We start from the raw sequence: 144,179 nt of genomic DNA on the forward strand, positions 1-144,179 counted from the left end.
CAATCAAAATGGCGATATAAACTCAGTAACTCTGAAAACTATCGAATTTAAAATACGACTTTTTATTTTATTATATCAGTACTCACAGAAGGTGTTATTATGTATTCTTTTTTTAAACCCTTATCCGCACCCCGATGGTGCATAGGGCACTGCATCATATAAACTCAGTGTTATCTTGATCGTTAACACATGAAGGAAAGGTGATCAGCCCTCCGCTTCAGGTACCTGTCCAGGGTAATATTGAAGAAATATTACAGTGAAAAAATTACTTATAATTATTTGACCCCCCCTGGGAATCGAACCCGGGACCTCCAGAACGGTAGTCGAGCGTGCTGACCATTACACTACGGAAGTAGACAAAATATATGTATAATCAACATTAATGAGACGCTTATGGTCACATAATGAGAGGTGATAAGTATGCCATCCTACAACTGGTCATAAAAGGGAAGTTTGAGGGTCGCAGAGCGGTTGGAACAAGGCAGCTTTCCTGGCTTCGGAACATTCGAGAGTGGACCGGGATGAGAGGTGTGAAGGAGCTGTTTCGTGCTGCCCAGGACAGACAAGGTTTCTCCCAAGTGATCGTCAACGTCGGGGAGACCCGACAAAACACATGCAGAAGAGATAAGCGGAAACGCGATTTGTTTTATTAGTTTAAGTTATTAAATTTATATCGACTTCAACCCGATAATGATTGTGATAGAATTAGCCACTTAATTTCTTTTTTCTTATTTAGCTTATATTACATATTACATTAAATGCAAACTATTTTTTACACTTAATTTACATCATACATATTAACTCGTATATTTACATCTTCTTAAAGTAAACAAAACATTTATTTTTTAATTCTTTCAGACTCTTTGTATTCATCATACATTCAGGCATCTTATCATACATTTTCATACCCTTATACATTATACAATTTTGCGACTCTGATTTTTTTTTAAATGGCAGTCTTATTTTATCCTTTTTTCTAGTGCTGTGTTCATGAATTTTTTTGTTTAAAACTATTATATCTTTGAAATAGTTGAGTAATTTATCGTAAATAATTTATATATAAAAATAAGCAAATCATATATTTATCTTTTTTTTATAGGTAACCAGTTCTTCTCTAATTTTTTCTATATTCTTATATCTATTTTTCTTAAGTACCTACTATTCTCATAGCTTTATTTTGAATAATTTCTAAATTATTTAAATTTCCTTCATGTGCCAAAAAATAATATTGTTGAGCAGTAATCTACGTATCTAGTATGTGGTATAATTAAACTAACTAACTAACTAACTAACCGTCACGCCGCTTCCCCGCAGGGGTAGGCAGAGAGAATAGAGCGCCACACCACTCTGCCCTTGCAAACATTCTTCGCCTCTTCCACGTTCATGCATTTCCTCATACATACCCGCCGGTTGTAACGACTCCTAACCTGACCACTTTCAAGTATTTGGCATACCTGATCGTGCCATGTTTTTCTAAGTCTTCCTCTGCTTTTTTTCCCACTAACATTCGCCTCATAAATTTGTTTTACCGTTCTTTAATCACTCATTCGTTCTACATGTCCAAACCAAATGTTTTATAAATGAGTTCTGTAGTATTTTTACTTACCTTATTCCTTAATCTACTAAGAAATATATTTTTTTAATATTTTTTTATTAATAAGTATTACATATTATGTATTTATATAAACTTGTTCATATTGGGAATTAAACTGATGAAATTATCATGTATTCCTACTTGATTCGCTTACTTAGTATCTAATATCGTTAATTAATGAATCGATCGACATTCCAGCGGACACTTCTATACAATTAAAGACAATTACCCGCTAGTAAATTCATTGACCGTGCGATGTCAGAGTTCAGTTCAGAGAGAAACGAGCACTAGGTCTGACTATCTGACGCACCGCGGTAAATGGCAAGCGTCCACTGATGAAGGTAATTAGGAATGACAGCAATGTATTTGCAGAGATTTATCACCTATTATTAATATGGATTACGAGACCTTGACTCAAATGGTTGTGTAAAAATACGACAGCGAAATCGCATTTCACAGCAAGTTTTTTTGCATCAATTTGAATCAAAATATTTAAATTTTAATAATCACAATATTGATATTTACGTCCGCCTCCGTGGTGTAATGGTTAGCGTGTTTAACTACCGCGCTAGAGGTTCCGGGTTCAATTTCCAAAAGGGGGTGAAAATAAATATTAGTGATTTTAAATTCTAATATTTACTTACTATTACCCTGGACTGGTCCCTGAAGCACAGGAGTGATCATCTTGCCTTAATGTAAGTAACGATCAAGATAACATTGTGTCAATACGATGCAGTGCCCTATGCACCATTGCGTGGGGGTAAGGGTTAGAAGATGATATATACAATGTTAGCATATATGAAAGTACCTAGATATATTCAAAATTATACAAAATGTATTCAGGTTTTTGGATAAAGGAGTACAATATGATTTATGGAATGCAAGTAACGTAAGGGACGGGACCTCAGGGCGAAGAATATTAAAAGTGTATGGGAAAGGAAATGGAGGATGAATATTAGATACCATAATAAAGGAAAAGGAGATTAGGAGCTACGACCGAGGAAATCGGCTTTGCATGCCTACATATACTCGTACTAGCTTATGTTATTTGTATTACTAACATGTACGAATCCCTGGAGGTTAAATGATCTTATCTTATTATATCTAAACATATATGAATTTCATTTAGACAAACGTGAATTTTAAATTTAAATTACATTATATTTAAATACAGTTGTGAAAATTTTCAAGGATTTCAAGAGGAAAAATACATATCAATTCAAAAGATGTTTTGTTTTGTTAGAATCTGCGAGTTTACTTAGATAGCGTAATATTTTATAGAAACACGATAATAATTCAATGTCAAGCGAGTTTCACAATGAATAAATATACAAGAACTCACATAAATTATGATTTGGAAAATAGTTTACCAAGATTTTTATGAGTACCTACGTGAAAATGGTTTTGCTAGCTCTCTGATATATAAACAAAAATATTTATAAATACGAAATCTTTGAAGAAAAGTGTAATATTTTCAATATAATCAGTATGTATTGAAAGCATTTACTTTGTGGATAGTCATTTTTACTTTCATATTTTATTTTTTATAAAATTTTATAATATTAGCATGCTGTTATAGTAATTTTTGTCACGAATAGACGGGTACGTTTCGAAACCGGTAGACAAAAAATCTCGGTGAGTAGTTACATATATCCTAATATTACTAACATTTTTGTAAAAAAATATAAACGTGAAAATTTTAAGATTTAGTTTAGAATTTAGAATGCAAAATGTTTTCGATAACAAAAGGATTAACTTGAAAGGCCGTTCGTTTTAAGGGTAAAAACACGCATAAAGGATCTCGCAATACTTTAACCCGTTCTTAGAATTTCGCGTCTATTGTTTGCTATGACATATTACAGGGCATTCAAGGTAATGCAGGGTACATATTATCCTTTATACGCGTTTTATATAATAACAAAAAAAATACCTACGTTAGAAAATGACACAAACATAGGTCGAAAAAAATGTACTGTTTTCACACTCGCCTGAAGAGTGAAAAACGACATTGAATAAGAAAAAAAAAGTTCATGTGTTATGAGATGAGATGATAAGTTTTTCATTTGATTTCGTGTCAAAATTAGACTGATAAAAAACATATTTTTGTATCGTTAACAATATTTAAATGTTTAATACGTTGGTGAGATGTAAAGAAGCTTTTTATTAAGCAGAAACTCTTATATTAGTATGTGAGATCCGAATCCCGGATTATAATCACACACATGAGAAACGCCAGAAAATACCATTTTCATTTTTATTATTAAGCTTATAATTTGACCAGATCATGTGTGTGATTATAATCCGGGATTCGGATCTCACATACTAATATAAGAGTTTCTGCTTAATAAAAAGCTTCTTTACATCTCACCAATAGATGTCTCTAGTGAAGTTTTAGTGATTCATGAACAAGGTTTCTAAATTGGTTCGTTTAATACGTTCGCATATCGCTCACTCCTTTCAACGTCAATATAAAAAAATGTAAATTTTCAGTTGTGCATGTTTTCGGAAAGCCCAGAAAATGTACTATATCCCAGAAAAAGCGACACATTTTTAACTTCATATTTACCCGCTACAGGGCAGAAAGTGTTGTTTTTTGCATTTTGAAGAAACGGTATTGTTTAATTTTATTTTTTTAAATATACAAAATATTTTTCAAATGTAGAAAAAACATTCAGGTTTTACCTAAAAAGATGTAAAATATTGCACGGTAAAAAGTTCAATAAGTGGCTTGATATTTATTTTTAATACATTTCATTATATTTTTAAACATTAAAAACGATCTCCTCAAAAATCAAGTTTTTTGAAATATGACGTTGTTGAAGGTGGTGAGCGATATATAATTAACAACCAAATAAATTTTACATATAGTCCATTGTTTGATTCGACATCGATTAAACACGATTCGTCAATATCCAATTCGAACCCCCCCCACTCCTCTCATCCTACAAGTATATAAATAGATTCGATTCCTAGTCTAATTCTAATATACGTTTAACCTCGGCTCGTAACGCATGTCTGTATTGAAAACTATAGTGCATGTTGGTCTTCGGGTCGACCAAAAATCGCATGTGTTAGACATTTTGTGTAGTTTTGAGTGTGTAAATGGTGCTATGGTGGTGAAGGGTAGTATTGTTTGCATGCTGTGTTAGTGATTGTCCTGACGAAGAGACGGGTACGTCTCGAAACCGGTAGACGTAAAAATCTCGGTGAGTGGTTATATACTAATTTTATTAACATTTTTGTAAAAAAATAAATAAGATATATTATTATTTATATTATATGGTTTAGACTTAGTTAAGGCCACCGAATAAAATTGAAGGTAGTTTAAAGTAGAGGGTTGTATAGTATGCGGAATGAAAGGGCGGCTGGCGGTAATTAGGCCATAAACTTAGCAGATACGAGAGCCATTATTGTGAGTAGTGAGTAGTGAGTAGCGAGTGGTGGATAGCGAGCGGTTAGTAGCGAGCAGTGAGTAGCGAGTGGTTAGTAGCATGCGGGAAAATAGTAAAACTTCATGTCGTGAGGGTGTTTCTTCTAACGCATCTATGTACTGGCTTTTAAACACTCGATATTTAATTTTAAAAGCGCAATCCCTAAAAATAATTTTTGAAAGTTTTTGTTATTAAAAATAAATATTTAAAATATGAATGAATTGACTTCGTTACAATAGGTAATATTCTGAAAATACGTTAATCTATGTGCATCAGATTCAACCGCTAAACAAATATCAAGAGTTTTAGAGACAACTCAATACGATTGAGCTTTATTGAGAAGGGATTGTAATCTCGACATTTACATGGCTTATGATCTATCATTGCTGGTTTAAGTGAACACTTTAGATACCAATTTACCAAAATAAATCAGTCTCCGTTGTGCCATTGTCGTATATTTATAACTGCTATGCATTCAATTCCGGCTTCGACTCCTGACGAGGTTACCATTTTAACAATATATTATTTAATATGATTAGCTGGCACCAAAGGTGTAAGATTGATCTTCATGTAATTTACGATCAAGATGACGCTACATCATCTGGAACAGTGCCCGCAGATAAGGAACAAAGAAGAAATAAATTAAATAAAAATAACTTTTTCCCCGTTTATATCAATATTGATAATAGTACGTGTACCTTCTAAAACATTTTAAAATGTACTTTTTTAGCATTTTACAACATATCGTCATGTACTATTTAACCAACGAAAAAAGAAAAATTGCTTTGAGAATATCTATTAGTCAAAATAATAAGAATCTCAAAAATAAATAAAAATAATTATTTTTAGTAAAAAGGTTGTAAGAAATAAATGTTTTAAATGCCTTCCGTTTTCCTAGCACGCGTAGAATTGAATAAATAAATATTTGAATGGAGATATTCCCAAAATACTTTTTTCGGGTGAAGGGATTTTCCGAAACAGACTCGATGTATTCCCAAATGATTTCCCAACAGCCACACTTTAGCAATATTTAGAACCCAATCATAAGTTGAGTCAGTCAATATGACGATTAGTTCGGACATTAGTCTCGCGGGAAGGCGCGTCAGTTGGCGTGAGATATGGGTGGCGGGAGCCTTAACATAGTCGTAAAAACAGATTCGCCAGCCGAACATTTCTGTATCACCCCATCTTTTTCCTTAGTGTGATTTCCGGCTGAATCAACGTGAAAATTCGTCAATATACACATTCATTACTGTTACCCCGGACAAGCGCTCTGGCGTACGATTAATCACTCTGCCCCTCTTTACGATCAAATGACGCTGCATCAATTCACGCCAATACGCATGTCATATCACATCGTGTACTGAACAAATTGTAAGTCCGAAGATGCAAAATGGTGATGTACATTTTTATTAAAATATGAATTAGGCACGCATATATAAAAAAAGTTTTTAATAAATTGCTTTCATCATTGAAAAATGGATTTTATTGTAAATAAATTAAGTCTATTTTACAAAATATTTATTATGGAAAATTCTAATATCCATTAAGGCGCGTAATAACTACAGCGTTTGGTAGATGGATTTGAATTTTGTTTTAAAATAAATAGCAAATGTTTATTTATTTTTTCATATTATTTTTTGACATCTCAACATAGATGAAGAATATGGACTTCCATATTCTTATTCATATATGTTGAGAAATCAAAAAAATATATGAAAAATAACTCCTTTAATTGGAGATAATCCAGATTTGTGAACAAGTATTTGGACACACTCAAAATGTTGTACATATTTTTATACAATTATTATCCATTATATAATAATATTTTAATTTTAACAATAATGATTTAAAATATCTATTGTATTTTTTAAGTTAAAATATAATTACGTATGTAGTTGGAGAATTTTGCGATCAAACTACGTCTAGGAAGATATGATACGATACATAGTAAGATACATACGTATTAATTTTCGTAAAATCAAGGATGTTAGACTGACGAAAGAATGAAGATTTGATCAAGCGAGGGTACGCTGGATCGTCAAGTAGTTCAGGGTATGTGCAGAGATTATCAGGAACTGTAAGTGAAACAGAACCGATACACGAAGGAAAACATGATGAATCGCTCGAGAGTGCTTTTAAGATAAGTTGTGTGTTATGGAACCATTTCACTAACAAGCTCTTGAATATTGCATGAGAAGATGGAAGATAAAAAAGGGTGGTCCGTACTTTGTCGTCCCTCATGGTCTAGTCAAATATATATTATCATAACCGATAAATGTTTCGTAAAATGAATACAAAAATAAATACAGGCTGCGGGTAAAATAAACAAGTTAAAGGGACAAAGAGATAGATACAAATTGTACACCAAAGGTTTAAAAAAATGTCAATAATGACATAAATGAGGTAGAATAACCTCATTTAGAGTGTGTCCAAAAAAATAATAAAATATTTTTATTATTTTTTTTATCATCTTATAAAAGATAAAGAAGAATATGGAAGTCTGAGCATTTACGGGGATGACGACCGTCATAGGCTGGTTCAAGTGATCACTTTACACACGTATAACATTCACCAATTCTACTTTCAATTTCAGAAGAATTGGTGAATGTAACATGTGTGTAAAGTGATCACTTAAACCAGCCTATGACGGTCGTCAGCCCCGTAAATGCCCAGACTTCCATATTCTTCTTCATCTTTGATGAGATGTCAAAAAATAATATGAAAATAACTCCTGTAATTGGAGATAATCCAGATTTTGTAAACAAGTATTTGGACACACTCAAAATGTTGTAAATAATAAAACAAGCTAAAATAATAAAATGAATAGGATTTTTTCTGGCGTTTCTCATGTATGTGATTATAATCCAGGATTCGGACCTCACATACAAATATAAGAGTTTCTGCTAAAAAAAATACATCTCACCGATAGATATCCCTAGTGAAATTCTAGTGATTGAAGCACTATGTTTCGAAATTGAACCATATACTTATGTATATATAAATTCCAAAAATTTGAGTAGTGTGGTTGTCAATCATGGGTAGATTGGTGAATATTACACGTGTGTAAAGTCATCACTTAAACCAGCCTATGACGATCGTAGGCCCCTTAAATTCCCAGTCTTCCATATTATTCTTCATCTATGTTGAGATGTCAAAAAATAATAAGAGATAGAATATACTAACACAAATGCAGACAAAAATCAAGAAGTAATCAATTTAATTAGTAGGTTCTTGTCGAAACCGGTAGGTTAAATTGTATTCATGAAAAAGTGGTTAAAACTAAGTTATTTAATTTTATAAAGTTTATAAAATGTGCCACAAAGTATCTGCGGAAAACATTCATGAAAACATATTAAATTTTGGCTAAATAATACAATTGCGCAATGTTATATTCGATCATTGAGTAGTTTTGTTGTCCAGACAACATCTCATATCAATTATACAGCCTTATATCAACAACTCGAGAACACTTCACGAATTTAGCAAATATATATAATGAGTTGATATTGAATTATAATGAACATGTTAAGACAATTATCCCGTGACATTCTCGCTATATCTTCACGATGCACGAATAAACACATCGTTTATTCGTGCATCGCTGGCAAGCTCACGCAGGTCAATAAAACGTCTTCAAAAAAATTTTAGGCGTTTTTCCGCCAGGTACACTGTGTGCAGCTGGTAAAGGTTGCGGACATATCAACTAATCCCTGAAATAACATTTTAATTGTTATGAAATGCAAATTAATCGTCCGCCTTCATAGTGTAATGGTCAGCACGCTAGGCTACCGTTCTGGAGGTCCCGGGTTTGATTCCCCGGGGGGGGGTTAAATGAATATAAGTGATTTTCTCTCTCTACTATTTATTCAAAATAACCCTGGACTGGTACCTAAAGTGGAGGGCTGATCACCTTTCCTTCATGTGTTATGATCAAGATAACGCTGCGTTTATATGATGCAGTGCCCTATGCACCATTGGGGTACGGATAAGGGTTCGAAGCTGAAGCTGATAAAATGCAGATTCAAAATACACATTTTATTCAATTTTATCAAATTACCTAATGCTTCATTTTTAAACATATTTTAAACACTCACTCAGTTATTCCTTGCTTTATTCACAGATTTTATGCTCCAAAAAATGGAATTTTTTTAAATAATAACAAATGCACAAATTATTTCAGTGATACAAAGACACCTACATTTAACGTTTTATTTGAGAACAAACTAATTGTATCAATATAAAAATAGTTTTTTTTTCGCTTTTCATATTTCTATAAAAAGTAAAGCATAGTCTTTAAACAATCTCAAATTCATATCGGTTTTCAGCATTATTATTTTTTATACATAAATAATGCGAGATATCACTGGCTATTTAAACACCCGCCAAGCATTTTATACAGCTGAAAGTGATTTAAGAGCAAGGAAATTATCAACTCAACCCACTGTTGATATATTTTTTGCGTAATAACACAAATAATGCCGTGTGTCGTTTGGACTTTCACATCGATAGTGATGGTTCGGAGTGCATTGCAGTGTTCTACATGTCGCTCACTCCTTTCAAGAACGTCATAAATCAAAATACTTGATTTTTCAGGAGGACGTTTTTAAAGTTTAAGAATATAATACATGTATTAAAAATAAGTATCAAGCCACTTATTGAACTTTTTACTGCGCAGCAGATCTTTTTTGGTAAAACCTGAAAGTTTTTTCTCCATTTAAAAATATTTAGTATATTTAAAAAAATAATTAAATAATACCTTTTCTTCAAAATGCAAAAACAACACTTTCTGCCCTGTAGCGGGTAAATATTGAGTTAAAAATATGCCTCTTTTGCTGGGATATAGTACATTTTCTGGGCATTCTGAAAACATGCACAACTGAAAATTGTCGATTTTTGATTTATGACGTTCTTGAAAGGAGTGAGCGATGTGTCGTGATACGTACATCAGAAAGCTATCAGCGAGATACGCGAGTTTGTGCAATATTTTTTAAAAAAATGCACTATATTACGCATTGAAGAACATAAATATTATATGATGATTAAAAATACAGAAAAGAAAATAATATTATGACTGCGGTTTGTAATAACAATCAGGCCGTAGATATTGAGCGCGAGGTCGCGGGAGTGTTGATACAGTGGTTTGGTAATCAGGAACTAGTAATCACTGCCACCTGCGACCTGTGAGAGACATCAGGATATTTTACCGCAATCTCATACGAACCTATATACACGTTTCTAGGGTACAATATGGAACGAATAAACCAAATTATCTGACAATCCAGTAACACATTTTTAATTAAGCATATTAATTACGACCACGCCTCGCATATCTTTATAATATCGCGACTTGTACGAGAACATGGGCTGTTCGACGTATGAGGGGCTGAAAAGGGTTTCACAAAATCGACCGGAGTGTCGAAGGACGTGTCATTTGTTGCTGCAGACCAATCCACAGGATTGAGACAAAAGAAGAAGATATTAACTTAATATGTTGAAAAATGTAGTGTAATGGTCAGCACGCTCGGCTACCGTTCTGGAGGTCCCGGGTTCGATTCCCAGGGGGGGGGGGTCAAATAAATACAAGTGATTTTTACACTCTAATATTTATTGGGTTGATGCAAAAGTTTTGACCGTTTTTTACATTTTTTTATTTTTTTATTTTTTTTTAAGTAAATTATTTATTTAATAAATTATATAATTTCCATCAGTTCTTATAACCTTCTCACATCTTTCTATCAACTTATTAATACCAGTAGTAAACAATTCCGTGGATTTTGATGCGAAAAATTAAGTAAGGGATGTTTTTACCTGCTGTATTGTATAATTTTTTTCATCATTAAATTTTTTTTGCAGTGATCGGAATAAATGAAATTCAGAAAGAACAAGATCTGAAAAATACGGTGGATGCTTGATAACATCCCAATTTAACTCATTTAGCTTGTGTTGGGTCATCACAGCCACATATGGTCGCGCGTTATCGTGATGAAACACTGCCCCTTTTCTGTTTACCAATTCTGGTCTATCCTTTTGAAGGTCCATGTTCAATTTGGATAATTGCTGACAATATCATTCTGCTGTACTTGTCTTATCATGTTCCAAGAGTCCAAAATACACAATACCGTTATTATTCCACCAAACACAAAGTATAACCTTTTTTATGGATTTCGGCCTTCGAAGTTGTTAATGGGGCTTGTCCAGGAATAGCCCAATGTCTTTTTCTTGTCACGTTGTTGTACACGACCCATTTTTCATCTCTCGTCATCAAACGATGCAAAAAAGGTTCATGTTTTTGTCTCGCACTCAAAACAACGCACGTTGAAACACGATCCAATAAATTGGCAGCCGACAATTGATGAGGTATCCAAATGTCGTACCGCGAAACCATTTCCATACGCTTCAAATTTCTTAATACGGTTATTTGGTTGACTCCCATCATTGACACAATCTCCCTGATGGTTAGACGTGGATTGGAGTCAATTATGACTTTTAACTTGTCGTCATCAGACTTCAATGGCCGCTCGGTATGTGGTTTATCAATGAGTGAAAAATCTCCAGATCGGAATTTTGTAAACCATCTTCGTACCTGTCGAACTTTGATGACATCTGCTCCAAACACTTCACAAATGTTTTTGGTTGCCACACTCGCGGTATTGTCTTTACGGAATTCATAAAGTAAACAATGACGTAAATGCACTTTATCGAGCGACATTTTGAAAAAATACAAGGGGTCTCTACTGTACTCTGGCTAGGCCAAAACTGAATAGAAAGTAGAGGGAAAGCATGCTTTATACAATGAAATCATAAAAAAGAAGATACTATTCATAATTTGTGAAAAAAAAATTTTTTACCTGGGATCATAAAAAAACGGTCATTACTTTTGCATCAACCCAATATATACCCTGGACTGGTACCTGAAGCGGAGGGCTGATCACCTTTCCTTCGTGTGTTAACGATCAAGATAACAGTGTGTTTATATAATGCAGTGCCCTATGCACCGTTGGGGTGCGGATAAGGGTTTGAAAATGTTTAAAAATTCCAATATTACAGTACTTCATATTGCTTTTACTTTTGTACATAGTTATATTACGTTCCATGAACTGCATAATGCACGAAATCCGCCATCCCTCAAGAACTAGCATAAATATATACATACTTTACTAGTCGAAAAGTCTCGAAAGGTAGTAGTAATAGGGACAGGTAAGGACAATATCCTATAAAATTGACGAACCAAATAAATAAATAATGTATTATTGTATAAAAATCTTGACTACTATTTTAATGGGCGATGAAACCTTTTTACATCGATTTTTTAGTCTTAGTAGTACGTTCTTTGTCTTGTGAAAATGTCGCAAATTTGGCAAAGATGTAATCTAGAGTCTGTGGACTAAGTACGTATCGTTTCTCTGGGACTAAAGTGTCACAACTCAAAATTCGCAATTTATCAGAAGACGCGTTTGAACCGCTATAACTTTATTAATCATGTACATTAACATACTTCCAAGACTATTATAAAAATGTATAGCAACATGAGTATTAAACAAAATATGTTTCAAACCCCAGACGAATCTTCTGAAAAATAACAGACTTCGAGCTGTGACACTTGGATCGCTAATGAGCGATAGAAGTGTCTACCTATCTATGTAATTCTCGTGATTTTCTTTGTATAATCCTACAAAATCTGGTAAGATTTTTTGCGAAAGAACGGAGAGTAAAAAAACGAGTAAGATTGATTGCAAACCAAGTGAAAGATTGATGATTATCTTTATGGTGTACTTAATAAGATTAATATAATTTATTATATTATTTAAAGGGGCGGCAAAAAAAAACAAAAAAAAAGGATTAGACTGGTATTGAAAAAAAACAAGTCCCGAATATTTAGTGATGAGGATATGAATAATGTTATTTAATTACGAAAATATTTTTTTCATTTCTAGGTGGAATTTTATCGCATTTATACTGACTAAATCTATTCACAATAAATCTATCAAAAACGCACATCTATTTGTTTCTTTATTATTCTCCAAACCCTCATCCGCACCCGATGGCGCAAAGGGCACTACATCATATAAACGCAGTGTTATCTTGATCGTTAACACATGAAGGAAAGGTGATCAGCCCTCGGCTCCAGGTACCAGTCCAGGGTAACATTGAATAAATATTAGAGTGAAAAATTAACTTATATTTATTTGACCCCTCTCCCCTGGAAATCGAAACCCGGGACCTCCAGTACGGTAGCCGAGCGTGCTGACCATTACACTACCAAGGCAGACACATTTCTTCATAGAGAAAATTACAAATATAAATAATAATTATTTATTTATGGCCAAATAATTTGAAGACAGGTAGTTCGGAGTGAGAAATGGCAGACGGATAAAGATCGCCCATTAATTTTAAGATGTCGCCAATAAATTCGATAAATCTCTTGCAAAGTAGGTCCACAAAACCGGGTTTACGCAAATCCTTCCTCAAGGAGTCGGAGTCAGGGAGTCAGTGACCTGTAAGAGAAAAGCTCACGGGTTACAAGTTATACATAAGCACAGCGGAATAAAGTTCCCTCCAGAACATGCGCTTCGGTCTTAGATTAAGGCGGCCTGGTGATAGACGGAGAAAAATTATGTCACAAAAGTTGTTTTACAATTTTTCGAGAAATGGAAAGATAAATTGACAAAATTTCGTGGTAAACTTGGTCGTAGTTTGTACAGAGAAATAAAATTATTGAATATTACAATGTGTCCTTTGTTCACAAATCTGAATATGTCCACTTATTTACATTAAGATCTCCACATAGATGTTGAGATGTCGATATAAATAACTCCTTAGTAGACAAATCCAGATATCTGAACAAAAAGAGTGGTACACTCAAAATATTGTGGATAAAATAACGGGTATATTGTACATTGATAAAAAATCACGTTTTCAGGCGTGTTTTAGTATGTTAATTGATAATACGGTAAGAATTTTATATACAACATTACATACCACATCATTCTGCCCTATATTTAACATCGTTTGAAACTAATTAATTTTAAAACTTGGTTCCAAATAAAGGAAATAGATGTTCAATGTTTTATAAGTTAAACGTTTTAAGGTAAACGTTTTATGAAGTGATCTTAAGCCAGCTTATGAGAGTTCATAAACCCTATAAATTCAATGCTCACTTTTCAAAAAACAAATAAATATACAAATTCTACCGGTAGGTTAATCCCCCCCCCCCCCTATGTTATTAGCCTAGCATAGTTTCAGTACTGGCTAATATAATAATCAATTTAATTATTGCACTAGTCGTGTATAATAAAATACATTTTTGTATTTGGGAATGAATTTTTGGTTTACCCCATATTAATGTAGATGGATACTAATTGCGCCTCCTTACTTTGGAAGAAACTCACGAAGGGTGTACAACGTATTCTTACACGTGGCACTCTAATGAAACCATTCGTAAGTACAACGGTCTCTTATCCAAGGTATTTTGTAGGTGATACGTGCATACAAGGAGACATTCATATATATCCAACATTTATCTCAACCTCTCCGGTATACTAGTACCATCCCACATCGATATTAGGAGTTCCCCGTGGCCGAACAGCTTCAAAAACCATCTATGGATATATATATATATATATATATATATATATATATATATATATATATATATATATATATATATATATATGTATGTGTATATATATGTATATATATATATATATATATATATATATATATATATATATATATATATATATATATATATATATATATATATATATATATATATATATATATATATATATATATATATATATGTGTGTTAACTCACATAAATTGTTGTTTAAGCATTCAAGCATCATTCATTATTCACGACCAACCGTGTACCAGTAAGAGCAAAGTGATTTTTTAAAATTAAAATAAAAACGTTTAATGAAATGTGAATATTCAGAAGATATAAAAATGTAAATTTTAGTTATAAACGATACCTAAATACTGATTAATATACATTCTGAGAAAATTCAAGTATATATGGTATATTTTTTTTGCATCATCATTTTAAAAATTCGTTGAAATCATAATTATAAACGATTTATTCAAAATAAAATAGTGTCCGATATTAAAAGATCTCTCCTATATATGTAGCTGAATTTATAAATAATAAATAAGTTTGAGAAATAATTGGAATATTGCCTTTAAATTCGCAAAACAAATTTTTATTTAATAAATGTGGTAATACATGCTAAAACTTTTTCAACCACATTTAAAAGTAGGTAAAATAACGTCAGGCTGAGAAATTTTAAATAAATATGATGATTGATCATGTACAAAATGGAAGGCTGAATTTCATAAAACAAAAAAAGAAAAGTTATAAAAATACATACGTGTATAATTATCTTCCTAAGTAGATTATTTGTGGCTTCAATAGGTTAATACAATGTTCGAATAAAATCAGTAATACGTTGGCAACCGACCCAAACAGTTTTGATAAGAGGGTTACGTACGAAACGTTTTAATAGCATTATTTACCTGCGCGGTGTTGTGCTCGTATGTAGCGTAACCAGAAGATATCCATACTTGAAATAGGATCAAAAATGTGACAAGCTCAACGTGATGTATGGATTATTGTGTGACGCTAGTATTTAGAAAGGATCAACCGAACTGAAAACATAATTACGAACGGAATAATTTCAGACGAAGTCTTGGTTATGTTAGATGAACTAATTACGGTAGTAAACAATTATTTAACGACATCAATTGGAAAGAAAATATATTAGTTTATACAATCATTGCAATGTTTCAGTGTTCCTTATGGGTCTATAAACTAGTAGAAAAAAATAAACACCCTGTCGTTGTTCACTTTAGATGAGAACTTTTGAAGTTTACAACAGTCGAGTTAAAAAAGAGTTGACGTATTCATACACCAGGCGGGTGTAACTGATATAAAAAGTAAGGTAGAGGAAAGGCAATTGAGATGGTATGGGCACACAGGACGTAGAGAACCTGAACATACTGTACCAGGCGATCGCCAAGGATCTTCTTCGAAAGACATTTAGAGGAAGACCAAAACAAAATTCATGGAAGCTACAGAAAGACAACGTGATTCGAAGGCATGGCCTAGGTGACGTTGTATATGATAGAAGGACCTACAACCAGAGGATGAGGAGATGTGATCCTAACAGTCTACAAAGACGATAAGTTGGAATGGAGCAAGGAAGAAGAAGGATCATTGCCAACGTTTTGCTCTTTATGCGTATATAAACTATTAGACACAAATAAACACCCGATCGTATTTTTTTAAAAATAATTATTATTAATTATTCGGCGAAGAATTTTAGTTCCATCTTCAGATATGGACTTTTGAAGTTTCCAGCACAACAGTCGGCCTGACTTAATATTGACGAACTGACCTCCATAACAACCAACCCTTAGAACTGACGTGAAGCTTAAAAAATGATAAAAAAAACATCAATCCACGATAATATTTTTTAAATACTCCGCGAGATGTCGAGTACAAACTAGTTAACAATACATATTTATAAATTATGTTTTTTTTTTACAAGTCCATTAGCGTTTTCCACACGCGTTGGACACATTTACGAAGATGGGTGCCGGTTTGAAATTCTTATGTTGTTCAGGATTTGAAAACAGTTCGTCTTCCCTATCGTCAGAGCCTCCCCGTTCCCGGCGGCGCGGTGTGGGCGAGGGAGAGCTACGGTATCGATCTCGCCACGCCCTGGTCCCGGGACCGGGAACCGACCCCTTCCCCCGCCCTGCCCCGCCCCGCCCTCCGCACACCCGCGCCCGCACCGGGATAGTACGCGACACTACTACGCGCCAGCCGGCTTCGGAAGCGTGGACGTGCCGGCCGGTGTGCAGAGACCATAGTAAAAACGCCAAACAGGTCAACGTGCTAACGTAACAATAAAAACATCAAAAAGTAACAATAAAACATTAAAAAGTATCAATAAAAACATTAAAAAGTAACAATAAAAACATTAAAAGTATATGTTTAAAACCCTGATTATGACAAGGTTCTTGTCGAAACCGGTTGAAGAAAAGTACCAATAAAAAGGACTTTTCTCAGGGTTACAGTGGTTAAAATAAAGTAATCTTTTTATAACTTTTATTTAAAAAAAGATTACCCAGTTTGTATTTTTTTCCTAGGTGAAAGACTTGGGCATAATTTTTAATAGTGTGTTCGTTATCGTATCATAGTAACAATAAAAGCATTAAAAAGTACATGTTTGACCCTATTGGTGACAAGGTTCTTGTCGAAACCGGTGGGAGAAAAGTACCAGTGTGGTTAAAAACGTACTTTTATTTTATAAAGTTTATACAAAAACTACATTTTTGTATTTTTTTCCCTACGTGTAAAAATTAGGCCTACAATTTTTAATAGTGTTGTTCATTATCGTTAGTCGAATTAAGGGTCGGTGGCGATAGAAAAAGATTTCGATCGAAGCAAGGGTGCATTTTAGACAAGTGCCAGTCATGACATGATCACACTTAAATTAGCTTAATCAAAGGGATCACGTCGAAACTTTGAAGTATAAAGGGATACATCAAGAGCTACATACATTAATACCAGAGTTTCACAAGGATATATTTTACTCTTATATTATTTTTTAATATACAAAAGGTTTTTACAATTTTGTCACTTTTAATATAAATCAGTGGCAAGGCATATAAATGAAGTCATAAAAGACATATTATAAATGATTTTTAAAACAACAAACCTCGGCTATTGGTTTATATGATAATTAAACTTTTTGTAAAATCATTCAATATTGTATAGTACATAAAAAAACCCAAAATTTTAATAAAATTTTAGGTAATCATAGATCATTTACGTTGGAGATATTTCGTTAAATGTTTAATTTTATTTGTTTATTTTAATTTGTTTATATTTGTTGTTTAATCAGACATGTCATGTAGATATATACAAATTTAATAATCTTTTATACGTTTAATTAAAATCTGTGGGATAGTTTGCATCACATACGAAGAGGAATAGTAAAATTGTATTCGGTTTACGAAATGTATTCTCGCTTGGCGCGCGTACTTAGAAAAAGGGGGCGTATCTCTCTGCTAAGCCTACATCACCCCCTTGGGGAAATTGGGCTAAAGGGCGTTGGAAGAGAGGAGGAATAAATACCAGAATAAATACGCTAAGATACGTATAATAAATTCTAACACACGTTTAAAAATGTTTACGAAAATTTATGGAATTTATTTCGCTTACCCCTCATTTGCATAGCCGTAATTTACTACCTGTAAAAATTTCGTTTGTGTACTTACACTCGTACAAGTAAAATATTATACGGTAAAACCTCGATATAACGAACCTCTATTTAACTAACTTCGAATATAACGGACAAAAATCAGAAAAATGTAAAAAAAAATTAAAACGTAATGTTAATATTAAAAATAAGTGTCGCCGCATGTGAACATTTTTTTGCGGCCATGATATCATAAATAATGTGTAACTATTTTTATATCATGGACTTTTGGCTTTAACGGACACCCCCTTCCCCAATTAGTCCGTTATATCGAGGTTTTACTGTATACTGTATTAAGTATTTTAGGGGAAATTACAGAAATGCATTTTGAAAACCTTTAGTAATTCCTGCGTATTTTTAACGATTATTAAATGCCTTTTACACACAAATCGTAAGTTTGAGGCGTATAATTTAGACCGGCACTCGAGGCATAAATTACCCACGAACCTTTAGTTATTCTCTCGCACGGCGTCGGAACCATGCTAGTAAAATATAATAAATAAATGTTTAAACTCGACAAGGGAGCTCAATTATTTGACAGGTGACGTTTAAACCATTCATTCGTTAAATGATACAGGTATTAACGAGAAAGTGAAGGTTTTTGTATCCGACATTCACAAAATGTAAGAGAAAACATGGCACAAATCGAAGGACGTTTATCAGATTGCAGTGTACATTGCATACGTGATGTTTTATTGATATTTTTTTAAAGCGTGAAATATATTTTTTTGCATTTCACAATATAATATAATTACAAGTACAAAATATTATATTATATTAATACAAAAACGACCACACCGTAATCCCATACTATTTTTTGGAATAGATAATTGCATTTTAGGTCAAAACCACATTTTTAACGATTTTATAGCAAATTTATTAAAAAGGTGATACAATTAGCAAGAATGAGTGAGTTTCATTAATAAATTAGGCAGTGGTAAAATCTATCCATTTTTAATAAATGTTTTACTTAGTAAATACCACTATTTCTTAAAATCTACTGTGACACATGTTTCGATGCATTCCGCATCACTGCGGTGTTTTAAAAAGATGCTGAATGTATCGAAAAACGTGTCACAGTAGATTTTAAGGAATAGTGGTATTTACTAAGTAAAACATTAATTAAAAATAGAATGAGTGAGATCTTGTTATTTTGATTTAAGATCCCATAGTTTTTTTTATTTATTTATCCATTTTTAAAAAATACTTATACACCACGTTAGACCGTGTTTATATCGGAATTCTGAATACTACCCGCGATCAATTATTTTTGTCAGCGGTAGTTCGAAGCGATGTCTCCCGGGAGACATAGCTTCGAACATATTAGACATCAGATGTCGTTTGACATCTGACGTCTAATATCTTATGTATTCCATTTGAAGCTAACATAAGCAGTGAGTCTAAAAATATTGATATTAGACTTTGCGCGTTCATAAAATATAATACTGAATTAAATTTTCTTGTATTATAAATTTTACATAAAATAAAATATTTTCGGTTGACTTTCACAGCCTTGTGCGTAAGTAGTGGCTTATGGACACTGACCTTGCATGTGCACCGTACATAGTTAACTTTATAGTCATTCAAAATAAGTTAAAATAGCATTATACTCGGTCCAATTCGACGATAAAACAATGATATTGATATGCCTTTAACATACACATAAGTGGTTATTCAGTTACTGGATTCAAAGTGCATAACATTAAAGCTTTGAATCGATACTTAGCTTCATAATCACAACATGTTTATACAAGAGAAAATAAATTTATAAATATTCACTTTAGTTTATAAACATAATGTCGTATAAACAGCAAAATTGATAAAGAAATGGATCGTCACTGTAAAACATCTTATTCGATTTGATTGCCAAAAAATGCAAAACATTTATACATATATAATAATAAAAATGTCGTTGATAATCATGTAACCTGATAAAATTATTGCAACATTTTTACCTTCCTAAATATGATCAGTGCATAAGTTAAGACTCATCACAGGTATCACCCAAAATTGGGTGCTTTGCCAGTAAATTAAAAAAAAAGTTAATACTCATCACTGAAATAAAGTGTCACTCAGCATTATTTGTATTTTAACATATTTTTTAAATTAAATACAACAAATAAAATAAAATAAATATTAAAAAAAAATATATTGAAAACGAAAGATCTCATATTTGACGATAATTAAATTACAGAAACTATTTATTTACGCGACTCCCTTTTTAAACTAATTTAATTCGCGAAATGCTCTCGATCTTTAAGGATCGCTTACTAACTAAAACTTTGTTCATTATTAGATATTCTCGGTGAATTTCATTAGCAGAAATTAGGTGTTAGTGAAATTAACGAGTTGAAAATATAATCCAACGATATCGATAATTAGTTGTACCCAAATCCGATTAGATTATTTTATTATCGACCATTTCTGTCTAAGCAAATCACAAGCGTAACTTTAATTGATAATTAACATTTTATCAAAATCAGATATTGTCAGTTAATTATAGTTGTCACAGACATGTACACTCTTATCTACTAGTAGACATACTATCACGCCGTTCCTTGCAGGGGTAGGCAGAGAGGATAGAACGCCACACTCTTGTGTCCTGACATACACTCCTAGCTTCTTTCACGTGCAGTGGCGTGCACAGAGCTTTTAATCAGGGTAGGGAACAGGCTTGGGTGAGGGTAAGGCATAGTAGGCACAGGTCGTGTTTCTATATGAAATATATATATAGGATGCACGCCTCTGTTCACGTCCATACATGCCCTCCGAAAACGCAGGATTTTGACAAATATCGTGGTTCTTTCCACTGTAATTATTATTTAATATGCTCCAACACACTTTTCAGAAGCACTATTAAGATATGAACTTGAAACGGATATCGCGATAATTAATTCATCAGTGGCCCGGAGATCTCTAGAGTAACGGCTCTAGATATCATAGAATAAACCACGGATTGCTTAGCACTTATCATTTACCAAAGCGAGGAAATACAATGATTAATTATTTATCTAATGTGTGGGTATAGAGCATAGCGCCCTTAAAGGTAAATTGGCGGGTAATGAATCGCGGCGGAATATGTGTTTGAATGCTTCACATGCGAATTGATTAACGGGAGACTAATTGAATTATATTATTAATGAGTTTCCTTGGCAGTAGTTGTCACCGAGCTAATGGTAGGAAAATTATATCAATCATAGGCTGGAATAGGTATTTTCATATCGCTTATTATTTACATAATACATACAATACTTAAACATATATTTAAAAAAAAAAACATTTAAGACGTTGAGTTATTGTAAATTAGGAATCTAAATAAACATACTGTTTCTATAAAATGATGGTGTCGGGCTGTGGTCCCGTGGTTAGTGTCGCGGACTCTCAAGTCAGAGTTTTTCGGTTCGAACCCACTCTACCACAATTTTGATTCCTATATCTAATAATGGGCCGCTAAGGCTAACCGAAATAGTATGACATTGAAATATTTGTGTAAATAATAAAAACATATATATTTCTCTTTTATTTAATAAAAAAATAAAAAAATAAAAAGATATTAAAATCCATTTGGACATATAAACGTGATATATAGTTGATCAATTTATATTAAATACTCTATAAATCCCTCTAAATTTGTGTCACTTTTCAAGCGAAATGAACCTTGATCCCTAAATAAGGTTTATTATTATATTCACTGAATCACATACTTTGTCGAGACAAAATAAAAAGAGTAGGTATCCACACTCCCACGAACAAGCGGATTTGTGTCCAATCTGTATTGTATCCCGAGGTGTGAGGTCTCAGTGGAATACGTGATCATATTTTTTATCCGGCTATACAAAATATACAAGAGATTATTCTACATAAATACTAACATCTAGCGACAGTGGACACAAAGCCTGATTGTGTGAAACTATGGGATTTGTTAGGTGTTCAAAACAAGTAGGGAGGCGTAAGATACCGTAAAATAGTACGAGCCTTACATATATTTTTATCAACTGTTGGGTTGGAACAGTATAGAACAAAATATAACAACGGGTTTTACAGTCATCATTAGGCACACCTTTTCACGAGAGCAATGACTGATGTAATATCCGCTCATAAAAAATGGATGCAGCGCAGTATGAGATAATGCCCTCAAAATTAATTCGTTTCATCGATGCTGTCATAGATTGTAGAAAGGTAGAATTCGGTTGCGAACTCTCAAAAAAGAATGCTGATTAATATTTCAAATATTCGCTCCCATGGACAAAATACAACGCTCAGATGATACATATTTGAAAGGAGCATGGATGTACATATTCCCTCTTAGCTGTTTGTATATTGATGATTTCAGTGTTTTTATTTTATTTATTTATTGTTAATACACGTTTTGTGTGTCTTGGATAGTCAAAAACATGTTATTGGCGTACCTATATATTTAAGCGCCCTTGAGGTAGTATTTTACGAAAATGGCGCTATATAAATTATCCAAATTTATTATTATTATTATTATTATATATAAGTCGATTTAAACATAAATATAGAAGTTTTTAAAATTGAACATAAAAACTCACTTTTCAGAAGCTGTTTTCTCTTCTACTCGTAAAGAATTTTCATAGAAGTTCACTTACGCGTTAATCTGAAACAATAAAAAATACATAAATGTAAGTACGAAATTATATTTGTGAAAACCCTATAAAATTACAGGATCTATTATTGTCTTTCGGATGTAATATTTTTTCACATAAAACAGCCTCAAATGTTGACCGACCACTGAAGGGACCTAATACAAAATTTGTACTTCGCAAATATTTACACATTTATAGAGGTTTAAAAAAAGTCAACATGAATTTAATGAATCATACATTCTATTACATATAGACAGTACAACATATATCCGTCTTTAATCATTCATAAAGAAGTGATTTTTTAAAAGATCGTAAATCATTCGTAGCAACTTAAAGTGATACCGATTTTCCGAGAAAATCATCGCAAAAGTAAGGGTAAATATATATTATGGCTAAATTTATTCGCACGACTATCCAATGTTAAATGATCTTACTCCTAGTACTCGAGTCGGTGATGTTGAATAAGTTAGTACTTTTACACAGATCGAGACGAGACGTGTCAAGGAGACGATCGGGTAATAAAGATAACATTCCAGTAAAGTATGTCAAGATAAGGAGTGTCTGATCTACCCCTTCTGCCCTGCGACGAGGCGCGAATTTCACCCAGTGATAAATAGGGCATTTACGGTAATACGAAATGCGTGGATTCGTGTTATAAGAACGGTTAGATTCCAAGCGGTTGTGAAGATTTGTAACAATACAGTATCGTAGGACCACCATTCAACCCCAACTCTGTTTCTTCTTTTGACTCTTTATCAACACACAATAGTTCATACGGCACCGCATTGGAACGGTGTAATATTGTACAATTTTATGATAAATTACACGAAGGCGTTTCAGCGTTACAAATTTTAGTATTAGGGTGTTTTTTTTATCCAGCTGCCTAATCTATTCCACAATTGCTATCACAATATTTGTAAACATTGCAAAAATGTTACCAGAAGGAAAAAATAGTTTTTTTTTCTAATATAGACCTTCGCGTACTGGATCATATTTTTTATCATTTACAAACGGTGATTTTCCACGAATCAAATGAATATAGCATTTATGTAAAGATAAGATAAAACTACAATTTAGTGTTATTACAATGTGTTGTGCAAGGCAGTTAACGTGAATGCATCATGTATACGAGTAAGTGATAAGGCACAGCCAGCTCATTTTTCGCAGCACAAAGCGACTGTGCCTATATTAGCGTTAATATAAAAAAAATATATAAAGCCATATTATTTTTAATAATTATACTTTTATTATATAAAAATAATGATACTTTATATCTACCGATAAAAACTGTTGCAGAATTAATAATTATCTTTACATATCGATTAAAACTTCAATACTAGTGGAATTCTAGCATTGTTTTTTAATGAAAAAAAAAACGGTTGCCAAAAAAGGGAAAAACAAGATACAACAAAAACATAGGTACCAAAAAAAAATAAGGGATAGCTTTCTAGTTATTATTGGGTAAAGAAATATAAATTAGATTTAAAATTATTTTAAATTTATTTTATATTATTATAGAGAGGGAATAAATAAAATCTTAACTTGGTATTTGTTAAAATGGGGAATTATAGTAGATGTTAAATGAAAAAATAAAAGGTTTCAGTGATGTTATATTAAAATTTGACAAAAGCAATAAACTTTGATATTCATTTTATTGAAATATTAATATCGTTTGATATTTTCGCAGAGGTACATAACATACAGTAGGTAAGTACTAGGCCGGATAAACGTCAAAGGAAACGAAGAATTTAATAAATCAGGATTTGAACTACAATCTGACAATATGATACTTTGATAAAATTGCAGATTTAAAATTAAATTCAAATACTCCTAAACATCAAAAATGGTTGAATTATATTAATTTACAAAAAGACGATTCATTTATTAAAAATAAAATAAATCCACCATATAACATACACATTTAGAGTTTCATAAATGACACACAACCGTTTTGGATATTAATTTTCAGTTAAAAATTCAAAAGAACCTTATTATATTGTGACAATATTTTTTTTATACTTTCAGTCCTTTTAAAAGATTTTATAGTTTTTTAACATAAGTATCTCGAACGTCACAATAATTTTGGTATACATATTTTTTTTCAAGAAATAACCCACAAAGCCACTACTTTTAGAGGCTTGTCTGCAGGTAGGATAGAATGGATAGGGAAGGTAAATGTGAAAAATACGTCAAACACCCAGACCAATTGAAATAAATATTTCTTAAATTTATTTTACAACTGACGGGAATCGAACACGCGACGCCAGTTTCGCAGTAGAGCGTCTACCCAACTACGCCACGGTGCCCGCCTTTTTAATCATCGTTTACCAATATTTGCCAACCCATAACTAAAATTGAAATACAATTAGGTTGGTTGTAAATTGCCATTAAAATAACAAATTATAAAAAAATAAGTAAAAATAGTGGTTACAATGATTGATTGTCATAAAAGAAAAGCTTTGTATGGATAAATAATAAAGCTTGGGCATAGCAAGTTCAAATCAAATAAAAGAATACAAACAATACGTAGATATTTTTTATGGGTTACATATATTCAGATTATATTTTTATGAGTTACATTCAAGTTATATCATATATAAATGCTGCCATAAAATAAATTGCTGAAATTAATGTCAATATCTAGAGAGTAGACCGAGAGGCAGTCGCCCTCGAAAGTCAAATCGAGATACATAAGATTTACATGTCGGAAAACAGAACTATCATTATAAACATGAAGACGATTTATTCACAGAAGCGCAATATAGATAAGAACCTCAAGCAATAGATTGATAACGAGAGACGAAATGCAGGAACATTATACACTTAGATATGATATGAGAGCACCAAAATTTCCATGAACGCAAACACAGAGTGCCATTTGAGTAACAAATGAATATCATTTTTGGCCTTGATGGCACATACAAAAAAATATTTTTAATTTTTCAGTAAATAAAAAAAAACACGTATTTGAAATTCTAATGCTATTGTTCAAATGACAAGTATAAATTAAATTACTGACATTAAAATTCAATAAAACACACAAACAAGTCCCGTAACGCTTTAAGGTAGAGGGTACAATTATGTAGATCCAATAATTTATATATGGACGGTGGATAGTTATTTTCATATTTAAAAAAAAGTATTTCCCGTCAATTGATTCAACCGAAAACAAAGTAATAACATAATGAAATAATAAACCAGCAATAACGGGTTTACACATTGCAGATAGATTGTAACAGCCGTAAAAGGAAACATGTTTTTTGATAATCGATACCAATAATAATAATAATAAGTACGGTTTAACCGTTACTATAGCCAGTGTATCATTTGATAATTATACTTTAATATGATATATGAGAAGAGAATGTACATGATAAATATGCCAGTCGATAAGTCGAATGATTGGGAAAAAATATTCTGAAAAAGGTTTCACACCACCACGTTTCACTTTACAGCGAAACCCTATTCGTTTTGTATTATATTATTGCAATTTCCTTCTCGATTTTCAAGAATCCCGCTGATGTTCGTGAGGAATATGTGGATATATCATGATAATACTCACTCTAGAAAAAATAAACCCGCAAGGAACATTCAGAAATAGCTCCATTTTCTATGAAATATTCTCCTGGAATATGCGATCCTTACAAATGGCTAGCACTCTACATAATAATTATGGTGCCTTGCTACGGAAATAATAATTTATCATCTGGTGCGCATTACGTAGCCTGCGGAAAACGCCCCTTTAGGAGATACACGGTGCTGTTCCCCGAGAGAAGCTCTGACCAGGAAACACGTTCAAAGGTTATGTTCGACTACTCTGGAGATGTGATGTACATCCTTAATTATATACATTTCAAGTAAAATCTAGTTCTAAAATCAAGAATAAGAACCTGCGTGTAATAATACTAATGATTCAAGACTTTAAAAACCTTGGGTGTCTTATCAAAATAAGTGCATATTTTGAAATTCGTAAAACACTATTTGAATGCAAGAACGCGACATCAGCCACATGGATGAAATGCTTTATTCAAAACAGCAGAAAGTGTGCGCACACAAACTAGCTTTGATCTGAGCAACTACTCCTCTTACTACTACTGCTGCCTACCGCCTACTGACAACTCGCGCCACGCGCGATGATCAAAGCTACCGATAGTTTCTATCCCATTATGACCACGAATCAATCACTGAGTGGCTTCCGTCAACTGAAATTTTGATGGTTTCGTAATACAAAAATAGGAATATTCAAGACATTCTCTTCTGTCGAATCCGTCACGTACTTCGACATTCGAATAATTACGTGATCTTCGGAATGCATACTTTACGTGTTTTAATGTGACTACAGCAAGAAGTACGACTGCGCGTATGTAGCACGTTTATTTTGGGTATTTAATTAAACCAAAAGTAAATATTTTAAGAAATCTAGTTTCATTATATTTTTATTTTTTTAGTATTCCGTTTTAGTTGGGATTATTAAGAATTGGTTTTAAGAATTACGATATTTTGCTTAATATCAGATGCCTGCCGATTTACCAAAAGTGGCAAAACAAAACAGAAATAGGAGTTTAGCAGGTCTTTATGTTGATTCGAAGGAGAGGTTCCTTGGAATCATCGTTATCCTTAGAAGGAAGGGTGGCTTCTACTAAAATGATTGCGAGTGGCTTGAAGCGGATACGCGGTCGACACTATCTCAAATCTATCACATAAGATGGATGAAGTACAGTATAATTTTCAATAGCATCATTATTTTTCCATTGTTCAAGCATAAATAGGCACGAATAAAACATATACTATTATTAATTATTATGAATCGTCCATAATGCTTGTCTGGCAATGACCTGACTATCGCTAGAAGCAAGCTTGGCATCAAAAGAGGTAGTCGATCGTTTGTTTGGAAGGCGGATAATCTGACAGACGAGAAGACAATTTTACGTCGAGCCGCCAAAGGAAAGCGAGACGAACAACGCGCATTAAGTTTCCGGGTATAATTATTGAGTCGGTGGTCCCGACAACGTGCCAACGTATCCGACTCACTTCCGGCTGAAAAAGGAAGGGCGGTGACATTAAGAAGTATGGATGGAGTAGTGTAAGCTGCTCCGGAAGTAACGATGGTATACCAAATGTGACACCATTCAATACAGTACACTCAGTGCTCACTGCTTCACCCAGGTCTATCGAAACTACGAATCAATACCAGACTGGCTATTAATAATATTATGAATGGCTGAATTTCCAAATCCAATCAACTTCCTGGTGGAATAAATAGGCAAACCAAATTGATATAGGTGGAATATAAACCAAACCGAACTCATCTCTTCCCATCGCCGCATCATTGTTATTCGAGGGTAGAACGTTTCCCCAAGAATTTAAAATGTGTCCTAAATTGTCACAGTCACACATGTATATATGATTTCAATGATATCGACTAGGAAAGGTAAAAACAGCAAAACCGCGTTACTTTTTACACAATAAAATTAATTTTATACGGTTTCGTAACGACATATGATAAAGTTTATATGATATGTATCGCAGACTTTTACGCCTTGTGCAAAAACAATAAATAAATAAACAAATTATAAAAATAAGAGTCCACTTAAGAAATATTATTTATGTAATATTGTTTTCACAGTTTACAAAAAAACGTGTTTATATTGTATCAAACTTTGTTTCATGATATATATGCGTATTCACAAAACATGGTAATTTTTTTAGAGTTTAAGTAGTCTATATTAAAAAAAAAAAAGAAATTCAGCAGATCCTCACCCCGACGAAATAAAATAATTATGTTGGATAATTTATATAGCACCATTTTCGTTGATTAGGACCTATATGTAAAAAAAACGTAGCGATGGTATCTTTTCAAGATGGCGATTCGTAAAATTTAACGAAAGAGAATTCGATCAGTACTTACAAGTCGGAGATTATTGTTTACTATCTGTAGTATATGTGCTTAAAATAATAAATGATGTATTGAAAATAATAATATTTAAAAAAAAAAATTATAAACATTTAACCTCTATTGTTATTTTGATAACAGTGTAATCTATTTATTACTGAATATCGACATTTTTCGATACCTGACCAATATTAAAGGAAGAAATGATGCATTTCAAGTTAACAGCTCATAACATGACATTTAAAGGTTACATTTACTCTAACACTTTTTTCGCCATTTAACCATTTCAGGAAATCACCCATTAGCGTCGTTGAAATCCAATTCGTGAATATTACAAGACGATATGACCACTTTCCGGGAGTCCTATACATTGCTGGAAACCCTCAAGTTTAGAAGACTATAATGAATATTTCCTTCAAAATTTATACCCATATCACGAAGTTTAGTAAAGGCAAGTACTTAAATATGTTGGGTATATAGCATCAATTGTTATTTAAATATGCCCGCAAGTCGGAGATTGTGATATCAATATTGACAGGTTCGTGTGCTTGCATTCAAAGCGTCAGGTAAGAATTACTAGCCTTTACATAAATCTTTCGCCGACGTTCCTGTACATTTATTTGATGTGCAATCTCATTCGCACGTTGCATGCTAATTCACTCCTCAGAAATAAGGACACCGTGAAAATATTCCGTACATATTATCTCCGTTAGTGTACTTTAAAAGTACATTGGTAAATATTACATAAATATATATTTTAGATGATTAAATACCTAAAAATATAATACTTTGCATCTTGTGTTTGCAAAAAAAGTATCAACACTCTTTACCCATATCTCCCCGTAGGACCCTGTTTTTCAAACATAAATATTTTATATTATTTATGACATGTTCATTTTTTTTAGTGAAACACTTGTATAATACCACTTAATGAGTTTTATTTCATTACACACGACTAGTTTCGAAAACTACAGTTTTTTTCATCTACAGGTGAATAGCAAAACTACTATTACTTTACTTTTCACCTGCAGATGAAAACAACAGTAGTTTTCGAAACTAGTGGCGTGTAATGAAATAAAACTCATTAAGTGGTATTATACAAATGTTTAATAAAAAAAATTATATAATAATTTCCTTCGTGCACAAAGAGTGCTTCCTCGCGCTTTTGGTATTCTTCTGAAGCCTATATGCACCCAATGGTGCATAGGGTACCGCATCTGGTCGAGGCGGTGTTAACTTGATCGTCAATTACATATATGAAGTGTCGTGTTCCATATTATTACATTATATTATATAGAAAATGAACATATTAAAAGTTAAGGAAAGGAATAGTAGGAAAGGATTAATAGCAGCAATGCAAAGGGCACTCGCGCACAAGCTAGGCAAGCGGTTTACTGTACGAGTCATTTGAGGCCTCTAAATATGACCAGTCAATTAAATCGCGGAAAACTATAGAAAAAAAATCGTATTTCAGCCCATTGTGTACTCGGGACAAAAGAGTTCCTAGTGGATTCGATCGATTTACGCATCCATTTAAATTATTTACCTTTTACTAACCATCGAAAGCTGCGTTGCATTCCCTATACATTTCTATTTGATAAATAAATACACAATTTCGAATGCATTGCTTAACTCAGCTATGATTTAGAATCTAGAGCAATACTGTTATAAGGCGGTGTCGAAGAACGGACTCCATCCGCGATCAAATATATCTTGTGAACTAAAGAAAACCCTTTCAGTTTACTCAAATCTCTTCTACGAAATATTCTGATGCCAAGATATTAACCCTTTGAGGACAGAATAAAAAATCAACTTAACACATTTTTACTCCTAGAAATTATTAACAAATAAGTGTATATAGCGACTGAAAATTTGCTGAAAATTGTGCACACAGATTGATACAATATTTATCCCTCAACAAAATTAAAAATACACATTGTGTGCCTGGTAGTTAGCAACAAAGACCATGTTTTAAAAAGTATAAATCAAAGCATTTATTCTTGAAAACATGAGGTAATACATAACACTACTTATTTTTAATATTATTATGACTATAACTCACTTGTCATTTTGTTTATTTCGTTCAATAATCTTAAAAAATTGATAAACTAAGATTCAGATAACCTATAAATATCCCGACATGTGCACATCGCCACAGTAAATAGTCTGAAATAACCTCCAAGACAATGATACCAACATGAAATCTATACAAGCACTATCTCTGTTACATAGGCAACACATATTGCACTATGGTTTTAACTAGAAACCTGTAAGCACTTAGACAATTATTTTAAATTTGTGGTTAGCAGCAGTAACCAGTTGTCCTGAAAGGGTTAACACTTCTCAGCTGTTAGCGGGGAGGCGAGCTGCACGAAACCGAAATTATGATCTGCAGTTAAACATGCATCTGTGAATAATTTGCGTCTTACGAAACTGATGAAAAAAATTAAACGGTGCTGACTCGTAATTTGATGAACGTATTCGGTTTAACGGCTTTAAACGAATTGAGAACGCATTACAAAAATGATTACTGTACTTATGATTCAATATTCTAGCAACATATGGTGCAGCTATAGTAAAATCCAACTTGCGATAGAAACAGAATGTTGAATTAGTATTTTTGTTATCATTTTACAACGGAATTCTATAGGAACAATTCATTTAATTTATTTATTTTCTACGCTATACTCGCTCGCTTTCAGACCGTACCAAATATTCTTTTACTCTGTTAAAGAACTCCTAATACTAAAACAAAAGAGTAGTAATTACATTTAAATAATATAAAGACAAAAACATACAAAATCATTTACTGAAATAAATTACAAAAATGTATCAACACCTAGTCTTGTTCGAATTAAGTATACATGTTTTAATGTTCACGATATTTTTTGCAGCTTGTACGAGTATGCAGATATTCCCAACAGCAGTAGATGCTTACGTAATCTGGGTTAGTAAAAATAAGTGTCTCTCGATTAATTCTTCAGTTAAATTTGAATCGCATCCAACTTATATCTTTATATTTAGTTATTTAAATCAAAACACAATTTAAGATTCTACTGGATTTACTGAATTCCGTGACAGCTGTTTCGCCATTATCAAACTGTATAATTAACCTATTTATACAGTTTGAATAAGCCATTTCAATAAAAAGATTTCACGTAGATTTATACTAGAAAACTACGTACAAAATAATTTGATCCATATTTTAGTATGTATTGAAATAAGTAAACCTGAATACTGAAAGACCAAACAATTTTTTAATAAAATCACGGCACAAAGTTGTCGAACTTCATCATTCAAAACCTTCGATGCGATTAATACTCGCGAATGACTCGTGTTTTTGAGGATTTACTATACAATTTAAAGCTTTATGATATCGATTTATGTATGTCAGTTTATATATGTATATATTAACTGATAATAGGCTTCCAATCTGCTCCCGTTCTCATGTTGTGATCAGCCGCTCGAGAATAACGTGATATGATCACATCCAATGGAAGACGCATTGTTCTTATGCATGGCACGTCTCACTTCATTGGCTGCCGTCAGCTGTGCATCGTAATACTGACTACATTTAATCCGTACTCCAATAGGAGAGAAGATCGATGTCACATTTAAGTAGTCGGCACATGGATTACGAATTCGTAATGAGGTAAGAAAGAGGCCCGAAGATTATGCACGATGACTAACTTGGCCTCTAATGGACTGGAACAGCCGAAATTATAGAGGGTATCAACAAACATTGAACATCTATCTAGTCTCTACATAGATGTAAAGTGTACCTCAACCAAAAACTATGTTCATTGGCGAACCGCCCCTCATATTACACATACTATTTTTTGTGTTATTTTATAATTAACGGCAATAAATATGAATGGTTTTATATACTATACGACGCAAATGGCTGGAAGTAATTATTTCATGAAGGTGAACAAGTATGACAGAAAATAGGTGAGTAAGAATGTGGAAGGTGGACGAAGTCAAGGACGTGCAAGAAGAAAACATATCTTTGAACTTTGAGTATACACCTATAACAATCGATGCGTGCTCACTCGAATAAAACATGTTTTATTTTTATTTTTAGGAGCTTGTCGTGACCAATGTACGAATAGTATAACAAATGACTGGAATTTGCATAAATCAATAGTTGATACACAAACACATATTTAGTACGTCAGAGTAATTGTTATTTAAGCCTTTATTTATATTTTTAACTAAAATGTTAGTAATATCAATATATAACCACTCACCAAGATTTTTATGTCTACCGGTTTCGAGACGTACCCGTCTTTTATCAGGACAATCAATACAACAGCACGTGACGTAAAGTATTGTTTGCATGCTGTTGCAGTGATTGTCCTGACGAAGAGACGGGTACGTCTCGAAACTGGTAGACATAAAAATCTCGGTGAGTTTGTGAGAACATTTTTGTAAAAAAAATACGTAAAAGTAAAAATGACTAACCTCAAAGTAAATGCTTTAAATATTAATAATATTGAGAATATTTTATTTAAGCCATGTTATCGCTAAGCGTAAATGTTGACAAATTAAAAGAAACGAATAAAAAATAATGCATTAATACGTGAAGCAAGTCATAAAACACTAAACACAATTTAAAGAAAACATAATAAATGGCATGTTCGTAAAACATTATTATAGGCACACTATGATGGCATTCCCGTCTCGGCACGAAAGAATTAAAAAGTATAATTACGCAAGATAAAAAGTGGGAAATTGCCGTCATCAAAATGTGCGCAAAAAGGCGGGCCCAAAGCCGTCTGGGAAAGGCAAACCAAAAAGATGAATGCGTACTTTCATCTTAAACATTCCGGAATAAAACGAGGTATAAATCCTGCCGGGACAACCGACACCCACGGGGACAGCGAGGACGGGGAGGAAAAGGGCGAAAATAAATAAATACGATTTATGGTCAAGGTAACAAATGTTGCAGTCATTTCTACAACGTGGTACAGCCTCGCCCGCTCTCGGGGATCGAGCCGCCCGCTTATCCTGAAATGGGAGACAATTTGGCTGGAAATAAAACAGGGTTTCTCCTTCTCTGAAAAAAGGTGACGTGGCGACCATGTGTGGGTCTCGGGCGTCTGCGGACTGTGAACTAAAGCGACTCTGTTATTATGCCGACATAATAATTTTAGTGAATTGTTCACACACATTATCACTATTATTACATTTAATGCAATACACACAAACTGCCAAAAGGAAAGAATGTACTCCCGACATTAATTTATATCCAGACAAGGAATTATTAATTAAAAAAAAGAATACATGTAATTATATAGGTACTGAACCAGAGCTCTTTATAAACAGTACCGAGTTGAATAATAATAATAATAGTAATAAATTTGGATAATTTATTTAGCGCCATTTTCGTAAAATACTACCTCAAAGGCGCTTCACAGTGAAGGAATTGGGGAAAAGAAGATGGTGGAAATGATTTAGCAAACAAAAGTGTTTTTAGTTTTTTTCTAAAGATCATCTCACTTTCTAACCACTGGTAGAAGAGCATTCCACGCCATCGATACAGTAACAGCAAAGGCACGATCGCCAAAGTTAGTGCGAGCTTGTAAAATCACTTTGCCCATTGCAGTTGATCTAGCCGATCGAAGCGTGAGACGTTTCATTAACAAATTCATCCGGAATAAACAGCTTTTTTTAGATTTTCTGGAGTCATATAAAGTATTGATTTATACACGAGTGGACAGAGTTTATACTGAACCCTTTCGAGAAAGCTTAACCAGTACAGTTTGTGAAATAGTGGGGTGATGTGACTGAATTTAGAAATTCCAAAAACCAGTTGATGAATGTTTGAGATAACTAACTAACTAACCATCACGCCGCTTCCCCGCAGGTGTAGGCAGAGAGAATAGAACGCCACACCATTCTGTCTTTGCAAACATTCCTCGCCTCTTCCACGTTCATGCATCTTCTCATACACACCCGCCAATTGTTGTTTATTTGAGAAACATAATGTTTTTTTAAAGTTTGGAAGAGATATTAATATTCTTGGCTCCGTCAACAACTGGTAGATACGTCTAACACAGCACAAAGAGCACATTCACACGACCCCAATGCAGAATATTCGCAGTAAACCGCCCCCAACGAATGAAATCGTGTCCCCCAGGTAAGAGCGCCGCCAACTCTCAGGGTGCAGAAACACACCCCAGTCGATAGCCGCATATCAAAAAGCCGATTTCAAATTGCAGCTTCGATTCGCATAAACGCCTAGATCGATCGACCCTTTTTTCCAACGCAAACATGTAAACGGTGGGTCCCTAATCGCGTGAAATCGCGGAGTTCGGGTTTTAAGTGCGAGACACAATGCCTGCATTGTATAATGTAGGGAATTTATAGTAGGCGAGTCTACATAGATTGACGGCCAGGGGCGAATACTATCTATACTCGTATAATATTCGATTACTTGCAGGTTCTTACTATGTATTTAATCGATTATTTTTCATTACACACCAACGATGTCAAAATAATATTACGGTAGACGCTCTCTTAACCGGCACCGCTTTAACCGGCCTCTTCTAGGGTTCCTGTTTTCTTAGTGTATTGAAAAAAATGTGGTGTTTTTTTTCATTCGAAAGTGTTTTTTGTTTTTTTCATTAACTTCTCTTTAATCGGCTTTTTCACTATCCGGCCCTGGGTCGATCCCGCAAGGCCGGTTAAGAGAGCGTTGCTGTATATCGTAGTCATACACTAGAAAGTGACCAAGTGCATTTTTTACAAAAACGTGACCATTGACTCTTTGATATTTTACTAGCTTAATAATGCCCTGAAAAAATTACAAAGGATTTTAAACTTGGAAATATAATATATTGACTTGCTAAAAATGACTAACTGTATTGATGTTTATTTTCTTGCCAAGCAAAAGTGACTTGAATGACCCTCCTGAACATTTTACGTTTTGTTAGTTGGTCACTTTCTCCTGGTCGACTACGATGTGTTACATAAACTGAATATCCATATTTTTCTGTAGCTTGTTGGTCTCATTTATTTTAAGGGATAAAAATAAAATATTTTATAATTTATATTTGAAGCACTAACTTTGTTTTTCCATTTTATAATTAAAATGTAACTTTGTTTTGAAATCACTATGTATGAAAACTTATAGTGATTTTAAAACAAAGTTACATTTTAATTGTAAAATATATTTTTTATGCTAAAAATAAGAGACAAAGATTCAACCTAATTATGTGTTTCTATGTGCTGAAGAATAGTTCGAACAAGATATATTTTTACGTTTGGTAATACAGTCGTTTCTTGCGCTGTTCGCTCGATCCTCAGTGAAGAGAATTTTTTCGTTCTATTTTCATTTTATATTACATTTAATATTTAGACTCGCGCTTCGAATTAATGAAATACTCGCTTTTCTTATTTTTTTATAATACATACACGAATGAAATACGTGATCCAAAGCTTGACAAAAAAAATACGGTTCGCCACTGGCGTCGGTAAAAGTTCGCTACAAAGGGATGGCGGTCTTGCTGCAGATGCCGGGGAAATGGCCCGTTCAGGGGGAGAGGGACGCGATGTGGTGAGGAGTTAGGTTAGTTGTTATGTCAACCGACGCATCGCAAAAATAAACATCTTGAAGGTCGGAGATCAAATGGACTGGACAGACTACACAAGACGAATACCAAATTATATCGCGAGTACCAAATTAAGAGTTTTGAATGCGGTTCATAAAACTTTATAGGATTCGTTTAAATGCTTTTAATACGTACTTATATGTTTTTCGTTTCGCAACTGTTACTGCATACAAAATAGCAAAATTATAATGCAACGTTAGCTTCATCGTAAATTGCGTGAGAGAAAGGTGACCAATCTTATGCGCCAGGAACGAGTCCGGGGTATCAATAAAAATATTATATTATTGATCAGCTACAACATCTGCAATGGGCAAAGTGATCTTACCAGCTCGCAACCAACGCACTAAATTTGGCGAGCGTGCCTTTGCTGTTGCAGGACGGACGGCGTGGAATGGTCTTCCACCAATGGTTAGAAATAGTGAGAGTGAGATGATCTTTAGAAAAAGACTAAAAACACATTTGTTTGCTAAATCATTTCCACCATAATATTTTCCCCAATTCATTCACAGTGAAGCGCCCTTGAGGTATTATTTTACGAAAATGGCGCTATATAAGTTATCCAAATTTATTATTATTATTATTACAACGAAAACACAAAGCTCGATATTAACAAAGACCTAACCAATAATCGAAATATTTCAATACTTCTTGAAGAAAGAGCTGTTTACATTTATGCTATGTACACAATTACACTTCGTTATCTTCAAACCCTCATCGTAGGTGGTGCATAGGGCACTGCACCATATAAACGCAGTGCTATCTTGATCGTTACACATGAAGGAAAGGTGATGAGACCTCTGCTACAGATACCCAGGTAACCCAGGTTAATACTGAGTAAATTTAGAAGGGAAAAATTACTTGAATTTATTTGACCCCCCCCCCTGGGAATCGAACCCGGAACCTCCAGTACGGTAGCCGAGAGTGCTGACGACTACACTACGGAGGCGGAAATATAATTACACACAGTGATTTAAATAAAACTAAGTAATTATATTAACCACACTTAGTATAAAATGGAAAATCACTTGATCAATGCTTCAAACGCTGGTTGAGAGCTCTTTTGATCATTACTATTTCCTAATCTTTGTGCAAATATAGCGAAAATATTTTTAGTCGAGATGTCAGTTACGTTTAATGACAGTGTGCTAATTGACTTCAAGGCAAATATTTACCTGTGAATTGTGCTGTAATGGTATCCCCGAGCCACGTTATTAAAAAAATAATACAACAACAAACGAAAAGTATTACGTCTCACGGACAGGAAAAATTTAATGTTACTTTTGTGTATGTGACACGGAAACGAGGATCAAAGGCTAAAATAAAAATATTCACCGAACAGTAAACAGTGCAGTCGAGTTTGGAGATGTAATCTCCGCGTATTGTATGTTTTAAATAAAGGGTATATTTTTATCAAAAACGTTGAATGCTGAAAAAACAGATAAAAGGTTACACGTGCCAACAAGAGTTGTCCAATTTAAAATAAAATTTCCATTTTATAAGCAACGTTTTTACTATTTTTATTTTATTCTTATTAACTGTGGAGGTACTCCGTTTTTGGCGTTAATTTTGCTCTAATTTTTCAACTAATTCTACAATTTTCTTACGTGTTAGAAATTTAGCAAGTTTCACGTTTTATTTTCCACAAATTCCAATATTGAAACGTGGTATGTTTCAATATTATTTCCTATCGACTAAGCTACGGGTTAAAATTAATACTCATGGAGAATTTAAATTCAATTTCGTAAAAATATATACTCAAAAGTATTGTTTTTTGACATCTCATCAAACATGAAGAAGAATGTGGAAATCTGGGCATTTACGGGGCTGACGACCGTCATAGGCTGGTTATCTACAATTGGAGATAATCCAGATTTGTGAACAAGTATTTGGACACACTCAACATGTTGTAAATATATAAAAGTTTTTGCAGAGTAGAAATATGCACGCAAGTATTGTGTTGTAATGTTTTTAGAATTCTATGCCGTTCAATTTCAATTTCAATTTCAATATGTCAATACTTCAATTTCATGTTACCGTTATGTTTCAGCCGTCATTGCAGAGCCTATTATCAGGGCGATACGTTTATAAAAACGACAAAAAAACGGAAACTTAATAAGATGATCTGACAAATATTTTAAAGATAATATTGTGTGGTTGTTGTGTCTCGAAAAATTTCGCAAAAAATTGAAGTAAGAGTTACCTACATTATGCAAATATGTAAATTATATATTTTTTTACATTTAACAGTAAACATCTCGTTAGCATACTTTAAAATCAGTTAATCGAACAAAAACATGCTACAAACATGAAATATTAAAATATGTAATAAGTATAATAGTACCTATCTGATGGATATTACATCACAAGTACATACCGCGATATACGAATAATAAGTACCTTGTAAATGTATCTGTAAAGTGAATGTGTATTACAATTCTTATGACGCATAATTTGGCTCCTTACCCACAACGTTGCATGTTATCTCTAAAATGTTTTTGGCTGATCTTTGCCGCTATTCCTTAAAATGTCAATCGTACGTATTACGTAAATATGGAATATTTCGAATGGAACAAAGTTAATTAATACAATTTCTGTCCTTTTTCAGTAGATACCCGTAGGTATTTCGAGATGGGCTGTTACAATCCAATGAACACCAGACGATAATATTACGTCAGCACCAAGTATGTAAATGTAAATATCATATAAGTACTAGGTAAAATGATACGTACAAGGTCGTCAACGATCATCCAAAATAATGATAAGGAAGCAAGAACCGATATGGAAAAGCGCATGGAATAATACATAGGTACACTAAAATGGGTCAAAATGGTCCCCGATTTTGGTTAAGATTTAAACGTACGTTAAAACAGCAGAGGGGTTATTTTATACGCACTGGCATAAATTACTATATTAATATCGGAAATAACGTCGACGAAAAAATATATTAAAAAATATACATAAATTCGACTTTTTTCCGACAATTAATGGGATATAATATAATACATCGTATAAGCAATAGTGAATTTAAGAATATTCCCCCTAAGTGCTAAATTCCATATTTTGAGATATTTGATGTCAAAGCATTTCTAAGAAAATGCATAGGAAATTGTCATCTTTTGAAATAATTTCGTTATTTTCTAGGTGAGATGCCAATTAGGGGAAGGGAAATTAGCTCCGCCATAAAGCACTGCCGTAAATATTTACACTGTTCAAACATGTAACGATTTCCAACAAATAAAAAAATACACGTAGTAACGAGGAAGCTGAAAGACCTGTATGTAGTTATAATGTAATGCAAAAAAAAAACAAAATTCAAGAACACTAAAAATATGCAATTTTTACAAAATTTCTGTAAGGTTTTACTGTGTTTTAAAATAGGGGAATCTGATTCTAACAAAATGGAGGATCTCAAACCTTTACCCCAAATCTATCAGATGCTAACATGGAATCATAAACCAAATAAAAATATATACAAAATCTTACACACGTGACAGCTAGAAATCCGTATCACATGGGATCTGAAAGCAACAGACGTTATAATCAAACTGAAATTGGGTATCACGCGGTGTACGCTGACAGGAAGGCACTAAATCGTGTAAGCCAAGGCGTTGAATCAGTATACTTGTAAAAAACAACAAAAAGTGAAAATGTGAAGGCGATGCCGGTGACGTGATATAATGTTATTTTGGTACACAAAGTTATGTCACGAACTTCAAAGTGTGATCGATATAATATAGTTGGCAAAGTATGATCGCATTCATAAATCCGACAGACTGATCTAATCCGTGAGTAATAATATGAATGAGAAATAGAGGTGATAAATATGCATATTTCATTATTAAAAAAAGGTGGTGTCCGTAAAAGAATGGAAAAAATATCAATATATATATATATATATATATATATATATATATATATATATATATATATATATATATATATATATATATATATATATACATATATATATATATATATATATATACATATATATATATATATATATATATATATATATATATATATATATATATATATATATATATATATATATATATATATATATATATATATATATATATATATTTTTACTAATAATGTTAAGCAAAAATTTTTTTATAAAGATTTCATTACAGGCTTTTTTTAGATGGGAGTTGCATTTATTTTTTTACCTTGCTTATTACGTACGAGGTTTATAGATCACACAGTTTATAACATGGATAGTAGGGGGAGGCTTTAGTCATTGTCATTTTGTTGATTGTGGGATTATTATTATTTATATAGAAATTTATACAAATATAAAACATAAGAAACAACTTCTACAAACAGCCCCTATTCACCCTTCAAGGACACAACTCTGAAATTTAGACGCTTCACATGCGGTGTTAGATAATGATGGAGAAGGCATCGAAACACGTGTAACAATAGATGTATAATAGAAATAGTGGTATAAACTAAGCAATTTTCAAATAAAAATGGATATTATAGCAAAGTGACTGCCGAATCAGTTGATGAAAATATTAATAACACATGAAATACTGACTTAAAGAGGCTTAAAACGCCAGATTAAAATTTGGGTCCTACTGATTTCAGGTCGCACGTTCTTTACGATTAGGAAGAGTGAAGGAAATATTTATTATTTAAAGTAAAAAATATAATTAGTAAATACATAAGTATTTCCTTTCTATTCGTTAATTGAAGTCATGTGCATGTAAAAAAATAAAAATAAAACAAAATTCAGTTAGGTTAGATTAGGCATAGCCCTAAATATAAATCCCAAGGAGTATAGTCTCAGCTCCCAGTGTGCGATACAAAAATCTTCTAAACAAACATCATTCCAAGTAAGCAGCAGGCTAAATCTTTTGTCAACCATTAGAAGCTGGAAATCTTGTTGACTGTGTCACTCACAAAATTTGTCGATTGATTGACAGAATGAAGTATGATATCCCCACAGAAAAGTACACCAACTGTCAGTACTAATAAATCGAGTAGAATTTGATGTTTCATAAGTAAGATTTCATAAATTATGTGCGTACATAGTAAATAGTCAGATTGTCATTGAAAACGTAATATATTATGATTTACAGGTAAGGCTAATATTTGATTTCAAATTAATATATCATATTTAATGCTACGTACTTAGTGATAACTTGGGTACATAAAAACGTATTAAAATTATTACATTGTTTTTTTTTTTAATTGTAGGTGTGGCATTTTGAAATTACAGGGGAAAAATACAATCCAAAGTCCTTACATAATCGATACTTAGCTGCTTAAAATAAATACCATATCAGTCAATAAGCATAGTATTCGATAATAATTATTCGTAATAATGTTCCTTTTCACCATTATCCACCTTTGTAGCCACTTAAAAGCCTTTTCCTAATGCTGATAAATGATGTATCTGCTTAATTGAACACGAGTACGATGCTGGGTGAAGATAACTCCAACAAAGGTAAACTTAATGTAATACTTAATAATAGTTGATGATGATTAAGCTCAAAGATCTCGCGTGTGTAAGTTCTTAGGAATGCAAGAAACAATGAACCAAAAAATACGATTTAACGATATTATTATTGATAGAAAATAAAGATTTAATTTTTTGTTGCTTGAAAAATGCTGCTTCTTGGCGTTAACCGTGTCAATAATTAAAATCTTGTACGAAAATTGATTTAATTTGAATATTTTCAACCTTCATTATCAATTAATTAATGTATCTGTAAAAGTAATTATGAATAACATGTGCCCAGTGGCGTGCACAGAGAATTTATTAGGGTAACCAGTAGAGATAAGTAGTAAGGTAAGCTAGGTACCACTTACTAGGGTGGGCAACAGAGGTAGGTAGTAAAATAAGCCGGTACTACTTAGCAAGGTAAGGTAGGTACTGGTTGCGTTTTTATGTCACACGGGTAAGTTAGGATAGGCACTGCTTTTCTGCCTATATGGAAGGCACGGCCCTGCATGTGGCGTACTCAATAATATAGTGCCAAAAAGTCAAAAAACACTCCGGCCCTTTTAGAAATACATTTTGAAGATATTAAAAATTTAGGGGCCTGCTACATTCTTGTTTTTTTGTTGGCAAAGTCATCATGAGATATTGGCGTACACATTACGAACAAAAAACATGAAAAATAAGTAAGAAACTGCAAAAATAGCGAGTCAAAAATACGTTTCCTCGATAAGAAAGCTTTAGTAAAATATGCAGATAGTGCTACTCATTTCACATAATTATTCAAGAATATTCTAGGAATGCATCTAACTATATTTACATTTCAGATTACAGCGACGAAGCGGAAAGATAATTCTTCAGATAATTTTTCGGATAATCTTATCTACAATTCATGGGTTGACAAAACGCTATGCATGAGTCCACAGAGCATTGATGTTAACATAGAAAATCCCTATTCAGTATTCACATCTTGTATTGGATAAAGAAGAATAAAAATGATTATTGATAAAATGAAAAAGTAAATAACTAGTGAGATGGCTGATAAAACCAGACCTGGTAATTATAAAAAATACAGGGGTAAAATATAACAACATTAATATCATTTAATATATCAGACACTGGAATATTCACCCTGCGGATGATATGTCAGTTGTCAGTTGTCAGAATTCCATCTTCTTTCATATAAAAAGAAACGAGAGATTTTCCATATCAAATTGAGACAACTAATACGATTTGGTAGCGGATTTTCTGTTTGTTGAGTAGCGGAATAATCCGTAATTTAGCGAGATAATAAATTGGCAATGAAAAGAGAAATTTGTTATAATAAGTACCATGGATTTCATGGGAAGTGCTTACTATCGACAATTTAGAATTTATTTCATTCAGTTTTGACCAAAATACCAAGTACCTACTTTTAGTTATACTGCCTCTTTTAGCACATAAAAAATTACCAATGAATTTTACCGTGCCCGTGAAAGCCATTTAAATGAATCTGAGATATTTGTTCAGAAAGATATATATTAGATACCTACATATAAACCAGTATTACTTTAAGTGGGCAATAACCTTGTGGGCGTTCTAGAAGACTTTTACAGGGCATAAGAAGCCCAAAAAGACAGATAGATGGACAGATATTTTTATTCCTTCCCTCTTTCTATGATGGGACATTCTGGCGATTTTATTTTCGCCTTTGACGAAAAATTTTGATAAGGGGACGCCAGACTAAAAAAGTTTGGGAACCTGTGCTATAAACTAAGCCATGTTGATAAATGTTTTAATTTTAGAATATTAAACATTATGAATATGTTATAACAATATTTTAGAATGAATAAGTGAACTAGAAAATTCACGTTTTTGAGCGACAGTAACTTATCTGTGTTAATGCGCTTTACATGTAAATTTTGGTGTGAGTGTTATTTATTTTATGATAAGTAATTCACTAAACCTAAATACATTTTCGTCTTTAACCTAAATAATAAAACAAGTATACCATAAGTACTGCGTATTTATTATAATTGCATAGGTTATTTTTAGATGCAATTAGATTTTATACTAGTTTTTTATGCTGTTTTTGACAGTGTGAAAAAAGCTGTAATTTAATTATTTTTATATAAATAATATTTTGTTATACATACATAAAATTATAGTTAAGCAAATTTACAACTTGTCCGCGCATCACAAAGGGGGAATAATATTTTCTATAAACATACTTAAAATTCACCCTAAAAAATATACGAGGGGTGGTAATTTTTTGCTGTGGAGGGTGTGTGAAGACAATTATTTGTTGCGAAGAAGTAAACGAATTCAGTGAATTCTTCCTTTATTTGTACTCAATGGTGCATGGGGCACGAAATTGGGTTAACACAGCTTTATTTACTAAAACACAAGTACATAAATGGATTTAAATGTAGGTCCAAAATGACATATATTGAATTGGTGTAGTCAAAAATGTTTAAGAGGCGATGAATCACAAATTATGTAAGTAATGGAATTTAGGGTAAAGGGTATTATTACCTCTACAAGGGAAAGGAAATGGAGTAGGAAAAGAAGATAAGAAAAGGAGCATAGGACCAATGGCTATGGCACTTTTGATTGCATACCCGTTCTCGTACACAAGCTTATGTAAATTATAAACTGCTTTTATGTATGAGTGCCTTAAAACAAAACTTTTAATTTAGATATTTATGAATAAAATATTTTTTAAACAATACGATGATGTAGTGTAGTGTTTAGCAGGTTTTCCTATTAATCACGTTTCGGATTATATTCCCAGTTGATATTTAATGAGTAGCACTCAATTTAAATTTTGTCACATTGGAGGAATTAAACGTCTTAAAGATGGTATGATATATAGTCTTAAATAAGCAATAATTGATAGTAAAATAAAATCAAAAATAAACATGAGACTATGATGCTTACACTAATGTCGGAAAATAGAAAAATTCCATGGAAAAATATAACTACTGTAAACTCGATAGAAACTTATGTCATTTCCAAAACTGATCGTGGATATAAATTAATTATTTTGGTTTTATATAAATTTTATCCTGTTCCACAAAAAAATCGAGCTAGTATGAATTAGTAGTGTCGAATTATAAATGATTTATAACAAAATTGCATGCTTTTATTAAAGGCTTGACATACCAGGTCCGCAGAAAGACGAGGGGGTGTGTTTCGTTCTGTGTGAGGTCCTTTCCCAGGTGGAGATCGGAGACTTCTGCGCAAGGCTTTCCGGCGCACTTGAACCGAAATGAACTCGAGTCGGAAAACACCGAAACTTATTCACACCACTAGTTTCCTCGTCACAAAACCACTAAAATAATGTAAATCTATTCAACTACTAAATTCAACAATACAACAAAGATGAAGGTGCAACTGGAATAATAAAATATTACGCGTTAAGGGGAGGCGAAATTTCGTAAGGGTGTACGAATCAAAACGCACGGATCAATGAATGAATTTTCTGGCAGACAAGAATATTACATTGATTAATAAAATGTTGTTGATTTAAGATTCTTAGCAAGAAAAAATATGGGTAACTATTATTACAATCAGTTGTTAAAAAAGATTATTACAAATTGGAAAAAAATCGTTTGACTTACATCTAATTGATTATAATTATAAAAAGAATAATAGTACATAGGATGATCGTTAGATAAATAAGATAACTAAAAATCCAAATTGTTTTGATACACTATTCACTATGGAAGCATTTTACTTTATATATGCCAACTGCAAAATAATATTCACTTAGCCAAGACACAAAATTATGCTGAAATAATAATATTCTAATTCACAATTTTCAATATATTTCATTGGAAAATTGGAGACACATTATGACAACAAAATGATAAATGCAACACAAACGTCGTGACACGGACACACTACCACCGCGAACAATTCTCTTCGACTAAAAAAAAATCCGAAGAAAGATGGCGTAATTTATGTATTGCTATAACAAAAAATTAATACTCCCCACATCGGTGTTTAGAGATGGACGCATTGTTTTTTCTAAATAGTCCTGTCGATTTTTACATTATCGATAGAAGTAATTGTATTATCGATAAAAGTTACATGTACCCAGCATCATTGTAATAAAAATATTCAAGATTTTGTTTAATGAGTGTGAATTAAAATATCTTGTTTTTGATTTTTAGTACACCTACTTTTGTTAAAGAAACAGGCAAAATCACCTTTTAAGCTATAACATTGTCTTAAAAATCCAAAATGATACGACCCTAAGAATATAAGCATTTTTTCAACTAGTGATAACTAAATAAAAATAATAAAATCCGCTGAATTACATGCCATTATTCGCAGTCGGTACCTTACAATATGTATAAATATATTTTTGCTATTATTGAAGACAGGTAACTGGCAACAATATTTTTTGACAGTTTAAAATTGTCAAATATCAGCTTCTTCCTGTCAAAAACTTCAAAGTAATTTATATATTTCATTATAAAAATGCTGGATAATGTGAAGCATGTAATTCTTATTTTATCTGGGAAAGGTGGGGTTGGCAAATCAACTGTTAGTTCTCAGTTAGCTCTAACCCTAAAAGAAATGGGTTTTAAGGTTAGTCTATATTCATTTTCTATACTTTGATAAATAATATGTCCTGAGCAATTAATTAAAATACAATATTTCAGGTTGGTTTATTGGACATCGATTTATGTGGTCCAAGCATTCCTTATATTTTTAATTTGGAAGGTAGTGATGTGCATCAATGTCCCGAAGGTTGGGTGCCTGTTTATACCGACAAGGATCAGAAACTTGCCATAATGTCGATTGGGTTCTTATTGCAAGATCGGAACGACGCTGTAGTTTGGAGGGGACCCAAAAAAACTGCCATGGTTAAGCAATTCCTCGAAGATGTCTACTGGCAAGATCTAGATTATTTAATTATTGACACTCCTCCAGGTCAGTGCAGAAACCCTTCTCTTTTAAAGATTATTTATTCGAGTTCTACCGCCATTAGATGGGACAAATATGATAATTAAAAACGGGAATGTGTGTGGCCACAAATTCGCTCCTACGGATTATTTACTTACTTCACTTATTGAAAACATTGATCTTCACCCTAATTGTTGACACTCTACATAAAAAATAAAATCATTTTATCATCAAAGTACTGATACCAAAAAGCCATACATAAATGTGGATATCAAATTACCAATAATTTTATCATCAAAGTACTGATACCAAGAAACCATACATAAATGTGTGTTTCAAATTACCAATAATTTGTAAAACTTTTTGTGTCTCTTTATTCTTTTTAATTTTTATTATGTTTTACTAAAACCGTGTCATTATTAGCATTAGTATTTAAACAAAAATTTGTGTGTACCAGTTACCATTCCGAAGATGACTTCTTGGGGAAAAGCGATCGGTTGTCTGTGTTGTGAAAGTATATTATCAAATACTTTTATTTGATACAGTGTATCTGAATATATTATTAATAACATCCCGGTTTTTTTCTTGGCTACTACACAGATATCGTAGTCGTACAGGAGAAAGTGACCAACTACCAAAACGTAAAATGTTCAGGAGGCCCCATTTAAGTCACTTTTGCTTCGCAAGAAAATAAACATCAATGCAGTTAGTTATTTTTAACAATTCAATATATTATGCTTCCAACTTTAAAATCCTTTGGGAATTTTTCAGGGCAATATTAAGCAAGTAAAATATCAAATAGTTAATGATCACGGTTTTGTAAAAAAATGCACTTGGTCACTTTCTTCTGTATGGCTACGATATGAAAAACTATTTTTGAATGGTAGATTGACAGAACTCCATTTCCCATCAAACGGCAGATGAACTTTTATTTCTCTAGGATGAACTTTTTGCCCGCCAATGTACACATATATTGTACAAAAAGTTCAAATAAATAAATAAAATAAATAAATAAATAAACTTTTATTTCTCTGTCAGAAAGGTATCTAGCTTTCTAGCAAACACAAAGTATTTACACCTTTCACTTATTTATTTTACCAGCTACTATGATCTTTAAAACCAATAAACATAACTGAACCTGGTTACTAGCAAAGTAAATAAATGGAAGATGTAAAAAAAAAAAAAATCTGGGTCATTATGTTGTTGTATGTGTCAATACTATATAATATGTTTCAACCATTGCATTGTGCTAATGATATTTGTGATGGCAGCTTAATCATCGGCTACTAAATGTATCCAAACACAATAGCTTAATAACCTATTTTTGAAAAACATTTACAGTATAAATGACCAACAACCGTAAAAATGTAGTCAGTGTTTTTAATTTATAAATGTAATGCCACCATTAAATGTCAATAAGCATCTGAACAAATTCTGAATTTTCCTTTTTTTATGTCAGGGTGTAAGTTTGTTTATTGTTTATGTAGGCACATCCGATGAGCACATAACTGTAATGGAAAACTTAAAAACTGTAAAGTGTGACGGGGCTATTCTGGTTACTACGCCTCAACAAGTTGCCATTGAAGATGTCCGGAAAGAGCTCACGTTTTGTAGAAAAACTGGAATCAACCTACTGGGGATTATTGAAAATATGAGCGGGTGAGTTGTTGTTCCTTTGAATATTAAACTTAATTAAAATATTATGCTTCCACCTCCGTGGCATAGTGGTTATTGCATTTGGTTACAGTGCGCGAGACCCCAGATTCAAATCCCAATAGTCATTGACAACATTATGTATTTTTGCCTGGAATATTTAATAATATGTTATTTTTTCTAAACAACTCATTTGAAAGTTTTAACCAATATGAATTAGGTGACAGGTGTTTACATTTTGCATATCTTTAAATTCAGTGGAGTACACCAATAAGTTCCAAAGTCAAATGGAGCAAACCAATTTACCAAAATGTAAACTAAATTGAGAATATAGCAAATTTGCAAAAATTACAGCTAAGGAGAGAATGCAGGTATTTTTTCTCTCTTTTTATCACTTTGGGCTTCTTTTAAGTTCATTTAAAATACCCACCATTTTTTTTAAGGCAACACTCAGCACCAATCTCAAATAAAATTTGCACTGTTGTTCCCTCCATAGCCCTCCTGGTAGATGCCAGAGCTCAATGGGGTACACCCATTCTTTTAAAATTATGGCAATATCACATATTGATTAATAGTTTTGTATAAAATTTAAATGCATTATAATAAAATAATAATTCTTCAACAGGTTTGTATGTCCGAATTGTCGGGAATGTACCAACATATTTTCAAGCGGCGGTGGAGAGTCACTTGCTGAGATATCGAAAATTCCTTTCCTGGGAACACTACCAATTGACCCAAAAGTTGGTAAACTGGCAGGAACTGGAAAAAGTGCCCTCTCAGAGTTACCTGACTCCACAACGGCCAAAGTATTTGTTGAAATTGTAAACAAATTGACCAAATCAAATAGTGCTGATAATTAGTCCTATAAGTTTAAAATATGTTCAATGTTTATACTTTTGTAATGATAAAATCTATTCCATATTCTTGTTAGGTTTGTATTGTATATACTAAAAGTTTGAAATAAATAAAAAATATATTTTTTAAATCCGTGCTCAATATTTTGTTTAAATAGTTAGAGGCAGAGGTGTCAAACTCAAATGGCACCAAGGGCCGTATAACGTATTTTGTGTACACCGGCAGGCCACATCGAAAAACTCAAAAATCTCATTTTCATTTTTATGTAACTTTAAGTGAATAATTTATTATCAAAGACAGTCACATGAGGTACAGTAGATCCAACATAATTTCGTAAAAGAATATCATATATTCCCGTACATTTTTTATTTTATTTTAATGAAGAATTAAATTAAATGAAAAATATAACCGCGTGTATCTGCGGGCCGCAAAAAAAATACTCATGGGCCACATGCGGCCCGCGGGCAGTGAGTTTGAAATTCCTGGTTAAAGGCTCAGTATACCATAAGTCATTTAATATTTTCGTTTATATTTTATATCTATGCTTGATAATTGTTTCCCATTAAAAAATATTTTGAGAAAATAATAAGTAATACACTATACAGTAAAATGTTTTCAAAATAAATACAGCAATAATAATTAGTTATTCGGACAATTTATTTAACACAAAATAAATGGTATTTTATTTATTGTTTCGGCATTAACTTTGTGGTAAGACATGTTACAATGATTAAAGAAAACACTTGTTTATTACCACTTGAGTTTTATTATAGACTACATGTTTCAGAAGTTAAACTTCCATCATTCAGGTCTGTATAACAACTAAACTGTTGTTATACAGACCTGAATGATGGAAGTTTAACTTCTGAAACATGTAGTCTATAATAAAACTCAAGTGGTAAAAAACAAGTGTTTTCTTTAATCATTGTAAAATAAATGGTCATTGTAAGTTAAAACATTAAAATAAATAAATAGGTTTAACAAAACATTGACTCCTTGATGATTCCTGTTTGAAAATGGGAATCAAGTTGTTGCAGAGTGAGCACAAACCTAGAAACTCTGGTCCACAACACTTACCATCGGACTACAAACAGACAGAAACAGAACTTTCTTGAAGGTCCATTTATAATTTTTATTTTACTTTTAGTCTTTAATATCTTATATATTCTATTTAAACATCTGTCTGTAAATCAGTGTCAGCCAAAATTTTGCTAATCAAAGACTATTTAATACAGTACATATTATTTAATTTTTCTCATAAGATTTAACAAATTATTTTTAAAAACAAACTTGAGTTGTTTGTTTTCAAACAAACTTGAGTGAAACAAATATGAGTTGCCTAATGGGCATCAATCAAACTAAAACAGATAACTCCAAACATGCACCTTATATTTGTATGCTTTATATCTTCCTTAACATAAATGTAGATAAATGAGGGTTCAGTTTTGGGTGTTAATAACTTCATCAGGAAGCCACATGAACTGACGAATCTCTCATTCGTTGGAAGGGCAGCAGTGAGGTGGACTGTTTTGAAGGCAAGTACATAAATTCTGAAATGGAAAAATAATTGTTTTTGAAACCAAACTCTTATTACAGGTATGTAGTCAATTATTAATGAATTTATCAGACTGAACAACAGAGTAAATATTTTTTTACTTTGTTAATTTTGCCGGAGATCATGCCATTGATGAACTTGCGGTGATTGGAAGTTAATGATACTCAATTAAGGAGGAAAATGTCATGATAGCCAAGGTGTGTTTTAAATTCATCGTATCATTTTTAATATCCTAGAACGAATTGCATTAATGTTGGTGCATAGAGCACAGTAATTTATGTTGTACGTTGTACGTAGTAAGTTTGTACCTTTACCATGGCAAGGTTTCAGCTTTTTTTACCATTATTCTGAGATAATTGCATTTAAATTGATCAAAATTTATATTAAAGTTTGATTTCTACTGCCTTGGATAGGATGGTATTGACAATGTACTTTTTTTTATGAAACTTATAATTGTGATTAGTGTTTCATAAAATATAATTTGTAATGTGCTTTTTAATAGCTTTTATTTCGTTTGTCATAATGCACCCAAAATTTCAGATGTTATTATAGTACACTCGTATTTTTTTAAATACTCGACTAACGTCACCGACAAAAATGGAAAACGAAATAGTTTCACGCCAATAAGTCAATTCCCTCAGTTTTATTAGTTGACATCTTGGCATTTCAGGGTATGAAGTGTCATTTTTACCCTTCTGTTAATGCAACAGTAAATTAACATAATTACCTCCATTACTACCTGATTTTTACGCATAGCAATTTCATGATCCACTAATCGGCTAGGATAATCTTTTCCAATGATACATCCAGCTTTTTCTTGAATATTGATGGGAGCCTTCCACGGTTCATAGCTATAAACAAATAAATTTGAAATAAAAACACAGTAATTGAATATCTTTTATGTGTGTAATTATTAATACCAATATTTCTTACATGAACTTGAATGGCATGTTTCTCAGTTCGGGAACGTAACGGCAGACATATCCTCCGCTTGGGTCGAGTCTACGGCCAAGTTGAACAGGACAAACACAAGCCGAGGTGTCTAATAACTTCTCAAACACAGAACTGGAAACCCACATCCAGTTACCTGCTCATACTGACCTACATAGTAACAAATTTAGTGATCATTCTGTGTATTATGTCTAAAACAAGTATACAGACAAATTTTAAAAAGAGAAGGTGAAAGTTGTGGCCAAAGAGTCAAAGAATATATCGAAGTTTTAATGAAATAAAAATTTGGAGTGATTAAGATATAAAATTAGTTTTTTGATACATTTCTCAAATACGATCAAAAAAAATTTTTTATTCGAAAAGAGACATTTCTCTCTCCTCAAAAGACATTACTGACACTGAAATATTGTATTTCCAAAATGATAAACATCTTATTGGGATCGAATTTGTACCAATCAGCATCCAACAAGTATTTAAGAAAGTGCTGCAGTCCATGTTCCCAAGACAGCCACAAGCAGCCTCTTGTCAGGAAGGCCGCCACAGCATTCCGTGCAGCATGATGCAACCATCCTTCTCGATGCAACTGCCTCATAGCAGCAACAATAAATGGGAAGCCAGTCTTACCTGAGGTCCACCTGGATAAACAGTAAATGATTGAAACGGTCCATAATAATGTTAAATGCAATACAATACTGTTAAACACAAATTGTGAATTATAAACTTGGAAATAAATAGGTAAATAACAAAAAGGAGAAGATTTTTACCATGTATGTACTAGCATTCTGCGTAGACTTGATGGTCAAATAATTTGAATGAATAAAAATAGAAATATATTTTAAATACACTATCCATATGTCTGGAGGATATATAAGAATCTGCAATATATCTACTTTAAATAAAAGTAATTAAAAGTTTTCAATAATTTAACAAAATTATTTGAATTTTTTTTTGTGAATATTGATTTATTATCTGTCTTTAATAATAAAGTTTCATCTACAAATATGAATATGTAATAATAAAACATCAGACATACTATAGGTGTACAGTCATTGCATCTTCGAAGCAAGCTTTGTGCATTTATTAATAATTAAAAAAAAACATTGAAATATTTACTTTACACCAAAAATTTAAATAAAAAAAATATGTATTATATTTACATTATGACAGTTCAAAAATTATTAAGAAAAAAGTATTTTTCCAAACATTTGAAACACATAGCCGGGTTTAAAGGTACAACAATGATATGTATTTACTTTTCTAAAACTGTAAGCTCTGGTTCAGACCAAGGGATGTTAAGACAAATTGGATTGTTCCACATCTGTCCATAGTTGGCGTAGTTGATACTCATAGTGTAGAAATACTCGCGCCAAATTAGCTGTCCTGTAAATTTATAAAAACACTTTTAGTCTGCTAAATAACATCCTTTTAATTAACAATAAAATAAACTTCCCTTACAGTACCTTATTTGATTATTAGACACTACAAAGTTTGAACGCTTCAATATATTGTTCCGAACATTTTTAATTTGTTGCCGATGGAGGTTAGAGGTCAAAATAAAATATGGAACAAAGGCAAAATGAAGGAATGCTTAAATGATCAAGAGTTAATTCTATGAAAATTGTAAAATAGTTTATATCTTTTCATTTCATTTTTTTCCTCTTTTTTTTGTGTGTATATTAGGTTAAAACAGATAAAACAATAAAAAACGCATGTAAAAATAACTCCACCAACAAGACACACAAGGTGGCTTGGTGGGTCACTGCAAAAAAATATTTTAAAAATATTTTATAATTGTAATTTTAAATAAATTTATGTAAATAAATAAAAATGATAAATCTCGAGATATGTTACTACCCTCATTACTTCCTCTCCTCTTTCTCCACTCTGCAGATCTTTGACATTTTTACCAAATATTCTTAATGCTTTTGGTAATAGGCAGTAAAATAATGTGTGCAATCTAATATTTTGTGTAAATGAAGATGCGTGAGTTGTGCTAAGCTACATATGTTATTTGAATGGTGGCAAAGTGGTTGTCCTGGTGATAAGACAGGAGTGCATATTGAAACGGTAGATATAAAAAGTCAGAAATCTTATTTATATTTTATGTCCAAAGATGTATTAATATACTTACCAGTTATGTAAGGTGTTGATGTCAAAAAATCGCCACATACTTGGGTGAATAAGTCATGAATGCACCAATAAAATCTGTAAAAGAATAATATTTGCATGGAATGAATTAAATACTACTGTTTTATTTTTTTAATGTACAAAAGTATTGATTACCGTCGGACAGAAAGACAGCCAAAACGAAGTGCCGGACTCAAACTCATTGATGATATCTATGATTTTTTTAAGGTTTCTTAGATAACCATGGCCATTCACAATATTTTTTCTTTTCTTTATTTCATTAAAAAAATATATTGCAATACATATTACCAAATGAATAATATTATGAAGAATGTAATAAAAATTTTCTCTGCATAAGAAAAATATTAATTGGAATTATAGAAAAAATATGATAAAAAGTATTACCATCCACAACACTGCTAATATGATCCCAAGAAAGTTTAATATAAAAATTTTGTAATGAAAACTGATTTAATAGGAAAACAGTGACACGGTCTTTTCAGATTTGAAGTGATAATAGTGAAAACAAATATATGCCAACAAGTATTTGGATAGTGTAAAACAAATCACTTGTCAGGTTTCATAATCACCCCAAACTTATCACGCTTGGTACTAGCAAAATTATTACAAAACCTTCATTATAATGACTTAACTGAAGAAAGAATGTCATTTTTAACAAAATAACATTGTTTCATATTAATTTAAAAGATATATTTAGAAGTTATGCTAAAATATGTGGAGTGCTATGAAGCTTATTAACCTTTTATGAATTCAGAAATCTTTATTATTACATTATGGATGCAGTAAACAGTTGTGTTAACAAATAAATATTTACACGGAGAGAGATAATATTTGATTCACCATTACGGGACACAAATTAAAATAAATTATATTATTAAATGTGCATCTAAAGTTATTCTGGAGTAAGATAAATGAAATAGATTACATGATTTAGAAGTGGAAACTGAATTAATAACATAGCAAATACATAATAATTACATGCATTTTAATAAAATCTTAATTGATTACATATTGTTCCCAAGACAATGTTGCTCATGAACTAATCCTAAAATGGCCAATCTCCGTGCTTGGTTCACAGATTTCCAAATATTAGTACTGAAAATATTAACTTATCACAATATCTACAATTTAACTTTTATCAACACAGGGAATTTATACATATATAGTTAATTCTTTCTACAAATACATTATAAAGGAATAATTAGTAAATGTAATCTTATGATCTCCGATCTGGAACATTTTTGTAGGTACGAGATATTATGAAAATCGCACTTTGTAAAAAGTATTCACAATATTTTTAGTGTGTCCAAATCTTTACTAACCAATCTGGGTTAGCCCGATTAGTCACTTGGTATCAATTTAAAGGTATATACAAGTATGTACTGAAATTCGAGTAGTGTGGTTGTCAATTATGGGTTAAATGGTGAATGTTACTTGTGTATAAAGTGATTACTTAAACCAGCCTTGATAGGTGTAAACCATGTAAATACCCAGACTTCCATATTCGTCTTCATCTTTGTTGAGATGTCAATTGTAATAGTGTAAAGAAAATATATTATTTATTATACGCAACTTGATAATCAAATTTTTTAATTTCAACTAATTTTATTTAACCAAAGTTAATTTAGTAGACTATTTAATAATAAAAAAAATGTTCTTGGAATGAGAAGTATTGCTATGGTAAAGTGATATTTTAACCATGTAAATTGCTGGCTTTGGAAGAAAAAAATATAATTCTAAACTCACTCGTTTTTAAAGACACACCTGCTCACGTCAGTGTTTCCAATCAAAGTGAATATAAGATCCATAAGATCTCAGAGAGTACCTAAAACAAACCCATTCTTCTGATGTAACCCAATATAAGATATGTATATTCACAACTACATATAAGTAAATGAAGCATATGGGGATAGTTGTTACCAAATAAAAATACTACATTAATATAAAATTTTCCTAATGTTTTCTAATAAAGAGTATTATAAATTTGAGCATGCTTGAATATAATTACTATTAACACTGATGACTTTGATATTTTATTTTATACAAATTAAAAACTACAAGTTATATCCATGAATATCCGTGATCATCACCGTGCCGTGTTGTGGTCCCGTGGTTAGTGTCGCGGACTCTTAAGTCAGAGAATCTTGGTTCGAACTCACTCTACCACAATTATATACCTATTTCTAATAATGAGCCGCTTAGGCTCACAGAAAAAGTATGAAATAGAAATATTTGTGTAAATAATAAAAACACAAATATTTCTATTTTTCTTTTAAAAAAATCATATAAGTGAACATAAAAATTTAAGATATCAATATATTTTTTAAAGAATCTGGATAGCACTCAGTCTTAATCAGCCTACTAGTTAGATTAAAATAAATAAATTATTAGTTTTGCATTTTCAAAATTTCATTTTTATCCAATCTTCTGCCACTTGAATGTGAAATAGACAAAGATTTTTATAGCTTTATAAAAATGTCAATACACAATACATATTAAAAGTAGCCCCAGATTTCCCTATTATTTCACAACCCACAGAACTTCAGTCACAGTAAATGAAATACATACATATAAACAAATTCATCATACTGCAAGTACAGTTACCAATGTTTATTGTGGTGCCAACACTGTTTTATGAAATAATATAAAAATACATTTTGCGAAGTGAAAAATTACCGTTCAAATTTAATAAAATGAGTTTTTGAAGGCTGTTATCATAACAAGAATCAAATGAATATGTATGAACTATGCATTTTGTTAGTCCTCCTCTGTAGTATATTGATAAATGCATTTGGTTACAATACCGAAGGTCCCGAGTTCATTCCAAGGGGGGTTAAAATAAGTATTATTGATTTTTAATTTAAACAGGATAATGTTAAATAAATAACAGTTTCAGTTATTTATTTCATATTATCCTGAACTGGCACCGGAAGTGCAGGGCTGATCAACTTTCCTTCATGTATTTTATTATCAAGATAACACTGCTTACATAAAACATAGCATCACTGGGTGCGGAAAAGGGTTGGAAAAAAAGCGAGAATGTATTTTGTAAAAATATTAAATGCATGCCAATTTTTAAATTTAACACTGCTGATTTCTCAAAAATGCAATAGGTACTAAATATATTTTATATAAATTTTGTTGTATCAAAGGTGTTTTTAATTAAAAATAATATTTTTTGCATTCACAGCTTACATTAAAAAAAAAACAATAACAAAAAACTACATGAAATACAAAAAAAATTAAAAGTGAAACTAGGGAAATGTATGGAAGTGAAACATGGAGTTGGCAAAAGAAGGATGAAAGTAGACTGAATGCAGGCGAAATGTGATCTCTCAGAAGAATGTGAGACAAAACGATGTATGATAGATTTCAAATAGTGAAATAAGGAAGGAATGCAAAGCTGAGATCAGCATTATTGATAAAATTAAGAAAGGTGTGTTGAGATGGTTTGGACATGTAGAACGAATGGATGAGGAAAAAACAGTAAAACAAATTTGTGAGGCGAATGTAATTGGAAAAACGAGCAAAGAAAGACCGAGAAAAACTTGTCACGATCAGGTATGCCAAATACTTAAAAGCGGTCAGGTTAGGAGTCGAAACAATCGGCGGGTATGTATGAGGAGATGCATGAACGTGGAAGAGGCGAAGAGTGTTTGCAAAGACAGAGTGGTGTGGCGTTCTATTCTCTCTGCCTACCCCTGCGGAGAATTCAATTCAATTCAATTTCAATTCAATTTATTCAAAAATTAATATATACATTACAAACAAACATTTAAGGCGTATACATTAAAAAAACAAATTAAAATTACACAAGAAGACTCTTGTTAAATGTGTAGAAGAATCTCGCTTCGGAAAACTCCTTCGGACACATGGAACAGATCAATATCCAATGTGATATTGTTCAACATAGCGGTAGCTCTTCCTACAGGCATAACCATCGGCAGGTTGGTCCTGTGTATAGGAATCTGAAACAATCTATGCCGACGCTGTCTTAGGTAACTATCGGGAACATACAGACCAATGCTCTGGATAATTTCAGGATTATCGATCATACCGCGCAACAATCGATAAAAATGCGTAATCAAATACGCATTCCTTCTAGTCTCTAAACTATTGTAGCCAAGCATACCCTGGAGAAACTGGGTCGGGTAGAGCCAAGGATAATAGCCGTACTCTCTCATGTAGAGATACCTCAAAAACTTCTTTTGGACTTTCTCTACCATAAGAGAGTACTTAAGCTCGTGTGGCCCCCAGATCATCGAGCCACTCTCGAGTCTACTTCGCACCAAGGAGTTATAAAGAGTTCTCAGCACGCGGGTATTTTCGAAAACCCTGGCAGTACGCAGAACAAATCCTAGCATTTTCAATGCATTACTACTGACTGCCTCTATATGATCGTGAAATGTCAGGGTGCTCACAAATCTAACGCCCAGATCCCTAACATTCGATGCTCGCATCAGATTTTGGTCGTTCATTTTGTAGCGATAAAATAATGTTTTTTGGGCCCTAGTGAAAGACGTGATCGAACACTTGAAAACATTAAACATTAATAGAATTTTGAAAGAAAAGAATAAATACAGAATGAGAGCAAAAAATAATAGTAACCCCCTAGATTATGAAATATTTTCAACATTAAGGAAAAGATCTAAAGCATTACAAAAGGAATGCTTTAAAAATTATATAAATTCCATTGAAGAAGGATTGGTGGGAAATGTTAAAGTTTTTTGGTCATATTCTAAATCTCTTCGTGCCACAAATTGCGTTCCCAAACTTATGAACTTTGATGATATACATGCAAATAATGGAGGAGACATAGTAGAAGTATTCTCAAAATATTTTGCATCTGTTTTTAATCAATCAAATCCTAGTCAGTTATCTAATACATTTGTTGATCACCTCAATACATTGAGCCAGTTCAATCTTTCTAACATAAATATAAGTGTAGAGACTATAAGGTTGTGTCTTAAAAAACTAGATAATAACAAAGGTCCAGGACCTGATCAGCTCCCAAGTGTTTTTATAAAAAATTGCAGTGACGAATTGTGTGTGCCATTACATATTATCTTCACCAAATCTCTAAATGAATGTATCTTCCCCGATTTGTGGAAGATGGCTAATATAATTCCCATCCATAAATCAGGAGACAAATCTTGCATGAGAAATTACCGACCTATCAGCATATTATCGTGTTTTGCAAAAGTATTTGAACAACTAATTTACGCTGTAATTATGTCATACTGTAGGCCACTAATAAGCTCTAAACAACATGGATTTATTCCAAAGCGTTCAATAGCATCCAACCTACTTGAATTTTGTGATTATATTTGTTCTGCATTGAATGAAGGGTATCAGGTGGACGCAGTGTACACTGACTTTCAAAAAGCATTTGATAAAGTTAATCATTACATATTATTAAAAAAGCTAGAAGCAATTGGCATTCATGGCAACCTCCTGCGCTGGATAACATCCTATTTAAAAAATAGAACTCAGGTGGTTTGTCTGAATGGATATGAATCATCTCCAATACTCGTCACATCAGGTGTGCCGCAGGGATCTAACCTTGGTCCACTATTGTTTTTAATTTTTATCAATGATCTTGGATCTCAGTTAAAATGTAATTTTCTCTTGTATGCCGATGATTTGAAAATATTTCAAAAAATAAAAACTACAACGGACATTCAACTCCTCCAAAATGATCTAAATATATTGAACAACTGGTGTATGTTGAATGATATGAAGTTAAATGTTCAAAAATGTTTCAAAATTACGTTTACAAGAAATAGAGTTCAAAAAAACTTTATATATTCCATTAATAATGTCGACCTTAACTCTGTTAACACAATTCTAGATCTTGGAATTACTCTAGACTCGCGCTTCACATTCTCCACGCATTTCAATAAAGTCAAAGAAAAATCATTAAAAATGCTGGGCTTCATATTTAGAATTGCTAAACCTTTTAAAAATCCAGCATCACTAATCTCTTTATATTATTCATTGGTTCGTAGTAACTTAGAATTTGGATGTGTTGTCTGGTCACCTCATTATTTGACTTATGTAAATATGATTGAGTCTGTGCAGCAAAAATTTCTTCGTATGCTCACATTTAAATGTCACCTAGGCCGAACTCTGTTATGTTATGAGGAGCGCCTAGAATATTTCAATATTGACAAATTGGAAATCAGGAGACAAATTGCAGACTTAATGTATCTTTATAATATAATCCATGGTAACATTGATTCAGCATTTTGTGTCGAGAAGATAGCAATGAATGTTCCCTCTCGGCGATTAAGGAGGCACAACACATTTTCTCTCCCAGTATATAACAATAATATGGCACACTTTAACTCCATTTCTAGGATGCTAAGATTGTATAATAATTTAGAAAATACTGATAATGTGACCATCGACATATTTAATGATGGCACGGAGAAATACAAGAGGACTATTACCGGATTGGTGAAATCAATTTCAAATTGATTTCACCAATTTGGTGGAGTCTTGAATTTTATACCTTATGTAGCGTAGTTTAATTTCACTTTTTATTTTTACTTCTAATTTTTATTTTTATTTTTCTTACTTCATTACTTTTAATTGTTACTACCCTTTTTTTTTACCACCAAATTACTATTGTTTATATATGTGTTTAACCTGCACCTTTATTGTTTCTGTAAGCTTGTTGTGTTCCCATGTAATTGATGAAAAACATCAAAACTATCTGTATTGCACTGTATTTCGTTTATTGTAATATGTTTTTCATTGTTTGTGAACCGTAAATAAATAAAAAAATAAAAAAAAAAAAAAAATTAATTTGTTTCGTCTTCCCCATTCACATATATTTGATATATCTGCTTGGAGAAGATGAAAATCGTCAAAAGTTGTCACCTTTAAGAAAAGCTTTAGGTCATCCGCAAATAACAAAAACCGTGAGTTTAAAATTACATTCTTGATATTATTAATGAAAATAGAAAACAATAACGGACCCAGGTTAGAAGCGGCGTAATGGTTAATTAGTTAGTTAGAAACTAGGGAAAATCTTTTTTTACCCATGTGGAATAAAATCCATATTGATAACGAGACAAAGGCTACTTACATAGAAGTTAAGACTATCTACCCAAGAAATTGCTGAAATAATAACTTGTGCTTACTATACTTCTCATATTATGTAATAACAGAATCTGCAGTTTATTGATTACATCAAGCTGGAGATAAAATGTATAAGTATATGCTGTGATTATATAACAGAGTAAATATACAAGCAGTACATTGATGTAAATATATAGTTATTTCACCGAGAGCAGGTATTGATGTAAAATTTTATCTTGTAATGTATTAAATTAGCTAAACGTATCTAAATTTCAGTCCTGCCAAACAATTCAAAATATGGACTGGATAAATAATGACGATGCTCCTTTTAATTTTATTTTAAGGATTCAGCCTATGAATACTTTGTTATAAAGATTCGGCTGTCTGCCTTCACAACATAGTGATTAGCAAATTTGACTTTTAACATCAGGTCCCGGGATCAATTCCAGTAAGGTCAAAGTCAACTTTGAGTATTTTTTTGAATGTAATAATTTTGATATATTACTCTAAGTGTAGTTAAATTTACTCCTGTTTGGTAAAAAAAAAAAAAAACAATTTTACATTATTTTCCAGTAATATTAATTTCCTGACAATATGGATCCATGAGCGGTTTCAAAATCCCATAGACATTTGAAATAAAAGGCATAAGTGATGTTAATTTTTTTTAATACACTGCAGTTATATCGGTAACTTCCATGTGTTCTTACTCTGGGCTGGTATTTGAGCTGTAAGTAATTGATTACTTATTTATGGTTAAGATGACTTTGAAGATTCAAATGAATAATGAATTACTGGTAAAACTGATTTGGATGTGAATGTGGCTGGAGTAAAAGGGCAGGTCCATGGAGTTTGTTTACAAAGGACCAGGTTCCTAGTCTCAGGATGTCCACTGCTGACAATTTATCAGCAATTTTTGTCTGAACTGGGAAATGTGTGCCTAATGTGAGAAAATGTAAAGGAACTGGCAGCCAATTTAACCCAAAAGATGTTTTTCAATTTCACATGCATGTAACGTAAGTAAGTAATTCTGAATTATTTTGGTGGACTACATAGGGCATAGTTACCACTCGATAAAAATAATAAAAAAAGAATAAAATATGAACATTCAAAAGATTTTAATTTAAAAATACCTCCCTTTATATATATAATAAACATATTTCCATTATACAAGATGGTAATTTCATCCGTCACTAAGCATTACAAAGATGATGAGAAAATAATTTAGAGTGTATATATGGAAAAAATGTAAAAAAGAGAACAGAATGAGGATACCCAAGAAAGACTAGGCACAATTAAATTAATCATAACCAAATATCTAATTGGGTCAAAAGTCTACGTAACTGGAGGGCATGTATGATTAGATGTATGTATGTATGTCCACCTCCCTAGTGAAATGGTTAGCACGCTGGGCTACCGTACTGGAGGTCCCGGGTTCGATTCCCAGGGGGGGTCAAAAAATATAAGTGATTTTTTCACTATATTACCCTGGACTGGTACCTGAAGCGGAGGACTGATCACCTTCCCTTCATGTGTTAACGATCAAGATAACACTGTATTTATATGATGCAGTGCCCTATGCATCATTGGGTGCGGTTCACGGTTTGAAGATGTATGGACAGATGAGTGTGGCGTTCCATCCTCCCTGCCTACCCCTGTATAGAAACGGCATGATGGTTTTATAGTAGTAAAAAAAATACCTACCTGAAGTTTTATGGTCCTTCTATACTTGTATTTGTCTATGGATCTAACGATCTGTCAAAGCAGTCAAAGTGAAAAGTCACAACACTAAAATAACTAAATCTGACAGCGGGAGCGATTTCGATTTATTATTATGTTTTCGGCGTGAGTCGCTCCGTAGATTTCCAATAAAATTCATTATTCTATCTGGATTTTGACCTGTAATATCGACCCTCGTGTTTACAATACATCTCTAAGAAATATAGTTTATACATAATTGGCAGACATTTATATTAAATCATGAGCGAGGATCATCAAGATGAAAGTCTACCTTCAGATGTTTCTGCCGCAGTGGGATTGATGTCTTTAGATGGCAATCAAGATTCTAATCAAAAGGAAGATGTCAACGGAAGTTCAAATGCAAAAAACGACAAACAAAAAGGTAGGAATATTTTCTTGTCTTTATATTAGCTTCCACTCTATCCAGTAACTTATAATTGTACGCTCTTTATTACTTATGAATGCTATCTTAGGAGTATTTATTTATTCCTCTCTAAATATTGAAACAATCAATATTTTGGATCAGATATTTTTAGTATGATTCAGCTAAAGATATCTGGTATATGTAAACAATGACAAAAATTCAATTATTATAACATGGAAACCATATTAGACTCTGATGCATACATTACGCATGCATTTTACCAATTTTTTATTGTTATTAAAATTAAACACTTGAATATACCACTTCAGTGAGTTTTATTTATATTTTATTTTATTTACTGTTTCAAAATACGTACCATTATTATCAATGTTTCCTTTTACAAAAAATCTTGTTCCTTAACCCCCCTCCCTATTTTTATTAACCTATATATACACCTAAATATATTTTTGTTCGTTAGTTTTAATTTGTACCTGAAGATGAAAACATCTGTTGTTTTCGAAACTAGTCGTAAATATAAATAAAACTCATTAAAGTGGTATATTCAAGTGTTTAATTTTAATAAAATAATCATGTCATTCCACAAAGTTAATGCCGAATCAAAAAATAATATTTTACCAATAATATTTCCATAGTACTTTAACCTGTCCGGGAGTATGGCCGTACATGTACGGCCATACCAAACTTTTCTCAAAGGAGTTTGGACGTACATGTACGGCCGATACAAAATATGATTTATGACACGATTTATATCAAAACATGTTAAAAACATGATTTATCGATATTTCTTTAATTTTGATATAAATCATGTTTACTGGGGTAAATATCTTTGTTTATTCAAGAAAACATGTTGCTTATAGCATCGACTATAATATAAAAATTTAAAAGTAAAAAAAAAAAACAAAAACAAATTCACTCCTCAGATACAGTTTTGTCCGGAGAAACTCACACCCAGACAGGTTAAAGAGTTGAATTATTTATTTTGAATCCACACCATATTTCAGTTGACATTCTCCTGAAAGCGACAGGAAATGCTCCGATAATGAAGAAAAAGAAATGGGCGGTAGATGCAGAAAAACCAATTGGTTGGATAATGGAATTTGTGAAAAAATATCTTAAACTGGATGCCAATGAAAAATTAGTAAGTTGTTATTTACTGCATATCTTTTTTAAATACATGTATATCAATAAATTTATAAATAAGCCCAAAGCTTATAATTTCATATTCTTATTCAGGGAGGCATTCCAGCCACCTTAACCTTTTCACTGCCGGTAGGTACATGTATAGCGGTACCCAGCACGCCGCGAATTTTACCACAAAAATAAAACCTTCTAAGCACATCGTTATTGAAAGTGTAATAATGTTTATTTATAAAACTTACCAAATAAATGAAGTGCCAGTCGTGCAGTCATTTATCCATAATCATAAAATTAATTGTTTACGGTGCAGGGTTGTCACAAAATTTGTCATAGAAAATATGAAAACTAAATTATATGTCAAAAGTAATTGTTTATGTTAGTTTAATATTAAAAGTATACACACACACACACATACTATGATTTAAAAAAATTAAAAATTAAAAATCATCAGAATCGACACTAAAATCACTGTCATCAGATTCGGCAGTGACAGCAACGCGGGGATTATTGGACAACCCTGAGCGCCGTTAGTTGTTCCAACGACAAAGCTCTCTTTAATTTACATTTTAAGTGGTAAAAACAAATTCTGTTTTAATTCTAAGTATGCAAAGATATTCTCAATAGATGTCACTATGCGTTCAATATATTTGTACATTTTAAATAATTGATTTTCTTTAGTAAAAGCCCATTCAAAACGGCGCGTCTTAAGACATAATTTTTGTATGAGCGGCGCTCCGTTCACAGAAAATTATGCGTCTTAAGACGCTTTTGGCAGTTTACCGGTTAAAGTCAAAAGAAAATAAAGTTTTTTTTTGTGATCTTTCAGTTCCTGTACATCAACCAGACTTTTGCGCCATCACCCGATCAAATTGTAAGAAATCTTTACGAATGCTTTGGAACTGACGGCAAATTAATCTTACATTATTGCAAGAGTCAGGCTTGGGGATGATATATAAAATTAATAAGACTAAATAGTCACTTATAAATATTGATATTCCATGAAGTCATCAAAATATGTTAACTTTTTAAAAAAAATATACATAGTTACCTCAAAATAAGGGTTTTATACTTCATATATTTTTTTCCATTAATAGGACGATTGGAAAAAAATTCAGGTATTTTGTTTTTTTTTTTTAGTGTTTTGTTCTACAAATATTTTACTAAAATTTGCGCATTTTGAAGCAGTTTTTTTTTCTTGAAAATATTGTATCCTTTTCTTTTATTGTGTTTTGTGTTGTACATATTATTTAATGTTATTATTTTTAATTAAACAATTTCGAAATCTGGTGCAGTTTTGATTATTTTAAAACAATCCTTAATCTTATTAACCCTTCCTTTCCGGTGATGTGTAACTAGTACACATTGCTTGTAATAACTTTAACCATTTGTACTCAAATGGCGACAATATGTCGACATGGTAAATTCCCCAGTAAATCGGTTGACGAGTATATGTTGCCACTATGTACCGTCATGTTGTTTAAATAATAAAAGTCCGGGATAAGTACTAATGCAGGTACAATTCTGTCCCGCCAGTTGCTCAAAATCCTTGCCAGCATTTGGGTGTGTTTCTGTTGTAAAAAAGTTAAAAAAGTAAGTTGTAAAAAGTCTCGAGTGCAAAGGGTTAATATCTCGATAAACGTAATAAATAATAAGTTTGGAATTTAGGTATTCCTCCATAATGCATTTACGCATTAAATGATATTTTCCTTGTAACAATTACAGCTTATCGGGCACATTATAAAGTTATTTTTTGAGAAATCAGAAAAAATTGTATAATACGATTGTATAAAAAAATGTACAATGAGTGACGTTATATTGGAATGAGTGATGAGTGATGTTATATTGGAAAGCGAAATATGCCATCTCGGTTCTCAGTTGTGTTTCTAGTAATGAACAGAGTCGACACTTGCGTCAGCAGTAGCTTACGGGTAGCCAACCGAGGTGGTTGTCTCGCTCGTTTGTGAGCGTGATTCGATGATTTTTTCATGTTTTTAGCTATCAACATGACTTTTGACTTCAAATATAATAAATTTAGGCGATTATCTATGAACATTATTTTTTTCGGATTTTAAATCATTAGTTTTTACATGTGTATTGACTACACAGCACCAGAACACTTAAGTTAATTTTTTGGCACAGTAAGGGGAAGGTTAAAAGGAAAGACTGAATGACTTTGATTAAAATTTATTAAAAGGTATATAATTAATAAAATATGTGTATTAGAATCCAAGAAATCTATTACCCAAGTGGTATTTAATCATTGAAAACCTTCAACAACTAAACATAATTTAAATAATTGCTCATAAAAATCCGATATAACATAGTATTTCGTAATTCACTGTAAATTAACCATCTTTCGGGGATGGTTGTATACTTGATCGACTTGATGATGGTTTGCTTTGCTTATAGTTACAAGAATTGGAACACACAGAAGCTTTCGACCCATCTCCATCACCTGAAAAAAAGAAAAAAATAACTTCAAATGTCTCCGATTCTTTAGTGACAATAACCAAGTTTCACCATATTGTACTTATAATTAAAATTACCCTACAACATTTTGAATGTGTCCAAATTCTTGTTCACTATTTGTAAACAAGTATTTGGACACACTCAAAATGTTGTAAATAAATTAACTCGTCAATTTATAAGCTTAAATAAATAAAAAAATAGGATGTTTTCTAGTATTTCTCGTGTATTTGATTATAATCCTGGATTCGGACCTCAAATACAAATGAAAGAGTTTCCGCTCAATAAAAAGCTTCTCTCATCTCACCATAGATGTCTAGTGAATTCAACCAATATGTTTTGAATTTGAACAATATATACAAAAGAAGTTCCAAGAATTTGAGTACTGTGGTTGTCAATCATGGGTAGAATTGGTGAATGTTACACGTGTGTAAAGGTGATTACTTAAACCAGCCCCTGATGGTCGTAAGCCCTGTAAATGCCCAGACTTCCATATTCGTCTTTATCTATGTTGAGATGTCAAAAATAATAAAATATTACCCTTTTTGTTGCTATTTTCACCTTCCTTCTCTCTGCAAGTGCAGGGACACGATGTGATAACACTGCTGCGTGATGTATTCATGGTAGAAATATTTTCTTCCTTATTGGGACCAAATGTGTGCGGTGATTTTTGGTTCTCTTTTTTAGTAATTGATGATTTTTCACTTCTGTCAGTCTTGCTCTTCTCGAGATACTCCTAGATATGTAAAATAAGTTTTCAGGAAAAATTATGTCTAAAATAGTGAATATTTCAATTGAAATATTATTAAAATAGTCACAATAATGAATTTAAAGAGGTACTCCCGGTTGTAAGATCAAAACATCTATAGCTCTGGGGTAGAAACCAGAGAGGTTTATAATAATTAACCATAATGCCACACCAATAATTTTTTGCGAACAATATTTGCCTCTTACACATTCATACCATATGCCTTTCTATATCATTATCAATCTTTCCATCAGTCTTTGGCTCTTTGCCAAAAACTTGACACACTGTGCAAAGCAAAAATTTGATTTATACATACACCCTTTCATATTCGTAAATCCGCTCTGAGTATCCCTCTCTTTAAATTTTGCAATAGGACTTATCCTTTTTCTAAGGAATCGTCCATACATCTTATCAACAGCACTTAAAAAACCGATAGTTCTGTATTTCCCATATTCCACCCAAGAACCCCTATAATTATTAGATTTATAATATAATATTTTTAATCGCTTCAATTATTTTTTATATTTTTTCACTGATTATAATAAAAATAATAAAATAGATCTTAAATGTAAACTTAATATAAGTATCCTTTGACTATTATACAATCAAGTTTATGTGAAATGAAAAATGGTAAGCTAAAGATGGATGTCATGAGTGTTTCTTACTTCCGGACAGTTCCAAATGCATATACTTCCAGCAACACTGGTGCTCACAATGTACCGTCCATCAGGGGAAAAGCATACTGCTGAGACTACCCCCGAGTGGCCCTCTCCAACATGCGTGTATATTCCTTCTTGATAACGCCACAACTGAAATAATTAAACCCTATTTTAGTCCTCTTTTGAATACAAATATTCCAAATGGAACATAAATACCTGACACTGCATTGTGAAACATTAAATGCTAATTATAAATACGATATGTTCTGCACTGATGCTGAAATACCACAATCAAGGCAGACTTACTTAGAACATAACATTATCAATATTTTTCGACCTACCAAGAGTCTTATGTGAGTGGTTTAATTGTTACCTTATTAAATTATTCAGTGATATAGCTCATAAAAGCTGACACAGTAAATAGTAATAACTAATACCTTCACTTTCTGGTCATTTCCACCTGTAACAAATAGTTCTCCTGTATTGTTGATATGCAGAGCATTAACTGCATCCCTTCTTGATGCCTCTACCTGAAATGAAAAATATATCAATACATTTGTAATGTTAAAAAGTTATAGAAATTGTAATCACACATATTAGTATTTTCATGCAATATATTATTTAATCATTTCATTCCGGTTTATTCTACACCGCTATAGAAACTGCACTACTACTTTAGAAAATTTTAAAAACTTCAAAATATGAAATTGCAATTCCATGTAAGTTATTTTACCACTTAAAGGACATTTGAAGTAATATTGTATAAAATCGAGCTGTGGTTAGTGTCGCGGACTCTAACGAGTCAGAGTTTCTGGGTTCGAGGCCACTGTGCCACAATTTGTTTTCTATTTTACTTAATAAAAAATATTGAAGAATGATAAAGAAATATTTTTACTTAAAACATTGTGTAAGCAATCAAAAAAATTATTTACCATATTGGTTCAAATATAACACAATGTTTTTTTTTCTCACAAGTATATGAAAATCAATATTCGAAACATTAAAAAAACATGTCCATGTGCAATGTTGCCAAAAAATTTAAATGATTATCTTCTATTTGAGCTTTATATTCGCCCAAACAGGGTAATTTATAAGAATATTATTTGTAAATTTACTTCTCTGGCGAGGTTACCAGTTCCAGCTTCCCAGTAAGCAACTCTTCTATCGGAACCTCCAGTTAAAATTTGACATCCGCTCGGATGGTAGCATGCACAAGTGAATACTGTATTAGCAAACAAAATCTGACGTCTGCACATATTACTGAAAAATAAATTTTAGCACCATGAGAAAAATAATACAAAGGATACTGCAATGATTTAATTCAGTGTGGGTTTTATATCCAGATGAGAGGATGGTTGGTGCGGAAGAAAAGTTTAGGAGTGGTGACTTAGAGCTGGATGCACAAATGAGGGTCATCAACTTGTATGTTGGGCAGGTGATATTGCGGAAAGAAGTGGTAAAGGAAGGCCCAGAACCTCAACACATGGTGTACAATTATGGAGACCTGTACCCAGGAGCAGATTGAGAGAGTGAGAGTTTATCATTGTACATTTCAGCCTAAGGAAGTAGTTAACATATTTCAACAGGGAAATTATACTATTTTTCATGTGAAACTTAATGGGAACCTCTGGACCAGGCAAACACAACTACACTATAGAGCCAAACAAAATATTATTTATACTTACATAATATCCCAAATGATGCAAGATCCATCTGTGCCAGCGCTAACAGCTTCAGTATTAGTATTGTTCACCTTTATAGCAGAAACCGGACATTTGTGTTCTTTGAGAACAGCGCTCAATGTTTGCCTTTTCGGTTCAATTTTCCATATTCTTACCTTTATAAGAGATTATATACTTAGCATTGTTTCAGACATAAAATATTACATTTGAGACAGCATAGATTGTCTTGTAAAATAATATAATACAAAAATTGCACCTATTAGTTTCACAGCACTATCCTTTTAACAACATCTGTACATAAATTGACTTCATTGAATTAATGAAATAATAAATAAATTCTTACTTGTCCTTCACAACCTCCGGAAATCATGGTCTTGCCATCATCAGTCATAGCAAGAGCTGATGTTCCTTTATTATGGCAGTTCAAAATGCAATACATTAAGCGTCCAGTTATAGGAGTAAATGCACGAATGCAGCCATCATTCCAACCTGGAAATGAAATAAATATTTTGGTGTTAATCCAGAGTTGGAGACCTGGTTCCAACTCTAATGTATGGAAGTGAAACATGGAGTTGGCAAACGAAGGATGAAAGTAGACTGAATGCAGTCGAAATGCGATCTCTCAGAAGAATGTGCAACAAAACGATGTATGATAGATGTGCGAATAGTGAAATAAGGAAGGAATGCAAAGCTGAGATAAGCATTATCGATAAAATTAAGAAAAGTATGTGGAGATGGTTTGGACATAAAGAACGAATGAGTGAGGAAAGAACGGTAAAACAAATTTATGAGGCGAATGTTAGTGGGAAAAGAAGCAGAGGAAGACCGAGAAAAACATGGCACGATCAGGTATGCCAAATACTTGAAAGTGGTCAGGTTAGGAGTCGTAACAATCGGCGGGTATGTATGAGGAGATGCATGAACGTGGAAGAGGCGAAGAATGTTTGCAAGGACAGAGTGGTGTGGCGCTCTATTCTCTCTGCCTACACCTGCGGGGAAGCGGCGTGGTGGTTAGTTAGTTAGTTAGTTAGAAATTGCGTAGTGCGTAGAGTATTTGAACAAATCAGGTTTACTGTAAATAAAATAATGATAAAATCATCAGTGCCAAATTTATAAATCTAATTGGTTAGAATAGAAACTTGTATCAAATGGCTGACTAAGTAAGAAAAATTAGTCCTTTTCTTAAAATTTTATTCCAAAATGGCATAATCAAGCTGAAATACACTTATTGTTTTGCAATAATTTTGTTGTCAGACTTATCTGAAGATATGTTATAGGATGAAATACTTACCAGATGCAATAGATTTTCCATCTCCAGAAAATAGAACACTAGAGCAGACAAAATTTGGTACTTGAATGCGCAAGAGCTCCAGTCGAGTTTTCAATGCCCATACTCTGATATCTCCATGCCCCCCTGTTGCAAATACATCCGACATTCCTCTAATAAAAGAAAATATTAGTTTTTCAATTCGAAAATTAAATTGGTGGAATATTTAATGCAATAAGAAATTCAAACTTACAATGGGAATGCTATTGAGTTCACGGCGGAATAGTGACAAGTTATTAGTAACTTTACATCAAAAGTCTTAATATTGACAGAATATATCTCACACATCTTTGTTCCAATCATAAGATGGGGCTCTTTAATTTTTTGTGTAAGTAAATCCATAATTTGAATAGATGTTATACAGGAGTTAAACTTGTAGGATTTCAACTGCAATTTTTGTTTTTGATTATAAACATTTTCAATTAAATTTTTATTTTATATGTAAGTACTATATTTTTTATTACCACTTTAAAATCTGGAGACACGGGAGAACACAGTTTGGTTTTGGGTAAAGGTGTTTTCCACACAAGTTCTTCTATAATTTCCACTTTTCCATCACCACCACCCACTATTAAATTGCCATTCTCCATCAAAACAATGCATCGAACACCTATAAAAAATTGTTCAGTGAAACATGTAAGAGGTGATATAGGCAATACGGAGGGAATTTTGGTTATCTGTGTGCCAAAAGGAAGACATATGGGTGGAAGATCCCAAATAAGAGTATTACAGGATTCATTCTAGGAAGCCTCATGACAGTAAAGGATTGGTCAAGATAGAGTGAGGCCATCCATCAAATGCAACAATAAGAGGTGCCACATACGATGAAGAAGGGATCAGTATTTCTTGGTAATGGTTATAAATAAAAATTTATACCTGAACTATAAAAATCAATTTCGGGTCTTTTTGCTCCTTTTTTCCATATACCACATTTAGCACTGCAAGTCATCATCGAAGGTGGATGCATTGGCTCATCACTATCGGACTTTGGATCAAAGCCCAAACTTATTTTGATTATATCACCCGATCTTTAAAAAAAAGTAAATTATTTTGCACATTGAAAATTAATACCGACGGGTTTTATTTTTATTTTCATAGTACTTACGTTGTACCACAGTAAGCAATATTGTCATGTTTGCTGATAGTCATACAGTTGATATATCTCTTCAATTTTCCTAACGTGATATCCATTACTGATATTGATTTTTTGACTGGATTAAAAGTCCATAATCTGAGAGTACCTACAAAAATATTTGATTGAAATAATTCAATGGCATCTAAGCCAAGTATGTGAGAGAAAGTATATGGCGATAAAAGTTTTTAAAAAAAAAAAGGTGGTCACATCAGTTACTGGTAAATGCTTGATGCAATAGACTTGGAGTAAAATAATCAGTTTTTTAATAATTAAAGAAAACACTTCGTTTTTTACCATTTGAGTTTTATTATAGACTACATGTTTCAGAAGTTAAACTTCCATCATTCAGGTCTGTATAGTTTTAGTTTTTTAATCATTTCAGAAGTAGCAATAATGTTGGTTAATAAATTTATATTGTATTAGCTGTGCATATAAAACCAAGACATTACCATCTCCTCCGGTAATAAAAGAGTTAGTTCTCTTATTCAACGTAGCCACTGCTACAGCATCCCCAGAAGTCACTTTTGCTGCAGTCACAGTACAAGAGGCCATATTGTTCTTAGTATCCCACACCACAATTTGACCACAATCTCTCCCTCCTATCGATATCATAAGTGTTTCATCACATGAAAAAACTAGGGCTTCTACTCGAACCTGGAGTTACATAATGAGAAAAAGCTTAAAATTATATTCAAATATAATACAGGTCTTCTTACGACTGTTTAACTTCACAATCTGAATCGGTCGGCGCTAGCAGTCCACACATTCTACATGCACACCAATGCAGACTATGACCATACCCTGTGAATGCCTGGGCAATTACAGGGTACGGTCGTATGGGAAGTCTGGACTTCCATATTTTTTTTCATCTATGTTGAGACGAAAAAAATTACTCCTTATTGGAGATAATCCAGATTTGTAAGGTAGAAAATAATACTTTATTATTTACATGTATGTAAAAAAGTTTTTGTTTCACCTATAACTGCGTTAACGACTTATTTTAATTTAATTCCATAAATTGTGATATTACTCTCGTTTTCTGTGAATAGACAAAACTTATATTAAAAATTAAAATTTTATTCACCTTATGTAATTCATGTCTTGCTAGTATAGTTTTTTTCTTGAAATCCCAAAGAATGACTGGTCCCTTGAAGCCTATGTGATTTATTTGTCCTGAACCAATAAAAGAACCAGCTGGAGATATAGCCACAGCTGACACTATATTGGAGTGCCCAGAAAGGAAATCCATCTCCTTGGTATTCCAATTTAATATGCATACTTTATTGCCCATTGGATAAACAATGTGAACTCCGTCAGGATGACATTTGAGGCCATTTATTGTAGTGCCTGATAAACAAATATTATTAAAGCATATTCTAATGCTATATTTTATTTATTTATACCATCTTTTTTAATATTTGCCTTTTACTTAAAAAATATCAAAATTTATTTAAAAATCTATTGCGACAAATATCGCTCACTCCTTTCAAGAACGTCACAATGTGTTAAAAATAAATATCAAGCCCCTTGTTGAACTTTTTATCGTGCAACAGATTTTTTTAGGTAAAACCTGAAGGTATTTTCTCCATTTGAAACATATTTAGTATTTTTAAAAAATAGTAAAACAATACCTTTTCTTTAAAATGCAAATACAACACTTTCTGCCCTGTAGCGGGTAAATATTATGTTAAAAATATGCCTCTTTTGCTGGGATAAAATACATATTCTGGGAATTCCGAAAACATGTACAACTGAAAATTGACGATTTTTGATTTATGACATTCTTGAAAGGAGTGAGCGATATGTTAAACATCATTATTGAATACCATATCGCTCACTCCTTTCAAGAACGTCATAAATCAAAAAACTTGATTTTTCAGGAGAACGTTTTTAAAGTTTAAAAATATAACACAATGTATTAAAAATAAATATGAAGCCACTTACTGAACTTTTTACTATGCAACAGATCTTTTTAGGTAAAACCTGAAGGTTTTTTCTCCATTTGAAAAATATTTATTATATTTTACAAAAATAATTAAACAATACCTTTTCATCAAAATGGAAAAACAACATTTTCTGCCCTGTAGCGGGTAAATATTAAGTTTAAAATATGCCTCTTTTGCTGGGATATAATACATTTTCCGGGCATTCCGAAAACATGCCCAACTCAAAATTGACGATTTTTGATTTATGACGTTCTTGAAAGGAGTGAGCGATATGTGAAGCTCGGCCTAAATTTAAGAGTTGTGCTCTTGAAGGATGAGGTATGGATAAGAACCATATTTTTGTTAGTGGGAGCATGAACGAATGGGGGGATAAAAGGTTAAGTTATTGTGATTTTGTAAATTATGAACGTATATGTATATGAAAAGTGGTATATAAAATGAATAGTTTAATAGAAAAATGGATAGATATTATCAGAAAGTGCATAGATACTGCAAAAAACAAAAATGGATAGATGCTGCCAAATCAATAGATGAAATTAAACTTTCAATATTCAACTTACCATCGTAACCAATACAGGAAAAGATTTTTAGTTTTTGGCAAGATGCTTCTGCCATTTTAAATAGAGTAAAATTAGTTAGTAAATTTCTGATAATTTATGTGAGAGAATATGTATATAACATTAAAAAAAACATATCGTTGCTATGGATGTGAACAGAATTGTGAATCATACTTCCTTAGCAACAACTAATTAAATAACTCCTTAGTAATCATGAATGTTTGTTTTATTTATTATTTTCATATTATTTTATGAAAATAACTCCTGTAATTGGAGATAATCCAGATTTTGTGAACAAGTATTTGGACACACTCAAAATGTTTGTTTTATTTTATAAAAATTAATTCCCTAGAAAAAAACAAATAAAGTCCACACCCTACAAGCCACTTCTCTACTGTCTACAAACTAGACTAACATAACTTTAAAAAATGGGACTAACTTCTTTTCTAAAATTTCTGTTAATTTTTCGAAAATCAAATTCATTTTGGAATCACATATGGCAACACAGGTGCATTGTTTTAAATCAAAAGCAAGGAATGTTTTTTTTAGAGATACAAGTTTATTTGAAAAATATTTACACATATTAAATAAATTAAGGGATTACATTTAACCGAGGGCTAAAAATGATTGCACAAATTCAACACATTTGCAGTTTAGTTTCCAATTCCCCGGGCTTCTCATTGCAAGCTTCAATTATGTGTTTTTGAGATTTCTTTATTTGCAATTGACAATGTTCCAAAACCAACTGACAAAACTCTTGTAACTGAAAATAATACAAATAAAATATAAAAATGTTATCATGTTAAAGTAATATGATTTTCAAATAAAACTTTTGAGGTAGATACATAAAAAAAGAGAATTATACATTACTTTCTGATAAAAGAAAATATTACAAAGAATTTTGGTTATTTCAATACATTTTAATCTGAAACAACTTTAGAACAACAATGGGGTAAAAAATAAACCTCTTGAAAAGATTAATCTATTTAAAGATGTTACTACGACTTTCAAAACACGCTACAGGACATGGAAAGGGAAAACAAATAACTTAACAATGGAATACTTCACCCGGAAGAACTTTATTCCGGTTGGTTGCAATAAATTTATACATATCGCTTATTTGGTGCAACAAAAGCATAATTACACTTTTAGGAATATTACAGGAGATGCCATTGTAGCAACAGAAATGGTGCTATTTTACTCAATTCTGTCAGTGTTTATACACATTTTGTCCTATTCAACTTGTTTAAATAAAAAGTAATTATGTCTTGTTGCACCAAATGAGCGATATATGAATACAAAAGCAAAAACTTTGTTAAAATAAACTAACTAACTAAATATAACCACCACGCAACTTCCTCACAGGGGTAGGCAGAAAAGAATGTTATGCCAATCTGTCATTGCAAACTATCTTCACCTCTTCCACATTCATACGTCTCCTCATACATACCTGCCATACATCCATGTTAAAACTTGTTCAATTACTCATTACTTTTTTTTCATACCCATACATTTATGAAGATAAGTTGATTAATTCTGCACTTTGGGTGATATGAATAAATATTATTTTTTGACATCTCATCAAAGATTAAGAAGAATATGGAGGTCTGGGCATTTACATTTAGCCCTGTAAATGCCCAGACTTCCATATTCTTCTTCATCTTTGATGAGATGTCAAAAAATAATATGAAAATAGCTCCTGTAATTGGGAGATAATCCAGAGATATTTTGTGAACAAGTATTTGGACACACTCAAAATGTTGTAGATATGAATAAATGTTAGAGTGAAAAATCACTAATATTTATTTGACCCCCCCCTGGGAATCGAACCCAGGACCTACAGTACTGTAGCTGAGGTATTGACCATTACACTACAGAGACGGACAATCATTCCAGTAGCTAAGGATAATATTTTACCGTTAAATCTTTTTCAGGTTTTCCAAACTGTACAAATTTGCAGTTTGGAGCGTGGTCGATATGCTCTTTCCATGGGTCATCATTTATCTCCCACTCGTGCATCACTTTCCCGCAGACATAGCAAGCGGCTGAAATTTCGTCATCTGGCACATCCTCTGATCTAAAGAAACCGGCTTCCGCCATCTTCCTCTTATTGCATATAGCATCATCCCCATACGGCCAAGCTCTGAAACTGGAAAATCTTCCTTCTTCCAAAGTAATGCTGCACTCTTCTACAGGGACCATTCTAGAAAAGATGAATAAGTAAAACAAATGTTACTAAAGTATACAAAAACACTGTTAGTGTTTTAACCAAACAAATTAACAAATATGTTGGATTTGATAAGTATTTAATAAAATAAAAATTAAGATTGTAATCATTTAGAAAGTGAATTAGTTCCTGGATCATGTGTCAATATTATCATTGGAAACTTTTTGAATGATACAGTATTACATGCATAAATTACAATCATAAAGGGCTGATAAATAAATACGTGACGTTCAGTAAAGCTTTTAGTTCGTAATAATTAGCCGTTATTACCAACGTACGGTGGTTTTGTTTGTAATAATTACATTCTTATTCTTATTCTAAGATGTCACAAAAAATTATTTGTACTTGTACTCACTTTAGTATGGAAATGATAATACTTTTTGAAATATATAATTATCTAAGAACTGAACAAATTCGTCTTGAATTGAAACTTCAAAAAATACGGTTATTAAGTAAAATAAAAATACAAACTACGAACATCCCACTTTGCGCACTGACGCGCAAAATAACGAAAAACTGGAGAAACTCGAAAAACTACAAATTCGAATTTAACCGACATAGATAAAAAACATTGTTGTACCTCCAAATTGTCTCTGGAACTAAGCCTGCCTGCCTGTTTTTCGTCGTTTTCCATCTTTCGGATTTCACTACATTCCTACTAGTCAATTTGGATTTCAACACTCTAAAATATTTTTTTTTAAATACAAAAGGTAACAAAATGTAAATTTACAGTGGGAAGAGAGTGTAATGCTGTAAAAATAAAAATATCTTTTGATGCTGTTCTTTTACAGAAGTAATTAAATTGAGGATTTGAAACATACTGATTCGAAATAACAACAAATTCTGAAGTAGGGACAGTCATGCAACTTTCTAATAGATAAGGGTGATAAAATTGTTCGGAAAAATAATATTCCTTTTGTGCGTTAGTCTCAACTGGAAAATAAAGGACATTATTTCTATTGACCCCATTTTTCGTTTTCCCGATTACAGGTTGTTGTCTATGTCATATGTATTAATTCCTTCTAGTTCTGTGGTTGGCAGCTGTCAGTTTTGTATTTTTATCAATTATTTTGACTGACAAGCTGTGACATTGCATTTTGATTTTCAATCAATATAATTGAATGCCACAACGTCTTCGATACGAGTTTGTCCAACGTATGTAGTTAATATCTATTCCAAAGATTAAATTAAGGGATATCAATAAAATTTGATGTCCAAAGTATACATTTATATCATTTAAGGTATATTTATGCCTGCGTTCTCAAGTATTAGTCATATTAGGTTGTTACCTTTATACATCTTAATTGGTTATAATACTTTTTAGGATGGGGGCTTTATTCGGAAAACACAAAAAACCCGTTAGTAGAGTAACAGAACAAGATAAGGCTCTTTTGCAACTCAAACTACAAAGAGATAAATTAAAACTATACCAAAAACGCATCGAGCTGACATTGGAAAAGGACAGGTTGCTAGCTCGAAGCCTGTTAGCTGATGGGAAAAAGGAACGTGCCAAATTATTGCTTCGTAAAAAACATTACCAAGAAAAGTTATTAAGCAACACCGACTCACAATTAGAAAACTTAGAAACCTTAGTTCATAATATCGAATTTGCTCAAATCGAAATAGAGGTATGTTACAAATTTTTATTGATATATTTTCTTTTCATATTGCCTTTATTTAAAAGTAAATGATATTAAGAGAATTTTGTATTACAGGGTTATTAGAAACAAACCACACCAATGTTATTAGAAACAAACCACACCATAAAATCTTTTATGACTCATCATTATAATTTTTATTGCATTTCTTGATATCATTTTAATATTTTTAAACTAAAATAACATTTATGTGCCTTACATTTTTTTTAATATCTAGATTCACGATCACGCTCTTTGGTGCTAGAATGTTTTGTTAAAATTTTAGTCTTCTAAACTTTGTTTTTAATCACTTTTTTATTGGTACATTTTTTCTCCGACCAGTTTCGACAAGAACCTTGTCATCAGGGTTATTAAACAAGTGTTTTTTTTGTGCTGTAACCCTGATGATGACAAGGTTTTTGTGTTAAACCGGTTGGGGAAAAAAAATTACCAATAAAAAAGTAAAAAAATTAAGTTTAAAAATGTGCCACAAAGTATCTTCAAAAAGATACTTTGTGGCACATTTTTAAACTCAAGAAATTTTAGTTTTCTAATGATACAAATAAGTTCTAATAATTTGTGTCTATTGTAAAGTTGAAATAGTTTTGATTGGAATTGATTTTGAAGAGATCTTAGTAGACAATATTTAACCTTGTAATTACTGAGTAGGTAGGTTGATGTATGACAGTACTTGGCATGCTGAAAATTTGTCAGTAAACGTAGTCATATCTTTACAAGGTTTTGCCAGTTTTTTTTACTGGTTTAACCTAAAATTTGATACTATACTGTATTTCAATCTTCATTGCAGGTTATCAATGGATTAAAAATAGGAAATAAGGCTTTGGAAAAGGTGAACGCAGTCCTTGATATAAATGAAATAGAGCAAATATTAAATGAGACGAAAGAAGGAGTCGACAAACAGAGAGAAATTGATGAAATGTTAAGCGGAGTACTAACAGAGGAAGATGAAATGTCTGTTCAATCGGAACTCGATGAAATAATTCGCTCAACACAGAAATTGCCCGATGTTCCCGAAGAGTTGTCCGAGGAAGATGAATTGGAAGACCAGCTACCTGATGTCCCCGGTGATCTTCCGACAAAAGATAAACCTAAACCAGAAAGAGTGGCTTTGGAAGCGTAAAGTATGAAGCGTACCAAGATATTACAACTGCGCTTATATTGAATCACATGCATAATTTAACAATTTTACCTAGTTACCAATTGAGTTGAGTCGTAAAAAACTTTCATAACTGTAACTCACTAGTGATTGCAATGACAACGACATCATGCTCAATAAGTTTTTGTTTTGAGTAAATAAGTAATTCCCAGTTTTATGATTGGACGTCATATCAAAATAATAAATTTCAGTTTGTGAAATTGAAGGATTGAGTACAATATATATTGAGAATTAGTCAATAAGTGCAAAGCTGGTTTGTAATTTTTTTCTGGAGATATGCTATTGAAGTATAAACCCAGATTAGGAGGCGCCCATTGGACTTTAATGATGAAGCTTTAAAATTGATGGTAAAATGCAATTTACCATGCCACAATCAACCATATTCCACCATTCAAAAAGATAAAATTATTTATTTAATTTTTTTATGACTACTTAGAATTTTAAGATATGCATAGTGATTATTGGCTTATATGTGTACTGTATGAAGTTTGTTCATAATGTAAATATGTATGGATGATAGATATCACAATGAGATAGATATCCATACAATCTTATAATACATTTAAAAATTAAATTGCATACAGCCAATTTCTCTGTTAAATACACTGCGTAATTTTATTAGAAGTGCCAGTAAAGAGTGTATACATATATTTTTTAATACCTAAAGTAATATATTATAATTGTGCAAATGTTTGTCATTTATCTATTTTGAATACATATTATAATCCACTGAATACATTTTTTAATTACTAGTTTATATTATGACCTTAAACCAAAAACACTATACATACTGTATACATATATATATATATATAATTTTTATAACCCAATAGTGCATAGGGCACTGCATCGAATTGACACAGTGTTACCTTGATCATTACTTATTTAAAGGCAAGGTGATCGATCACTCTTGCGCTTCAGAAACCAGTTCAGGGTAATATTAAATAAATATTACAGCATAAATAATATATATACATATATATATATAATGTGTAAGAATAATGAAAACTACTCAATTCTTTTAGAAAACTTTTCCCTAAGTGATTTTTTTAGGATTCTGATATCACATAATGTAAAAAAAATAGAGCAACAATTATTTAGGAGCAGATTATTTTTAGTGAAAATGTCCCTACAGGAACTTATAACTTTGTATTTGCTGGGTACTTGTGATGTTTTCACATTTACCTTCTCTATCCTACCTGCAGACAAGCTTATGAAAATAGAGGCTTTAAGGGCGTTTGTGCACTATACGGAATTTTACCGTCCGGCACGTCAGTTAGCGATTTAAAATGATGATTGGCTTGTGCTTTTGTCTATCAAGAGCACCAATCCGAAGAAAGATGGACAAAAGCACAAGCCAATCCAAGTCAATCATCGTTTTAAAATGCTAACTGACGTGCCGGACGGTAAAATTCCGTGTAGTGGACAAATGCCCTATGGGTTATTAAGTTTTTACTGCTGTTTGGGTTAAGGGATATAGTAGCTTAGTATTTTTGTAGATATTTATTTTTCCATAACCTCTTATGAATTGATAAATTTACAAAATTTCATCCACAAATAAGATTACCATGAATTAAATTTTATTTACGTATTTTGTACAAAAAAAACTATGTATCATTTTTGTTTTTTGAAGTCTTTCATACTGTAAATTTTAAGTATAAAAAATCTTAAATACTTACATAAAGTCACAGGACAGTGTGGAGGTCACAATTAGTGGTAAGTCAAATAAATGGTTATACATACTTAATAATAAAACATGATAAGTGTTTAAATATTTGTATTTATTTATAAAAAAGGATGTCAATGGAATAAAGAATATAAATTTGATTGACTGACCAATCTCACTATTCGTGGATGACTGCCACAAATTTCCTAAATAAAAATTAAAATAATTTACTTAAAAATAAATTATGAAATATACCAATTTCTACTAAAATCATATAAATTATAGTAGTTTTAAAGGCCTAAATACAATTGTACGAAATAAAGAAATTAGATAAAGCATTGCTTTATTAATCAATCCCAATACAATACACATATATCCCAGGTAAGAAAGACAATTTTAAAGCAGCTGTCAAACTACAAATATAAAAAATATAAATTTATTAAAATCAATCATTTTCAATACATAATTAGCCCCATATCCTTATGAGAGAATTTATATATTTTTTAAGTGAGAAATGCTGCCAAAAATAAATCATATCGAAAGTAATCAATAAAAAATACTTTAATTCGGATGACATATATAAAAACAATGCATGAAAATTAATTCATTTTAAAAGTCAAACAAAAAAACACATTTAGTCACAAAGTATCTTGACAAAAAAAAGTTAACAATTTTGTACAGTATGAAAGGATAGAAACGTGGCATCAGGGTATTTGGAAATTGATATATAGTACTTGACGTATAGTAAATTTCCTTCATTTTGCTAAAAATCAGGGACACTTTTTTTGGTTGTCAAGGTATATAGATGGTTCGGACATCGGCGGTAGATTGTCTTCTTCTGTGAAATGCGGTAACCTTGTAATCAATGCTAATCAAATTTGTTGCTTGCAACTGTTGTAATAACAATTTTCAAATCTCATTTTACATACAAAAATAAACTTATTTTTTACAATGTCTGCCAATGCCAATTCGGAGGAAATAAATCTGTGCTAAAAAATTATAATTTTCCACCGAAATCCGACCATCATTTCTACAAATCATACAAAACTTTTGAATTATTGTATAACAATAAATAACTATAAATGTATTTCATTCACCCGCAATTTTCATTAATTTCACATTAAAAAAATATTTACAATATATATATATATATATATATATATAATGGCATAGTTTGACATATTAGCATTGTGGCAAGAGATATGGTGTCTATATATATATGAAGTATGCATTAAAAATAGTCCAAGATATAAAAAAAGCATGTTCAGAACGTTCATTTATTATTCACAAATACTTGAGAGAAAATTATTTAGGAAAACATATTCATGAATTTGTACTAGTGATTATTATTAATTCATTTAGAAATGGAACTGTGTTATTTACGTTTTGATATAGTTTCTCAAAATATTATACAGTTATATATATATATATATATATATATATATATATATATATATATATATATATATATATATATATTTATATATAAAACCAGGGATGGTCAAATTTGAGCACTGCGGGCAGCCTGCTACCAAAATTAGTGATGGAAGTCTATTAAAACTATATATGTCAAGTAATGATGGGAGGCATGGGTAATACAGTAAAACTCCTTTTTTACATTTTTCAAGGAAATGTCAAAAATGGTGTAAAACGGAGGAATAAAAATATTCAATCAAACTTCTCTATTATTACTTCGCACATTGCTAGCATGTACCATATTTTTATTCACACATGCTCAAAATGGAGCACAATACATATATCAATAGATATATTTTACAATAATCATCTTCTTGTCAAGATAAAAGACTTGTCTCTGTCATGTCTTTTTATTATATCATCTTTATACTGAATTTATCAAATCCGGGGAATGGTAAAGTGAAAAAAAAGAAATGTAAAAATGGAATTTTACTGTACATACTCGGAATATGGTTAACTGAACACAAGACAAGCTAAATAAATGCATTCACGGATGAAGTTGTTTAACAGAGTTTAGTAAATGTAGTGTGATCTACGAAGCGGGGGTAACTGGTATTAGATTTCAGTTAAATATCTGATTTCCTAAAGATCTATGGAAATATACAATAAATTCTCGATAGTCAAAGGTTATACAAACAATAAAATTTGATCTTAAGTTATTATACACCTATGGGTTTTCCTTTTTACATCTGAATAAATATACAAATTGATTTTCTAACAACAATACTAGAAAAAATATGAATTCTCCACTGAATAGTCTGATTATGACGTATGAGTATATAAAATAATATACCTTTGATAAAATGTCCTATGGGAAGAATTTGGAAGTCAACTTAATTATCACTTAATTGCGACATTACCACTCAATAATTGGTCGTTTCAATCCTAATAAATGCTGACTGCCGTGTACAATACACATTGACTTCTGCTCCGCTAAGCTATGTATACACTAGGAAACGGGTTAGGTAATGTCATTATTTACACGTCCACTTCAACCTAAATACACTTATTATGGCAACTATTGACAATTTTCACCAATTCTCTGACAAAACTGAAAACTGAAGCTAAACGTACTGATATCTTTTCCTTCAGAAATATGTTTAAATAAAAGGTTTCACTTGGTGTCATACATAAAAGAAAAACGACATATTATTATTATTATGGTGGGGACTGACCGGAGACATTTCGTCTGGACGTAACACGTTACAATGCGAGCATTCGTATAGTCAGTACAGCGATCCGAGCTCGTTCCGAGTACTCCATCCGATGTTCGGATGCTCGCCGCGAATGTTACGTTATGACAAAATGCTCCGGTCAGTCCCCATCTTTATATACATATACCTAATACAAGTCTTTATTTGTCGAAACATTGCTCATTGGTAGGATGACACACAGTTGCGATGGATGACACACACACACGATGTAGTGCCGGGCTGAGATCCGGTATTCTGGTATTTAAAGGTCTAGTAGTTGACCACGACGGGATGGTGCGGCATGGCAGCTTGCTGTCCTTGTTGCTGGTGGTGGAGAACGGTGCGGGTTGTCCCTCCTTCTGTTATTACCTGTGATATCAAGTTTTTTTTTTCTTCAAATTAACAAGCTTTTGCTGAATTACTACTAAGAAGTTTCATCGAGAGAATTGAAAATTTATTTGTTCAACACAAAAACTAAAAATAAAATTCTCAGAAAAATGTTTTTAAAAATCAATACAGGAATTTCCTTATGATAAAAAACACATTTTCAGACTGAAAAATAAACAAAAAATAGTATTTATCCAATTCATTTATATTACCGATTTTATTCAGTGCTATTATTATTTTGTCAATAAAAATATAGGAATCATTCCTTTCGAATTATCCTCAATTTTGTCATGTTTTTAGAATTGATGAATTGAATTCTATAATAACAAGCTTTTACTATATTTTATACTAAAATGTAGAAAGTTCTTTGGACACATTACGCGTGGCAATGAGGATAGCCTGGAGGGGAAGAGAGGGAGAGGAAGATCCCCAACACGATGGACCGATCAAGACAGCAGCAGGCACCTTGGTGGTTAGAGCGCTACCTGCAGCGCAGTCAAGAGATAACTGGAGAAGGATCATTACTTCGACAAGTGTCAACCCTCAGTAATGAGAACTAAGACGGAGAAAAACTATATTTTAACCCTTAAATTTCACATTAGTTGAAACATCCTTTATTCGCGTACAATTATTATAATTCACACTGTTGCATATTCATCACACCTAGGTGTTAGAATGAAGTCAGCCTTTTATTTTCTTGACATTAAGTTATTGTTGTCAGAGATTTTTTTTACTTAAAAAACTAAAAAAATCATGCATTTCAGGGTTGAGAGATAGTAACTTAAATTATAGACACAAGCGTGTCAGGTTCTCGTGCAGAGCAAGTCGTCTCACCTGTCCCGTCATGTGCATGAGTGGGGGGGGCTGCGGGGTGGGCGTGGCGGGCGGCTCGCCCCCCTCCAGCACCACCACCTGCACGGCGTCGGCGGGCGTCCCGGCCTCCGCTTCGTGCTTGCGCAGGTGGCGTAGCATGTTGCCCTTCTCCACAAAGGTCTTGCCGCACTGCGCGCACGTGTGCGGCCGCTCGCCAGTGTGCGAGCGCCGATGGGAAACTAAGTGACCTGAAAACACCATACATACCGTCAAATATTTGCCCAGAGTCTAGACTTATGCGGATATTAATATGAATGGGAATTACTCAGATTGCTCAACACATCTCAGACTAGTATTTTTTACGCCTGCGGACAAGATTTGATAATTATGTACATATAGTTAAGACTTTGACAAAAAGTTGATTTATAAAATATTCATATATAAACATTGAATACTTCCTTCTTTTCTTCTACCTTTGAAATGAGGCCAGTGCAGAAGATAAAAATACCTTACCCATCCTTAAGCATCAATCAATCGACTGAACGAGTAGAAATACCTTTGCCGTCTGAAGTGTGTTAAGAAATGGGAACATGTGAAAATACATGACATGTGAGTGATGTTATGCAGACAGGAACCAGTTAACACAAAGTAAAAAAAATAAATTCCAGATAGTGAGGTTTAATGTTTGAAATACAATGCGAATATTTCTTTTACTGTTAATTTTTAATTAAATTTTAGATCATGAAACATATTTTTGTAGACTAAATTTATTTACCTAGTTAATGAAGTGTTGTGTTTCCCATTTTTAATTTAAGTCTTCCTTAGTAAATACCATTACTTCTTAAAATCTACACGTGTCACAATAGATTTCAAGAAATAAGTAAAACTTAAATTAAAAGTGGATAGGTTTTACCACAAAGTGACTGTCGAATCAATAAATAAAGTTGTTTTTACCTTCAATATTGTTAATCGAACTGGGTTTCTATTTACATATATAATTAGTTCTTTCTGCATAACATCAAGTGGATGGATCTAGTGTAGTATGAACAGACTGAGTATTTTTACCTTTACACGTGAAGTCCTTGGGACAGAGATCACAGCGGAAGGGTCGCGCGGCCTGCACGCCCTTGTTGTGCGAGCGCTGGTGGAAGAGCAAGTTCCCCTTCAGGGGGAAGGTCTTCCCGCACTCTTCGCAGGCAAATGGCCGGTCTCCAGTGTGGGAGCGACTGAAATTATGGAAAACAGTCACCATTAATATTACAGCTGCCAAATTTAATTTGTGAGTTTTGAATAAATTGCTTGCATTTAATATCTATTTGGACTCTTAACACAATGGTTACGGTGAAGTTTGTTAAAGAAATTAAATTTGACGCAGGTGATATAAGATAGCATTTAAAGAATCATAACAAACAAAATAATTGATTATAACACATCAATTTATTATTTTTGTACATATTATAATGACACCTACCCGCAACACAGCAAAGCAAGACAAGAAATTAAACATTTAAGATGTGTATTTTGTGTATAAATATATATTGAAGATAACTGAAATGCACAAAAATGTGCACACCACCGCGACATAAGGATTCTGAAACGCACAAATATGTGCACCTCAAAAGTTTGTAGAGTAATGTGTTAAGATAGAAAAAAAAAATTGATATAGACTTGTTAAAAGCCTAAAATCATTATGTGTCTTATTTTCAGCCATCCGCCAACAATGAAATTGAAGTAATTTAATAGAAATAAAATAAAAAGTAGAGCCCATTTGGGTTTTACATTGAAGCCTCCTGAATAGTATAGTGGTTAGCGCATTAAGCTACCGTGTATGATGTGTCCATGATGTAAATCCTGAGGGGGTCAAAGAAATATTGGTGATTTATTTACAATACTGAGAGCACAGTTTACTCTTGATGGTTATTCCAACATTCCTGTAACTTTACAAACAGCACTGACCTCATGTGGGCGATTAGGTGTTCCTTCCGGGTGAAAGGCTTAGTGCAAACGTTGCAGCAGTGGGGAGTGTCGCCCGTGTGCTGACGCAGGTGGTTGGTGAGGTGCTCCTTCCGAGTGAACGTCTTCTGGCAGAACTCGCAGCGGTGCGGCGACTCTCCCGTGTGGATCCTAAACAATTTGTAAGTTAAGACTAATCTGCCCTATCCTACTCCGCTTCAAAACTGGGGTCGAAAAGAAGAACTTTCTTTTCAGATGTATCAACACATCGCGGCCGGAAAGCGAATAAGCTAATACCAAAAATAATAATACATAATAATAATAAAGCACCATTTTTTTTAATTATCACCGAAAAGCAATGTACAATTGACTTAAATATAATTTTATTTTTTATTATTTTATATGGATACAAAAGTTTTTTAATAATTCATTTTCTAAACATTTCTACTTACAATCTTAAAATTAAAAACGCAGTTCTCTCCAAAAAAGAGACTGAGCTCTTGTGCTTGGAGAGGGATTTACACTTGTTAGTTATGTTCGTTGGTAATACAATATTTTTTTTCGTGTTTTCTTCTTTTTTTTCTTCTTAGATTAAAATTTATTATTGTAATTATTTATTAATTATTGTAATTCTAATTTCCTACAGTAAAATAACAATTTTAAATTTATTATTGATGTCGTTAGTTTACTTATATTTACATCAGCATATTGCGCATGTTATATCTGAATTTGATCAAATTAATTTTTTGAAATTTTAGTGTCTCGATGAGAAATTCAGAAAATATGGGTATTTTGTTTGGTGCGGAATTCATTAGGAGGGGAGACAGTATTTCAGTCAGCAGGCCTGCAACAGTGAAGGCATCTCTGAAATAAGTAAGCTCTTCCATTCAACCAATTAGTGCTGAGAAAGCCGATAAAATATCAAAAGTGTATATCATAGTAAATGAATTTACTCGGTGATATACACTTTTGATATTTTAAACAAATTATTTTCAATACCTTAATGTCAAATTCAAATTCAGTAACATGATTTTTTTTAATACTTTTAATCAATAAAAATTTATGCTAACCTGTAAAAAAAGAAACAACAAAATGTCAAATACAACAGTGTGAAAAGAGTTATACGTATAGTTAGAGGGCAAATTGTCTGCTTTATGGTAACACGATGGGCGAATGAGTGTGTGTGTGAGATGAGGGATGGAGGGGTCTCACCTGACGTGATGAGTGAGGTGCTCCTTCCTAGTGAAACTCTTGGCACAGAAGGAGCAGGTGTGAGGGGATTCTCCAGTGTGCTTCCTTTATGGCAACAAACACCCACAATTTAGGATGCGGTCTGATCCAACACTCACATTACCCGTAAATAAATATAATTCTGCATTACACGCAAGCGAAGTATTGGAAGATATCAATCTCAAAAATTAAAATGAACGCAAATACCTAATATGACTTGTAAGAAATACCATAAAATAAAATTGTATTTTCGACTTCGTTTTCTATATTCCACCATAAACATTGTATTAACAATATTCTATCATAAATAAAATGCAATAAATACTGGTCCACTCCGTAATGCCGCCTTTGCAAGCTAAAACCACCACTAACTAGATTGGAGAATGGCGCCGATTTGGTTTACATTTTTTATATAAAAAAAAGGAGTATGGTAAAATATTAATGGTAATTTCTTACAGGAAAAAAGTATTATAACCTTAAGTAATGACATTGAGATTACTTCCAATACCCTTAAGCGCACTAACATCAGGATAACCTTTTGTTTCCCCGAGTTCCAATAAAAAAAAGAGGCTTAGATGGATTATATTGCCACCAGGGGGAAAAAAAGATTTTGGGAGCCGCGAGATCTCACCTGATATGATTATTGAGGTGCTCCTTCCGGCTGAATGACTTGGAGCAGTAGGTACAGCTGTAAGGGGTCTCTCCCGTATGTTTCCTAACAATAACAATGTTTTACATTACTGAATATGTTTAGTCTATCCAAAGTAAAGAACCTTGTCACAGTATGAAAGCTAGTTAAGAGATATTGTCGTCTTATACTGAAAAGTGAATAACATTGTATTTTTTTTCATTATTGTTAAGTGTCTTATTTTTATATAAATGAAAATATTATTGATACTAAAGCAGTTTGGGTTACTAAACACATATTGTAAAAAGAAGACAAAATTATCACTAAAATATTTTTGATAGTAGCAAATGTAGAGCATAAGACAATCAACAGTTTGACACAAATAATTCATTGTCACCTATATGTTAGTTTGTCACTTTTCACTGGATAACAATGATATACAGTAACCAAAATTGAGCAGATGCTGAGGTTTAGCATCCATAATGCATTTAAATTGGAGTAAATGCCATTCAGAAGTAAAGCTATAATATATCACTTATGTATTTGGAATTTGAGTAATGTACAGTGGAAATCGTTAACACAAAAAAAAGTTTGCATCAAATACTATTCTGGTCCCAACAAAATACAACACAATATCATACATTTGTTTTCTAGCAATACTACCAAATAAAAATCACTGAAAACAAAACTAACATTTGTAAAGAGATTGGAATCACAAACTATATGTTGTCACAATTTAAAGAACAAAAAAAAATGCAACGATGTTAAGTTTTTTTGTTGTTGCATTCCATCCCCATGATTTGGTGTTGAATGATTTCCACTGTATATGAAAAGGAGTAGAATGTAGGCAGATGCAGTAATGATTCAGTTCGTGCAAAAATAAATTAATACCTCACATAGTTTTTTTTATGACAAGACCAAACTTAAGAAACCAAATGCAACATATAAGATTTGAATTTTTACTATGCAGCATGTAGATACAATGACTAATTGTTTATCATCATGGTAATGAGATAATCAGTATTAAAAAGGGTCATAGAATTTTTTACAATATTTATGAAGTGTTCAACACAGTATGACAAATTTATTTTTAAAAATCTGGCAAGCAATTCAGGATTCTTAAAGAGTTAATTGAAATTAACGAGTGATGTTGCAACGACAGTGATGTGATAAAATATGATTGACAGTTGACCCCAGATTATCCAAGAAAAAAAGTGCAAAATTAAAAAAATATATATATATAACTAAAGAAAGGAAGAATAAAAAAATATTTTTTAGTTTTATGTTTGTATATTGAATGACAGAGGTATCACAGTGCTGAGTGATATGATGGTATGTGGTATGTTCAGTTTGGTGTTGGGTAATGAAGAGTCAACTGGATGGCGCGGTGCTTCAGCAGAAAAGTTGTAATGGGATAATAATTCACCTGATATGGTTGGTGAGATGTTCCTTTCTTCCAAACGACTTGGTGCAAAAGGTACAGCTGTACGGAGTCTCACCCGTGTGTTTCCTTTGCCACAAATTATTCTCATTAAGTATTTATACTTTAACAAGTGTAATTTACCCATCCCGTGTTAGTAGTACCCAAAACCCTGCGTATTAACTCATCAATCAATGTTAGACACTATCTCGACTACTCATTCTATGGACTATATTAGGCTATGTACATTATGTGTGTATGGAAGCACATTCAGGAATAAGAAATAATCGTAAGAAAAGTATAAACGATAATTTGACATTTGGAAGCGGATTGCAAAAGAAAAAAGCTAAAATAATAAGATTAATTTCATACTACGTATGTATGGTACGTTGAAGACGTTAATTTATTGTAATTATTTAGAGTTGGATTGATAAAAATAAAATAAACAGAAAAGGCATCGGTTATCGAGAGATGGGAGCTATAAGAATATGCATAGGGGAAAGAGGGTTTATTTGACAAACTTTGAATAGTTTTCTCACCTGACGTGATTGGTCAAGTGCTCTTTTCTGCTGAATGACTTGGGACAGTACGTGCAGCTGAACGGGGTCTCGCCCGTGTGTTTCCTAACACGCAACACACCAACCATTATATTAACTCACGGTTCATTACCCAATCTCTTCATACAATACCGTGTGCCTCTTCGTGATGGTGCCACTCAAACAAATATCGGCACTCGTGTTTCACCGTTAAGCGGTGAATGTTTTATGAACAGGGACACGGTATTCGCAAATCTTTAGCACATTTTCCACTCGGTATTGACACTGAGTATGTTACGAGATAATTGTATATTTCAGATAAGTAATTTGTAGAATGGTGTGATCCTCACCTGATGTGAATGTTCAAGTGTTCCTTCCTCCCAAAGGACTTGGTGCAGTAAGTGCAGCTGTACGGAGTCTCGCCAGTATGTTTCCTTTTTGATAAATACCACCAACATTAACTCTTTGCCCTAAATACTATCACACGCATCAGTATAAACAATCATACCGAGATACCGGCTGATTTTTAACTTTCCATTTGGTTCATTCATCATTTGGCAGATCAAAACAACAATGGCATTCAAAAGTATACATACGGGTTGAGTCCATAATTTAATTAATACGAAAACCACTCATTACGTTCCACGAGGGAGATAACAAAACAAAATAAAATATTTTATCACATCTCAATGATACATACAAAGGCAGTCTTTGGTTAACATTATTATTTGTGTTATAAGTTAGTGCATGTACGCGTACGCCGCCATCATTCTTGGAGAATAAAAGGCATAAGAAATTACTTTCAAATACAGGAAGAGCAATTTAATAAGGCAGAGATTGACTGATCATTAGTGACAACGGGGGATTGCAAAGAGATAATACTCTTAACCAAAGACTGCTTCTAGGAGGATATGAAAAGAGAAAGTTCTCACCTGATGTGGTTAGTCAAATGCTCTTTCCTGCTGAATGATTTGGGGCAGTACGTACACGCAAAGGGGGTCTCTCCCGTGTGTTTCCTAACCAAGGCAAATACCACACTTTATAGCCATGCTCAACACCATACGACACAACCTCTTGTTAGTACCGAGAACCACTCTGAGGGCCTCGGGGACATGTATCATTAATGAAATGTTACGTGACTAGAGTTAATAGGATCATGTAAATTGAAACATAAAATAAAGATGGATTTTAAGAAGCTAAGGAAAAAATATATATAAAGAGAATTGCCAGATAAAGGTGATATAATTTACTATAATTTTTGTATATAATATATCATCCAGTTGTCATGTAATTTATTGTTAAAATGTGTTAATTTAAATTTATGTATGTATATAAATAAATATATATATATATATATATATATATATATATATATATATATATATATATATATATATATATATATATATATATATATATATAAAAGTTTGATTTGGGCGTATTCACCTGACGTGGTTAGTGAGATGTTCCTTCCTGCTGAATGCCTTGGAGCAATAGCTGCACGTGTACGGAGTCTCACCAGTGTGAATCCTTTACCACAAAAGTTTAACTTTAGCCACACTCTGAGTGAAATGGCTTCCAATAAGAGTGATGGAAAGGAGGAGATAGTTTATATTGACGAAACGGATATCAATCATGTGGCAATAACGTATATGGGTTAACTTGTCTTCGCTTAGATGGTATTTCATAAAAGCCGCAAATAATAAGTGATGTATAATACTTACCGGATTTATGAACAGTTAGCCAATTTATACAAACTGAATTCTGATACTGAACAGAAATGTATGAAAAATACAGGTTATTTTCAAACATAAAGAGACGTGTACAAAGATGATTGTTTTCTAGCCATGAGCGGTCATTACATAATAAAAATGGATGGATCAGAGGTAACTAAGAATCTATAGTAATAAAATGGAATAATGGTCACCTTTTCAGTTGGAAGAGTAGAATGGTGTAGTCCACTGGAAGGCGCTGCTAAAACTAAACTCGAGGTGGGCACCCAACAACTAGGCAACTAGGCTCATAATGTACCAGGGAAGTATGACATGATATTACCATAAAGCAGTGTATAGCAGACAATTTGCCCTCATTCATATACCTATTGACACATCTGATATCATACGCTTTGACAATATAATGGAATTTAGTCATTTATGTGCATCATAAAAAACTTTATAAGGGAAGAAGAGATATAAAAATTAAGAGCAAAAGAGAAAAATTTGGGAAATTCTTTAAAAAAAGTCAATTAATAGACAAGGTTTAACAGAAATATTTACAAATAATGATAAAGTTGCATAAGTTTATAAGTTGATTGACTCCTTTCTACAGCCGATGTAAGAAAAATAAACTGTTCCACAAAATATGTTTCAAATTTAGAGATGAAGCTGATGGTTTTCAAAATTATAGAAATTTATATGTATTAATGATTTTGAAGACAACATATTAACAGATACAGTAAAAGCTGGTTAATTTCAATTGGAAGGGACCAAATATTTCCAATTAGCAAATACAAAAAATAATGATAATCTTCTATACACAAGATGAGTGGTGATATTTTAAAAGTAATTAATATATTTTGTAGTAAAATAAAAGTAGTAAACGAAATTTGTAATTAAAATTGAGAGGGATTTTAAATACATATTATCATTTCGTTTTATCTAATAATGGAGTAAAATAAAAGATTTTTTCAATTAAATTTTCTCAAATTATTTGTTCATTTTGGGTGAAAAACTCATTGGCAAAAATAGTAAAATTGAAACGATCATTGTTCGAATTAACAGGCTTTTACTGTAATGAAAATTTTATCACATTATAACAAATTTTAAAAAAGTATTCATAAAAAAATATAAGAATATTGATAATACAAGGGTCTTAGGAGTCACAACGGTATCAGACTACTAGTTGACAAGTTTGTCCAGGTAATTTGGCAATAATACAAGTATGAGCGAGTTCCTACCTGACGTGGTTAGTGAGGTGCTCCTTGCGAGTGAAGGACTTGGCGCAGTAGCCGCAGCGGTGGGGCGACTCGCCCGTGTGCTGGCGCACGTGGTTGGTGAGGTGCTCCTTGCGAGTGAACGACTTGGAGCAGTACGTGCACTTGTGCGGGGACTCGCCCGTGTGCTGCCTCACGTGGTTCACTGACCGGTCAAAAGCAACATGTCTTATTTTCTTACATAAACAAAGTTATCCAACGACTTCAACGAGTCGTATAAAAAAAACTTTATTTTTTAATTTAAATTTGATTGACTGATTTGCATATGAGCTCCAGTAAATGTAATATAATACATCATTACAATATCATTTTCATTGATTATTACAAGGGAGCTGGCGGTCAACAGAAAAGTCTGGAGACAGTTTGCGGACTCCATATGCATCACACAGGGAGTGGATATCTTTGAAAAAAAATTTTTCAACTAGCTGTGGTCAGTCTGGTTGAATGGAAAAAAACGCAAATTTCTAATGTTTTATTTCACAATGCAGTGAAGCAGTAATTCGCCGATAGCTTCTACAAAGCAATCAATGAATTATTTTAAGAGAGTTAAGATTTAAAAAAAAATAACATCATTTTTATATTACTTAGAGATAGATCATTGCAAGGAAATATTTTTAAAAAAAAAATACAAATAACTTCCCTAAACTTAGGATTGAAATAAAATTTATATGTATTGTATTGGCAGACCGGAAAGAAACTAATAATTTTTCTTAATTGATCTAGAGTGTTTTGGTAATTTTCTCCATTGAAAATATGGTTATTATTCATATTTCACTTTGGGATATTATATACTATAAAAGAGAGACAAAATTGTGGCATAATCTTATGGCATAGCTAGACGTTATGCAGTTTGACACAATTAACTCATTTTCAATAAATACTTTAGTCACTTTTTGGTCTACATTTTCATCAATTGCATTCTGATATTCAATCACTGAGATTATGGACAGACGATATTGTCAAAATTCCCGAAAAGGAGTGGTCGAAGCAGTGGGTGGATGCGAGTTGAAGTCACATTTTTATGTATTTTTTAATTTATATTTACATATTTAGAACATTTTTATTTTGCAGAGACCCACCTACCACCTTGTGTGTCTTGTCGGTGGAGTTCTTTTATAATACATTTTTTATTGTTTTTAAAGATTTTAACCTAATATACACACAAAAAAAGAGAAAAATTAAGAATATAAACATTTTACAATTTTCATAAAATTAACTCTTGATCATTTTCCTATTCTTTTATTTTGCCTTTATTCCATATTTTATTTTGACCTCTAACATCCGTCGGCAACAAATTGAAAATATTCAGAACGATATATTGGAGTGTTCAACTCCCATATTTATTGTTAATTCTTGGAACTATCAAACCTTCGTTGTGTGTAAGTCGTGTATCATGGTTGTGTACTAAAAGATTTCGATATTTTTGTCTAGTTTGTTGTTCAACGATGATACTCATCCACAATATTCCACGTACCGGCAGTAATTTTAAATGTTTATATATGAAGATTGGATTGTCCCTTTGATTGTATATATGACTGGGCACAATTTTTTTGATTATGGAATACTTATTTATAATAGATTATGGATAACGGATTTTGAACCATTTTTCGATTTGTTTTCGTCGAATGTCCCCAAGACACATTCAATCACACATCGCATGTTCTCAGTACAAAAAGTGATTAAACATACCTAAGTGGTCTTTCCTGGTGAAGGCTTTGGGGCAGTAGGTGCAACGGAAGGGTGTCTCCCCCGTGTGCTGGCGCACGTGGTTGACCAGGTGCTCCCGCCGCGTGAAGGACTTGGAGCAGTACCCGCAGCGATGCGGCGACTCGCCTGTGTGCTGGCGCACGTGGTTCAGCAGGTGCTCCTTGCGCGTGAACGTCTTGGCGCAGAAGTCACACCGGTGCGGCGTCTCACCTGACCAGACACACGCTCTTGTAGTCAACCAAAATTGGAAACCTTTAACTGGTGCACTGCCATCCAAAGGTCCAAAAGAGTCTGACTCTTTACTAATCCCAAGTGTGGAGCTCCTCACCAAAACGTTACATTTCCATTATAAATGATTTTAAGAAACAGGAATTCTAGCTTGTAAAATTGTTACCTTCTGGTGCGATTTGATGATTTCATATTGGTTTATATTTATATCCATAAAACATATAAACATAAATATTTATATTTATGTTTATATCCCAGACTTCCATATTCTTCTTCATCTTTGATGAGATGTCAAAAAAATAATTTGGTTTAACACAGTATTGGTCACATTTTGTCGCAACTTTAATTAAGATTTTGATAGATTACAAATAAACAGAACAGATTTGCATTTTTTGTGCAATATTGGAAATGTAACTTTTTTGTGAGGACCTCCACAAGTAGTCTCTCAGTATTCACAGTATTGCATTTACGTAAATGCTGTTATATTTGCATATTTTTTCAAGAATACTATTTTGCAAACTCATATAAAACAAACGCAATTCGTTAAGTAATTTTCTATTAAAGTATTTCCAAAACCCATGCATTCGGTGTTTGTAGAAGGGTCACTCATTGGACGAGAGCAGTCATGATATTCGTGGTTTTGCAATCTTTGATAAGAATATAGCCTCGGTGAATACTGAGGAACGACCATACTTAACACGAAAACTACTAACTTATTTTAGGCTAATATTTTAGGCTTGACAGATTTAGAAATACATCAACTTCATACAAAACAAAATTTGTACAATGAAAAAAAAAAGTGTAACCTTTGTTTTTAAGCATAAATAATAGAAGATCACTGTAATAATGGGAAGAAGCCATTATTAACTTATTATTGGAAAACTACATATTTATCACACTCTTTCAGCATTATTATGCAAAAGATGGCAGCATAATATGTAGATCAGTTCTTTTTTGTTATCTGTCATTGTGCTGAATGCACATACTAGTCTGACATAAACTCCTATTATGCTATTTATTTTTTGGTAGGACAAAGTCTTTTTTTATATCCAAAGACATGTAAGAACAGCTTTAACTATTTGTAAAACATATATCAGCATCATTTCAGTTTTTCTATGAAGAAAATATTTTTTAATGAATTTGATATGAAAACAAGCGAGATTATTATAAATATTTTGAATGTTATTCAAAACAATCTTTGAAAGACATTAGTAATAGGAGATAATTTTTATTCATATTAAGTATATTATATTCAAAAGGTTTTACTTGAAAATTTTTTCCAATAAATTAATTAGATTAGAATATCGCGCAATATTTTTTTAACTAAAAATTTCTAAAAGTCTTAAATGCAAATGATAAAATAACACATGGAAATAATAGAAAGTGATTCTGTGAAATATTGGCATAAGAACAAAGGTTCAATGGTTATGTCACTTTTATGAGACAAGCAAACACTGAATTGCGGATTAACAATGTGTTGGACACAATTTTGAGATGTGAAACTATCCAAAGTATCACAAAAGTAACAGAGCCAGAACCGTATTTCAACCGATATCACAAGATGTGCACATGCCAGTAGTAAATACCAATTTGCAAGAAATAATAAGAAAAGTAAATGAAAATTGAAGATAACTTTGGGAACGGTCAGTTAATTCTTAATTGTAGGACGAGCGATCGTATAGGAAGCGCACGATCGGCTGATTGGTGATTACCGGTGTGCCACATGATGTGATTGGTGAAGTGCTCTTTTCTGGTAAAAGACTTGCCGCAAATCTCACATCGGAAGGGCGTGTCGTTGGTGTGCGAGCGCATGTGGTTGGCGAGGTGTTCCTTGCGCGTGTACTTCTTGCCGCACACCTGGCAGTGGTGAGGGGTCTCGCCTGCGGGACAATCACACCAACTCTCAACTCCACTCCTAGTGTCTACACTCACATGGAAACTCACTGCCATCCCGCATGCCACTCAACGTTTCGTGCCTTCTCGCATCAACGGGAAATGCAACCTACTATTTTCATACATAGTCCTATTATTAACTCCTTACTTATAAATATGATATATTTTACCTAAAATTACCACTAATCAAATTTTATTAACACACTTCGGACGATTGATGCTTAAGGACGGGAAGGGTATTTTTACCTTCTGCGCCGACCTCATTTCAAAGACAGAAAACAAGGAATCATCCAATGTTTTTAAATGAATATTATAAACCGATCTCTTTGTTAAGGTCTCAACTATAAGTATATAATTATCAAATCCTGTCGCCAGGGGTCCGCTGGCGTAAAAAAATACCCATCTGAAATGTGTTAACACTGTTATTAAAATCTTTTATTTTCAAAGTTATGGATATTGTAAATATCACTTGTGACATAAAAATAAGATAAATGGACTTTTCAAAATTTTATTCAATTTTATGAATTTTTTGCACGGTTTAAAAAATTAATTCTTAAAATATATTATTTCTGCGGAAAGAGTTAATAGTAAAATATAAATTTACGAAAATACTACATTGCGATCCCCATTCGCTAACAAATGTTTGCAAACACTTTGTTCTCATTTATAAATATTGCATCAATCAGATTTGAGTATTTATATAGATTGATTGAAATCATATCAAATGAACCATGCAGGATGGGTTTTCTTTGTTTTACCATGTAAAATGTGGACACCTTTAACAAGAACTGTTAGTTAAATAGGAATCACTCCGAGCAAAACTGTATTTGCAATGCTTGCATGGCTCAGGAATATAATTTAGAATTTGTATTCATAGAAATATTGTCCCACAAACGACACCTCCTCCTAATTCTATGGCATTTGTACTTTATCGGCAGATGTCAACAACGACACATGCATAAATACATCTTTGTATGCATATCACTACTTTTGTATCAAGTATCACTAAATCAATTAAATTCAAACAAAGATACTGGAAACAAATAGATAATCTTGTTGATGTACTGTGACTGGATGGATATACTTTACCAAATAATGTGGAAAATGCATTTACATGGACGAAATTTAAGTTTGAAGTATTTAAATGAAGTAGGTAAAATTTAAAAGTTCTACTTGTTTCCGATATCTTTGACTGTAACACATGTAGGAAAACAATTATTGGATATGTTGCATGCTATTCCACAGAAAACTATTATCATTATGAACATGTTAACTGCAAAATGAAATATATTCACACAGCCAGTCAAAATTTTCTGAATTCGATTCTGGCAATTCAGTAAATATTTAATTTTGCAATAGATTCGAGCTTTGTTATGGAGAACATACTTTTCACACTGACAATTCTGGGAATGAGCAGGAACTCCGAGGTTACATCCAACGGATCCACCAACGTCAGGGTCAAAGGCAGAGGCTTCATCTCAGGAGGATCCATGATTTATTACTAATTAATTCTCGACAAAATATTGCTTAGGATCACAGTAAATCGGCGCAGTCAATAATAAAACCTAACCGATATGTCTTTGTCAGAACAAAAAGGAAAACCAATCAAAAATTTATTCTCAAAATTATCAGCAACAAAATGCGGCAATCCTAAAACATACCGATAATGTTTGTGCGATACTTAACACGTACAGATTACGTGAAATAAAAAGGTACCGGTGTTAAAATACAAAGTCGGTTATTTGTACCCGCGGGAGCGTCCTTTTTGCACAAAAGTATGATAAATAAATGTATATATGGAATTACATTATTTTTAAAAACACTGGTGGGTAATTTTTTTGAAAAAGATTGATCGCGTCCGCATTAGTGCATTGAGGAATATCCCGGTGAAAATGGAACAATGCCAAGTATCTCGCTAATCGAAAGTTGACAAACTTCTATACACATAACCGAAGTAGCTACACATAAGACAATACGAATACGCCTAGTCGGTATTTATAGTGCGATGAAAGTCTAAAGTTCAATATTACGATAACAAAGAAGTTATTTTATAATTACACTTATGATAAATCGGAAAAAAATACTAAGAAGTATTTGATTAGTCAAAAAAATTAAAAGATGCTAGGGCTAACGCGTTCCCTCGGCAAGCGTCGCCATTTTTCGAACTGTCAAAGTCGGTGTTGCCACTAGCGAAAAATAAATAAAGCGTCCCAAAAGATGCCACTAAATATATCCTAATAATTAAACAAAATCGGGGCAAGTCGGATATACGATAAATTTGAAAACATCAAATATAACGTGGACTTTACTGCTCAAAAAGATTTTAAAAGGTTTAAGTACGTAAAAATTAATTATTATTTTCTTTTCATATTACAGTTGATCAAGTACAGTTGATCAAGCTGTAAGATATTTTTTAAACCTATTTTTGTCCAATTATATTAAAAGCAGCTGTGGAAACTTATAAATATTGTTTTAAAAAATGATTACCAGAAGTGGTATAAGTTGATTGTAATAAAATAAATAACATAAAATAAGATTTAAAAAAAAGGAATCTTGTTTGCCTCAAAATGCTCATTAATTGAAGTATTCAATGAGCCATCATTGCCGAATTGTTTAAAACAAAGATCTTTTATTAGATTAGGAAACAGAAAAAATCCGTGCTAGGTTTAAACCGTGCAGTGTTTTCCGTGAAGGCACATTTATAAACTGCAACACTGCACCAGCGTACCGGAGGAGCAGCTCGCTCTGGCCACTTCATTTCTCTCTGAGTACTTCCCTCAGCTTTTGTAGAATACTAGAGTAGAATTCTCTGGTGAATTTAATACCTCTTTACTTGTACTCGGCACAACCCCCAGAAAAATGTAGCCATAACAACAAATTGTGTCACTTTGAAATTTTTCGGATGCCCTGTGGTAAACTTCTTCTTGGTTGTGTTTCAGCGACGGCTACTCAGTGACTAATGATTAGATTTTTATTTATGAAACTTGGTATGTATTTATTTTACTAATGAATGGGATACTATTCTTTTATAGGAGCACTTCTTCATATTAATATACTGAGAATGTATTGTACACCCCTTCTAATTATTAATAAATTCATCTTATGATTTTTAACATTATAATTATATTATTTTAAAATACAATGATAAATAACAACTACAGTACAAAAAAAACATTGGGTCAGTTCTCTTAAAATGTGTAAAATCGAGAATGAGATTTTTTAATGTTTATTGGAAACATTGATTGTTAGTAAAGTATCCACCAATAAAGTACAAAATGCCAATAGATTTATCAGAACTTTCAATAAAACACGCACTGCCAATTTTATAAGTAGAAAATGTAACTAAGAATACCAAATTGAATATAGATAAAATACAAAAATTTATTTCATGATCCATTGATAAGGAGGTATCCTCTCTGGAACTTGAAGGTATTACATAATATAAAATATAACAAAAGACCCTCTAAAAATGGGTAAAAAAGAAACCTTACATAAAATCTGTAGCAAAAATAAAACATCCATTCAAATCAATTCATATAAATAATTAGCATAGTGATAATTGTGTCCTAACTTAAGAAGCAGGTATTCAAAATGAATGAATAAAATAGATTTTTTTGGCAAATTCAAAAATGTCAATATGCTGTTGTAAGAATTTGTCATTAATACAAAAATATCCAAAATGTGAATGTGTCTGTTTTTTATTTTTAAAACCTGTCTGGAAGTGAGTTTCCGTAACCAAAATGGTCCTAGGGGAAAGAGAAAAAATGAACTTAAAAAAATACCAAATCATAGTAAATATAAAATGTAATAATCCAATTTCACTTAGATACCAAAACGAATAATCTAGAATACGCAATTCTTAAGGAAAAAAATGTAGACATCTTAACCTTTTCAAGAGCAATGCCTTAAATGTATAGCAAGAGCCAACCATGCCCAAATGAGTGCTGGAGTATGTATGCGCCAGTACTCCTGTGCTAGACTGTAATTCTTTTTTGCATGTGTGTGTGTGGTTTATCAAAACAATTATCAATAAGATAATTGTAAGATAATAATAATTTAATTAATAATAAGGCTATCCTATAATATATTGACACAAATATGTACACACTCTTGGTCTCTACCAAGTTTTATCTTAGTTCAAATAGCTTACTCCTCAAAGGGTTATGACATTGGAAATTATTTGTCAGTCAGATATACAAAAAAGGTCTCTAAAAAACTTATCTGAATTCTTTGATATAAAAAAAATACAAAATAAAGTTATTTTTCAGAAAATTAACATTATTTTTTTGTTATTGTTCCATTACCTACTGGTTGAAGCAGTTATCACCACACTCAGGAATTCTTCCATACTTCCGATAGTATAAAAAGTACTTACCTGTGTGCCACATGACATGGTTCAAGAAGTGTTCTTTCCTTGTAAAAGATTTCTTGCAAATATCACAGCGATGCGGGGTATCCCCTGTATGTTTGCGCACATGATTAACCATATGCTCCTTACGTGTGAAAGTTTTAGAACAAAATTCACATCTGGGAATAAAATAATATTACTTATTAAGTTTCTCATTCTTAGAAAATAAGGATTATTAAAAAAATTATTTTTTAATTATTGTAGTATAAATGTTGTTTCTTGAATACCCAATGTTTCTGGCAGAATTTAAAAGGAAAATATTGACAGAGTATGAAACTAAAATTTCTAATTTTTAATATATTAGACTAGAATTGGAACAAGGAGTGTATTTGGCAATTTACCGAATATTCCGCTAGTTATGACACCAAATAACCGAATATTCAGAAAATTTGATATATAATAATAAAATCTAATAACAATATCAAAATTCATAGCCTTAAAATCTAGTAATCAGTACAATTAGTTTTTATTAGTATTTTATAATAGTTTTCATATTCGGCAACAAATATTACACATCAGACTTAAGAAAGACTGTCGCCATAATCGACACTTTTAACATACATATGTATTTGATTATTAAAATTCTCGGTATTTTAGTTTTGCATTTTTTTCTAAACTGATAATCTTAAGAATTCTGAGATGCCTTGAAAGAGAAAGTGCTCAGTAGCTGGTTAAACATTTTTTCAAAATTTATTTATAATACATAATAAGTAATTTTATTTTATAAACAGTATTTTTATTTTGTAAAATGGAATTTCATCAAGAAATATTATTAAGAACAAATTTTAACCAGATGAACTGGCATATTATCTATCAGTAACAACACTCTATTTAAAGCAACTCATGGTAACTTATCGGATAAACTGAAGTAAGATTATGTGCGGCTATCCAGTAATAATATCAAGGATACATTTTTCAAAAATGTGTATTTGTTTTATATTTCAAGCTAAAGCTGAAAAGCGTCAATATGCCGTGAATATATCTGTGTAGTAAAAGCAAAGGAAATAACCTGTAAGGCGTTTCTCCTGTATGGCTCCTCATGTGTGTTTCTAGATGCTCCTTGCGGGCAAAACTTTTCTGGCAAGTCAAGCACGCATACGGCTTGTCCTGAGCATGGCGCTTAGCATGTCTCTCTGTACAATAAAATAATTCAACATTAGAAAAAAAGAACAATACAATCATCCCGTAAATTATGTGAAAAAAAAAGTGATAACAAAATTAAATTATTAATAACACTTGTTTGATCCGCCTCCGTAGTGTAATGGTCAGCACGCTCGGCCACCATTCTGGAGGTCCCGGGTGCAATTCCCAGGGGGGGTCAAATAAATATAAGTGATTTTTTCACTCTAATATTTATTCAATGTTACCCTGGACTGGTACCTGAAGCGGAGGGCTGATCACCTTTCCTTCGTATGTTAACGATCAAGATAACACTGTGTTTGTATAATACAGTGCCCTATGCACCATTGGGGTGCGGATAAGGGTTTGAATTGAATGAATTGTTTTTTACCACTTGAGTATTATATGGTAACGACTAGTTTCAAAAGCTACAGATGCTTCCATCTACGGGTTCGAATATAAACTTATCTATAAACTTGTTTATTGTATTCAAACTAGTAGATGGAAGCGTTTGTAGCTTCTGAAACTAGTCTAATATAACACTCAAGTGGTAAAAAAAAACACGCGTTTTATTTATTAAAATTAAATAATATCTTACCACAAGGTGAATGCCGAAACAATAAACAACATACTACTACCATCACGCCATAGGCAGAGAAAATGGAACACCACAATCTTCTGTCCTGACATACAATCCTCGCTTCCTTCACATCCATATATCTAGTTAAACATGCCCTCCGATTATACAGACTTTCGACACCACCAGATTTTAGGTTCTGATTGATCTGATCGTGCCAAGTCTTTGTCGGCCGTCCTCGTTCTGTTCTTCCACTCACATTCGCCACATATATTTTCTTAGTCATTCTCTCGTTATCCATTCGCTCCGGCATAAATAACATACCAAAATTAAAGGCAAACCGGAGCGATATTAGATTATTTATTTTAAAAAATACATTTTGTGTGTGAGCACGTTAATACTGGGTATCAACACTAACATAGTAAAGTGTGTTAATGCAAAGGTATCTATTCTTGCTTGTGATATTGTCAGATCATGAATTATCGGTTGGTTTCTCAAGATATTCATTGATCAACCATCATATGATGATTGATAAATAGGAGCGGGGATTTCCAGGTGGTTTGTTGTTCCGCATTTATTTTACAAGTCTGTAAGTACTCACCGAGACTAGTAGCGTTGGCGAAGACATGGAAGCATATTGTGCAGGTAAACATGGAGCCTCCGAGGTGGCACTTCCCATGTCGGGTGAGGTCGGCCGCATTGGCAAACGCCTGCCCGCACACCTGACAAGTGAAGGGCTTTCTTTCCGAATGATACCTCCTGAACAAACCAGACATGAAACATTAAAACAATGTATTTGATGTTTTTTTTTCCGTCTTCTTAGGTAGCGATGTGTCTCCAGTGATAAGTATCTTCAACTAGCCTGTATAATCGTTCGATTCATAGAGGATTATCATGAGTTCAAAGTGAAGTTACGCCAGACTGACGGATATCACTTCTCCTCCCAATGTTCCATATAGCAGCACATCACTCATAAATTACATGAAGCCTAGGTGGTTTGTACTGCATGTAATTACTTAAGGTACAGTCCAGGATAATATTCACTAAGTAAATATGTATTAGCTTTAAAACATTTAAATAGTAATATATTTATTATTATTAGACTTCTCAACATAGATGAAGAAGAATATGGAATTCTAGGCATTTGCGGGGCTTACGACCGTCATAGGCTGGTTTATACCAACATTTATGTAAATGCCCAGACTTCGATATTCTTCTTCATCTATGTTGAGATGTCAAAAAATGATATAACTTTTATAATTGGAGATAATCCAGATTTGTAAACTACTTGTAAGTACTTGACTTGGACACACTCAAAATGTTGTAATGTAATGTATTTATTTATTTTAGCCCATAACCTAGCATATACATAGTGGAAAATTTACCAACTTGCTTAAATTTATTTCACAATCAAGATAATACTACATTATTTCATACAGTGGTCTATACACCATTAGGATCCTAAAAGACGAATAATAATTCACAAGTGTCACAAAATTAAAATGTTAAATTAAGCCAATTTTCAACATCAAAGATTGTAAAGATAAAAACAATATTCTAGATAATTCAGAGATATATCAATCAACTTGTAAATCAGTGTCAATCCATGTGAGTGGTTATACATACATATATGTACTAACATAAGTAAAGCTTTGATAACCTTTCCGGGAGTACAATAATTGATGTCCGACTTTCTCTGGGGAGTGGGTTCTTTTCACACAATTTTTTTTTCTCGAAATCTATGTATTATGAAGATAGAAATTAAGTAAAAATAATAATAAAAAATAAAACCCTTCTTCGAAATATTTTCAATTATGACAAAATTACTAACAAATACCACAGATGTCATTGCTATACAAGTTATTTCATACTAACTGATATACGGACTTCGACGTTCATTAACGCCGATACTCCTTTTAGGAAAATTCACACCGACATTCATTCATTTAAGTCCATATTCCCGGAAAGGTTAAAGTTAGCCTTCATAATATTATAGGGTATTTTTCTTGCAACAGGGCCTATTAAAATTAAATTAAAACGGTAAAGCTAGTAAGTTAGCTTACGAGTCGGGTGTAGCCCAACGGTGCCTGTTGCTAGGTATTGTGCTGTTAACCTTCCCCTCTCGGTGATATGTATTAACTACAACTTGTCTTTTAAAATGAGAATATCAATATAAAATATAATAGATACGGATTCAGAATTTTTGCATTCCTCCGTAATATAAGTATTACATGAAAGTATTGCTATAAAAAGTTATAAATTTGCAGCGATGGAAATAAATAGTTAGTGAAAAAATGGGGGATAAAATCACCAATACACTAATGATTCAGTGTGTGTGGGTGGCGTGCTTTGTGTACCTATACGCGGCGGTCGTGTCGCTACGCCAGCTATTGCGGCTGCTTGCGATGTTTTTTTTTTCTTGTTTCTCAAATATGGTCAATAAAAGCAACATTTAGGAAAATTCACATTTTTCCCGTTTTTAAATCACATTTTCATATGGTGTACAAAATACAAATCACCGTTGCACGTAGAAGTTATTAGCACCGTAAGGGAAAGGCTAAAAGAATATGGACGTTACCTATGTACAATGAGCTGGTATCGATATTGGAAGATCTTCCCGCAGAGGTCGCACGGGTGGGAGCCAGGCGGCCCCATAGAGGGGGGGCTGTCTGATTCCGACACATTGCTGGTCCCTGCTTCTGCTTCAGACTCTGATAATGCCTGAGGACAACACATTCCAAACGCACATATTAGTTTTAAAACAATCTTATTACAACCAGAAGATATAAAAAATAACACGGGTGTCTCATCTACTTATATTATATTATTCTTCTAACCCTTATCCGTACCCAATGGTGCATAGGATAGTGCATCATATTGACGCAGTGTTGTCTTGATCATTACTTACGTGAAGGCAAGGTGATCACTCCTGCGCTTCAGGAACCAGTCCAGGGTAATATTAAATAAATATTACAGTGCAAAATCACGAATAATTATTTTCACCCTCTTGGGAATCAAACCAGGGACCTCCAGCACGATAGCTAAATGTTTTTGTCTTATTTTGCAAAATTAAAACACCGCATATGCAGTTCAAGATTGCATAGCCGTAAAATTTTGCAATGTGTTGTTCTGAGCAACCAATACGTTTTTATAATTTTTTCAATCAATCATATTTATCTAAATGAATGTTTCCAAATAAGCATTTCAATAACTGAAAGTAAACCAAAATAATTACCTTGGCTGGTACACTCTCAGAATTGAGTTTCCCAAACACTTCATGGTATGCCAGCAACTGCGACAGGTCCTCTACGTTGACTTTGTACATGTTCTGCAAGTCATGGTCGGCTACTCCGGTGGATATCTTCACTATGGATCCGTCTGCCGTCCGCACATCCATCATCTGGCCAGCTTGCAGGTTCTAGGTACGGAAACAAAAAGGGGCAAATAAATGAGGAGGTCCTCACCAAAACGTTACATTTCCATTATAAATGATTTTAAGTAATCAGGAATTCTAGCTTGTAAAATTGTTACCTTTTGGTGCGATTTAATGATTTCATATTGGTTTAACACATGATTGGTCACGTTTTGTCGCAATTTTAATTGAGATTTTGATAGAATACAGAAGAGAACAGATTTGCATTTAAAGGATTTTTTTGTGCAATTTTGGAAATGTAACTTTTTGGTGGGCACAAATATTTTTTTTACTTTAAACATTAAAATATATATTTTTAAATTACTTCCAATTGGACGCGGCAAATATTGGTCACAACTGTCGTCAAAAGGCAATTCAGTTGGCTTGGCCATGTACTCCGCATGCCTCCCGAGAACCTTAATCAAGCTTGCCTCTTTTACAAGGCATCAGGTTCGCACCGTCTGGGACGACCACTGCCGACAATCCGTCGGCAGTTCTCGTCTGAACTTCGGGATGCGGATCTGACTTGGGAGGATGCAAGGGAGCTGGCAACCGACAGAAAAGCCTGGAGACAGTTTGTCGACTCCATATGCTCCACATAGGGAGCGGATATGGTTTAATAATAATTTAATAATGGTATGAATTTTTATTTTCTTTATTGTTTCGGCATTAACTTTGTGGTAAGACATGTTACAATGATTAAAGAAAACACTTGTTTTATACCACTTGGGTTTTATTAAAGACTACATGTTTCAGAAGTTGAACTTCCATCATTCAGGTTTGTATAATAACTGAATAGTTATTATACAGACCTGAATGGTGGAAGTTTAACTTCGGAAACATGTAGTCTTTAATAAAACTCAAGTGGTATAAAACAAGTGTTTTCTTTAATCATTGTATGGATTTTTCATATCTACTTTCCCCATTCTACTATCATACGCCTAGAGGTAAGCTTTTTACATGGAGTGTCTTTGGATTATTAATTCAAATGAACTTGTAGCCTACCTTTAGGTCAGGTTTGACTTCCCCTTTGAGGTCAGGCAGGCTGAAGTGGCTCAGCATCTTGCCTTTTTCATCCTTCCCCACCCCCTGTTGTTCGATGGAGGTGCTTCCGTCAGGATTGTGGGTGACCAAAATGTTGCCAGCTTCCCCCGCCTGCTCTATTCGAACCACACCTTCAATCTGTAAGAATTAAATCGTTTTAGTAATCGATCCAGATGGCGATGCACAACCAGAAAGAGCACAACACTGTAAAGATAAAAATCTTTGATAGGACAAAGATTAATTTTTATTTTCAGATAATATTTTTTTAATCTGGACTACAAAGCAAGTTTAAAAAAAAATAGCTCCGCTAAACTTATGAAAACGATTCTCGTTAAAATGTCAATGGTTTAAGCAGTCTATGCAAAAGATTTAAGTAATTCTTCAATTGATTCCAACCACTGAAAAAATGTTAAGTGAAATGTCCTCCAATTTTCCCTTTACATATTATTATTGGACTTTGTGTAACTATTAAGGTGGGGACTGACCGGAGTTGTTTTGTCGTAACGTAACAGGTAAAGATGCGAGCATTCGTATAGTCAGTACAGCGAGCCGAGCTGCTCGCCGCTTGTTCCGAGTGCTCCATCCGAAGTCGGATGCTCGCTGCGAATGTTACGTTACGACAAATGTGGAGGTCAGTCCCCACCTTCACATGTTAAGTAAAGTGGGTTACCTGTTGGCCGACAATCTGCTGAAGCTGATGGACAGTGAGAGATTGCACTTCTCCATGATTGCTCCCCACCCCGAGTGTTTCCTCTTTGGATCCTTTTTGGCTATTTTGCTCCACCACCGTGACAAGACCATCTTCACTTACAGTCAACTGGATCTAATCAATGTAAGTCAATTTACATAACAAATATTGTTTTCTAGAGAGAAGAGAAAAAAGGTCACTGTCTGAGGTTCAGTTACATATTGTGCTTATTTATTGTAACTGCAGACAGTTGGTAGAATTCCATATTGAATTGTTGGGTAATATATCCAAAATAAAACAAGGTTTGTTGGATTGAATTCTACATTTCTTTATGTATATGTTAATACGTGACGCGTTTCCTCTTCTTAGGACATTATCAAAACCCCTAAGTGTTTGATAATGTCCTAAGAAGACGAAACGCGTCACGTATTAACACATACATAAAGAAATGTAGAATTCAATCCAACCAACCTTGCTTTATTTTGGATATATTACCCAACAATTTACATATTGTGCTATTCAATGATATACTAACAATTCATTTCAAACCCTCATCTGCACCTGATTGCATAGGGCATCATATAAACACAGTGTTATCTTGATTAACATATGAAGGAAAAGTGATCAGCCATACGCACCAGTCCAGGGTTATATTGAATAAATATTAGAGTGAAAAATCACTTATATTTATTTAACCCCCCCCTGGGAATCGAACCCGGACCTCCAGTACGGTAGCCCAGCGTGCTGACCATTACACTACGGAGGCGGATAACAATAGGTGCATATTATAGTGCAAAAAATATCTTTGTGACTAAATTTTTTTTTTTAAATGGCTGCAAGTTCTTTTATATGCTCCTGAATAATTATCTCTACCGGAGTGAAAAATATAAATTGCCCAGAAATGAGCCCAAAAATATTTATGTGAGTCTAAAAACCATTGACTTTGTGCTTAATGTAGGTAACACGATTGATTACCTGTTGATTATTAGGGTGATGTTCCTGTGATCGTGAAGAGGAATTATTCGTCATCATTTGTGTTGTTAGGTGCTGTTGATTGTGCTGATTAGAATTCTGTAACAAAGATGGAAAATGATAATTTTTCAATTCACTCTATCTAAAACTTAAGTCGGATGATCAGATACGCGGATATTATAATATATGATTGTCGTAAACAACTTTTAGTGTGTACAGTATTTCCATTATAATCATGTAAATATTTATTTATTTATAAGAGAAACTTTAAATACAAAGCTACGGAATCGAGCGTTTAACGTGTTAGTTTCTAGTTCAGTACAATCATGTAAATATTTATTTATTTATAAGAGAAACTTTAAATACAAAGCTACGGAATCGAGCGTTTAGCGTGTTAGTTTCTAGTTCAGTACAATCATGTAAATATTTATTTATTTATAAGAGAAACTTTAAATACAAAGCTACGGAATCGAGCGTTTAGCGTGTTAGTTTCTAGTTCAGTACATATTTTAATATATTTCAAACAAAGATTTGTATTTGCATATAGAGCTACTTTCGTTCACAATAATACCTAATTTTGCATATCCATTTGCTGCAAAACATTTAAAGATAAATCATAAATTTAGGATCCAGTATTTAACCGGATCCACGCGGCTCGCATAACCGTATGTGTTTTTACAAGACATGCCCCATACGCGGCTGACATAAGCGTTTGTGTTTTCACTTTGCTCCAAGTTTCGAACCTCAGTTCAAGTTGGAGGGATTTTTTCATGGTGTGGAACTTTGGATAAAATAATACGTCAATCTTCGGCCTTATGACATCTGTTGAAATATCTGACTAATAATTTATAACATCACAAGGATAAATAAAACAACAGATCCCTGATTTTTCTTGCGGTCGGTAATTAGTCCGCGCCATAATCATGCCCTATATCTGTCTCACTCTCGACGCTACGCATCGCCAGTGGGTAAGAGTGACACACGATGCGTGCTTTGATTTATTTATGTTACGATCTAATTTGTTTATATTACGATATATTTCAAGAATAATGTGACACACGTGTATTATAGAGTACCAAAAAGGCACAATGAATCCCATTGAACGTTTTTGTTTAGGAAAATAAATCGTTTCATAACTAAATACATGATAAAAGTAATCATTTAAAAAACGGCAAAATACAGCCGCGCGAGCGTCTCTTAGGAACAAAGTTAACGCGTTTAAAAGGTTAAGGTGCATTTTTATAGAAGTACGTTGAACATTTCTCTTTCTTAACTACCTATTAAAAAAAAACTGAATTGTCATATTCTACTAAAAGTGGTATTAATTGATAGATAAGTGAAACATTGTGTTTGAGTACCAATTTATAATTGCTGTCTAAATTATAAGCTTGGTTACAGTAACCACGATAGTTACACCTTAAAGTAAATTGATCCTTGGATTCTTTTACCATAAGTTTGATGTTTTCATTTATTTAAAAGATGGTTTGTGCTCAGAAGTTGGGATAAATAAAAGGGATAATAAGGGTTCGCGACTCCCTGGAATTACCGAAACGTGTGCTAACCCAATGTGGTTGGGTACCTGGTGCTGATGCAGTTGTCCTTGCTGTCCCTCCTGCCCACCGAGCGTTGCCACATCTAGAAACATATATTCATTATTTATCTACACATTTGCATATTAATCTCCCAGAGACTATGGATGAACCATATCATCCAAACAAAGTTAGTTCCAAAGGAGTATAGATAAGATGCTGCATTCACAAGTGAAGACATTAAACCAGTGGACTCCAAACTCAATAAGGATGTGAGCTACTTTAACTAAGAAATTGAACTTGTCTGGTGAGCTACCTATACGAATTCCCTTATAGTTTTTTATCATCGGCCTTTATCATACCATACATAATAATTATATATTAGATTAAATAAATTAGAACATCAGATTAAAATAAAACATCAAATGCGTACTTTAAATATTTATTTATAAACAAAATAACCATTGAAAATAAATGTGATTAAAAGTAAATGTAAGAATAAAATTTACTAGGCAAATTTAATATCCTAAGCGAGCCACTGAAAAAGACTCGGCGAGCTACCGGTAGCTCATGAGCTACCGTGTGGCGATCACCGCCTTTAAACTCAGGATGTTGTAAATGTTCATTATATGGCACCTTTATTTGTTTACTACTGGGAATGTCCATAGGTGATTGGCGAAAAAATATTATTTGACTGTGAAATTACTAAATTAATTGTGTAAATACTGTCTCCCTCAACATGCTATCGACGTGAGAAAATGAAAAAGCTAAATTGCCACTGTACTAGATATGAATATTTAAGTTTTTTTTTTAAATAAGCCTTTAGTGCTAAATTAGATTGAAATGACCATAGTATTACTGAATGGGCGATTTTATTAAGGAAGGGATTTATACAAATAGCTGACAAATTTGAAAGGATAGAAATAGATATTCAGAATCACAGGAAACCAAATACATTTGATGCAGAACATGATCTTAAAAATAATTTTTAGCATTTCCCAGGAGTTGTTTTAAAGGCCAGATGACTCAATAAGTCTCAGACTTTTATTTATCCAGTTCCTAATCAAAATAAAGCTGTTGCATTTACAACTTTTGCATTTGGGGTTTTTAATTAAACGTCTACAGTTTGATTGAATGATTGTTGCTTCTCTTACCGAGATGAAGTGCGTTGGCCGGTATGGAGAGATTGGGCATTCCCTGAGCCCCGAGGCTGAGGGAGGCATGACTGCCCCCCTGCCCCTGTTGCAACAGGAGCCCAGTTTCCCCATTCAACAATCCCGTTCCGTGCTGCTGTAATATCGCCTCCTGGAAGAAACAACCGAAACATGAATTTTTTTAAATTATTTATTTATTAAGACTATTATTATTAAAGATTATATTAATTAAATGTCAGAGCGAAGACCCACATTTTCTGAAACCAGTAATTTTAAATTTAACTCTTAAGAGATATAAAAGAACCATTTAAATACATAAACTGGTTCCAAGTTTAGAAGGAGCGGGGTGAATCTGCAATCATCAATATTCAGTAATTGCTCTTCTGTCTAAGTACAAGACCCTAGAATGAACTACCTACCACTCAATGTGAAATATGCACCATCTCTGATAACCTCAAAAAACATCTAAAACATTACTTTAGAACGGGGCTACTTGAACTTTGATGTGTTACTTGAGCCCAGTACAAAAAAAGATTTAAAACTGTATTTGGTCTACAATAATGAACGTATTGTGACAATTAGTGTCACCTGTCAGGGAAACAATGAACCATGTCGAAACATGGTTATTGTAGACCATTATTATTATTGTAGACCAAATACAGATCTACATATTTTTTTGTACTGGGCTCAAGTAACACATCAAAGTTCAAGTAGCCTGTTCTACGGTACTGTCTATCTTTAGGATACAAACTGCATTATATTTTTCCCTCCTTTTGAATCTTCTCCCTCTTCGTCTATGCCTTCCATTCCATCATCAATTTACAGAATTGTAATTTTATATGTATTTTCTACTGCAATTGCTCATACTTTTGTTTTATTTTCTTATATTTACACTAATGTGTGAGAGCTATTTGCCAACTAATTTTAGGCAGCTGTATAAGGTACAAATCTGACTACTATTACTAGTCTATTTTTGATTGGATGGAAGATATTGCTTAATAGCAATACGCCCGCCAAAGTACACATACATTACAGAATAGTTTAGTAAATAAATAAAAATTTAGGTAGTGAAACACTTCATGACGTTATAACATAGTGGGGGTATACATAATTTTTACAGGGCATGGAACGTTTCGACAATACCTCTTTTGTTTTAGAATTAGACAAGATTCTGCTTGTGAATGGATGTCCCTCATTTGGTGTGGGTTGTCCAGTTTTTGAAAGGGAGAGATTTAAATTGGAAAGAAAATGTGCAAAAGAGGGTATTCAGTTGGCAAAAATTTATGAGGCAATGGGAAATAACGATCTTTCGGATTTGGTGGTGTCTTATTTGGAAAATGTGACAAAACGAATTAGACAAATAAATGAGCTACGTGACGGATCTTGATTGATGGATATAAACTAAATATGTTATAAATCCTTGTACATAAGACAAGGAAAATTTTGTAAGGCAACTAATAAATATTAAAAAGGTATATTGGGGGTCGACCGGCAGACCTCATGATGAGAAGTCTGCGACACTACCAGACCTGACATTATATTAAATAATATATAGTCTTAAAAACTATTGCTAAATCATAAGTACATTAATGTTAAGTTGTTTTAATCATATTATTTTGGTTAAAGACTGACTGGCCGTCTCAACACTGAATATGGGATAAATCCTTATTGACATTTAGCAAGAAATGAAAATTAACCTATCCGAGAGTATGGCCACATCAAACTTTCCTCAAAGGAGTAAGGCGGTACATGTACGGCCGATACAAAACATGATTTATGACATGATTTTTATCAAAACATGTTTAAAGCATGATTTATGTAAAAATATCATGTTTACCAGTGTAAATATTTTTTTTATTCAAGAAAATATGTTGCTTATAGCATCGACTATATATATATATATATATATATATATATATATATATATATATATATATATATATATATATATATATATATTTAAATTATAAAACGTAAAAAAATAGCAAAAAAACTCACTCCCCAGATACAGTTTTGTCCGCAGAAACTCACTCCCGAATAGGTTAACATACTATAATAAGTCAAGGCAGTTACAGATTGTATCTGAGGTAAATTGCAGAATTTCATATTGTGACCATTCTTGCAATAATGCAGATGTGAAAGCACTATTAACTAGAGAGCATAGGTTACCTGCACTGGTTTTCCATTTTCCACTCGCCCCGTGCCAGTTGGTAAGCCATATACCGAAACTTGGGGCAATGGGCCCGGAAATAAATTTGTAAACACCCAATATTTAGCAACACTTGACAAAGCTACATTGACGGCTGCTGAATTAACTCGAAGGTCTGTGGCAGAAGTTGTTGGGGTTAATTGAAGCTGATTCTGGTTTCTTTGATTCTGTGCCTAAAAAATTAACATAAAGAAAAATTTCACACTTCAAAACGAGTATTTTAAAAAAGACATGTCACAATACATTTTATAAAGAAATAATAAGAAAATTTATCTTGAATTTCGAAGAAGTTTGACGTAAAATAATTGGTATAACAAACCTCAGGTGAACTCCCTGGAGGCTGGGCGCCTCCAGTATTCAGATTATGCTGATCAGCATTCATAGCTCGCGATTTAAACTGTCAAATTTTGCACATTTTCAAGTTTTGAAAACTTGCATATACAGCCGTTCAAAATATATGTCAAAAATCGGCTGTCATCAAAATGAAGATGAGGGGGACGCGACGGGCCGCCATTAGAAAACTTGTAGCACAAAAACATCTTAGAAATATTAAGTTTTTACACATTTTTCAACACTTTTCGGACACTAGCATGCGTATGAATGAAAACATAGAATCATTTTATTTTTGTAAGTCATTTTTATGGTTCAATGACCACACAATATCACAAAACTATCCAAAATAAAGAGGCAGATCTTGTAATAAACACTCGAAATTGGTCATGGCGCCAACAATGGCAGACAGCGAGGGGGGGGACTTTTAAAAACTAATATAAGAAATCATTTAGATTCTCTACATTTCTTTAGCGTACATTGTTTCAATTATGCAATTACGAACTATCAAGTTAGTGCACTTTCGAAGCAAACAATAATTATTTCGCCATTTAAACTAACATGAAAATATCGAAGTGGGTACGGTTATTACAATGGCATCAAAACAGTCGATAATAATAAAGCAGATCTCTGTTTCATCTTAGAATTTTTTATTTATTTAACCAGTCGAGCTTCGCCTACTTGCCGTTAGATGGTGTATGTTTTTTTTTTAATTAATTATTTTTACGTTTTTGATCGATTTCATAATTTTCATTTAATTAAGTAGATGGGTAGTCACTAGAAATCTGCTATATGTATACGTAACCCTGGATCAATGTTAACTTGATGTAAACCAAATTAACTTTGACCGTTCCTAAACTCATAATTTATTTTGACTTGGAAAAAGATTGCAAGCCATTTCATTCGAATATCTTCATAATTTGGAAATCGATATTCCCTGTATGTTTGCACATAGGAATAAAACAATAAATACGAGGCGTGTTTTTACTAATTTGCCACGTTGATGTAAAAGTAAACTACAGTCAAACTCGGTTATAACGAGGATGACTGAATTTGCTCGTTATATCCGTTACTCGTTAAAATCCGAGTATAGGTATTTTTTTATAAACATACCCATCGCATGATGACATAAAATATCTGGAATGGTCGCATACCAGAATAAGTCGTATTTTAAACAAAAATACACAATTCACCTGTTACACACATGTCATATTTTTCTATCAATCAACTTTTTATATGAAATTGGAAAATCTTGCGATTCTTTGGGTACAAAATCTATAAAGTTTCATCAACATTTGTACGATCACAGTCCCTATTTTTTTCGGTAAGTGATGTTCTTTTCCAATGCAGTAAAAATACAATGTTGACACATTTGACACGTTGAAGATGAAATCTTTTTACATACTTAATTTCTTTATTGTATTGCCTATAGTTAACATAGAAAAAACAAAATATGGAAAATAGCTTGGATGTTGTAGATGCAATTTCAACCATATGCGAGGATACTTTTTCAATGTTTTCGGCAAAACACCAATTGGGTACTTAGTGTCTCAAATATTGTCATAAACGTCATCCGATTCCATCGGCCTCGGTTTAGCTCGGCTTTGGGTCGTAAATGGTGTTGAAAAAGTCGACATATTAATAGTTTTAAGATTTTTGGCGATAGTTTTGCTCGTTATAGCCGAGAAGTAGCTCGTTATAACCGTGCATTATTGTATGGAGAAAATCGCAAACCGAAATGTCAACGAAAGTTTTCTCGTTATATCTGAGATCTCGCTATATCCGTGCTCGTAATAACCGAGTTCGACTGTATTTCAATGTGAGCGAACGTTCACGGTAGAATTTGCATCTGGTTGAGCCATGGATAAGGTTGGGCTAGGTAGGGTTTGTTTCTAAGGTCAATGGCAAGTTTAATCCGAATTTTTGCATTGAAACATCTCAATATATATCGGTTGAAAAGTTGGGAAAAGCAATTAGTGGAGTTACGTGTAAAGTTATACAAATATCTTGTACCTACACAATATTTCAGAGTATCAAAATTACATCACCGATCAAAACACAAATAAAACACACTAAAATTTTTTTGAACAGTGAGTTCACATAATTGACGAATATATGTATTTAAAAGTAGGTACCTACATGCATATTTAGGTACGTTTTCGATGCATTCCGCATCATTTTCAAAAAAATGGTGCGGAATGCATCGAAACACGTGAAGAAATAGGGATATTTATCAAGTAAAACTTAAATTAAAAATGGATAAATATTACCACAAGTGACAGCCGAATCACATACCTTTCGAAACGTGTGTGTACCTACATAGAATGATATCTTAATCGATAGCCCGCAACTTAATTTTCTTTAAACCCAGGTAACATTTAACGTAATTTTTCGTTGCTGCTTAAAACGTCGTTTTTTTATTGAGAAAATAAGTTTTTCTTCGAAATTAACATATGGTTTTGAAAATAAAAGAGTTATTGAAAGGCGAGGACTTAAAAAAAGTATTGAAATATATTTTCAATACATATTTAAAAAAATAAAATTCAAATATATATTTAAGATATAAAATAAATATAAATGAGACACGTCAGGCTCCTCGCGCAACCGGTCGTTTACTGAATTGTATGTTAGCCGGTACCCCCTTAAGTAAGAAGAAATCTTAAATTAAGCTTTTATCATTCGAAAACTATATGAAACGACAATGATCGAACAATCATTCAAATGAACCGTTTTTTCTCTATAGATAACTGTAAAACAACTTTATTAGACGTACGTGGCTGATAATAGAAGCAGAGGAAGACTGAGGAAACTTGGCAGGATCTGAGATACCCATCACAACCGTTCATAGGTAAGATATAATGTATAATGTTTGCCCACACCTCCAAAAACGAGATTATTATTAAATGTTATCGATATTGAAGAAAAACTTATTTTCATAAAATCGATAACATAAATTAATGTAATGAACATATATGTATTCTCTCACTCATTTTTCTCAATGCTCGCGGAGGGGTAACTTTGAAATACGATTATGAGTGAGCTCACTAGAAAAGGTTTAAAAATAATATTTTGTGTTCAAAACTTCTATTTTTAAAGTTTTATTAATTAATATTTAATATTATATTTTCATCATAATTACAAAAGACCAGAACAATTTAATATTTACCCAAAATGTTGTGCAAAACTTCTTTAAAATTTATTGAAGCTTTTTTTTATGAACCGAATACTTGTATATTCAAAAATATAGATGTAATCGGTTGTCTATGTCTCTTTCGTAGTTTTAAGTAATATAAAAGAAATTATTCTTCTTCTTTCCATATTCGCCTCAGGCACCTATTTTCAAAACTTGCTAGTTTCTTGCTTTGAGCTTTGGTGAGGTGCCACGACTCATATCCGTACAGCAGCATTGTTAGGATGCAGGCGTTAAAGAGACGACACTTGGTTTTTGTCGAGTAAAGCAGTGAGTCCCAGACATTGCGCATTTGATTGAATATGGCTCCTGCCATTAAAGACATATAATTGATTATTAAAAAAAAAACATTTTTCTATGTACTTCTGTATTATTACTTGTCTACCATCAAGCCTTACGTGAAAAGCTTCGCTTCTCATTAAAAGTAATATCAATAAAAGTAGGTACGTGTGCAGATGAGATAAGGTACAATACGAAAATTTATAAATAAAGAAATAACTAATTCCTATGATAATACACTTTGCAAACAATCTCAAAAAGCCGTTTCGTGTCAGTGCAAATAAAAAGTCACACAGATAATAAATTGTTACCATCAGGAGTGTGGAGTTTGGCTTGTGAATGTCGATTAAAATATTTTAGTTACGGTTTTAAATATTTGTAGGCTTTGAACATCATTATTTGTATATTATTTAAACATCGAGTATTACTTATTACAGAAACAAGCAGAGATTCTGTAAGCGATCAACTATGGAATTGTTGCAATATTTGCTATACTCACAGAGAAAAATAAGTTTTATATAGCTAGACTACAGATATGAATGTGGAAATAGAAATTAAAATAGTTAGTACCGTCACTTTAACTGTAGCTTACTAAGAAACTAAAAAAAAGAACTATTTTTCAATACGATCGGAGTTTTAGGTTCATTATAATAAGAAAAAAAAATCTATTCCTGTAACTAAGTTACATTAAACAAAAATGAATTTACTTATAAACATTTCCAAACTTTTAAATTAACACTACTAGTTTACATCTAAAGAAAATAATTTGAAAAGTTATTCCAATTGTTTTTAAAAAATTGGTTTAAATATAATTAATTATAATTTGTTTTAATTTAGAAAAAGAAACAAAATCCTCGATATTTTTTTTCGTGAACCCATAAATCAGTTAAGGGTCTTAAAATAGGACGCGTGCAATGAAGTGGATGTATGGCAAAAAGGTTTCTTCCAGTTAGGCAAATACCGATGCTGTCTCCGCACCTTCTTAACACTTTTTTAAAGTTTTTAAATGTTATTTTTAGTTATATACAACTTTTGTACTGACATTTCGTGATGGAACTTCATTTTATACGATAAAACATCTATTTTATAAAAAAAAAATCACTTTTATTTTATTTTACCAGTGAGACCGGGTTTCGTCGTTACCGACATCATCACTGGTCTGATGAAACACGGTCACCGGTCAAATAAAATAAAAGTGGAAAATACTATTTAGTTGTTGTTTTATTTGTGCGAGGAGATTTTCGATGTTCGGGATTATTTTGCAGAATTTTATTTAAAAATACATTGTTTTGACGCCTAAAATTCCACTCCTGTATTTTCCCGTTCTAGACGACTACTTCATCGGATTTGAACCATTTTTATGCATCATTATAAATAATATCTAATTACCGAAATATTAGTACGAAAAGTCTGAAAATAAGGGCGTATGTATTTTTTTTCAGACCGATATTTTTATAATTTCCCAAACTATCTAGAGATTTTTAGCAGCAAACGATGATTAAAATTATTTTACTGAAAGATATTTATTCTGGCTACGGATTCAATACAACTATAGAACTCCTTCGATAAAAAATATAACTTTTTCTCAGTAGATGTTGTTTAAATTAAGTTTAATAAAATCTAACTAACTAACCATTAAGCTGCTTTCCCGCAGAATATAACGTCACACCAGTTTGTCTTTGCAAACAATCTTCACCTCTTCCACATTCATGCATCAAATCGTACATACCCGCCGATTGTACCGACTCCTAACTTGTTTTTTTGTTGTTTAAATTAAGCTTATTGTAACATATACTTATGTAAATGTAATAATGTACAAAGTATCGTTATGCAAGGCATAATATTCGCTAGATAAAATGTGAATTTCATAACATGTAGTGGAAAAATAAATGCCAGTTTCACATTAGGTGTTCATTTAATATTTGCCTAAATCTCCTAATCGACGCAAAAACATAATTTTATGTCTATTTTTATTGTGATGCGTGAAATAAAATGCGGTATATGGAATACAATCTACGCGGTGTTTGAATTTGGGAAGCATTACGCAATCGGCCGGCGTCGATGGACGACCAAAATATTTAAGATAAATATCAGTTTTTGCGACAAAAATATTATTTAGCTGCTCTATCCATTGTCGTCGTGCAATTTCGAATGACGGTGGCGCACTCGTCACCTTTTCAAAATTGGAATTCCGACGATCTTCCTCAATTCGAAAATAAACAAATCTCCGTTTATGTTGTCTTCCGGCATCGAAATCACGGCACTTGACTCAGTTGGCATTCGCTCGCTGAAGCGGTCGGTCGCTCCAGCTGTCGCGGGATACGGCGAAAAGCGCGGACGAAAGATCGGAAAAGTTGCGTGTTTTTCTCAAACTTCGAAAACAAAAGTCGGTGATTTATTAATTTTATATCTGGATGTTTATAAATTCGACTAGAATAAAAAAAGGATTATATTACAGACTCTAAGAAAAGTACGTATATTCGTGAAATTTTCAGAATTTACATATTTTAATTAGGAAAATTTGAATGTAAAGTCTACAAAACAATTAAAAAAATTATGGCAGTAGTAGAATAGTATAAGTAGTAGAATAATAATAATTTTTTTAAAAAGAAAAATTACGTCATTCAAAATATTTCATTGGACGCTTATGAGAGGGTAACCAAAAATTTTTTTTGCATACGACGCAAATGCGAAAACAATACTATCGTAGCTTAATTTTTGACTAAATATGAAACAATTCCGCGGTTATTTTTTTTCGTTTTATATTTTCCAGTTTACATAGCTTATTGATATCTAGTATCTAATAATATTTGGAATATACGAATGGTTAATTTCAGGGACAGTGCGAATGATAAGATAAGTCGTCCATATAAAATGTTGACAAAATAATGTGAATTTAACGACGATAATAAATAATCGTCAGTGTAAACTAAAGTGAGACAACGCAACAATAATAATAAGTGACCAAAAGTAAAAGATAAGACTAAATTGAAAAACATTTTTCTTGAAAATATTTCTACTTTCAAGAAGGATTCCAACAGGAATCCAACAGACTCAATTTCAAGGTATGTACACACGTGTTGATTACTTTTTTGGACTTTTTAGATAGGTATTTTTCATCTTCTTTTTCACCCCTTTGAACCTTATCCGCACCAATGGTGCATAGGGCACTGCGTATGGTAGATGCAGTGTAAACTTGATGGTTAATTGCATAAAGGCATAATAATCAGTTCCGCTCTTAGGTACCAATCTAGGTGATCGATTTCGGTGGATGGATAACGCATTAACTAAGTGTTGATAACTTTACTTCTGTATTATGTATTACCTGTATTGCCAAGAATTTAAGAGGATATTCGCAAGCACAGAATTCTACCGGAGACCACCAGAGAGGTCACATGTCTGTTCACGGCCGATTTTTTAAAATAATGTATATTGGATATTTTTTTGTTTTTAAGAAAATATAAAGAAAAAATAAATTTATAATTTTTTTAACTCCTAACCTTTCAAAACTCTTTTCTTTTCAAAATCAAACAATTCTATCGAATATATCTTTTTTTTAATGCAAAAACGGTGTTTTCGGAAAAAAATCAATTACGTAAAATGTTACCTGGAGTTAGAGAACATTAAGATGCGACTTAACGTTAGCAAAAAAAATATTTATCCTCCGTTTACAATCGGAATGTGGTACAAATAGATATTAGAGTAAGTAAAATAAATCATCCTTCTAATATGTGAATTGATTTTAATTTTAATATTAACATAAATTATCAACCTATGAATAATAATTATCGTAGATTCTAAGCAAATAAAATATAATAAATACTGAATAACAGTTTCTGTAAAAAAGAGAAATAAGTTTTTAATATGATAATTCGTTTCAGTTAGGATAAATATTAAGATTGTATAAATATTTTCAACGTTTCAGAAAATATTTTTAAAGTAGCTAACAATGATTTGGATAGACTCAAAATATTATGATCAAAGTAACTGTGCTTAATCTAAGTGCGCTTAGTGTGCTTATTATAAATTATTGCTATTTTGAGGCTTTTCCAAGTATGAAATAATTCGGAAGAATCTAGGCATGGGCATGAAAAGATATTCACTAACTGTAGTTTTTATTTTTTATTTTTTTTAATTTTATTCAGCCTCCACTCGTTGAAGAGTTTACTATAGTATATGCTATTACTGTTTTATATACTGTTTTATATACCTATGAAGTTTGATTTTTTATGTGGTTATCACGTGCGACAAATATACATTTGAAATTTGAAAAAGTGGTTGTCAATTACGGGTAGAATGGTTAATGTTGCACATGTCTAGAGTGATCACTTGAACCAGACAACAATAGGTCGTAAGCACTGTAAATACCTAGTCTTATATTTTGATCTCTCAATACACTTCATCATGTTTTTTGGATATCAATAAAATCATTTGTAATTTTAATATTATTGCAACTCAAATACATACGTGTTTCACAAAAACGGGTTTGTACTCAAAAATAGTTATGATAAATAATATAGTAAAGAGTTATTTAGGTAGATAATTTTTAAATCAATTCTTTCATTTTTCTAACCGATGGCTGTTGCCAGAATTCCCCATTTTTTGCAAATTATTTGTATTTTTAAAATATATTATTAATTACGTGTAGGCTCCGTGTTAACATTTGCTTATGAGATATATTGAAATAATATGATAATAATTTATACTTCGTGATTATTTGACCATTCAGTATCTTTAAATGCGTATATAACGGCATAAATCTTAATTATTAAGTGATTAAAATGTTTACAAATTAGTTCTGTTCTCTAAAAGAAAAAATATGCGCGATGAAATTTATTTATGAGATCTTACATACAAGGTGATTGATAAAGTGTTTTTAATGATTTGCATGTATATATACAATATGCAATTTCATATTTATATTATTTATTAAACATAATAACTAAGACTAAGACTAGAAAGATCGAAGAAATCTTTATGAACATTTTAATATGATATATTTATTTTGACTTTTAGAAGCAATTATTATTTTTAATTTTTACTTACATCATTTTATTAAAACGGAATATCCATCATAAACATTGATTTCAGAGGCTTGTCTGTAGATGGGATAGCGAAAGTAGATATGAGGAATACATCACGAATACCTAGACCAGATGAATAAAATATGTTGTGGATTATTTTACATTTTGTTCAGAAAAAATAAAAATATTTGCATCGATGTGGAATTTTCAAAAAACTTTATATACATATAATTATAAGTATATTACGACGCTCTTGCAGTACAAAAATGATTATAGTAACATCTGTAAGTATGCTTCAGTAAACTGAAGAACAGATAAAGCTTAAATTATATCATTGCAGTAGAAGGGTAAAAATTGTTTCAAAATCTTTGAATTAAGTGGTAGGTACATTGTTTAAATATATTTACAACCTGGTACAAAAATATCGACATAATTTACAAAAAAACATCCTTTCTTTTCAGGTCATATACGTATATAGAAATAGTCGATTTTAGAAAAAAGTTGATTGAAGCTGTACATATTTTTTCACCATTTTGATTATTAAATTTTAAGCTTTTAGTTGAAATAGACGTTATTTATTGTAGCATACGCAACTGGGTTAGAGTCCCGAAAAACTTGATTTAGACCCGAGGATTATAAAAGAAATATGGCTATACTTCATAAATTTTACGTTGTGAATGTTTTGTTTGAATCTTACCGTAATCACCAATCGGACTACCTTAATTTTAGATTGTTTGCATATAACTAAACAAACTAATTTCATTTACCTAATTCTAAATAATCATGCTTTTTCCGTCTGAAATTTGTCTATCGTTTTGGATAAAGGTTGATAGTGAATAATAGATAATGTGAATTTCCCATTATCCTTATTTTTAACTATAAATTATATTCACATTATTATTTTCATTAATCTTATAAGTTCTAAAGCAAAGTATAGATATAATAATGCATGTGACAAAAAATGTATTTTAATATTAAAAATATAGTAAAATTTCATGATGTAAAAAAATGAAAATGGATCTTTACAGCATCTGTAGTATTAGTGTGTTTTGGGTATATTCTATCTTCTTCTTTTTATTTATCGAATGGTTTTAGTCAACGTGGCTCTGAGCTAAGAATATCGTATATCAATATTGAATAGTAATAAGCTTCCCATTATCTGGTGTTTTAGTAAAACAGTTGCTAGACGTCATGTAATTTCAAATTTAATTACAGCATATTTGCATAAGCACATCAACAGGAACAAGAATACATAAAATTATCGATTTGCTGCTTAGATAAATATGTAAAGCGTCTACACTTACAATGATGTATTCTAAAGTACACACCGGTAGACAAAATCGTGCAACTCATGTCCATAGACCATATTCCGCTATTATCTCTTTGCAAAAAAGTAGTATACCGAGTTATAAAAGTACTCTAATATCGCTTGTTTATGGTTTCTCATATTGGATGCAAAACTTAAGACGAGATTTATCTTATAAGTGTGCACTTACCTCAACAACTATACAATGCGTATACAAACAGTAACTTTGGATGGAAATACTAAGAGGAGGGGTTCTTACACTCGAACTAATTTTGATATATTTTATAAATAAAAATGTACTCTTTCTTCTCTTTTCCAATCCCTATACTTTACGACTTTAATAAAAAGTATGAAAAATGCCTGATATACCAATAATCGTTGGTAATTTAAATTTATCAATTATAAGAGACGATTGTCGCTAATTTCAGTTTTTTTCTAGAGTTAATAGCAATGCAATGTCGCGAAAAAATGTGAATTGTTAGTATCGTGCTCTTATTAAGCTTCTAAAAAAATATAAAATTTCCGACGTATAACAGATAATAATCAATGATTATAGTCCATACAGACAAAACTTGTAAATCATAAAGGTCAAAAAGTAAAAAAAAATAATTAAAAAGGGAAGGAAATAATACAGTTAAAATTCAGCAGAAGTAACAAAGAAAAAGAAAGATTATGAAAATATTATTTTTATGAATCAACACAATTTTTCTGTTCAGGGCTGGCGTCAAATTTTGGATAAAGGGAAATTGGTTTCATTTTAGAGTCTATCAAGACTGAAAATTATGATTTTCGAGAAATATGTTTTACGGGAAATTTTACAAAAAAGCCCCATGAAAAATATTTTCCAAAAGCTATAAAATGAAAAATAATTTTGAACTACACGTCGAAGCCAAATTTTCAAGTATTTATAATTACCACTTATCATCATTAATTAACAAATACGATTTTAAAAACGTTATGAAGACGGAAGACAACCCATTAAATATGAAATAAAATATATCTTTAATATCTGAGAAACGTTAACGCTTCAATCGTGTAGTTCAGATAACTTTAACTTCTTAATGGTAAAAAACAATAATTTTCTTTTCGGTATCAAACCAATTTTTCAGTAATCCAAGCCTGATATAGTATTTTCCGCTGAAATTTGCTATTTCATCGTAATTCAAAATCAAACAAAATTTACAATTCGCAATCATCAAATGATAAGCTGTAAATTTTTTCATGAGCATTTTTTCACTGAGAACTATTGAGTGCCAAATATTGATTAAAAATATTTTTTTACCCATTAAAGGAAGTATTCCCTTAAGAATATATTTGATTTTGCTAATTGGTATAATCGATTATGTAGGTACCTAATGTATCGAATATAAACAATAGTTTGTAATATCTTGATTCCAAATGTATTTTGTTTTGATAGATATCATTGTAAATACAGTGTATTATGTACCTATATCAGGATTGAAGGCTATACTAATAATAGACATAGACAAGTGTTAAATTACTTGTAATATTGTAGAAATTGTATCGTATTATAATTTAATATGTACATATACAATATTGAGTTACATTGTACTTGGAAGCAACTAAAGCCATACTAATAATATTATTATTGGCGTTAAAACAGTCAATGATCCGAAGATGTTGAAAATATTGTGAAAGTAAGAAACGCTCGCTTTAGTTGTAGTCCCACGAACATTCGTATGTGAATACATACATATCTCTCACTCCTTTCAAGAACGTCATAAATCAAAAATCGACAATTTTCAGTTGTGCATGTTTTAGGAATGCCCAGGAAATTTTTACCCGCTACAGGGCAGAAAATTTTGTTTTTGCATTTTGAAGAAAAGGTATTGTTTAATGATTTTTTAAATATACTTCATATTTTTCAAATGGAGAAAAAAACCTTCTGGGGTTACCTAAAAAGATCTGTTGCACAGTAAAAAAGTTCAATAAGTGGCTTGATATTTCTTTTTCATAAATTGTGTTATATTTTTAAACTTTAAAAATGTTCTCCCGAAAAATCAAGTTTTTTTTATTTATGACGTTCTTGAAAGGAGTGAGCGATATGTGACTGAAACTATATATTTATAATTCTACACTCGTTCGTGTGCTCGCTTCAGCACTTAAAAATCTTTAGAATCGTCCTAGTGTAAACACAAAGAATGTGTCAAAATGTCGAATAACGGAATTGCCCAGAACTATTATGGTACCAACAAAATTATCATGTGAAATGTTCCAAAATGTGTCTCGTTTTACGCTTTCGTTTCCTTTTATTTGTGCATGTGGAGCATTAAAACCAGATTTCTGTATAACTAAATGAATTTAGTATTCGTAAAAATAACAACCGTAACGTTTTGCAGCCAATATATGTAAAGTAAGCACAAGTCTGACAAAAATAAATGGCAAAAATGTGTAGTATTATCATTTTTGCTAACTCAAGTTAAAAACTCGAAGTTAAGCTTTCAAGTATTTAATTTTTTCAAAAAAACCTTAATAAGTTAAATTTTTCAATAATATGCATTTACAGACTAAAAGTATCAAAACCGTCTCGCTTAAAATTACTATTTGTGTCTTACGTTAATTCATATATTCGGTGATAGTATTTTTTAAATCTAATAAAATATTTATCCTCAACGACAAAAAAATAATGGTTTTCGCAATCACGAATAAAGGTGACTCTTAGCAGATACACATAGATTTTTCCGTAGAAATGTTGTTTGAAACTCGGCATTTTTGTGGTTGTACAATATCACAATAAACAGGTCATTGGCGTTTTAAATAATTGTAACAATGAAAATTTCACTGAACCTAATGTAGGTATGTATGAATGCGACAAAATAAAACCTTTGATATACATATGTACGCTATATGTTTGTATGTAATCGTCGGTACATACTCAATTGAACTCTATATCCAACCTTAAGCTGCAGTTTATCGTGAGGTTATCTTCCAGAGTTTATCTTTTTGAGTTTTTTTGTGTATGTCATTAATTGATTTAAGTTTGTACTGACATTTCTTGGTGGAACTGCATTTTATAGAATAAAATGACATGTAATAAAATGACTATGTAACTTTTTCCACATTAATTTTATTTGACCAGCAACCGGGTTTCATGATAACCGACATTATCAGATCAGTCTGCTACATAGTTGTTATTTTATTCATTAATTGATCATTTCATTTATGTTTCTCTAAAAAAAACTAGTGAAGAAAGAATCCCAGATTTGTGAATAAGGATTTGGACATATTGAAAGTAATAATAATAAATTTGGATAATTTATATAGCGCCATTTTCGTAAAATACTACCTCAAGGGCGCTGAGATGCGAGATACGAAAAAAACGTACTTAGTTCAAATTGTTTACCGATTTTAAGTAATTATTTTGATGAATATGTATATTCAATCAGGTATATTCTTTTAGGAAGTACGGATTTCTTATATTTTGCAATCGCTTTTGTCATGAACGAAAAATTAATTAATTTAAACTAGGCCAGTTTCACAACGTAACATCATATCGAGGAGATCTAATAATCTAATCTACATGTTAAAGTTGTTGAAGGGCTACTAAGGCCAAGGCAGAAGGAATGAGGATATTCAATATTTATTTACAGCACGCAACAAGTGGGGCTCGCAGCGTCTGTACACCATCTACAGACTACACAACAACGTACGAGTACTTGTGATGATAATCGTAGCAATAACAGAAATAGCTAGGCGAGATTGTTCGCAGGAGCAAGTCAAGTCGACGTGCCCTACGTAAAGTGGCCTAACTACATTTTTGTCAATTTTGAGATATTTGGTGTATGTTATCAACTGACCGTTATCTACAAATGTAAGCAAACAAAAAAATACGCCTAGTTTTCAGGCGTATAAGACGCTATCTACATCGAATTTTCGAAATTAACTGAACTCCTAAAACGCTTACTACTTAATTTTGACAAAGCATAAAGTTTTAAAACGATTTCATACATCATTTTATTGTGTTTTTTAAATGTATAATACTTGTTTAGAATTTTAGATAAAATCGTCAATTAATAATAAAATAATACATTGAAAAAAATCTTCTAAGCTCTCTCCTGTAAAGTAACAGATTTGCAGATAGAGTACTTTACGTAGGGGCCGTCGAAGTATACAGATGAATGATCCGATTTGTGCAGGATTCATTATTAATGTTATTTGACATTTGAATAGTTTTTATTAATGATATTCTAATAGTTTTATTAATGTACAGACTAAACTCATGTTGCTTTGTTAATATTATGATTTAGAAAATTATATTTTAATTATCTAAATAGAAATGTACTTTACATCTTCTCATATCATATGGATTTTTTCATTTAGTCTAAATTCTACATGATGGATGAGTGATATCAAATAGTCTGCCGATCTATATTCGCATAAGAGTCGAAATGCCCCCCCTTTTTACTAGTATCAAAGGCTATAATAATTATGTTATTACAATTATATTTCAATTAAAATTGCATCCTAAACCTTTCAAACTTTCTTAAACGTTATTTGTAAACATGACCGGATGGCTTTATACAAATTTGGAAACGGATTTGTTTTTATGGTGACTGTCCACAACCGCCTCCGTAGTGTAATGGTTATCGTGTTTAGCTGCCGTGCAAGAGGTCCCGGGTTCGATTCCCAGGGGGGTTATAAATAAATATTGGTGATTTAACACTCTTGTATTTATTTAATATTACCCTGGACTGTATTACCAATGAAGCGCAGGAGTGATGTAAGATAACGATCAAGATAACACTGGGTCAATGCGATACAGTGCCCTATGCACCATTGGATGCGGATAAGGGTTAGAAGAAGGAGAAGTCCACAACAGAGGATATTGATTGCATTGTTTTAAGTAATTTTGATTATTGTTATTATTGTAACTGTTTTAGTAGTTCAGTGACTTGATACTCATCAAAGTTAATGAAAATACCCTGGCTGTCTTTGAATAGAAACTTTTTGTTGAATATGGAGCAGTCAATGGCGAAAGCTTCGATAAAGCCAATTCATAATTCGATTGTAGCAATATCTTGTTTTAAGGTTACGGGTGCTCAAGTGGACAGGACAATCAAAACGAGTTATGATGAGTCATCAAAAAGTTTGTTTATCGCTAAACTAGAAAGCTGTCTTTGGATGCCCAAATTAAAGTGGATTTAAGAAACCATCAAAGATTTGAAAACGGTATCCATGGACAAAGAAAGAATGGTAGCGATCTGTATCGGATAAAGGTGGTTTCGACGTCGATAATGATAAACTTATGGACAAGTTTGCTATGAATTTAAAACAAAACATAAATAAAAATAGTTTAAATAAAAATTGAAAATGATGTTTTCTTGCGTTTCTCAATTATGTGAATAAAATCCAGGATTCGGACCTCACATACAAATGAAAGATTTTCTGCTTAATAAAAGCTTTCCCCATCCCAACAGATGTTTTTGATGACTCTCGCACACTGTATTTCGAGTTTGATCAATATTTTTAGAAGTTTCAATAATTTGAGTAGTGTAGTTGTTATCTATCACGGGTATAATTTGTGAATGTTACACGCGTGATCACTTAAACCAGCCTATGACGGTCGTCAGTCCCGTAAATGCCCAGACTTACATATTCTTCTTCATCTTTGATGAAATGTCAAAAAATAATATGCATTATTTCCTTCACTTTTAGTTTTTTTTTTACCTTTTGACCTTTATGATTTATAAGTTTTGTCTTTATGAACAACAATCATTGATTATCTTGTTTTACGTCAAAAAATTAATTAATTTTTTCAGAACCTTAATAAAAGGATGATACTTTACGATACAATTATGATACAATTCACATTTTTTGATGATGTGCGCAAGCCCTGTAAATGCCCAGACTTCCTAATATTATGTTACCTTAATCTATGTTATATGTCAAGAATAATGTAAAAAATATCACTAATATTGATAACACGTCACGATCTCCGGCTTAGTTGAGCTTATTTATCTAGACGTCATTGGATGTGTTCAAAATATTTACATATTTGTAATTATTTTAGGCCGTGTAGTGTGGATGTTGTGCTGAAAACCGATACGAGTTATTAGCGTAACTAGTTGGGAAGATCAGTAACTAAAAACAACGTGGTCGGAATATGCTATGGAAAGCGATGATTATTTTTAGATGAACTTAGTATGGGTTGCCAAAACACAAACGATCCGAGCTAAAGTGAATCTCATTGAGATTTACAAACAGTGAGCTTTTGTATTATCTGAATTCTGTACTGCGACCACTGACCAAACTGTAATAAACAAGTTGGCAAGCTATACATAAACACTGCAGGAACGCAAAAACACTTTTATATAATACGCTTCATACAAAGGAATTTTATAGGAATTTCAGTGTTTTTCAGTAAATTTTTATCATTTCTTTTTAAACGCATAGTGGAACCTCTCATAACGAGCATAATTCGTTCCAAAATCTTACTCGTTAAGCGAAACATTTGTTTTGTTCTGACTACCACGGAAGTCCCGGCTGACAAGTGAATGTTGTGAGAAGGGGACTTGCCCTTTTCTGTAACTCGTTATACGAAGAGAGCAAAATTTTCCAATATTTTTACTCGGTATGCGAATTTCTCGTTATGAGGGGTTCTACTGTACTAATCATATCGGGAATTCACATAAAAAGACGACGGTGTAATGTAACTATATGTTAAAAAAAATACTTTTAACTTCAAAAAACATATTAATGTGACTACTTAGATAAGAAACCCAGTAGCAGAGACTAAACAGTACATATCAAATCTTGATTATACATATTTTCTAAGATTGATCAGAAGTTAATGTATTTAAGCTAACATGACCGAAATGAAAATATATGCCTAAGTACGTCAGTGCAATAAGAATGCCTTGAAATATTGACAATTAATGCTAATTTCTTAAGTTATAAATTAGTACGTGATCTCATCTTATGTAATTAATAATGCACTTAGGTACTAATTTTCACATACCATTCATGAGATGCAGGATTTGCATAATGGTGTACTAAAATGTTCATTTAAGCGTTTTGAAAACATTTTAAAAACAAGTGGCTAATCGACATCACTTACACATCCAATTCACATAAACTTTTGCGTGTGTAGTATGCAACCCCAAGTGCCCTAACTGATGCTGAAATTCTCAATTTCTTATTCTTTCTTAAAATTACTCAATGTACTTTCTCTGTTAACCATTCAATATAACAATGATGACCTTCACCCTAAGCTCACTCACTTATTTGTATCTATTTTAAAATAAATTGATATAAGAAAGGATTTATATACTGCAAAATATATCAATACATTTTAAAATAAATACATTCCACTCGTCTAGGTTACACGAGTATCTAAGAAACTGGAGTGCAGGACGACCTTGCCTTTATACAATTAACGATCAAGTAAACACCGCATCGACTCAGTGCTGTGTCTTAAGCACCGTTGGGTGCCGGTAGGGGCAGAGTTAGCAGATGCACCTTCCCCCCTAGAAGTATAAATGTCAATGATATATATACATATATATATATATATATATATATATATATATATATATATATATATATATATATATATATATATATATATATATATATATATATAAATACATATATATCGACTTGAGCCCGCCCGCCGTCGATTGCCGCTAACAGAAAGCTTGGCCATGGCGCTAAATTTCGAAAGAGTGTATTTTTGACTCGCGAAAAGAGAAAATGAAAAACTCGCTACCGAACTGTCAAGTCGGTTCTATTAATAATTTGGAATGGTAATTAAGATTATCTCATGTGATACTTTATTAGCTCGACAAATTTTTGAAGAGAAAATGAGTCAGGAATCACAGAATATTTAAAATCGGTCTTTTTATTAATAATCAAGGAGCTCGCTTTATATGACTGACCATTTTATGCGCTAGTTCATACCGTTGTATAATATTACTTGTGATAAAAAACCAATCTAAACGATATTTTAGTTTGTTTTCATAATCAAGAATCAACAGAAAACATCAGATTTAGAATATCAAACTTATTTTTATTAATCTTTATCGAATCTGGTCTCCTTTAGCCTTTTTGATGAATGACTTTAAAAAACGAATTATAATGACAAGATTTATTTATTTTACAATTTAAATTTGATTCAATGATAACTTAGTGATTTTCCATATTATATAGTTAAAATATAACTTTTATTTTTAAAATCACTATAAACATTTTATTACTGGTTTCGAAGCTAACTGCTTCTTTTTCAACGTTATAATATAATATTTAAAGTGATTTTAAAACAAAGTTATATTTTAAATATAATAACTGATGGGTAAGTGTTACTTTTTCGGCTATCCGATCGTATTAGATCCTTCTTATCGGTTTATTTTTCTTTCCAGTTTGATTCGTTGATGTCAAATTATCAAATATATTGAAATATATAAATACGTAATACGCAATTAAATGTGTGCACTGATTGCTACGATTGAGCTTAACGAATTCAAAAACCGAATGAAGTAACGACTTATTTTTAAATAAGTCGTTGTTTAATTCGGTTCTTAAATTCAATCATCCATGTAAATATCAACTTATCCAGATACTTTATACATATTCCCTGGTTTCCTCTGTATTATTAGAAGTAGGAGAGATTTCAATTTTATTCTCTAAAAGTTATCCTATTGACCTTTTGTGATAGGCGTGACTCAGGATAACTTTGTAAACGCAGTATCTCGGTCAGTAGATTTTTAATTTTTAATTTTATTTTAATGTTTTTTTTAGTTTTAGTCCAATTTTTTTGTAACTTGACACAGGTACTTTTAAATTAATTTATCTTATAAAACTGATCTCTTTTAATATATTTAAAAGTGCAGACACTTCATTCTTCTTTATAAATTTATTATATAACAATTGTTATAAAATCACAACATTTTAATATTACGAAAAGTATAATAATTGTCAACTTATGAATAAAGCGTAGATGTCATAAATTGCGGAAAAATAATCAGTTCATTGAATTCGAAAGATACGCTATAAAACGAATTATTGTCTCAATATAAACTATAGCAAATCGTCGCCCGTGACAAGTTTTTAAAGAATTGTGTAACGGATTGTTTCATATATAAATTATTAGCATCAGAAGTTTGACACAAATTTGTAGGAACAGTTTCCCAACAGCGGACTGGACAAAGACCAGTGGCCGTGAATAAAAATTGGACCATAGAAAATGTGACGCTCGTTCGCGGTAATGTTATGGCACTGGTGGTTCAAGGGTGTAACCAATCGGTTATACAATATACCACCTGCATACCTTTTTACTTTGTGTTTCAACCTTTGTGTTTTTGCGAGTAGAATATTTCATCGCGTTTATCAGAAAACAGGGTAAATTGCCACTACCAGTAATTAAAGTAAAGTTGATAGCCAATACTATTACTACACTACGATTTTTTAATATTTAAAACAGGTTTGTAGTGGTTTTGTGGTATCTACAATAATTTGGTTTTTTAGTCCCCAAATTAACACAATCACCTAATAAAGATTGCAGTTATTAAAAAAATGTCATAATATTATTTACCGTATTTTTTGGATATAGACGAAAATTATAAAAAAAATTTAATCCAAATATTACTTTGTTTTAAAATCATTATAAACAATGATCAATAGTATCTTGATTATTGTATTATAAATTGTAATTATAAAATGGAAAATCAAAAGTTATTGCTTCAAATGTAAATAAAATTATTTTTTACTCTGAAAACTCGATAAAAAATTGTGCTGCTACTTATTGTCCAATCTGGGAAAAATAAATTGGAAATTATTATAAAATGATTCAGAGATCCCCACAGAAGATCAATATTAGTGTTATGTGTATTAGTGTCGTATTTGCGTATTGGTACGACTTTATAATTTTTATTTTATTCTTTAATTATCATAAACCCAGAAAATTATGGTTGCGTCTTATGGTCCATGGTGATTTAATAATAAAGTGAATATTTGTATTTGGTAAATAATTCGAAAACATTCATTGTTTTATAAAAAACATAAGATCGCATAATATTTTACCTCCAAATAATTGAAAATAACATTTAAATAATTTATAACAATTTAAATTACATAAAAATCCTCAAATAATCGATTAAAAATATCTGCTTTCACACTTTCTTGTTCAAATGTGAAAAATGCGTAAAATATGGACACTCCCACCTTATTTTCCAAATGAAAAGTGTAAAAACTGATTTATTTTTGAAGTTAGTCGGCTCTTCTGCCAAAAACTATTAGGTACAATAATATCCAAAGTAATTTTAGAAGGTCGTGGAGACACCAGGTATTATTTTAGTTTCGTTGGCAGTTCTGCAGGACCGGCCTCCTAACTCGCAATACCTATGTAAGAAGTAATATATGCGCGATTATAAACGCGAATAAAGAAAGCATAGAAAGCGATTCTCGATTTGATTGATTATTTTGTCCAGTTTATTTATTTGCTTTTTATTTAAGCTTATACTTTGACCAGTTAATTTATTCAGAATTTTAAAAATGAAAATGGTATTTTCTAGCGTTTCTCAAATATGTGAATATGATCTAGGATTCGATTATTTTATTATGTGACGCACATTTGAATGCGTAATTTTCTATAACCCTTTTTTATGGCGTTTGATATTAGAATTTAAATTTGAATCTATTCACAACATTTTAGGTCTGTCCAATTCCTTGGTCAGAAAGCTGGGTTTCTCCACTTAGAAGTTATTTTTACATTTTGACATCTCAAGATAGATCTCAAAGTAGAAGAATATGGATGTCTGAGTATTTAAAGGGCTTATGACCTGTCTTAGGCTCGTTAACGGCAGGGCTTATGACGTGTCATAAGCTGGTCAGGCTGGTTAACCAGCCTATGACAGGTCAAAAGACCTGTAAATACCCAGCGTACCATATTAAAGAAATATCTTATTTTGGGTTCTGATTGATCCGGTTGGAGTAAGTCTTTTTTGGAATCAATTCACTTCACTTGTCCATACCACCTAAATTATTTTTCATTAATCTTTTCAATTATCAAGTGGAACTCTTCTAATTATATGCACATAGGCTTGAGATTTGTAACATCCTCTTGATAAGTTAACAATTATAATTTTTATTTGAAGCAATAACTTTGTGATTTTCCATTTTGTGATTAAAATAAAACTTTGTTTTAAAATAACTTTCAATATTTTTTATAATTGAATTATAATGTCTACCGGTTTCGAAGCCAACCGCTTCTCTACTTGAAAAAGGAGCGGTTAGCTCTGAAACCGGTAGACATTATAATTAAGCAAAAATAAAATATTGATAGTGATTTTAAAACAATGTTATGTATCGATCATAAGTTCACAATTGATTAATGTTTTTAAAAAAATTCAATGTCCAGATTTTTCGCTGAGATTCCCCCATGCGACAGTCTGGCCACGTTAGATTGTTAAGATATTTGTATCAGTTTGTATAGGTGGTTGTATCAGTGTATCAGTAGAGTACATTGTATCATATATGGTGTCCATTCCTAAGTTGGAGGATGTCCTTCATTAGTGGGTCCTCCAGATATCGGATGGCAGGCAAAGCGGAGAACAGGAAGACGACACTTACTCTGGAATTACACCGTCCGCCCTCACATGACACTGACAATTTACGCCACTCTCGACTTTTGCAATGCATTGTTGGTCAGCACACATGTAAATGCTAATTAGACGTTACTGAACATGAAGTATTCATTCTATAATTGGTGTAAACCATGCACGTATAACTGCTTCCATTACGTAAAACTAGTCAAACGTCACCGATTTTTTCAAAGACAAAAATGTTTTCTAATAGGTACCACGGAAATAATTAATATAATGTATTCATACAGTTATAAATGAAAAACAAATCAGGTAATTGTTCTAAAGAAGTATAATGAGCTTTGATTACGAACTGCGTTATTTGATTTTTTCCATCACAATTAAAAAATAACAATTAAAAATACTCCTCTTATTCCGATAAAAATTTAAAAAAAAAAACGATTTATTTTGTAAGCAAAAAAATTGCCATGATGTACTCATCTTTTTTTAAACTTTTAAATAGATCTGGTAAATTTTATTTTGTCATCAATCGATGGGGTATATTGGTAATATTTGTATTTTATTTAAAAAAAAGAGCTTTCGTAGATTTAAAACACATTAATTGATACTACTACTAACTACAAGTTTTGTGTTATATTATGTTAAAGTTTACTTCCAGTCTACATCTCACCAAAACTATTGTTTGTTGTTCAAGTCTGTACACATTTGTTATAACACTTATGTCAAATTTAATAACTGATCACTTAATTCTCCTTTAAATTAATTTAATAAAACTATAAATTAAGCAAATTTATGCGTGAAATATAATGAATTTTATTTGTCATTAAAATAAAACAAAATCATTCCTTAGATTTATTTTATTCAAAACTCAATTTTATAAACGTTACTAAATAATATAAACGGAAGTAAATAAAAAAGAGAAGAAAAATATTTGGTGTATTCTTTTAAAACAAGATTCAATAGTTTTATTTTTATAAGTTTTATTGTTTCTAGAAAATCGATTGACATATTATAGTATTGTATTGTGAATGATACGCCTACCCGAAACATTATCGTGTCTTTTTAGAAAAGGCAGAACATATTATTTAGTAACGCAAATATACCTATATTAAAAGAAAATCTACGCTTCGATCATTGGCTCTGTTTCATAAATTTATCAAAGCTTAAAAGGATATTAGGAGATAATAGGAGTATATTATCCGATCTAAAAAAGTAATATAAATTTCTTAATAATAAGGGCACACGGGCTGAAAAATAAGGCAGCTTTCCCCGCTCTAGGTCCTTGCGCTGAAATATATAGTAACTTGAATATTATGTATAATTTTTTGACATCTCAACATAGATGAAGAAGAATATTGAAGTCTGGGTCATAGTTTGGTTTAAGTGATCACTTTACACACGTGTAACATTCACTAATTTTACCCATGATTGACAACCACACTTTTCAAATTCTTGGAAGTTCTATATATACGATCCAATTTTGAAACATTGTACAAGAATTACTAGAATTTTCACTAGTGACATCTATTGGTGACATGATGAATCTTTTTTATTGAGCAGAAACTGTTATATTCTTCTTCATTTTATGACTTCTATAATTGGAGATAATCCAGATTTGTGAACAAGTATTTAGACACACTCAAAATGTTGAAAATGTTATATTGATACAATATAACGAGGAATTAATAAATATTTAAATTAAAATTAAAAATAAATGGATAAATCATAAAATTGATGTTAATTCACAAAAACATGGATTTAGAATACACTGCAGTAGATTAGTTTTGCATGTGTGTTCGTTTCGATCATCGAAAAATGTTGAATTCAATAAATTATTAGATTGTATCATCGTTATATAAATCAAAATCCATTAAATTTTTTCTTTGACCGCATGGACCAATGGCGAACCTTGAATTCGGATAATAAATAATACAAACCGAACATGTGGGCGTGGCACTTACGGTCAAGATCATCCACGCAATAAAATATCATTAGATTTGCTGAATAAAAAATTACATAATAGTAATATCCAATTAAGTCACGAAGCAGAAAGTTATGATTGTTTCAGGCGATAATGATTAAGTTTTTATTTTTGATACATACGGATGCGAATTCTAAGATTAATCGCATGTTTTAGAATCACATTATTTATTAAATTAGACAACATTGAAAACAATGGTAAGAAAAAAAATCTGATCTCTTATATATATATATATATATATATATATATATATATATATATATATATATATATATATATATATATATATATATATATATATATATATATATATATATATATATATATATATATATATATATATATATATATATATATATATATATATATATATATATATATATATATATATTTATGTATATATATATATTTTATTTTTTTATTTATACATATTTACAACCCTTACCCGCACCCCAATGGTGCATAGGGCACTGCATCTTATAAACGCAGTGTTATCTTGATCGTTAACACATGAAGGAAAGGTGATCAGCCCTCCACTTCAGGTACCAGTCCAGGGTAATATTAAATAAATATTTGAGTGAAAAAATCACCTATATTTATTTTGATCCCCCCCTGATAATCGAACCCGGGACCTCCAGAGCGGTAGCCTAGCGTGCTGACCATTACACTACGGAGGCGGACAAAATTTATTTATACATTTACATTAGGACATTTATACATATACATTTATATAATGCCTTAACTAGGAGCGATTTTTAAAGATAAACTATCTGTACTTGGCTATGCGTTACTGTGGCTTAGTCTAGTTAAAGGGAAAAGAAAGATAGTAGAAAGCACACATTTATAATATGTTTATACTCGAGGAAACAACAATACGAACAAAAACAATGAACATATCAAATCGACGTGCCCTACGTAAAGTGCTCTAACTACATTTTTGTCAATTTTGTGATATTTGGTATACGTTGTCAACGGATTGTTATCTACAAATATAAGTAAACAAAAAATAAATATAAAATAAATTACGCCTAGTTTTCAGGCGTAAAAGACGATATCTACATTGAAATTTTAAAACACTAACCACTTAATTTTGACAAAGCATAAAGTTTTAAAACGATTTAATACATTATTTTATCGTGTTTTTGAATGTATAATACTAGTTTAGAATTTCAGATGAAACCGTTAAGTAATAAAAATGAAAACGCTGAAATAATCTTCTAAGCTCTCTCCTGTAAAGTAACAGATTTGCAGATAGAGTACTTTACGTAGGGGCCGTCAAAATGACAACAGCTGTCCAGAAGTAAGCTCTCCGCAATGAGCAATGTTAAGTATTTTGTTTGTATTGTCATTGCGGTAAAAACACCAGATTTTTTTAACTCGTCCGATCTATGGGACGCGGACCTGTCTTAAGAGGATGCAATGCGGCAAGTCAGAAAACCCTGAAAGGGAATTGTGGATTCCTCTTGATCCACATAGGGAGCAGATATAGTTGAACAATAATTATGAGTGTGAGAATATGTATGAATTTGTAAGAGGCAAAAATGTGTGCATAGACAGATTGCTGTGGCGTTCTATTCTCCCTGCCTAACCTCGCGGGGAAGCGGCGTGATAGTTAGTTAGTTGGCTAGTTAAAATAAAATGTAGGTAGGAACTTAAAATATTGCTATGTGGATACGCAAGTACTTTTTATTACTTTAATGTTACTAGAACAATCTTACACAATAAATTTACATTCCTCTATTATTTTCTGCGGCGTCATATTTTTATAGCTGTAATTTGCGAACACCGCATTTCGTTATGCAAGTTAGCATAAGAATAGACAGTAATTACAACACATTTTACGCTTTGATGGAAAATTTGATATTCGCAGTTATACGCACGATGTAAAACATTATTTAATTATTATTTTTGACATCTCATCAAAGATGAAGAAGAATATGAAAGTCTGGGCATTTACGGGGCTGACGACCGTCATAGGCTGGTTTAAGTGATCACTTTACACACGTGTAGCATTCACAAATTCTACCCATTATTGACAACCATACTACTTAAATTCTTGGAAGTTCTATATATATATGAACTAATTTTGAAACATTATTTGATTAAACATATATATTTTCATAACAATACGATCGGATATTATACTTTTGTATTTCTGATGTAAATTATGTATTTATCATCTTTATTACTAATAAATAAGGGACAGTAGGGATAAAAATAACAAATATATGTTTTCCGTATTATTCAATTTTGATACTTTAAAATAAAATAAAAACTTTCATCTGACGATTAGTCGATTGTATAACGAGGTAAGTATGTACTTTGATAATTTTATGTTTATTTTAGACAATTAGCGACTAAATTTAAAAATATTATAAAAAAATTGTTCAACTAATTAATAATACCCAAAAATTTAACGATAGTAACTTTTATATTAAAAGTTACCAGATGTGTTTTTTAAACAATCAAATTTAATTTTAAAAAATTAAATTTGTATTTTGTGAAATCTAAGTAATTTTTTCAAGAAACTCGTACACATTGGCAGTGTACAATTTACACCGCTTAAAGGTACGAGTCTAGGTAAGCGACCCCTATTATTCTTCTTTTCCTGCTGATTATCCCTTCTCCATTTCTTTTACATATAGTTGTAATGTCCTTACCCTGAGCTCCTTCACTTACGTTACCTGTATGTATCTCATCAAATATATTTTCGTACTATATCTAAGAATTTAAAGCGCTGGATTAAATAAAATACCTTACTTTCATATTAATGATCAAGTTAATACCGCTTCGATCCGATATGTTGTCCTCTCTACCATTGTATGCGGATGGGACAAAAAAAATTATAATACACGTATTTCACACGGGCCATTCGCTTTAATTGATTGAATTAGCTCTAATTTTTTTAGAATGCCATAAAATACTTTTTTTAACATTTTTTTTCACACTGTTTGACTGTGTCGTCTCATGGAAAATTTGCTAAAAATCATGTTTAGATTTAAAATAATAATAATTAATTACAAATGTTTTTCAAATTAAAATGTAACTTTGTTTTAAAATCACTATAAATATAAAAATATTTTATAGTGAATTTAAAACAAAGTTACATTTTAATTATAAAATGGAAAATAACAAAGTTAGTGCTTTGTTCCTTACGACCCCGCTCTCCCCTGATGTTAGCGTAGGTAGACTATGTTAAAATGACAATAGCGCCGACTTGTTGCGATACGCGAGGTAGGTACTTATCATTATAATTTCTCGTAATACGATGAGCGCTGAAGGAAAATCACTCGTTAAAAGCGCATTTGTGGAATCATTCGCGTGAGACGAATCGCAAACTTGCATAATAATGTTTGTCACACGAGTAGAAACAGTAGTCGGAACTTGAAGGTTTTTTTCATACATTTTCATGGACTTGTTTATCCCTATCTACTCCGATTTTTCACTCATTTACATATTTTTATGTGCTCGTGGTCTGAGACCACTAGTCTCCGATTGTATAGTCTGATTGATATTACTGATTTAATTATGATCTGATACAAAGATCATAAGAAAAACTGACTCATACAGAATAGGCCTCTCACTTTCATTAGTATATTACTTTACTACGATACTAGTACCTTTTATCAATAATGAGTGTCATCTCGTAATGTTTTTTTAATGCATTATATTTTTTATTCTTCTGTTCTTCTGTTCGTGTCATGTCAGGACCCCTTGACGTCGACTATCATTTGAGAGTAATTGTCCTTGTCTTGGGCAGCTCTAAGCAGCGCAGCGCCTCGACGGTCCTGATCCCTGTCCGATCTCGTATATTCCGGAGCCAGGAGATCTGTCTTCTGCCCACACCTTATCAACCCTCTATTTTGCCTTTTATGATTAGGTGCAATAGCTCGTACTTCTCTCTTCTCAGCACATGCCCCAGATAGGACACCTTCCGGGCCTTGATGTCAGTCAGCAACTGTCTCTCTTCTCTATATTTATTATTTATTTTATTTTATTATATATCCCTTTATAGTTTTCCTTTATCCCTTACTCACGTTATCCTTTAATTAATTTCCCATTTTGTCAATTTACTGCTACAATAACAATACATTATACAATCATTATCAAATATTTTGAATAAATTACTCTGTGAATAACTATATACTGGTGATGTTACGAGTTATTTTTTTCTTCACGGTAATGTAAATTGTTGAACAATCCGAAGGTGATTCACATTTTTTTGAATATTGAAGGCAAACAATGTATTTTGTATTCAAATTTTGTTATATTGTAGAAATTACATAATTTGTTTTATTTATATAAACATACGATTTAATATTGATTTATATGCATATATTATTAAATTTATTTTCTGTGTTGATACAACTTTGACAAGAAGAAAATAAGATGGTCAGAATGGTTGGAAAATTAGTTCCACAAATACAGTGGATGAAAACAAAGTTTGTATTTTATTATTTTTATGAACCAATGAACATGTTTTATATTCAGAAAAAGTCTTTAGCTTTCAGTTTATTGTCGTGTTACTCGGTTTGATGAGGGAAAATTACGTTTTATTAATCATTATGTTGAATATTTTACACTTTTTATTAAACTTTTTTATCCATTTTTGTAAAGTGTGAGTGCTTGGCCCACCTACTTATACAAATTCATCTGTGCGGTTGATCTACTCGTCATCAACTATGGTGTTGGCATACGTTTCTTCTAAACTAAGTTGTCGAGTTCGTCTTTCGAGGGCCGATATAAATACGCATTTTTGATTGAACCATTCCTTTAAATATTAATAATAAAATAAACTTAACATCAAAAGGCTATAAATTCATCAATCAATTTGTTTTCGCGTGATAAGACGAGGTTAGTTAGAAATAAACTACACGATATCTATAAAATATGATGAATATCCGTCAAATCTTAGCGTGCAATGTCTCTACTGGAAATATATCAGACAAGCATCTGAACACGGCGTCAAGTGACTATCGGTATGCAATTTTGCACACATGCCATATCCACGGTGGAAAGCGTAAAGGACTTAAGCGATATTTCGAGAACTTTACACTTGAGCGATCACCCTTACGTTAAGTATTATTGTTATTTTAAAATTGCTGGCATCAATGTTACATTGTAGGTGCTGTAGAGATGAGATGAGACTCTTAAACCTTTAATATTCTTAAACATTTATTCTTACACAATTAGAAAACAGACGGAAATCTGAGAATTGGAATAGAGGAGGAAAACAGTCGTCTTATATAGATTCTCTGTGTGTACATCCTGATGTATCCAAAATATACCAGTAATAAATTTACACACGAGTGTCAAATTCTAAAATGTGTTAAAATTACAGTAGAAAAACACTTATTTGTATTTATTTTGAGTATTTTAAATATTTATTTTACGTTCATGATTGATCATTATTATTTTCAAACTTGCGAGTTGTGAAAAAGGTCTATGAAAA

General features: G+C 32.1%; 7 protein-coding genes and 1 long non-coding RNA gene across 27 annotated transcripts; 3 read left to right on the forward strand and 5 right to left on the reverse strand.

The window, feature by feature from the left end:
• Positions 1-22,850: 22,850 nt before the first annotated feature.
• LOC148301200 (uncharacterized) lies at positions 22,851-45,753 on the reverse strand. The gene is made up of 3 exons (XR_015838828.1): positions 45,464-45,753; positions 45,006-45,236; positions 22,851-22,914 (listed from the first exon to the last, which is right to left on the reverse strand). It is a non-coding gene; the product is annotated as an uncharacterized LOC148301200 (long non-coding RNA).
• A 464-nt stretch (positions 45,754-46,217) lies between these two features.
• Nubp2 (NUBP iron-sulfur cluster assembly factor 2) lies at positions 46,218-49,406 on the forward strand. The gene is made up of 4 exons (XM_088273584.1): positions 46,218-46,439; positions 46,514-46,784; positions 48,245-48,416; positions 49,036-49,406. Exons 1-4 carry the CDS (start codon positions 46,329-46,331, stop codon positions 49,268-49,270), a joined length of 789 nt encoding a protein of 262 aa, XP_088129710.1. The 5' UTR covers positions 46,218-46,328; the 3' UTR covers positions 49,271-49,406.
• Positions 49,407-50,623: 1,217 nt separating this feature from the next.
• cry (circadian regulator cryptochrome) lies at positions 50,624-54,230 on the reverse strand. Its single transcript, XM_088273585.1, is given in 7 exon segments — positions 50,624-50,815; positions 51,548-51,671; positions 51,754-51,921; positions 52,224-52,406; positions 53,025-53,151; positions 53,903-53,976; positions 54,055-54,230. Coding segments are annotated over 7 exon segments (780 nt in total). The 5' UTR covers positions 54,102-54,230; the 3' UTR covers positions 50,624-50,758.
• An 8,537-nt stretch (positions 54,231-62,767) lies between these two features.
• Positions 62,768-65,550, forward strand: Atg12 (Autophagy-related 12). The gene is made up of 3 exons (XM_088273582.1): positions 62,768-63,124; positions 64,129-64,265; positions 65,091-65,550. Exons 1-3 carry the CDS (start codon positions 62,983-62,985, stop codon positions 65,211-65,213), a joined length of 402 nt encoding a protein of 133 aa, XP_088129708.1. The 5' UTR covers positions 62,768-62,982; the 3' UTR covers positions 65,214-65,550.
• Positions 65,551-66,433: 883 nt separating this feature from the next.
• On the reverse strand, positions 66,434-75,127 carry LOC148301204 (cilia- and flagella-associated protein 52). Its single transcript, XM_088273580.1, has 15 exons — positions 74,788-75,127; positions 73,366-73,628; positions 72,731-72,935; positions 72,252-72,387; positions 72,023-72,174; positions 71,611-71,756; positions 71,340-71,533; positions 71,111-71,259; positions 70,163-70,308; positions 69,823-69,974; positions 69,253-69,397; positions 68,575-68,667; positions 68,144-68,287; positions 67,271-67,466; positions 66,434-66,719 (listed from the first exon to the last, which is right to left on the reverse strand). The coding sequence occupies exons 1-15, from the start codon at positions 74,840-74,842 to the stop codon at positions 66,610-66,612; spliced, it is 2,286 nt and encodes a 761-aa protein (XP_088129706.1). The 5' UTR covers positions 74,843-75,127; the 3' UTR covers positions 66,434-66,609.
• Positions 75,128-75,315: 188 nt separating this feature from the next.
• Det (baculoviral IAP repeat containing deterin) lies at positions 75,316-77,618 on the reverse strand. The gene is made up of 3 exons (XM_088273581.1): positions 77,367-77,618; positions 76,702-76,987; positions 75,316-75,547 (listed from the first exon to the last, which is right to left on the reverse strand). Exons 2-3 carry the CDS (start codon positions 76,984-76,986, stop codon positions 75,422-75,424), a joined length of 411 nt encoding a protein of 136 aa, XP_088129707.1. The 5' UTR covers position 76,987; positions 77,367-77,618; the 3' UTR covers positions 75,316-75,421.
• A 445-nt stretch (positions 77,619-78,063) lies between these two features.
• Positions 78,064-80,559, forward strand: LOC148301206 (charged multivesicular body protein 6-like). Of its 2 annotated transcripts, none has more exons than XM_088273574.1 (3): positions 78,064-78,252; positions 78,336-78,639; positions 79,457-80,559. In XM_088273574.1, the coding sequence occupies exons 2-3, from the start codon at positions 78,337-78,339 to the stop codon at positions 79,787-79,789; spliced, it is 636 nt and encodes a 211-aa protein (XP_088129700.1). In that variant the 5' UTR covers positions 78,064-78,252; position 78,336; the 3' UTR covers positions 79,790-80,559. The 2 variants fall into 2 exon arrangements, with proteins under 2 accessions (XP_088129700.1, XP_088129701.1); XM_088273575.1 differs by having other exon boundaries at positions 78,064-78,166.
• Positions 80,560-83,272: 2,713 nt separating this feature from the next.
• On the reverse strand, positions 83,273-115,961 carry LOC148301207 (uncharacterized). Of its 19 annotated transcripts, none has more exons than XM_088273625.1 (26): positions 115,379-115,961; positions 115,020-115,232; positions 112,851-113,001; positions 111,747-111,802; positions 110,171-110,266; positions 109,178-109,330; positions 108,469-108,645; positions 107,287-107,469; positions 106,630-106,772; positions 104,653-104,810; positions 103,365-103,488; positions 102,323-102,474; positions 97,767-97,934; positions 95,809-96,036; positions 94,084-94,264; positions 92,574-92,657; positions 92,060-92,143; positions 91,478-91,561; positions 91,131-91,214; positions 90,598-90,681; positions 89,175-89,258; positions 88,526-88,609; positions 87,317-87,484; positions 86,426-86,586; positions 85,382-85,608; positions 83,273-84,529 (listed from the first exon to the last, which is right to left on the reverse strand). In XM_088273625.1, exons 1-26 carry the CDS (start codon positions 115,439-115,441, stop codon positions 84,431-84,433), a joined length of 3,489 nt encoding a protein of 1,162 aa, XP_088129751.1. In that variant the 5' UTR covers positions 115,442-115,961; the 3' UTR covers positions 83,273-84,430. The 19 variants fall into 19 exon arrangements, with proteins under 19 accessions (XP_088129751.1, XP_088129752.1, XP_088129750.1 ...); XM_088273626.1 differs by having other exon boundaries at positions 97,833-97,934; positions 111,714-111,802; positions 115,379-115,953; XM_088273624.1 differs by having other exon boundaries at positions 111,714-111,802; positions 115,379-115,953.
• Between the last annotated feature and the right edge of the window lie 28,218 nt (positions 115,962-144,179).

This window comes from Brachycentrus maculatus, unplaced genomic scaffold (assembly GCF_059751285.1).
Source record: "Brachycentrus maculatus isolate JH-2025_06_01 unplaced genomic scaffold, ASM5975128v1 h1tg000589l, whole genome shotgun sequence".
Lineage (NCBI taxonomy): Eukaryota > Metazoa > Arthropoda > Insecta > Trichoptera > Brachycentridae > Brachycentrus > Brachycentrus maculatus.

Coding starts and splice junctions, on each gene's coding strand:
- Nubp2 (XM_088273584.1), top strand. CDS start 46,329: ATGCTGGATAATGTGAAGCATGTAATTCTTATTTTATCTGGGAAAGGT. Junction 46,440..46,513: donor TAAAAGAAATGGGTTTTAAG/GTTAGTCTATAT, acceptor ACAATATTTCAG/GTTGGTTTATTGGACATCGA. Junction 46,785..48,244: donor AATTATTGACACTCCTCCAG/GTCAGTGCAGAA, acceptor TTGTTTATGTAG/GCACATCCGATGAGCACATA.
- Atg12 (XM_088273582.1), top strand. CDS start 62,983: ATGAGCGAGGATCATCAAGATGAAAGTCTACCTTCAGATGTTTCTGCC. Junction 63,125..64,128: donor AAAAAACGACAAACAAAAAG/GTAGGAATATTT, acceptor ACCATATTTCAG/TTGACATTCTCCTGAAAGCG. Junction 64,266..65,090: donor TGGATGCCAATGAAAAATTA/GTAAGTTGTTAT, acceptor GTGATCTTTCAG/TTCCTGTACATCAACCAGAC.
- LOC148301204 (XM_088273580.1), bottom strand. CDS start 74,842: ATGGCAGAAGCATCTTGCCAAAAACTAAAAATCTTTTCCTGTATTGGT. Junction 73,629..74,787: donor TTCCTGTATTGGTTACGATG/GTAAGTTGAATA, acceptor TTTGTTTATCAG/GCACTACAATAAATGGCCTC. Junction 66,720..67,270: donor TGAAAATAGCAACAAAAAGG/GTAATATTTTAT, acceptor TCTTTTTTTCAG/GTGATGGAGATGGGTCGAAA.
- Det (XM_088273581.1), bottom strand. CDS start 76,986: ATGGTCCCTGTAGAAGAGTGCAGCATTACTTTGGAAGAAGGAAGATTT. Junction 75,548..76,701: donor AACCTGAAAAAGATTTAACG/GTAAAATATTAT, acceptor TATTATTTTCAG/TTACAAGAGTTTTGTCAGTT.
- LOC148301206 (XM_088273574.1), top strand. CDS start 78,337: ATGGGGGCTTTATTCGGAAAACACAAAAAACCCGTTAGTAGAGTAACA. Junction 78,640..79,456: donor TTGCTCAAATCGAAATAGAG/GTATGTTACAAA, acceptor TCTTCATTGCAG/GTTATCAATGGATTAAAAAT.
- LOC148301207 (XM_088273624.1), bottom strand. CDS start 115,441: ATGAATGCTGATCAGCATAATCTGAATACTGGAGGCGCCCAGCCTCCA. Junction 92,144..92,573: donor CATCTCACTAACCACGTCAG/GTGAATACGCCC, acceptor TGCCTTGGTTAG/GAAACACACGGGAGAGACCC. Junction 86,587..87,316: donor CACCTAATCGCCCACATGAG/GTCAGTGCTGTT, acceptor CCATAATTTCAG/TCGCTCCCACACTGGAGACC.